The 114,020-nt window shown below is 49.3% G+C and overlaps 1 protein-coding gene, 2 long non-coding RNA genes and 1 pseudogene across 5 annotated transcripts; 1 reads left to right on the top strand and 3 right to left on the bottom strand.

Moving 5' to 3' along the window:
- Window positions 1-15,013: 15,013 nt before the first annotated feature.
- On the bottom strand, window positions 15,014-26,798 carry LOC117062145. The gene is made up of 3 exons (XR_004428229.1): window positions 26,579-26,798; window positions 23,470-23,558; window positions 15,014-17,810 (listed from the first exon to the last, which is right to left on the bottom strand). It is a non-coding gene; the product is annotated as an uncharacterized LOC117062145 (long non-coding RNA).
- Window positions 26,799-50,293: 23,495 nt separating this feature from the next.
- Window positions 50,294-87,935, bottom strand: ATOH8 (atonal bHLH transcription factor 8). Of its 3 annotated transcripts, XM_033175337.1 has the most exons (4): window positions 86,638-87,934; window positions 77,337-77,528; window positions 56,945-57,003; window positions 50,294-54,731 (listed from the first exon to the last, which is right to left on the bottom strand). In XM_033175337.1, exons 1-3 carry the CDS (start codon window positions 87,406-87,408, stop codon window positions 56,977-56,979), a joined length of 990 nt encoding a protein of 329 aa, XP_033031228.1. In that variant the 5' UTR covers window positions 87,409-87,934; the 3' UTR covers window positions 50,294-54,731; window positions 56,945-56,976. The 3 variants fall into 3 exon arrangements, with proteins under 3 accessions (XP_033031228.1, XP_033031229.1, XP_033031227.1); XM_033175338.1 differs by lacking the exon at window positions 56,945-57,003 and having other exon boundaries at window positions 86,638-87,932; XM_033175336.1 differs by lacking the exons at window positions 50,294-54,731; window positions 56,945-57,003 and adding an exon at window positions 60,279-60,650 and having other exon boundaries at window positions 86,638-87,935.
- Window positions 87,936-111,697: 23,762 nt separating this feature from the next.
- LOC117062952 lies at window positions 111,698-113,365 on the bottom strand. Its single transcript, XR_004428638.1, has 2 exons — window positions 112,673-113,365; window positions 111,698-112,271 (listed from the first exon to the last, which is right to left on the bottom strand). It is a non-coding gene; the product is annotated as an uncharacterized LOC117062952 (long non-coding RNA).
- On the top strand, window positions 112,665-112,818 carry LOC117063188 (annotated as a pseudogene).
- Window positions 113,366-114,020: the final 655 nt, after the last annotated feature.

The following is a 114,020-nucleotide window of genomic DNA, read 5'->3' as shown; positions in this document are numbered from 1 at the left end:
CAGGTGGGGCTGGGCTTACACCACACAGCTCTACCTCACATCCCTCAGGGGCTAATTGGAGAAGCCGGAACTTCCTCAGACAACGTTCTTAATGCTACGAGCACCTCCTTGCTGGTATGTGGAGACTTGCCCATCTGCTTCTCAAGGCTACTGGGATGTGTTGCACTCAAAGCTTCCACTTGGTCAGCTTGCAGCAACTCTCAGGCCCGCTCCCATCCCAATTCCTCCTCCCTATAAGGCCCTTCTTGCATCCTTAGGTTGCTTTGCTCATGTCTCTCAACTTTTACTTACTCAGGCAGTAAGTACATACCCTAAAAAGGCATATTTTTGTAGACCTATTATAGAGCCCACCAGCCAGTAGGAGTTGGCTGGAGATCATTCTCAAGAACTTTTCACACTTTGGCATTCATTTGTTGGAAGTTTCATTTTCACTTCAGAGCTGCGCCCCCATTACTCCCCCATCCCACGCACACTCGTCTGAAAACAGACCTTTGCTAGGTGCCTCTGGGTGTTCTAAGGTTGATCTCCAGTAACTGAGAATTCACTGTCGCTCTAATAGCTTTGTATTGCATTCTAGACCGGCACACACACCCTCTGACATAATGAAATCACTGGTTCTGAGGCAGCTTAGGAAGACTTACACATGTTCTGTATTTTAACATACTTCTAGAACTTTGAGCTGCAGAAAATTTCAGTTTTAGCTTTTTTTATTTTAATTTTTGATTGATACATAATGATGTCCATATTTTGAGGATCCATGTGATAATACATTCATGTAATTTTAAGGAGCAAATCTGTGTAACTGGGATATCTGTCACATTAAATATTTGTCTTTATGGCAGAAACATTTGAATTATTCTAGTGATTTTGAAATACACAGTAAATTGTTGTGAACTATAGGCATTCTACTGACCTATCAAACACTAGGTCTTATTTATTCTACCAAACTGTGTATTTGTACCCATTAATCAACTTCTCTTCATTTCCCCCTACCCTTCTTGGCCTCTGGTAACTACCAATCTACTCTCTGTCTTCATGAAATCCACTTTTTTAGCTCCCACATAGGAATGAGAACATGTGATATTTGTCTTTCTGTGTTTGCCTTATTTCACTTAACATCACCTCCAGTTCCATCCATCTTTCTGCACATAACAAGATTTCAGGCTTTTTATGGCAGAGTAGTATTCCATTGTGTGTATACACCACATTTTCTTTATTCATTCACCCATTGATGGTTGATTTCATATTTTGGCTATGTGAATAGTGCTGCAATAAATATGGGAATATAGATAGCTCTTCAATATGTCTTTTGTTTTGGATATTGATATGGTTTGGCTCTGTGTCCCCACCCAAATCTCGAATTGTACTCCCATAACTCCCATGTATTGTGGGAGGGACCCTGTGGGAGATTATTGAATCTTGGCGGTGGTTCCCCCCATACTATTCCCATGGTAGTGAATAAATCTCACAAGATCTGATGATTTTTTCAGGGGGTTCCATTTTTGCATCCTCCTCTCTTGCCACTGCCATGTAAAAAGTGCCTTTTGCCTCCCACCTTGATTCTGAGGCCTCCCCAGCCATGTGGAAAGGTAAGTCCAATTAAATCTGTTTTTGTTCACAGTCATGGGTCTTTATCAGCAGCGTGAAAACAGACTAATATGGATATAAAATCAGTAGTGGAATGGCTGGATCAGATGGTAATTCTATTTTTAGTTTTTTGAGGAACCTCCATACAATACTCCATAGTGGCTGTACTAATTTACATTCCCACTAACCATGCACAAGTATTTCCTTTCTCTACATCCTTGCCAGCATTTATATTCCCTGTCTTTTTAATAAGAGCCATTTTAACTGGGGTGAGATTATATTGTGGTTTTGATTTGTATTTCTTGATGATTAGTAATATGAAGCATTTTTTCCATATACCTCTTGGCCCTCTGTCTTTTTTTGAGAAATGTCTCTTCAGATGTTTTGCACATTTTAAAATCAGTTTGCTTTTTGCTTTTGAGTGGTTTGAACTCCTTATATATTTTGGTTATTAACCCCTTGTCAGATGGATAGTTCACAAATATCTTCTCCCATTCCATGGATTGTCTCTTGACTTGTTGATTGCTTCCTTTGCTGCACAGAATCCTCTTAGCGTGATGTAATTCTATTTGTCTGTTTTTGCTTTGGTTGCCTGTGCTTTTGAGGTTTTACACAAAATATTTTTGCCCAGACCAATGTCCTGCAGTGTTTCCCTAATGTTTTCATGTAGTTTCATAGTTTTAGGTCTTAGATTTAAATCTTTAATCCATTTGCTTTGGTTTTTGTATATGGTGAGAGATAGGGGTTCAGCTTTATTCTTCTGCATATAACTATCCAGTTTTCCCAGCACCATTTATTGAAGAGATTCTCTCCTTTCCCCACTGTATGTTCTTGATGCCTTTGTCAAAAATGAGTTGGCTATAAATGCATGGGTTTATATCTGGGTCTGCGTTCTCTATTCTGTTCCATTGGTCTGTATGTCTTTTTATGCCAGTACCATGATGTTTTGGTTGCTATAGCTTTGTAGTATATTTTGAAGTCAGGTAGTGTGATGCCTCTAGCTTTGTTCTTTTTCCTCAGGATTGCTTTGGGTATTTGGGGTCTTTTGTGGTTCCATGTAAATTTTGGAATTTTTTTTTTCTATTTCTATGAATAAGGTCATTGGGTCCGTAAGCATGAAATGTCTTTCTATTTTTGGGTGCCCTCTTCGGTTTCTTTCATTAGCGTTTTATAGTTGTCCTTGGATAGATCTTTCACATCTTTGGTTAAATTGATTCCTAGGTATTTTGTATTCTTTGTAGCTACTGTAAATGAAATTGATTTCTTGATTTCTTTTTCAGATTGTTTGCTCTTGGCATATGTAAATGCTATTGATTTTTGTATGTTGATTTTGAATACTGCAACTTTACTGAATTCACTTATCAGTTCCAACAGTTGTTTGGTGGAGTCTTTAGGTTTTTCTAAGTATAATATCATGTCATCTGCAAACAAGACTAATTTAAACTTCTTTCTTTGATGCCCTTTATTTCTTTCTCTTGACTTATTGCCCTGAAACTTCCAGTAGTGTGTTGAATAGAAGTGGTGAAAGTGGGCATCTTTGTCTGGTTCCAGATTTTAAAGAAAAGGGTTTCAGTTTTTCCCTATCAGTATTATATTAGCTATGAGTTTTTCATAGCTAATAGCCTTTATTATTTGAAGTATGTTTCTTCTATACCTAGTTTGTTGAAGGTTTTTTTCTTATAAAGGCATGTTTAATTTTATTGAATCTTTTTCAGCATCTATTGAAATAATCATATCGTTCTTGTTCTTGGTTCTCTTAATGTGATATATTGTGTTTATTGATTTGTGTGTTGAACCATCCTTGCATCCCTAGGATGAATCCTATTTGGTCATGATGAATTATATTTTTAGTGTGTTGTTGAATTCCATTTGCTAGTATTTTTTGAGGATTTTTGCATCTATGTTCATCAGTGATATTAGCCTATAGTTTTCTTTTTTGGTTGTGTCTTTGTCTGGTTTGGTATCAGGGTAATGCAAGCCTCATAGAATGAGTTTGGAAATATTCCCTTCTCTTCAATTTGTATGAAGCATTTGAATGGAATTAGTCATCATTCTTCTTTAAATGTTCGGTGGAATTCAGCAATAATGCAATCAGGTCCTAGACTTTTCTTTGATGGGAGACATTTTATTATGGCTTCAATCTCATTACTCATTATTGGTTCGTTGAAATTTTCTATTTCTTCATGGTTTCAATCTTGGTAGGTTGTATGTGTCCAGGAATTTGCCCATTTCTTCTAGGTTTTCCAACTTGTTGGCATGTAGCCGTTCATAGTAGCCTCTAATGATTCTTTGTATGTCTGTGGCATCAGTTGTTATGTCTCCTGTTTCATTTACAATTTTATTTATTTGAGTCTTCTCTCAGTTAATCTTGCTAAAGGTTTGTCAATTTTGTTTTTGCCAAAAAAAAAACCTTTTCATTTCATTGGTTTTCTTTATTTTTTAGTCTCCATTTATTTCTACTCTGAATTTTATATCTTTTCTTCTAATTTTGATTTTAGTTTGTTCTTTTCTAGTTTCTTGAGGTACATCATTAAGTTGTTTATTTGAAGTCTTTCTACTTTTTTGGTACAGGCATTTATTGCTACAAAATTCCCTCAGTACTATTTTTGTTGTGTTCTACACATTTTGGTACATCATTTTCCATTTTCATTTGTTTCCAGAAATTTCTAAAATTTTCTTTATTTCTCCATTGGCCCTAGGTCATTCAGGAGTGTGTTAATTTCCATGTGTGTGTGTATTTCCCAAGGTTCCCATTGTTATTAATTTCTAGTTTTATTCCATTGTGGTCAGAAAATATCCTTGATATGATTTCTACTTTTTTGCATTTGTTGAGACTTGTTTTGTGGCCTAACATACAGTCTGTTTTGGAGAATGTTCTATGTACTGATGAAGAAAATGTGTATTCTGCAGCAGTTGGGTGAAATGTTCTGTAAGTGTCAGGACTAATTTGATCTAGTGTGTAGTTTAACTCCAGTGTTTCTTGATTTTCTGTCTGGATGACCTGTTCATTACCTACAGCAGAGTGTTTAAGTCCCCTACCATTATTGTATTGCAGTCTATCTCTCCCTTCAGACCTGTTAATGTTTGCATTATATACTTGGGAGCTCTGTTGTTAGGTACATAGATATTTATACTTATTTCCTCTTGCTGAATTATTCCTTTTATCATTAGTGATCTTCTTTGTCTCTTTTTACAGTCTTTGATCTGTAGTCTGTTTTATCTGATTTAAGTACTTACTTATATCAGCTACTTACTCCTGCTCTTTTTTGGTTTCCAATTATATAGAATATCTTTTTCCATTCCTTCACATTAGAAGTGAAATGATCTTCTTGTAGGCAGCATACAGTGAGGTCTTATTTCTTTATCCATTTGGCCATTCTATGTCTTTTAATTGGAGAACTGAGTCCATTTACATTCAGTGTTTTTGTTGATAGGTAAGGAGTTACTACTGCCATTTTGTTGCTTGTTTTCTGATTGTTTTGTAACTCCCCTCTTCCTTTCTTGCTGTCTTCCTTTGTGATTTTCTCTGATAGTATGTTTTAACACATTGCTTTTTATTTTTAGTGAATCTACTGTATATATTTATATAATCTGTAGGTTTTGCATTGTGGTTACCATCAGGCTTACCAAAACAATCTTATGGATACAACAAGTTATTTGTAAAGAGATGGCAACTGAGATCACACAGAAAATAGAAACAAAGAAAAACGTAAAAACAAAAAACTGAAAAAACCTCTACACTTTAACTGCATCCTCCCCACATCTTGGCTTTATGTTATCTCAATTTATATATCTTTATATTCCCTATCTCTTAACAGGTTGCTGTAACTATAATTGTTTTTGATAGATTTGTATTTGGGGCTTTATACTAGGTAGGTAGATTTGTATACTATAGTTATGATGTGGATTATATACCACAATTACAGTATTAAAGTAATACTGGGTTTGTTCATGTATTTAATTTTACCAGTGGGTTTTAAACCTTCAAATATTTTCTTTTTGCACATTAGTGGGTTCTTTCTTCTTTTCCTTTTTTAGTTTCTTTTCTTTTACTTTTCTAGTTTCTTGAAAACTATCATAGCTCACTGCTGGCTCGAATGCTTGGGCTCAAGCAGTCCTCCTCCCTCGGCCTGCCAAGTAGCTGGGACTATAGGCACTGCTGTGCCCAGTGAATTATTTTGTGTAGAGACGGGGTCTCACCATGCTATGCAGGCTGGCCTCAAACTCCTGAGCTCAAGCAATCCTCCCACCTTGGCCTCCCAACATGCTGGAATTACAGGTATGAGCCACCACCTTCCAGCCAGTATTTTTCTTTTAGATTGAAGAACTCCCTTTGACATTTCTTGTAAGGTGAGTATGGTGGTGGTGAATTCTCTCCACTTTTCGTTTGTCTTTTTTTTTTTTTTTGGTCTGGGCAAGACTTTTATCTCTCCTTCATTTTTGAAGGATAGCTTTGCTGAATACAATATTTTTGGATAGCAGATTTTTTTTCTTTCCATACTTTGAAAGTGTCTTCCCATTCTTTCATGGCCGTTGAGAAGTATGGTTTCGGTTGAGAAATTTTGCCAGACAAATTGGCCCTACTTTATATGTAATTATTTTCTCTTGCTGCTTTTAGGATGCTTTTTTTGTCCTTGGCCTTTGACAGTTTGATCATTATGTGCCTCAGGGTAGATTTATTTGGTTTGAATCTGTTTGGTAGTCTCTGACTTTCCTGTACCTGAATATTATCTGTTTCTCAAGTTTTGGAAAGTTTTCTATTATCGTTTTTTTGAATAAGTTTTCTACTCCTTGCTCTTGCTCAACTTTTTCTTGAATGCCGGTAATTCTGAGATTTGGTCTTTTAAGGTAATTTTCTATGTCTTGTAGTCCATTTTCATTTCTTTTTCATTCTTTTTTCTTCTCTAAGAACAAAAACTAACTGGGATCTTATCAACAACTTCACGTGTTCTAGGTGTTCTGTTGCTTTCTTCATCCGTCCAAGAACATGTCTGTAAGGCATTGGCAATGTCTGTTTCCACAAACTGTGGGATGTTCATTTGTTGGACTCAGTAGCTGAAATAACTTGTCAAACCTGTCTATTACCTGGACTGCTCTTTAGTGAATAACGACCTCCTGGTTACCAGTGATTTATGTAGCAGATAAGGCCTTGGTTATAACAGGGAAAAAAAGTGATGGTCACACTGCAGTCTAGGTTATTAAAGATTTCTATTTATTTTAAGATAGGGTCCCACTTTATCCCCAAGGCTGGAATGCAGTGGTGCAATCTTGGCTCACCACAGCCCCTGCCTCCGGGGCTGAAGCAATCCTCCCACCACAGCCTCCTCTATAGGTAGGACTACAGGTGTGCACCACCACACCCAGCTAATTTTTAGTTTTTTGTAGAGATGGAGGTCTCACTATGTTGTTCAGGCAGGTCTTGAACCCCTGGACTCAAGCAATCCTCCTGCTTCAGCCTCCCAAAGTCTTGGGGTTACAGGTGTGAGCCACCATGCCCAGCCTGTTAAAGATTTCTAAAACCATGAATCACTTTGTTTTGGCTACATTCTAACCCTATCACTTTGGGACCTCTCTAGATACAAAAACGATTGTAGAATTTACCCTTTTACTGTCTCAAGAGAGCCTTTTAGGTGAGCACTGTAGGAAAATTAAGCAATGGTGACATATTCTCCTCATCAGGTTTACAGCATTCAAGTGCGAGTTATTTTTTCATTCTTTCTTTGGAGCACTTCAGTAAGTCCGCTGACGAAGAAAAATCCCTGTGGTTCAGCAGAATTTCCCTTCGAATGAAGTGAGCTTTTTTAGTACACTTGTGTATAGCAAGCAAGAACTGTGGAACAATGGACCCTTTCCTTCATACACACACCATGACAAAATACTTCTCTCAAAGGTCCATATGTTTGCTGCCAGTGGGACAAGTGCCCTCTTTCCAGGCACCAACCCTCCACACAAGGTACCCAGATGATGATACACTCAGCTCTCGACTAGTGGGTAGCAGATTCCAGTGCATCAGAGAGCACCTGAAAACACATCTCACTCCCTGCCCCTTCCACTGGAAGGCAAGACACCTGGGCCAACCTTCTAGCTCTATATTTTCTCTTTTTCCAGTTTCTAAGGTCATTTTACACAGCATGGATTTGTATTTGTGAAGCAGGGTATTTGTCTGAGTTGGGGTATTTGTGAAGCGGGGTATTTTTGAAGCAGGGTATTTGTCTGAGTTGGAGTATTCATGAAGCAGGGTATTTGTCTTGAGTTGGGGTGACCCTTGCCTACAACCAACACTCAATATAAAACCAAACTAAATTGGGAAGGAAGACTATTCATTAAACCACACACACAAGTTCTATTGACTAAAAATTATGTTCCTCATATGAAATTGCTGTCTAAACTGCTGAATGTTTGTTTGTTTGTTTTTGAGACAGTCTCACTCTGTCACCCAGGCTGGAGTGCAGTGGCATGATCTCGGCTCACTGAAACCTCCGCCTCCTGGGTAAGCGATTCTGCTGCCTTAGCCTCCCGAGTAGCTGGAACTACAGGTGCACACCACCAGACCTGATTTTTGTATTGTTAGTAGAGATGGGGTTTCACCATGTTGGCCAGCCTGGTCTTGAACTCCTGACCTCAAGTGATCCACCAGCCTCAGCCTCCCAAAGTGCTAGGATTACAGATGTGAGCCACTGCACCGGCCTGCTGAATATAGTTTAACTTTCGTTATCTGAATGACTAGATTGGACTAATTTCCAATGTTAAATTTCAACTCATTTAGCAAAGAAGAAAAGCATCCCATATTAGCATAATATGAAATTTACTTTTAGTTGCAATTTTTTTTAAATTGGATTTTTCCAGTGAGTTGTGTCAATAAAGCATGCAAGAAGGAAGAGAAGTTTATAGATTTTCTTCTATCTCAGGGAAAGAAGTGAGATATCAAGCTGTGCACTGGTGTCAGGCTGCCATCCAAGACTGTGCAAATGCTGCCGTTATAGCCTTTGTGTAGCTGGAAAAGTTACAAAATGTATTTTCAGAAAACAACTATTCAGTAGATACCTCATGGTAGCTGTGCACTAAGAATTTGGAAGTCCTAACGAAGCAATATGCTTTCATTCCATCCTCTGTTACCTGGCTTATGTTTGACTTATTGAAGAAAATCAGTTCCAATAAAAGATTGACATTCATGACAATGAGTTCATTTAAAATATTAGGTCCTTCATATGAAATACCACCTTAAATTACCAAACAGTGGTATGACCTCAACCAATGACTAAAGACAGGGGTAGTATGCACTGAGGCTCATTTAAGGCTGATTAAGAACAGTAGTCAAAGCCAGGCACAGTGGCTCATGCCTATAATCCCAGCACCTTAAGAGGCAGAGGCGGGCGGATTGCTTGAGGCCAGGAGTTCAAGGCCAGCCTGGCCAACATGGTGAAACCCCAGCTCTACTAAAAATGTAAAAATTAGGCCAGGCACGGTGGCTCACGCCTATAATCCCAGCATTTTGGGAGGCCAAGGTGGATGGATTATGAGGTCAGGAGTTTGAGACCAGCCTGGCCAACATGGTAAAACCCCGTCTCTACTAAAAACACAAAAATTAGCCGGGCACGATGACGGGCACCTGCAGTCCCAGCTATTTGAGAAGCTGAGGCAGGAGAATCACTTGAACTTGGGAGGCAGAGGTTGCAGGGAGCCAAGATTGCGCCACTGCACTCCAGCCTAGGTGACAGAGTAAGACTCCATCTCCAAAAAAAACTGGCTGGGCGTGGCAGTGCGCACCTGTAATCCCAGCTACTCAGGAAGCTGAGGCTTGAGAATCACTTGAATCTGGGAGGCAGAGGTTGCAGTGAGGGGAGATCCCGCCACTGCTCTCCAGCCTGGGTGACACAGTGAGACTCTGTCTCAAAAATTGACAAGAACGGTAGTCAAATGAAAAGGTAGTTTCACATCGACTGTTACTCATAGTATATCAAGATGTCCCATCAGGCTGGTTCATTTGAAGTAGGAAGAAATTGACCATCAGCCCTAAAGCAATGAGTAATTCAAGTGTACATCTGTAACTAAGTTATAAACTCTTCAGTGAAAGAGTTTTATTATTCCATCTCAAGAACATATAACAAGGCCTCGTCTGTCATAGGCATTAAATAAATATGTTTTGATTTTATTTGATTTCATATCTTTGGTGGAACGTAAAGATGGGCAGTTGATGGTCTAAGATTGAATACAATGAAGAGCTCTTGGGTCTAGAATCTGGGGTAAGGGAGTCTTGTGCTAAGAGGAATGGAATATAGGTAACTGAAGCAATAAAAGAACAGTTGCTTTTATATATATATGTAATTGTCCTTGTGATTTAAATGATATTTTAAAATGTGTCAAAAGCCAGATAGGCCCATTTCATGTCTGTGTACATATCCATACATTTTGGAAAACCAGCTTACTGCTGAAGTTTACAAAATACGTGTGCACCCTACCTTTTCAGAGACCTGCCAAAGGTATATCAAAGTGTGAGCTGCAGTTTCAAACTCTGATAGGGAAGTTCCTGAGTCAGAGGCTCTGTGTTTTGTGTTCAAGGCAGTTGTCATGAATTTATTACATGGAATTTGGAAACCAAGATAATATAACTCTATTGTATTGAATATTTGCTTTTAAAAATTTTTGGCTATCCATTATATACTCAATAAACATTATTTTTAAAAGATGGTAATTACTACAGATCTGATCATTTTGAATTGTACAACCCTGTCTTTAAAATAATGGTGGGCAAAAGACCTTTTGACTGTGGGGTTTTATTCTAGAGCTGTGTGAGTTTCCATTGTGATAGGATGAAAAGAGGGTGACCTTCAAAACCTTCACACACACACTGTCTTCATGTGTTCGGGTTGCTACAACACAATACCATAGAATGGGTGGTGTATAAACAACAGAAATGCATTTCTGTCTGTTCTGGAGGCTGGGAAGTTCAAGACCAAGGTGCAGTGTCTGGTGAGGTCCTGGTTCATAGATGGCTGTCTTTCTGCTGCATCCTCTCGTGGTGGAAGGGGCATAGGAGCTCTCTGGGACCTCTTTTGTGAGGGTGTTAATCTCACTCATGAGGCTCTACCATCATGACCTAATCACCTCCCAAAGGTACCACCTCAAAACACCATCATATTGGGGGTTAGATTTCAGTATATGAATTTGGGGGTCACAAACATTCAGACCATAGCACATACCGACTCCAAACAAACGAAACTGTAGATTCCGGCCTAAACCAAGCATCTTGTCCTTGAACAAAAGGTTGAGTGGAATATCATGTCAATGGCCTTCCCTTCTCCATCTTTTGCCGATGGCTCACCTGTATCACTTTTGTCAGCAAAACTTGGCCTAAATTTAAGAACATGGTGTGCACTGTGATGCCAGGGGGGCAGCTAAGGAGAGGTCAGAGGGACAGGCCTCCTGTCTTCTTGCTAAACTCTCCAGCTCTCCCAACATGACCACTATTAGTCCCACAGGAGACTGACAAGGCATGGAAAAACCACCTCGTTTAACCTCCTGCTTCACAGAGGAGCAGCTCCTTTCGGGTTCATGCACACTGGGGTGTGCAACCTCGGTTCCTACACTGCCCAGTCAGCAAGTCAAATATCCTGAGGTTGTCTTTGGACAATATGACCACCACACTCACTGCTTTATGTACTTATTCCTAGTAACCTAGTTTATGTTTTTAACACCTTTATCCCAAGACGTTTGGAGTCACTTTCAGAAGGGGCTCTCCTGATGACATCTATCTCAGCCTGACACTCAAATTGTCTCCAGAATTTTCCTCAGTTCCCCTCCATAGACAGCCAGTCCTGATTTTCTTTCCCTCTCCCGTCTCTCTGCCAACCCCTCTCCCTCGCTCATTTCCTGCCAGGAGTTCAAGACCAGCCTGGCCAACATGGTGAAAACCCATCTCTACTAAAAATAGAGATGAATATAGTTTAACTTTCATTATCTGAATGACTAGACTGGACTAATTTCCAGTGTTAAATTTCAACCCATTTAGCAGAGAATCATTATCCCAAACTTGCCCACTTCCTACATTGTACATTGGTTTAACTTCCCCTCAACTAGACCACTTCCTGCATTGTACATTGGTTTAACTTCCCCTCAACTAGAAAGAATCCTCTGTCTTCAGGAAGTGGACACGTTTGGGATAACAATTTTGAGAAGATTCTGGCTGGGGGCAAAGAGCCAGATTCGAAGACCACAGTCTTGTTCCTGTTTGTCAGAGTCAAAGCTTCCTGCAGAAACAAAGGACTGCCTAATTTTTATTTATTTATTTATTTATTTATTTTTTATTTTTGAGATGGAATCTCGCTCTGTTGCTCAGGCTGTAGTGCGGTGGCACGATCTCGGCTCACTGCAACCTCCGCCTCCCAGGTTCAAGTGATTCTCCTGCCTCAGCCTTCCGAGTAGCTGGGATTAGAGGTGCCCACCACCATGCCCGGCTAATTTTTATATAGTTTTTAGTAGAGACGGGGTTTCACCATGTTGGCCAGGCTGATCTTGAACTCCTGACATCAAGTGATCCACTCACCTTGGCCTCCCAAAGTGCTGGGATTACAGGTGTGAGCCACCACGTCCAGCCCCTGGACTGCCTAATTTTTATTGTCCAAGTTTGAATACTCCCCTCAAAAAAGATTTTAAATATTTGTAACATTGAAATATGAACTAGAGGCCGGGCGCGGTGGCTCAAGCCTGTAATCCCAGCACTTTGGGAGGCCGAGACGGGCGGATCACGAGGTCAGGAGATCGAGACCATCCTGGCTAACACGGTGAAACCCCGTCTCTACTAAAAATACAAAAAACTAGCCGGGCGAGGTGGCGGGCGCCTGTGGTCCCAGCTACTCGGGAGGCTGAGGCAGGAGAATGGCGTAAACCCGGGAGGCGGAGCTTGCAGTGAGCTGAGATCCGGCCACTGCACTCCAGACCAGGCGACAGAGCAAGACTCCGTCTCAAAAAAAAAAAAAAAAAAAAAAAAAAAAAAAGAAATATGAACTAGAAAGGAGAAAAGCTCATTTAGATCTTTTTTTATTTCTTTAGGCTTCTGGAAGTTTCTATGTACATAAAGAGATAGGTGACTTCCTTTGAGTAACAAACTTGCCTTCATGGAGGCCCTCAGCTGTCCCGCCCACGCACTAGGGAAATTCAGGACCTCTATTACCACCCCCAATGCAACTTGCTGTGAGAGGGAAGGGAGAGGAAAATGTTTTGAAGAGTTTGTCCTATGGGCCAACAACCCTCCTATCCACAGGAATGGCATGGCTGGGTGCTTGTCACCCCTTGGCTTTATGGGTACCTCCATGTTGTCATTGTCTGGCTCAAGGATCTACTGGCCCCAATTCTGGTTGAGTTCTGACTGGGTTGGAACAAAGGTCCTACTGACACCTAGCTACTACAGATGCACCCACACATTTTCCAAAACTTGGGACTGAAATCGGGCTCAACGACTGCTTTATTTTCCCACACACTAAAATACCCCCGGTTCTGGAATATGGAAGTGACAGTGACAGAGGGGGTCCTTCTGTAGGACCCTCAGTCCTGGCACTCTGGCTGACTGTTCTGGCAGACCATGCTGTTCTGAACACCATTTGTTCAAACTCTGAAACCAGCTGATGCTCTGCCCATCATTCCAGACACTCTGGGCTGTATCTTAGTACCCAGCAGGGCTGTCCTCGAGATACTGTCCTGCGGCTCCTGGCGCCAGTTCCTATCCTGCCCTGCCAGCACCGCCACCTTTAGTTTCCACGGCCTGTAGAGAGCCATGCCTGGACGCTGATAACAGGCTGCGCCTAACAAGGACCCTGCCTGCTGTTCTGGAGCTTCAGTCTAGAGGGAAAATATGCTAAACAAGTCAACAAGACAAAGCAGGTGTCAAAGCAAAGGGGAGGTGCACCGCGGAAGCACACCAGGGAAGCCAAGTGAGTCTAAACTGAGACCAAAATGCTAATTAGGGGACGGGAGGGGGGCAGGAGGAGCGTTCCAGGCAAAACCAGCAGCTTTCGAGAAGGGTTGTTAAAGCAGGACATGCTTTAACAACCAAATCACAAAGTGAGTGTAGGCTCAGGGTGTGACTGCGATGAGGGAGATGAATGTGGGGGTAAGGAGCAATTTGGAGCCCCTGAGGGATGTTACAGGGGCGGGGGGCGGGGGGCGTGGGGAGTGACTCAATTTGGTGTAAACTGAAAATCATGTGGCTGTGGGTGGAAAGCGAATGGGGAGTGGGGAACCAGGAGCAGAGAACTGATGGGAAAGTCACAGAAGGTGATCTCACCGCAAGCAACACTGAAAAGCGGGTGATGCTGGGGACCTAGACGGGTTTGGTGGACCTCACGTCCTTCCAGGCTGCCTTCTGACTGGGTATTCTGCCAGCCACTTTTCTAGATCCCTTTGGGGTGGGTAGGTGTTGACTGGAGAGAGATCCTGGGATAGGAGCCAGGAGGTGAGGAGGCAGCGCCAGCTTTGCCACAATGCCCCTGTAATGCTTTCAGGAAGGTCACAGCCCCTCTCAGAGGTTCCAATCGGTTGAACAGGGGTTTGGTGAGACCCCAGCTCATTCATTTGTCGTTAATGAAAAGAAACCACCAGGGCTAAGAGGAGTGGCTGTTAGAATGGTCCACCGCGCCACCTGGTGTTGTGAGGCCGCGTGCACAGCTCTCAGCGCTGGGCTACCAGGTGGCCCCCAGCTGGTCTGGCCCATTCTTCGGCAAGGTTCCCCCAGCCAGTAGGCTCTGGAACTGTCTTCAGCTGCTGGGGCACTTCTCTCCTCCCTACACAATCTGGATTTTCTCCTTCTCTGACCACTTCTCGGGCTCCCCTCCCCTCTCCCACATCTCTGCCCCTGATGCTTTTTTCTCTTCCCGAGATGGTCCACTCCCGTGGGTCCAATTACTGCCTTTGATATTGCCTTTTTATTCCCATACCCAGGTCTGCAGCGGGGTCTCCCCTCAAGTCCCCAGAGCCCCAGCACATCATGTCCACATCCTTCCGGACATCATCTCCTCCCAGTCAGCCAGGACCTCAGACTCCGAAAGCTGACAATGCTATGTGTCACCTCAGAGCTGACACAGCTCCTCCTCTGAAGAACTCAGTCTCCTCAACCTGATAAAGGACATCTAGAAAAGGCCACGGCTAATGGGTTTTCACTCAATGCTGAAACACAAAATGCTTTCCCCAGAAGATCAGGAACAAGACAAGGATGTCTGTTCACACAGCTTCTGTTTGTTCAACATTGTACTAAAGAGGCCAGCCAGGACAATGAGGCAAGGAAATGAAGTAAAAGCCATCCATATTGGAAAGGAAGAAGTATAATTGTCTTCATTTGCACATAACATGATCTTGTACATTGAAAATCCTAAGGAATTCCCTAAAAAGGATTAAACTAATAAATGAGTTTAGCAAGTTTACAAGGATATGTGGTCAGTGTACAAAACTCAGTTGTATTTCTATACAATAGCTATGAGCAAATCAAAAATGAAGTTAAGAAAACAATTCCAGTCTGGGTACAGTGGCTCACGCCTATAATCCTAGCACTTTGGGAGGCTGAGGCAGGTGGATCACTTGAGGTCAGGAGTTCGAGACCAGCCTGGCCAACATGGTGAAACCTTGTCTCTACTAAAAATACAAAAAATTAGCCGGGTGTGGTGGTTGGCACCTATAATCCCAGCTACTTGGGAGGCTGAGGCAGGGGAATCACTTGAACCAGGGAGTCAGAGGTTGCAGTGAGCTGAGATCACACCACTGCACTCCAGCCTTGGTGACAGAGCAAAACTTTGTCTTAAAAAAAAAAAAAATCCCATTTATATTAGCATCAGAAGGATGCTTATGAATATACTTAACAAAAGATGTACAAAACTTATGCTCTGAAAACTACAAAATACTGTTGAAAACTAAAGAAGATCTAACTGAGTGGAAAGATATTCCATGTTTATAGATTGAAAAACTTAACATTATTAAGATAGCAATGCTCCCAGATTCCAAATTCAATGCAACCCCTATCAAAATTCTGACTACAGCAATGGACAAGTTGCTTTTAAAATGCATGTGAAAATTCAAGAAAACGCAAATAGCCAAAGCAGTCTTGAAAGAGTTGGATAATTCATGCTTCCCAATTTTAAAACCTGCTACAAAATGAAAGTAATCAAAACAGTGTGGTATGGGCATAAGGACAGATCTATACATCAACAGAATGGAACTGAGAGCCCAGAAATTAACCCATATGGCCAGTTGATTTTTAGCAAGAGTGCCAACCTCTTTCAATGGAAAAAGAATAGTCCCCTCAGCAAATAATGTGGGGACAACTGAATTTCCACATGCAAAAGAATGAAATTGGATCCATATTTCACACTGTATAAAAAAACTAACTCAAAATGGATCAATGACCTATAAATAAGAGCTAAAACTATAACTCACAGAAGAAAACATAGTGATAAATCCTTATGACCCCGGATTTGGCACTGCATTCTTAGATTGACACCAAAAGCAAGATGAACTAAAGAAAAAACGGATAAACTGGCCATCAGAATTAAAAACTTTGGGGCTTCAAAAGACACTATCAAAACAGTGAAAAGGCAACCCAAAGAATGGGAAAAAATTGTTTGCAAATTATAAACATAGTAAGTTGCTTGTATCTAGAATATATAAAGAACAATTACAACTCTAGAATAAAAAGACAAATAGCCCAATTAAAAAATGAGCAATGAATCTGAATAGATATTTCTTTAAAAAAGATATGCAAATAGCCAATAAGCACATAAAGAGGTCCTGAATATTATTAGCCATGGGAGAAATGCAAATCAAAACCATAATGAGATATCACTTCATGTCCACTAAGATAGCTTTAATTAAAAAGTCAGATGAGGCCGGGCACGGTGGCTCATGCCTGTAATCCCAGCATTTTGGGAGGCTGAGGCGGGTGGATCACAAGGTCAAGAGATCAAGACCATCTTGATGAACATGGTGAAACCCCGTCTCTGCTAAAAATACAAACATTAGCTGGGCATGGTGGCAAGTACCTAGAGTCCCAGCTACTCGGGAGGCTGAGGCGGGAGAATCGCCTGAACCTGGGAGGCGGAGGTTGCAGTGAGCCGAGATCACACCGCTGCACTCCAGCCTGGGAGTGAGACTCCGTCTCAAAAAAAAAAAACAAAGTCAAATGATTTAAAAAGTTGAAGAAAATGTGGAGAAACTGGAACCCTTGTACATTGCTGGTGGGGAGGTACAATGTTGTAGCCACTTTGAAAAACAGTCTGGATGTTCCTCAAATGGTTATAAAGTTACCATGTGACTCAATTCCACTCCTAGGCATATGCCCAAGAGAAATGAAAACACATGTCCCCACAAAAGCTTGTACATGAATGTTCATGGCAACATTATTCCTGACAGCCAAAAACATGGAAACCAACCCAAATGTCCACCAACTGATGAACAGATAAATAAAATGTAGTATATCCATACAATGGAATGTGATTTGGTCATAAAAAGAATGAGGAACTGATATAACCTGGATGTACCTTGACAGCGTTACACAAAGTGAAAGAAGCGTCGTATATTGCATGATTCAGTTTATATGAAATGTCTAGGATAGGCAAATCTATGGATACAAAAAGGAGACTAATGGTTGCCTGGGGCTGGGGGAGATAGAGGAATTAGGGTGATAGCTAAGGGGTGCTGGGGTATTTTGAGTAAATGAAGAAGTTCTATAATTAATTGCAGTGATGAATCCTCAGCTCTGTGAATATACAAAAATCCATTGAATTGTACCCTTTAGATGGATGCATTCTCTGTGATGTGAATTATATCTCAATAAACCTATTTTAAAATGTTGTTCAAGTTTTCTTCATCCTTCTGAAGACACTAAAGCTGTTGGCTCTGTGGCCTCCTCAAAACCCATGACATCTCTTTGTGACCATTTGGGTGCTGCAGGTCAGGAATCAGTGATGTTCAACCTCCTTTGCTGAAGCCACCGTCCAGTTCCAGCTGAAGCCAACTTCCCTGACACGCATCCCACCTCACCCCACCCAGCATGGATCCAGCTGTCCTTTCTGCTGCTTGACCAGGCTCCACTTCCAAAAAGCATCTTGGAACCTCAAAGATTACACGCCAGCAATCCTCAGCTGCCACCGCACAACACATCACAGCTGCCAGGGAAGACATTGGAAATGTCTTCCAATCTGGTCAGCTGCTGCTGCTCACTCTGAAGCTGGATGGACACTCCTCTGCAGACTCAAGGAAGTGCAAAAGTCAGTGAAGGGGACATCATCTCCTTGACCCAAAGAAAGGCTCCATGCAGCTACCTGCATAGGCCCCTGCAAGGCCAGACGGAAGACTCTGATGGCTCTTCAGGACCATCCTGTGAGATACCTTCCCACTTCCTCACTTTCCTGGCTACAGAAATCTCCTGTTACCAGGTGTGAGGGTTAACACTGAGTGTCAACTTGATTGGATTGAGAGATACAAAGTCTTGATCCTGGGTGTGTCTGTGAGGGTGTTGCCAAAGGGGATTCACATTTGGGTCAGTGGGCTGGGAAAGGCAGACCCACCCTTAATCTGGTGGCCACAATCTAATCAGCTGCCAGGGAATATAAAGCATACAGAAAAATGTGGAAAGGTGAGCCGGGCCTAGCCTCCCAGCCTACGTCTTTCTCTCGTGCTGGAGGCTTCCTGCCCTCAAACATCAGACTCCAAGTTCTTCAGTTTTGGGACTCAAACTGGCTCTCCTTGCTCCTCAGCTTGCAGACAGACTATTGTGGGATCTTGTGATCCTGTGAGTTAATACTTAACACACTCATATATATATATATATTAAACAATTAGTTCTGTCCCTCTAAGAGAACCCTGACTAATACACCAGGCCTCCAAATGGTTACCGAGGCTAGCTGGCTGTGCTCTGGAGGCTGCGTCCCTATAACCTCAGAACTTCCTTCTTCACATGTCCTGGAGCCCAGTCATAAAGAGAGGGAGAGAAGTTTGCAATGGACAGCTGTGCACAGAGAGGCTGACCCGCCCTGCCTGGAAGGAAATCACCAGCGGAAGCAGATTTGCCTGAAGCCAGTGGAGCTTAAACTCCAGGGCACTCACGTGTGCGTGCCCTTTTCAATTCTATTGTGATTTGACACCATACTTTGTATGATTTCTATTCCTTTACATGTGTTAAAGTGTGTTTTATTGCCCAGAAGTGTTCTCTCTTGATGTCTTCATTTGCTCAGGCTGCTAAAACAAAATACCATACACCAGGTAGCTTAAACAACAAAAATGTATTTTCTCACAGTTCTGGAGATAGGAATTCCAAGATCAAGGTGCCAGCCAGGTTGGCGTCTGGTGAGGGCTCTTCCCTCGGGTTGCAGACAGCCACTTTCTTGCTTTGTGGTCACATGACCAATGTGGAGAGGGAGGGAGGAAGGGACAGAGAGAAGCACAGGAGAATGCAAGCGCTCCTTGCTTATAATCCAGCGGAGAGCCATGGCTCACACCTATAATCCCAGCACTTTGGGAAGCCTAGACAGGTGGATCATCTGATCCCAGGTGTTCAGGATCAGCCTGGACAACATGGTGAAAACCTGTCTGTATAAAAAATACAAAAATTAACTGGGTGCGATGGTGCACGCCTGTAGTCCCAGCTTCTCGGGAGGCTGAGGTAGAAGAATCACTTGAGCTGTGGATGCTGAGGTTGCAGTGAACTGAGATCTCATCACTGCACTCCAGCCTGGGCAACAGAGTGAGATCCTGTCTCAAAAGAAAAAAAAAACACATCAATCCTATTGGGTGGGGTCTCCCCTCTTAAGACCTCATTTAACTTTAATTACATCCTTCAAGACCCCATCTCCAAATACAGTCACATGGGTGGTGGCTTCAACCTATGAATTTTGGAGGGACAGAAACATTCAATATCAAACACTTGCTGTATTTTTCACGTGAGCTTGTGTAGACTGTATATTCTTGCTGTTGTTAGGTGAAGTATTCTGTAAATGTCAATTTAATCCAGACAATTGATGCGGCTGTTCAGGTAAACTATGTAATTACTGATTTTCCACCTTCTGGGGCTGTCAATTACTGATAGAGGGGTATTGGCCTCTCCAAATATAATAGTGGATTTGGCTGTTTCTCCTTGCGGTTCTATCAGTTTTTGCCTCAGATAGTATGAGGTGCTTACACATTAAAGATTGCTATGTTTTCTTAGAAAATTGATGTCTTTATCGTTACGTATTTTTTTATTATTATTATTATTATTATACTTTAAGTTCTAGGGTACATGTGCACAACGTGCAGGTTTGTTACATATGTATACATGTGCCATGTTGGTGTGCTGCACCCATTAACTTGTCATTTACATTAGGTATATCTCCTAATGCTATCCCTCCCCCCTCCCCCCACCCCCTAATAGGCCCCAGTGTGTGATGTTCCCACGAATTAAGAGACTGTCAGAGTGGATAAAACAAAGCAAGACTCCAACTACATGTTAAGAGCAATCTTCTTTAAATATAAAGACCCAGATAGATTCAAAGTAAAGGAATGGAGAAAGATTAACTATGCTGTCACTAATGAGGTAGAAGAATACATAATGATACTCATTATGTATTCTTTATCCCTGACAGCTTTCCTTGTTCTGAATCTGCTTTGCCTGAAATTAACATAGCGGCTCTAGGTCTCTTTTGACTAGTGACAGCATAGTTTATTTTTCTCCATTCCTTTACTTTGAATCTATCTGGGTCTTTACATTTAAAGAAGATTGCTCTGAACATATAGTTGGGGTCTTGCTTTGTTTTATCCACTCTGACAGTCTCTTTTAATTCATGTATTTAGACCATTCGCATTTAGTGATTGTTGATATAGTTAGGTTGACATTCTAACATCTTTGCAGCTGTTTTTTATTTGTTGCACTTGTTCTTACTTCCTTTAAAAAATTTTCTGTCTTTTTCTGCCTTGTCTGGTTTTAATTAAGCATTTTATATGATTCTGTTTTCTTTCTTGTAGCATATCAATTATGTCTTCTTTAAATTTTTTAAAAGTTGCCCTAGAGTTTTCCATATACATTTACAACTAATATAAGTCCATTTATAAGAAGACTGTTCCCAATTCCTCCCTCCTGTACTTATAATGCAACTAGCATTCATTTCACTTATCCATATTCTATAATTACCCAACACATTGTTGCTATTATTACTTTGAACAAAGTAATAATCTATCAAAGTAATTAAAAATAAGACAAAGATTTTATTTTACCTCATGTATTCCTTTTTTTTTTTTTTGTCTACAGTCAGCCAATCTAAACTTATTCCTTTTCTGACATTCTCCATTTCTTTAGATCCAAATTTCTGGCCCTATTTCATTTTCCTTTTCTCTGAAAATTTTATTTTAACATTTCTTGAAAGGTAGGTCTAACAGCTACAAATACCCTTTGACTGGGAGCAAATCTTATTTCTCCTTCACTTTTGAAGAATAATTTCATTAGCTACAGAATGTAATGGTTGTTTGTTTCTTTCAACACTTTAAATATCTTCACTTTCAACAAGCATCTTAGAACCTCAAAATTGACACATAAAATTAATTACAGGTTCTAATGGAAAAAGTAAAAAACATACAAGAATAGATGGGTAATATAAGCAGAGAGATGAGAAATCAGAAATCTAGGAAAGAATCAAAAGGAAATGATAGAAATCAAAAGTATGGTAGGATGTGAGGCTGGCTAAGTGGGTGTCCGCTTCCTCCCTCACCGCTTCACATGTGTTCCTCTTGAAGCTGTGTGCTCAGTCGAAGAGGACAACTTTCCCTGATAGAGGAGGACTGCTCTTCAGTACAGGCATGCAAATAACTCCCTTTGGGAGGTGAGTAGGTCACAACAGTGGAGCTCTGCTGATTGGGGTTCATGCCTTTTTCAAAGATGCCCCAGAGAGCCAGCTTGTTCCTTCTACCAGATGAGAACATAGCAAGAAGACATTGTCTCTGAACCAGTCAAGGAGGGCCTCGCCAGACACTGAAACTGCAGTGCCTTGATCTTGAACTTCACAGCCTCCAAAACTGTGAGAAATAAATATTTGCTGTTTATAAGCCACCTAATCTATGGTATTTTGTTATAGCAATCTGAACAGACTAAGACACATTGCAATTCTCAAATCCATCAACACAGTGAAACAGGTATCATTCCCATTTTACAGATGAGGCAACAGAGGCTCAGAGAGGTGGCATCACTTCCCTAAGATCACACAGATGCTAAGCCACGGAGCAGGGATTTGAATCAATGCTGCCCCTTCATGTCATGCAACTGTGCACAGACATTCCCTTCCTGACCTGAGATTAGGACTATGGAGACTCACCCACCCCAGAAGCTCAGAAGCTCAAGCTGGCCCCGGTCAGGGGATTGGCTATGCAGAAATCGGGAAACCATTGGAAGGGGACTTCCAGTCACAGGCCTTGACCATGCAGCAATTGGAACAGGCAGTCTGAAGAGATCCTGTTACTTCTAAAGAGATCCAAGTCTCCCAAGCCAAAAAGTTGTTAGACCCAGGCTGGTGTTCACTGCCAGAGCTCTAGTGTGAGTATTCAGGTGGTCACTTAAGAATTCTGAACTTCCATGGTAAATACAATGTTACGTGTTTTTTGCCACATTAAATAATAATAATAATAATAAAAACCCTGAATGTCATTGGAGCATTGTTGAGAAATAGCAAAAACACTGGAAATTACCTAAATATTCAACAATAATAGCCAACAGTCACTGGGTTCTTGCTATGTGCCAGCGAGTAGTCTAAGCACTTTATGTACATTATTTAATAACATCCTAAAATAAGGTAGGTACTATTATTATATCCATTTTACCAATGAGAAAACTGAGGCAGGCACAGGGAGGTTAGGCTATTACCCCAAGGTCACACAGCTAATGAGTGGTAGACAGGCTGTGCAGGCGGACTCTAGAAGCTGTTACACTAAACCCAGTTTTGGTTGTTTCCACAATTGATTATAGTTTGCACCTTAATTTTTTTCTTAAATTTCCCCAGTTGCAACTGTTTACATTTTTGTCATATATAAAGTGAAAGAAATCCAGTTATAGAATAATACATGTAGTATTATCTGGGTGGGGAGCATGGCTATCTTACAGTACTTAGCATATGACATAGCTATGATCTATGATCAAGCAATCTCACTCCTGGGTATATACTTTTATCCTGGGGAATTCACACACAGCTCTAAAAAGACCACGTTTAAGAATATTTATCAGCCGGGCGAGGCTCACACCTGTAATCCCAGCACTTTAGGAGGCTGAGGCGGGAGGATCACAATATCAGGAGTCCAAGACCAGCTAGATCAACATGGTGAAACCCCATCTCTACTAAAAATACAAAAATTAGCTGGGAGTGGTGGCACACGCCTGTAATTCCAGCTACTCGGGAGGGTGAGGCAGGAGAATTGCTTGAACCCGGGAGGCAGAGGTTGTAGTGAACTGAGATTGTGCCATTGCACTCCAGCCTGGGCGTCAGAGCAAGACTGTCTCAAAAAAAAAAAAAAAAAAATTATCACAGCATGTTGGGCGGCAATCTGAATGAGCAATCCCTCGGAGAGGGGGAGGTACAATGTGGCCGACGCATGCTCCATGGTACTATGTGGCAGTCAGAAGCAACCAACCTGGTGTCTACAGTGCAAGATGGACCTATCTTAAAATCAAACAGCTGAGAGCAACAAGCAAACAGAGAATGAGATCTGTATCAATCAGCATCCAATCAGCAGAGTGGAAACGGTGGCAAACATTTTAAATAGAGAGATTCAACGCAAAGCATTAGTGACAGAGGTGTTAGAATTGCTGTAAGAACATAAGACTACCTACATATTGCTACCTACAGGAAGCAAAAGGGAAAATGGTATTACCGAGGGGTCCATACTCACCAGCTGCTGCTGCTGTTGCTGCCACCACTGCTACCGTTGCTGCTTGGGAGAGGTGCTGCCAGATGTCTCCTCCCCACTGTTAGCAGAACCTAACAGGCAGAAAGACAAGGGAGTGTTGGAATATAGTTTTCAGATTTCCAGTCCCAGCAGTAGAGAGGATGGCAGAGACGGTGAGAGACAATAGACACGACCCAGCGCACTCCACCAAATAGTTCCCATGTCACCCGTGTTTAAACTTCCATGTGACAACACTGACTACAACCCACGCTCTGCCTAGCAGGACACAGCCACTACTTGCCTAGATGAAGACATACTCATCCTCTCCACGAAAAATTCGACACGAAGGTCACTGCTTCCATCTCTGGGCTGCGTTAATTCCTCATCTAGTTCAGTCACCAGTCCCACTGGAACTTTCTGCTGTTACCTAAAAACTATACTGTAATGCTAAATGCCACCAACTTTTAAAATGTAAATGATTGGGAGAAAGACAGTGAGGGAAAATGGTGAATGTATTTTACAAGGAAGAAAATAATGCATAGCTCTCACAGTTCACATCTGTAACTGGTCATACGTGGATATCAGAATTTCCGTGTTTGTAAGGACACACACGTGTGGCCGTACTTTGGGGTTCAACTCCAGGCAGCCAGGATCGGCCCACATCTTCTGTTGAGAACCAAAGTGGCTGAGCAAGTGGGAGTGCTGACCAGACAGCATTCACTGGAGTATGTTGGGAAAGTGTTAGCCCTTCTCCAGGGACCTTAGTTGCAGACCCTAGAAACCAAGACCCAAACATCCTCTGACACTGTGGTTAAGAGTGCAGCCTCCGGAGTCAAAGAGCCAAGCTGCACTCCAACTTGCACTACTTCCTAGACGCGAGGCCTTGAGCAAGTTACTAACCTCCCAGTGCTTCTCATCGGTAATGGAAGATAAAATGAGAGTATTACACTATACAAACATTAGCTATTTGTATTAATATCTGTCATTGTGAATTGTTTTGTTTTTTATTTTAAGGTTTGAGGGCAGTCCAGAAAGGACTACTTACAGTAGCTTGGGTTTTAAATTAATGTTCCATTAAAATGAAATAACCTAGTTATCCTTAGCTGTTATGCTCGGTCTACAAATCTTGTTATTCTGTTTATAAATGGGGCAAAATAAAAACAGCAACCTTCAATTTTCTTTGATTAATGAGCTATTAACTCAACTTGAAGACACTAAGTTCCCTTAATAATCATTTGTAAATTTAATTAATTAAATTCTCTTAAACACTGTGAACTGCATTATAAATGTAATATATTACATTTCTTTTGTAAGCACTTCAGTTGCCTAACAGTGCAAAATATCTTCAGATAATAAATTCCAAATAAATACCAAATAATGCCAATAATAAATACCAAAGCAAAACAGCCTTAACAAGCAAAATATCTTCAAATAATAAATTCTTATAAATCTAAGAAAGAAAATGTTATTAAAATAGTGAAGCATCAGTTTTCCTTGAAATCCCAATAATATTCACAAAAATAAGGTCAATTTTTTCCCTTTACAACTTAAAATCACAAGTCTAAATTCTTTTTTTTTTTTTTTTTTTTTGAGACGGAGTCTCGCTCTGTCGCCTGGGCTGGAGTGCAGTGGCCGGATCTCAGCTCACTGCAAGCTCTGCCTCCCGGGTTTACGCCATTCTCCTGCCTCAGCCTCCGCAGTAGCTGGGACTACAGGTGCCCGCCACCTCGCCCGGCTAGATTTTTGTATTTTTTTTAGTAGAGACGGGGTTTCACCATGTTGGCCAGGATGGACTCGATCTCCTGACCTCGTGATCCGTCCGTCTCGGCCTCCCAAAGTGCTGGGATTACAGGCTTGAGCCACCGCGCCCGGCCAGTCTAAATTCTTAAAAAAATTTTTTTTAAGTTTTAGATTCAGGGAGTACGTGTACTTGAGTTACGTGGGTATTATATGTGTAAGAGTGGAGACTGGGTTCTAGTGCACTCATCATTCAGATGTTGAACATTATATGCAATAGGTCATTCTTCAACCCTTCTCCCCACTTCAGCCCTTCTCCTTGCTCCCAGCCCCCTCCCCATTTTTGGGGTCCTCAGTGTCTATTATCTCCATCTTTACACCCATGTGTACCTATTGTCTAGTTCCTACTTACAAGTAAGAACATGAGGTTTTTTATTTTCTGCTTCTGAGTTAGTTCACTTAGGATAATGGTCTCCAGCTCCATCCATGGTGCTGCAAAGGACATGATCTGGTTCATTTTTGTGGCTGCATAGTATTTCACAGGGTATACAAACCACATTTTCTTTATCCAATCAACAATTGGTGGACACTTAGGTTGGTTCCAGGACAAGTCTAAATTCTTATACATATTTAAAACTGGAGGCAACAGGCTAATCTGTCGGTCTTTAATGTTAGATTCTTTAGACTGTTACAGTATTTTAAAGAAACAAGCATACACAGATTACTCCTAAACTTAGCATGAAAGTTTTGCTTCTAAAGGCTTACCTTATTTCACTCTCTTCATGTTTAAACTCAAGCTTTCCCAGGTTAGAAAAGGGCTCTCGAAGCAGCAGATGCACCATCTCTAGCAGGACGAGGGTGCCTCCCTTGGGTAATGGGTGACACTGGGCTGACAGTTTTATTGCCACAAGTGCCTTTTTTGTAGGGGCGGGGGGAGCTTAGTGTCTTCAAGTTGAGTTAATAGCTCGTTAAAGAAAATTAAAGGTCACTTTTTATTTTGCCCTATTTATAAACAGAATAACAAGATTTGAGGACTGAATATAACAGCTAAGGATAACTAGGTCTCTAATTTAGATATCTAACCAAATCTCTTGGTTAGAGATTCAAAACTGAGGACTGCAGATCTGGCTGCTGCAGAGTCCAGAGGGCCACAGTTGGACCTGCCAGGCCCTTTTTATAGTTGTGATGACAAGTCACCCCAAGTTCATTCTTCTCAGATAGGATTGGCTTTGCATCCGGGCTCCTGGGCATTTAGCCCCTTCCCCAATTTTCCATAACCTTCTTTTAACTTTCACTGCTTCAGGTGGGGAGTGGCATGCCACATTCCTCACATCCAACCCCTTGCCCCAAGTTTCTGCAAATGGAGTCAACCAACCTGCTCCCTGTCTGAGCTGTGTCTTGTTGGTTTCAGTTGCAGCACGCAGGGCTCTCCAAGGACACAGCGCTTTGCCACAGGCACGTGTGGCTACCCAGCACAGAGTTTAGAGGGGCACGAACTTTTCCTGAAATAATCATTTGTCTTTTGTTTTTGACATATTTTCCTTCCCTGTTCAGCCAACCTTTCCTGCTTTTATTTTCTGGAATCTGGAGCAATTGAAGGCTGTTAGGCTGGGGGTTGGGGAGGGGAGGAAAAGGTTTGAGGAAGGTTTTGAGAGAACTCCATGGCTGGGAGCAGCAGTGCCTGCTGAGGTGGGGGTGGGGGGACAGGACCTCAGGTGGCATGGCCAAGCTGTAGGGGACCTCAGGGGAATGAGTGGCATGGCCTCAGCACCAGGCTGCCAAACTGGGCAAGGAGGCAGCACAGCCCCCAAGGCTTGGACACGAAGCTCTCACAGTGGCCCTGACGCACTTAACATTTAAACACTACCCCCTCACACCCATTTTCTGGCATCACTTTAGACTCCCTGGCTCTTGCACAGGCCTAGGGAGGAGCAGCACCCACTCCCACCTCCAAAAGCAAGTCAGAATGAAGTTTTCTGCAGCCCAGCCAGAGGTGGAGTCAGATCTAATTTACTTTTAATAAAATAAAGAAGGGTACTGTTTCCAGCATCCCTGAGTCCTGTTATATTTTGCATAAAATGATTCGGTCGAGGGTAGAAGGAAGGGCATTGCAGGATGGGTCTGGCTCCGCCATTTAATAGCTGTGGGAGCCTGAGCAACTTTCTGCACTCCTCCTAGCTTGTTTTCTTATTTGGAAAATGGGAATGAGTTTCCCACCTACCAGGGTCCCTCCTGCCCCTGAGCCCCGGCTGCTTGAAGCGGAGGCGCTGTTCACGCCGGTGTGAGGATCAGCCTGTACCGCCGATGCCAGCCCAGCCTGGCCAGCAGAGGGCGCTGCCACGCCATGCAGACTGTTTCTGCTCCAAGTCCACCAGCTTTCCCGGCGGTACAGTACCAGCAGCACGTGGTGGCCAGTGTGCATTCTCTCCTGTTCACTGGAGCAGTCCAGATGCCCTGACCCTCGATCTGCCAATTTTTAGACACAAGTAACACGCCCCCGGGTTCTCTGGCCCCCTTAGGCTCCTTACTCGCAGATCCTCAGCTGCCTTGGCACCGTGCCCTTCTGGAAGCCCCTGGGGTGGCTCACGTGTGGTCCCATACCAGTCCGCACCCATAGGGCACCACTGCAGCTCTGCCAGATGTCTGGGGTATCCCACATGGCACTCCAGACTCCCAGCAGCCGTCATCTGTACATGCATCCCTCCCTCAAGCTTCAAAGGTGTGAAGTGTTTGGGGCCAGGAACACCCTCCACTCTAAGGGGTGGGGAGAGTGAACTACGAGTCCTGCAGAGGCCAGACCAGGAGACGCCAGCCTTTCCATCATCAATTCCTCCCTTCTTACTGCTGGGCCAGCTCACTGGGTCATCCTGTCACCCCTCAAGTCTAGCTCCCCACCACAGCTGTGACTCCCACTTAAACCAACACTTCAGCTCCCACAGTGTGCCAGGTGCTCTCATACCTCTCCTGTCTCTCAATCCCAAAGTAAAATATACATGATCACTGCCATGGGGAAACTGAGGCTCACAGGAAGGTTAAGTGATTTGCCCAAGACCTCATGGAACTGCAGTATCAGGACCCACACCCAGATCTCTGGATTCCAAGATCCATGTTATTTCCACAAAACTGTCGTGCCTCTTGGGTGTGGGCACTGAGGGTTTGGGTTGTTTGGGGCAAGCAGGATGACAGCTCTAGCTGCCCAGTAGAGGTCTGGGAGATCCAGTATGTGGTCTCAGGCCTGGCATGGCCCATGCTGAGGTTGGTGTCATGTGGCTCATGGGCAGGCCTGGTGTCCCTCTGATCCCAGAATGGAAATCCTTTGCAGGCTGCTGGTATAAGGCAGCCCAGCCAGGAGCTCACATGTCTGCAAGGTCTCTGCCGTTACCTGAGACAGCATGGGCTCCTGGGAGGCCCTGATGACAGAACAATTAAGGGGGTTGTAAGGGGAAGGGTGGGCAGGGGAATCACACCCCCACATGCTTGGCAGCAGATGTCAGGAACACCAGGTGATGCCCACATTGTCTCCTGCCTCCTTATACAAACTGTCTGGGGCTTCTCTTTTTCCTTCGCACAAGTCACCAGTGAGGACAATGTCCCCAATCACCCAATATTTACCACTAGTGAAAATTCATTTCCACCAATGGGAGACCCTGCTCTGCACAAAAGACTAGACCAGACCTGTAGGGTTTTGGGGTTTTTTGTTTTTGTGTTTTGAGATGGAAGCTTGCTCTGTTGCCCAGGCTGGAGTGTAGTGGCATGATCTTGGCTCACTGCAACCTCCGCCTCCCAGTTCAAACAATTCTCATGCTTCAGCCTCCTGAGTAGCTGGGACTACAGGCGCATGCCACCATGCCTGGCTAATTTTTGTATTTTTAGTAGAGACAGGGTTTCACCATGTTGGCCAGGATGGTCTTGAACTCCTGACCTCAGGTGATCCACCCTCTTTGGCCTCCCAAAGTGCTGGGATTACAGGTGTGAGCCACTACGTCTGGTCTCAGATCTGTAGGGTTTGACGAAGGACCAGAATGAGGGAAACAAACACATCACAGACCAGCGTGGCCCAAGTCAAAAAGAAGGGAGGCTGAGAGCACTGGTTCTGGGTGGAAGTGTTGCAGCTCGGAGGAGCCAGCCTCGCTGGAGGGGTGGCCAGCGAGTGGCCTGATGCACAGGCAGGCAGCCAGCGAGCTGGGGAGTGGGGGAAAGGCTGAGCCAAGGCAGAGAGGTAGGAGGGGGCAGCTCGGACACTTGGTGGGCCAAGGTGGGAAGTGCTTGAGGGCACTTGGCAGGGCTGGAACTGGGACAGTGGGATAAGGCCCAGGTGTGGGGGGCTCGGTGCCAGGCTGAGGATGGCATGGACACACAGCTCACCAGCAGCTCTGGCCACCAGTTCCTCTGTTACAGTTCAGAGTGTGGCAAATCACCTGCATTATGAAAATGATGGCCTGGGTTCAACTGTTCATTTGTTCAGTTGACTGGCCAGCCAGTCACCAGCTTTGTGACCTTGGGTAGGTCAATCAATTGACCTAGTTTCTGCCCTGAAAATGGGGTTAAAGTATTACCTCATGGGGCTGCTGTGAGGATTAAATGAATTGATTTGTAGGCAGCACTTAGCATGTGCCAGGCTCAACATGATGCTGTCACTATTAATCCATATAAATACTAACAGCTACCATTTAGTGAGCACCTACTATGTGCCAGGCTCTGAGCCAGTTCCCCACCTACATCATGTCTTTAACCTCCAAGGTAACTTACCATAATCAAGCCCATTTTACAGATGAGGAAATAGAGGCCCTTTCCCACAGTCACAGTGCTGCCAAGTGGGGAGCCGGGATTCCACCCAGGCCTGCCTAACTCCCAAGCCCAGGCTCTCAGGATCCAGCATCCGACAGCTGCATCTTTCTGCAGGGGAAGGGGCCTGGGCCCTGCAGAGTGTGTGCTTTATGGACTACAGGGATTTCTGAACCCAACTTTGGACGCATGTGTGCCTGGCACGTGGGGGGCAGGAGAAAAGCTTAGTTCCTTCCGCTGCGCCTCAGCTCACACACTCCGCAGACCCTCCTGGCGCCCACACCTAGGAGTCTTGGTTTTCGGCGACACATCGTGATGCCTGTTAAAAGCAGAGCAGGGGAAAGGAGCCCTTGAACAGTCCAAATGTGTCCCTCGCCGCGCCTGATTCTCCCAGAGCCCCGGCGCGCCCAGACAGAAGTTGTGTACACAGGATTTTAGTATTTCCTCTCCGGCTCCAGCCCCAATTTGAGGGCCTGTAAAAGCTTGAATGGCGTCCAGTGCGGCGTGGTTTGCCTAAGCTCGGCTCCCGGCGCTGAGTCAAAGCAGCCCACACAGGGACCGGGGCGCCTGCTGGTGGGGGGGGGGGGGGGCCTGGGGGGGCGGGGGGAGGCCGGGGGCGCCCACACCCACTCCAGGCCCAGCCGCCGCCTTCCAGCCGCCGGGGCTGGCACTGCTGCTGCTGAGCAAACCTGGGGACTCGGGGTACATTTGTGGCGGGAGGCAAGGACTGGTTGCATGACCCCTTTCCTCCGCCTGCACCTGGGAACCTCTCCCACCTCATTGGGATTGGGGCGGGGGGCGCTCCCTATGGCTGGGAGGCTGCTTCAGATGTCTTCTCTGAGGCTAAGAGGCTCTTCCAGTCCCTGATTTTTAAACATGCCTCCAGCACCCCTCTCCCTGCCAGGAATCACCCAGTACAGTGGCCAGACTGACCCGCTGTGTGAGTCTAGGTAACTCACCCACCCTCTCTAGGTCTCAGTTCCCTCATCTGTAAAACCAGGGCGGGCTTGGGCTCCATCTCTGGCTCCTGCCATACCCAGCACCTTGGAGTCTAAGAAGATTGGGAGCCACCTGGGCATAAAAGCAGATAAGGTGCCCATGCTCTCTGGAGAGGACAAAGGTTGGTGGGGGTGGGGTTTTTCTCCAGGGGCTGTGACACCATGGCACCCACAACCAGCCAGTAAGGGGAGGGGTGTGTTTCAGGGTCCAGCAGATCTAGGGGCAAGTGGCCAGGTGTGAAGGTGATAGCTGGGGAAGCTCTGAGCCCCTCACTCTCAGGAGCCTGGGGTCCCTGGAACCCTAAGCACAATGGCCTCTTGTCCGCACAACCCATGGGTCAGGCAGGGCCTGGGCCTGGCACCTGAGGAATCACGGCAGGAGCGGCCCATGCTGCGTAGCCTCTGCTCTGCAGTTCCCAGATCCCAAAGCTCGGAAAACCAGCCGCACGCGCATGTGTGTGAGCATGTGTGTAATGTCCAGGGCCAAATCTGACCTGAACAAAACTCATCCGGTGACTTGAAGTGACACGAGATAATTTTAGTCTGTATTTATCTCACTCCTTGGGAGTATTTATACCTTACATTTGTGAATATTAATTACATGAATATAAATGTGTTTGATGACAGAGTCTGCCCCACATCCTGTTGGGGGAGGGAGAGTTACATAATAAACACCATATCCCTAGATAACTTTTCTAACTCCCCTTTAAAAAAAAATACACAACTTCAAAATGTCCTGGCCCCAAGGGTTTCTGATAAAAAGCCGTGGACCAGTGAAAAGCATAAAAATGACAGAGCCAGAGAAATGGTAGTGGCAGTGATTCGGGGGTTCTTCATGTATTCTATGCAATGACACCCTGGGGGATGGGATCTGCTGGCCCCTCAGCCCATCAGGAACATGTTGCAGGACTAAGAGTGACTTAGACGTTTAAATATACGAATGCTCCTGACCCCCAAAGCACATTTGCTTATGGGTGGCTGAAGGGATTTTTTTTTTTTTTTTTTTTTGAGACATGGTCTCAGTCTGTTGTCCAGGCTAGAGTGCAGTGGCACAATGATGGCTCACTGTAGCCTCAAGTTCCCAGGCTCAAGCCAGCCTCCCACTTCAGCTTCCCGACGAGCTGGGACAGGCGCACACCACTATGCTCCGCTAATTTTTATATTTTTTGTAGAAAAGAAGTCTCACTATGTTGTCCAGGCTGGTCTCGAACTCCTGAGCTCAAGTGATCCATCTGCCTCCGCCTCCCAAAGTGCTGGGATTACAGGTGTGAGCCACCGTGCCCAGCCAGGATTCTTTTGGTCTCATTTTGTAGTAATTACGGATTCATAGAAAGGTGCAAAGAAATGTACAGGAAGGTCCCATGCACCCTTCACCCAGATAATAAAGACAACTTTCCCAAGGTCACTGTGGTTGTCATAAATGCATTCCCCCCTCTCTGTCTTCCAGGTCCATGGTAAGCTCACACTCAGGGACCCTCTGAGGTGGGGCAGGGCCATGAAACTGGACCTGGCCAATTTGTTATGAGCAGAAATTACGTGAATTTCTCCCAAATCAGGGCATTTACATGTCATAGTGAGGCTGGACACAGTGGCTCATGCCTGTAATCCTAGCAATTTGGGAGGCCAAGGTGGGTGGATCGCTTGAGGCCAGGAGTTTGAGACCAACCTGCCAACATGGTGAAACCCCGTTTCTACCAAAATACAAAAATTAGCTGGACGTGGTGGCATATACCTGTAATCCCAGCTACTCTGTAAGCCAAGGCAGGAGAATCACTTGAACATGAGAGACGGAGGTTGCAGCGAGCTGAGATTACGTCACTGCACTCCAACCTGGGCCATCGAGTGAATGAGACACTGTCTCAATAAATAAATAAATAAATAGGAAATACCATAGTAAACCCTCCAGATCTCTTTCATTCCCTCTGTCATGCCAACCAGCAAGTTAGAAACGGTGGCTACTCCATCAGCCTGGGTCCCAGAGTGGGGAGAAATGGAGCAGAGCCCCAGTGAACTGACAATGGACATTCAGAGTGAATAAGAAATGTATCTTCATGTTTAAGCAATTATACTTGTAGGGGCATTTGTTACCACACATGACTCAGCTTATCACCAAGTTGGATTCTGGAAGATTCCAGGTCCTCCTCGTTCCGCAGTCAATGAGCTTTGCTAGGAGTTTTCATATGACCTTCCCATCTATTCTCAAGAGTCCTCATGGCTTACTATCACGTACCACAAGAAGAAACCAGCTTTCCAGTAGCCCTCTCTGCTACCAGAACACCAGGCTTTAGACAATTGCTGTCCCCAGGACCCCTGTGCCAGCTCAGCTTAGAAACGGTCAGTAGGGAACTCAGTGATGGTGCTCACATCCCACTCTGCTTAGCACTAGCCACTGCCCCCACCCAGGGCCTGGATCTACTTCAGAGGGCCCCTCTGGGATGGACAGGGATGAACTGGGACCCACTGAGGCAGAGACCTGGAATGGGAGTGGGGAAACACAGTGGACTTCACAGCGTCAGGTGCAGAAAGCAGGATGTCTGAATTCGTGCCATGCACCAGGAGTTCCTATGGCAGAAGAAACAACATCTCTGGCCATGTCTGGGGACATGCCTCTGCCTGTCACTATCCATTTCCCCTTCTTCCTTGTAACAAACCCAATTCATTTGGAATGGAAATGGGCCTGGTCCCACAAAGAGGTTCCACCACTCAGCATGACAAGCCTGTTTCCCAGTTCCCCAGCCCCTTGCACCCAGGGTTGTGCCATAAGATATAGGTGGAAGTCAGCTGGAGTCAGGGGGTGGGGTGCAAGTGTCAGGTAAAACTGGTTTCCTGACAAAAGGGGACAGATGCAGCTGGTTTGGACCTCTCTTTCCACCTTTCTGCCTCTGTTTTCTTTTGAACATAGACATGATACTTAGAGTTGTACCAACCACATTAAGACCACGAGGAGAGGCCATAAGAATCTCAGAGTTGTCGAGTTACCACAGCAAAGTCAGCAACCACCATTTACTGATTTCTTATTATGAGAAAAATTCACCCCTGTGTGATTAAACTTCTAGAACCAGGTTTCCTGTTACCTGCAGCCAAACGCCTTCCCAACTGGTTCAGTGCCTAGCAGGGGAGTTAGAAGAAAGGACTTCTTTTACCAACTCTTGGACTTCTTTTTCCTCATCTGGGACCACATGTCCCCCAGATCAATCCTGTCCCTAGAAATTGTCCCTGATCAATTCCGTCCTTGTAGCAGGAGGTCTGATGTAATCAACCCCACATCCTGGACCCTGATAGCCGTCTTTTGCACCTTCCACAGTGCCACCAAAGTGATCTTTCCAAAACCATGGCACCCTTCTGTCAAAAAATTGTATCACTCAAATTCCTTCCCAAGCTTTCAAGGCCCTTCCCACGCTGAATTCAACTGACCTTTGCAGTTTTCTATCCCTTTACCCCTCACCAGGCAGCCCCCTCCCATGACTTCACCTCCTTCAACCTGCATCCACCATGGGCTGAAATGCTTGTTATCTCCTTTGCACGCTTATTGCATACATTTGTTACAGCAAGTGCCACGATACTTATAATTAATTGTTTATAAATCTTTTCCTTCCAGAGAGTGTGTGCTCTGAGGACAGGGGTCGATCCTTACTCTATTTGTATGTGTGTCACCTTCTAGCATAGCCAGTACTCAAAAAAAAAAAAAAAAAAAAAAAAAACCCAGCCTGCTGAATAAATAAAACCCCAGTGCTTTGGTTATACATTGAATATTAACCTTGAGCTTCTTCTTTGGGCTCTACATGGAGTTGCTCTTCAGGTAACCTGTGAAGGTCCCCACTATAAAGAAAGGGCTTGCTCAGTTTCTTGTTAAGCAATACTTATTGAGCAACTACTATGCACTTGTACCAGTTAGCTATCACCGCATTCATGCTGTGTAAAAAAATATTTTTCAAAAATTCCAGTGGCATATGACCATGACCATTTATTTCTTACTTGTCTGAGGGTTAGCTGGAGGTATTACAACATGCTATTATTACAAGCCCCACTTTTCAGGTGAGGAAACCAGAGGTGCAGAGAGGTAGAGGTAGAGTCCAATTTTGCACAGTTGATAAGCAGCAGAGCCAGAATTAAAACGCAGGAAGCCTGGCTCAAGTTGGATTCTTAACCACGATGTTGCACTACCTCTCCATCTGGGACAGCATCCCACCTCTGTGCGTGAATAACTTACTCATTAAAAAAAAAAATCACAGCCTAATATTTCAATAAATGGATGTTAATATATCATATCATATGTCGTATGTAGCCAGTCTGATATGGTTTGGCTATGTGCTCACCCAAATCTCATCTTGAATTGTAGCTCCCATAATCCCCACATGTCATGGGAGGGTCCTGGGGGGAAGTAATTGAATCATGGGGGCAAGTTTTTCCCATGCTGTTCTTACGATAGTGAAGAAATCTCATGAGAACTGATGCAGTTCCCCCGCACACACTCTCTTGCCTGCCACCATGTAAGATGTGGCTTTGCTCCTACTTTGCCTTCCACCATTATTGTGAGGCCTCCTCAACCATGTGAAACTGTGAGTCCACTAAATCTCTTTTTCTTTACAGATTACCCAGTCTCTGGTATGTCTTTATTAGCAGTGTGAGAACAGACTAGCACCACCTCTGTGCATCAATATTTTACTCATTTTTTAAAAACTCACAGTCTAATATTTCAATAAATGGATGTTAATATACCATATGTAGCCAGTCCCTACTGATGCATGTTTAACTTTTTCCCAGTCTTTTGCTACTATGCAATGGTGCATGAATAATTTGCGCCCCACTCATTCAGCATCTGTGAAGTGTATCTGCAGGAAAAATTCCTAGAAGTGGAATTGCTGAATCAAAGTTATGTGTCTTTATAATGGTAATAGCTTTTGCTGAATTGCTTACCAAAAATCTATGGAGTATCAGTGTCTCCACACCCTCTTCCACACCGTGTGTTAGTGAGATTTTTGATCTTTAACAGCATGATGGATGAAAAATAGTATCTCAGGGTTGTTTTAACTTGCATTTTGTTTTTACTATATATAGGTTGAAAAAAATGATGCTATCTCATGGGGTTGTTATGAGGATCAGATGTATTAAGACGATTAACCCATATCAAGTTATTAGCCAACAGTACCCGGAACCCCAGAACATAGTAAGCACTTGATAAATGTTCAGTGCTATTACTACTATATATTATGTGAAAGTGGTGGACGAATAAGGCACAGGGCAATATATATAATATGCTTACTATCTGTGGGTGAAAATGAAGCAACAATATATATACACACACATATACATACATACATATATGTGTATATATGTATTTGTGTATATATGCATACATAACAGTCCTCAGGAAAGATATGCAAAAGTAGAAAACATTGATGCCTCTAAGGAAGGAAATGGTTGCTGGTGACAAGAGTGAAGAGATTTTTCACCTCATTTCCTTTATTTCATAATTTTTAAACCAGATGCACAAACCATTTATTCCCAAATGTCTGTAGTTCCTGATATCCTCCTGCAGCGGGAGGGGAAGGTTCCAGCCCAGTGGTTTTGGCCCCAGTCCCCAGGAAGTGGCCACAGCCCCTCTTGCCACCTTCCCACCCTTGCCTTTTGAGAGTGCCAGACTCGGCCCTGAAGACAGTTCAAAAGAAACAAGGTTTACACAAGCTGAGGAATTGAAAGGTTGGTGTTCATTCTCCCCCATCTCCCCACCTTCTCCAGCCCCTATCACTGTATCCATGCCCATCAAGGTAGGAGGAGAAAAGCCCATGCAAAAAGGAGGGAACCTGAAGCCTCTGCCATCTTCAAGACTCCCTGAGGGGTAAACAGAAAACAGTCCTGGACGTGGGTGCCCTGAGCTTCAGCCCCCCACTTGCCACTGACCTCCTGTGGAGGCAAGAGCCATCATCTCTCTGGGTCTCAGTTTCCTCAGAGTTAAAAGTGTTACTGACACATAGCCTCCATCAGGGCGTTTGGATTAAACGAAGTAAGAAATGTGTAGGCACACTGAAAAATACCAAAGCGTGATGTTGGTGAGGTTTCCAGAATGTAAGAATAAAGTAACAGGCAGTGCTCTGGAGCTGTCTCCAGAGAGGGGCGTCTCTTGGTGTCACTGCCGGTGCCACTCCACAGGGCACCTGCTGCCAGCATAGACCTCCAACCCAGGAGGACCTCCTCTCATTCAAGAGAATGAATGAAACACCTGCCTATGCACTACCAGATGTCACACAGTCACTGTATAGAGAATGAAGAGAATGATGCAGGAAAAAGAAGTCAACTCCACGTTTAGTAAGTGTCTGCAGGAATTTTGCAGAATGCATTAAAACATCAACCTTTGATGAAACCCATGGATTAAAAACTTACGTGCTCAGCCATTAAAAGGAAGGAAACTCTGACCCATGCTACGGCATGGGCAAGCCTTGAAGGCATTATGCTAAGTGAGCCAGTCACAGAAAGAAAGATTGTATGATTCCACTTAGATGAGATATCTAGGATAGGCAAAGTCATAGACACCAGAAGTAGAATAGAGCTGCCAGGGGTTACAGAAGGGAAATGGGGTATTATTATTTGATACCTTCTGAGTTTCAGTTTGGGATGATGAAAAGTTCTGGAGATGGGTAGTAGTGATGGTTGTACAACACTGTGAAAGTACTTAATGCCACTGAATTATAAACTCAAAAATGCTTGAAATGTTAAATTTTATGTTATATATTTTTACCACAATAAAAAATTGTTCCCTCCAAAAAAAAAGAAGAAAAAAATTCCCCAACTTAATGCTCAAAGCAAAATTTGAACAATCACCATAGCAGATACTGAACTAGTTTGGAAATAAGAGCCCTGAAATAAACATTCAATCCCAAGACCAGCAGTTGTGGGCATGGAGCAGTGTGGAGAGCTGAAGGGAGCAGCAGGGCCTGTCAGAAGAGGGACCCACCAGGTCCAAGCAGACGTAGTCTCCTGGCCATGCTGTTTGGGGTTCCCAGTTATTAATGAGGAGCCACTGGGCAGTGAGACTAGAAGCCACTGTGTAATTTTTTTTTTTTTTTTTTTTTGAGATGGAATCTCTCTGTGTTGCCCAGGCTAGAGTGCAGTGGCACAATCTCAGCTCACTGCAACCTCTGCCTTCCAGGCTTCAAGCCATTCTCTTGCCTCAGCCCCCAAGTAGCTGAGATTACAGGTAGGCACCACCACACCTGGCTAATTGTTGTATTTTTAGTAGAGACGGGGTTTCACCAGGTTGTCCAGGCTGGTCTCAAACTCCTGATCTCAAGCGATCTGCCCACCTCAACCTCCCAAAGTGCTGGGATTACAAGCATGAGCCACCGTGCCCAGCCACCACTGTGGAATCTTTATGGTCGTGTAGATCTAAGTCTGCATAAGCAATGTCACAAAATGTGTATGGTTCTCATGTTACATTGTGATGTCACTCATGCTAAAATGGATCCTTTTTAATGGATCCATCATATAGCCCTGAGTTTAAGCAAAGAGGAGGACACATCCAGCGGATTGCCTGGGTCAGGTGAACCTCACCGTCTCAGTCCATTTGAGCTGCTGTGACACGGTACCATAGGCTGTGTGGCTTCTAAACAACAGAAATGTATTTCTTGAAGTTCTGGAGTCTGGAAGGCTGAGCTCAGGGTGCCAGCATGGTCAGGTGCTGCTGAGGCCTCTCCTGGGTTACAAGCTGCCCTCTTGAGTGGTGTGGTCACACAGTGAAAGAGGGTGTGAGAGGTCCCCAGGGCTCCTATGAATCCCATTCATGAGGGCTCCACCCTCATGACCTCATAACCTCTGAACAGCCCCACCTCTGAGTACCATCACATCGGGGTTAGAATGTCAATATATTAATTAGGCGGGACACAAATATTCCGTGCATAACACCTAGCCATTAAAGTAGAGATTCTACTCTTCTGAGTGGGCAACATCAGGAAAGCTCCAGTCCCGTACCTCCTAATAGAATTCTGTCCTCAGGAGGCTTAATTTGATTTGGGTGTGTGAGCCATGACTGTTCTCAGGGAGAAATGATGTTATTAAGCAGTGTCCACCTCTGCGCTGTTGCCACCTCTGTTCCTGAACAGACAGAGCCTGAGAAGAGAAGGGGGTTGGGATACAGACACAGCTCAGGGGGAAGAGAGCCGGAGTTAGAAGCGAACTGTGAGTAGTTTCCCACGGCCGGGAGGAGGGTTTGTTCTTGTTGTTTGCAGAATCAGTCCCCTGCACAGGCAAGGGGAATGATCACCAACACCTGGGGCCTCTGTGACCTAGAGAAAGCCCGACCACTTGTAGTACCTGCCACCTCATCGGCCAAGACCTGACATACCCCTCAGAGCATGAGTGTCCCATGGCCTGATTAAGGAGAGCAGCATATGTTAAAAGTACTAAGCCACATCTCACTTTGGAGAATGTATTCATTGGGATACAATTTGGCTGTCATGACAGAGACTCAAAGCTCCCCAAACGTTATGCCCATCACAGCACACAGAGAAAATTGTAATAGTTGTGTAGCTCACAGGGGTAAAAGAATAAAGCTGTGTCTTAGTTCCTTCAGACTGCTAAAACAAAATATCATAAATTGGATAGCTTATAAACAGAAATTTATTTCTCACAGTTCTGGAGACTGAGAAGTCCAAGATCAAGACACTGGCAGAGTGGTGTCTGGTGAAGGCCTGCTTTTAGTTCATGGATGGTGTCTTTTTGCTGTGTCCTCATATGGAAAGGGGAAAATCTCTGGTCTTACTAGTCCCTTATAAGGGCACTAATCCCATTCATGAAAGTTCTACCCTCATGACCTAATCACCTCCTAAAATCATCACATTGGGAATTAGGTTTCAACATATGAATTTTGGAGAGACACAAACATTCAATTCATGGCAGGCTGCTTACATGCAGAAGCAACTGGCCCTGAGACAAAGGGGATCAGTAGCTTCATACACCTGCAACCCACTGACAACACTCCAGGAAGGCTCAACATTGGTTGGGAAGCTCTGGCTTAATTAATATAGATGTTCATGTTCCTCTCACGTAGAAGTCTGAGTTATTATGCTGACCCTGTCCTATGAAGCCATCAAGGGCCCAGACCCCCTCTATGTTGTTGCTCCTCCATCCCTAGCATGTTGCCCTTATCTGCAAGATCCCAGATGGCACACTGCACATCTACCTTCCATCCAGATAGAGGGGAAAGGAGAAGGGAAGACCAACCCATCCTCTTAAGGGCATGTGTCAGTTGTCTATTATTGCAAAACAATTACCCCACAACTTGGTTGTTTAAAACAATAAACATTTATTATCTCAGTTTCTGTGGGTCGGGAATTCAGAGTTTACAGTCAAGATGTCATCCAGCATCACAGTCACCTGAAGGCTGGTTTGGGGGTTAAGGACTTGCTTTCAAAATGGCTCTCTCACATGACTGTTGGCAGGAAGCCTCGGTTCTTTGCCACATGGGTCTTCTCTCCACAGGACTGCTCCTACGTTGTCCTCATGACATAGCAGCTGATTTTCCCCAGAGTAGATGATACAAGAGACAGAGAGCAAGAAGGAAGCCAACTGCCTCTTCGGTTCAACCTCAGGTGTTCATTGCTTCTACCACATTCTATGCATTAGAAGCAAGTCACAAAGTGCAGGCTATGCTTAAAGGAAGGGAATTAAGCCTCCACCTAAATGAAAGGATTGTCAAATAATTTATGGCCATATATAAAACTACCTAGCACAGGGCACATCCAGGCAGTTGTACACATACCTCTTCTGCTTGCACCCATTGACTAGAACTCAGTCCTACAGCCATACAGAACCCCATGGGAAGCTGAGATACATTGTCTTCATTGTAGTGGCTGTCCACACAACTAGAAATTGGTGATCTATTACTATGGGAGAGAAATGGGAAATGAATGACATTTCTGCCTCAGAGGAAGCAAAAACACAGATATGCTAGGAGGGAAAAAAAAGAATCCTGTGGAATATAAGTTACATTCTAGGAGAAGAAAACATGTTTTTTCATCATTGACATTCTTGAAAATGCTCATGACATATAGTTGAATGAAAAATACAGGTTGAATAGAGCACGATGCCATTTATGACAATGTACATACGTATATCTCAATGAGTGTGAAGGCAGAGAGGTGCCTGGAAGGATGTTCACCAACACAGTCATTGTGGTTATCTCCAGGTGATTAGATTATTGGTGATTTCCTCATATAGTTCTATGTCACCTTTCTATATCATTTACTGTTTCTCAAAAACAAAACAAAACAAACAAACAAACAAAAAAAAAAACAGAAAAAGCGGTAAAAATATTTCTTCCTATTCTTTCTAATCAATGCCACCTCCCTGCCAACCCCAAGCCAACCTAGAGGAAGAAGATTGATGAGGAATTCCTGGCATTGTGCAGTGAGTCTGGCTAGTGAACCTGTCAGCTCTGAGTCATGCCAAGCGCAGGGCAGGCAGGTGGGGCAAGGCCAGGGACCTGGTTAGATAGTCAGGATGTGCCAGTGAACACCGCATCAGGGCATGAAGTCACAGCTGGGACCATGTGAGTGGAGAGGGCTTATGCCAAAAATCATGAAAGCAGAGGTCAGAGGCTGGAGAGTCAGCCCAAACAGCGAGAGTGGCCAAGGTGTGGCACTGGAGGGGATGTTTCAGGGTCCAGGGTCCACATGTTGGCCCTGAATGTCAATGATGAAAAAAACATGTGGACCTTGCACCAGGGCCAAGCATCAGGCTGAGCACAATGTTCCCATTTCCAACAAGACCCCAGGGCTGGTAGAGAAGAAGAGATTCCAGAAAGCTATGCTCTGTATAAGAGATGGGAGCCAGTGCAGGTTGAAAAGACCCCAGGTGCCTCTCCCACCCCCAGGGCATGGCTAGGCAGGAGGAACCAACTGGATTGCAGCCCCAACATAGCCACGAGGGCTGCCAGGGAGCCTGTTGCTGCCCCAGCAAGAGAGTTCGCTGCCAGGGCTGACTGCGCTGCCCCCTGCTCAGGCAAGGATGGTAACTGGATTTAATGTCACCTGCCAGCTCTGATATGTGAGCAGTAGCTCCCTGGACTATGGGGCTGAGAAAGATTCTAAGGCCGAGCTGGAGCTTAGGAGGAACTGCTGAAGTGATTAATTAGTGATGTCTGTCAAGGCACAAAAAGGAGGGTATGTTAGCCCAAGTGCCACCATTCCAGCAGGCACTCTTTTCCCACTAGGGGTTCACCCTCACCTCTTCTTCCCCCACTTGTCTGCCTTCCATTGCAAGGAAAACTTCCATGTAAGAAAAATTACCCACAATCCTATGTTTTCATTCTGGCCATTCACTGCTAGAGTTTTCTGCATACAGAGAGCCTTTTTATATCATTCTCATCAGAAAGTACATCCTAACTGTAAATGTTTTTCCACAAGGGGTTTCCTATGATTATTTTTTAATGTCCTTTTTAAAAAAGTAACACAAGATCATTGTAGAAAGTACAGAGTACCAACAAGAAAAAAAACCTTAAAACCTTTCATTCTAAAAATCCATAGAGGACCCCAGAGCCTGCCAGGCAGTAGCAGACCAGGAGGGTCCTCATACTAGAGCAATAGTGCTGAGAATGGCCATAAGTATCAGAATTACCTGGGATGCTTTATTAAAAAAAAATGCAGATTACCTCTTACACACATGTTAGAAAACATCAGTCCTCCCCTACCCACCTCCCCTGTAAAAACAAAAATGGGCAAAGGCTATAATAAACAAGACAATTCGGCCGGGCGCGGTGGCTCAAGCCTGTAATCCCAGCACTTTGGGAGGCCGAGATGGGCGGATCACGAGGTCAGGAGATCGAGACCATCCTGGCTAACACGGTGAAACCCCGTCTCTACTAAAATACAAAAACTAGCCGGGCGAGGTGGCGGGCGCCTGTAGTCCCAGCTACTCGGAGGCTGAGGCAGGAGAATGGCGTAAACCTGGGAGACGGAGCTTGCAGTGAGCTGAGATCCGGCCACTGCACTCCAGTCCGGGCGACAGAGCGAGACTCCGCCTCAAAAAAAAAAAAAAAAAAAAAATAAACAAGACAATTCACAGAAACATAAATTCAAGTGGTCAATAAATGTGAACAATGTTCTTCTCTATTAGGCAGGAAAATGAAAATTAAAACAATGAGATGCCTTCCCTGCTTCCCTAGAAGACTGGCAAGAACTTAAGTGTGATAACATCCAGCACAGGCAGAGAAATGGGCATGAATTGCTACAACCTCTTGGGAAAGTAATCTGGAGGGGTTTATTAAAATTAAAAATACTCTATACATACACTGGACAGAATAACCACACTTCCAGGATCTAGTCTACAGAAGTCAAATCACCAGGACATAAAGATACGTGTACAAGTACATTTAATGAAGCACTCATCCATTTGCACTACAAATATTTGTTCATCAGCTACTAGGGACTGAGGACAGCATTCCTCATTCCAACAAGCCCCAAGGGGGCACTGTTTAGACACAAGGGATACAGTGGTCAGCAAAACAAAAACCCCTGCTCCCATGAACTTTATGGTCTAGAGGCAGGTGATAGTGTTTTCAAACTGACATAGCATGGCAGTGGGTGATGAGTACTATGGAGAAAATAAAGCAGGAGAGAGACGGCTAGGGGAAGTAGGGGAGAATTGCAATTTAAAATAGAGCCATTGGCTGGGCGTGGTGGCTCACACTTGTAATTCCAGAACTTTGGGAGGCTGAGGCGGGTGGATCACTTGAGGTCAGGAGTTCAAGAACAGCCTGGCAAACATGGTGAAACCCCATCTCTACTAAAAATACAAAAATTAGCCAGGCATGGTGGCACACACCTATAATCCCAGCTACTTGGAGGCTGAGGCAGAAGAATGACTTGAACCTGGGAGGTTGCAGTGATCCAAGATTGCGCCACTGCACTCGAATCTGGGTGACAGAGTGAGATTCTGTCTCAAAAAACAAACAAACAAATAAATAAATAAATAAATAAATAAAATAGAGCCATCATTGAAGGGCTTGCTAAGAAGGTGGTGTTCGATCAGAGAACTGAAGATAATGAGGGCATGAGCCAAGCGGATACTGAGGAAAGCATTCCAGGCAGGGGAAACAGCTGATGCAAAGGCCTAATGCAAAGGGTGGCTGGATTTGGTGTGTCAAAGAACCACACATATGACGACAGCAGTGAAGGTGAGGTCAGGGAGGTGAGGTCAGCAGGTGGTGCCGGGCCTTGAAGGCAAGGACTCAGCTTTGCTCTGGGTGATGCAGATAGGAATATCTATTGTGATAGAGCAATATCTGTTCCTATCCATCTCTGGGATACAGACAGGAAATGGAAGTCAGCAGCCTATGAAGGGCACGATCCTGAGTGAGTGGGGAGTCCCGAGGACTGAGCCCCGGGGTGTGAAAACAGGCAAAGGGGGACTGGAAGGAGCAGCCAGAGAAGCAGGAGACAAACCAGGGAGACGGAGCTGCAGAGCCAGTGAAGACAGCGTCTCAGCAGGGGAACGGGCTGCGCCGATGCCTGACACATCCAGTCCAGTGAGGCCTAAGGCTCGACCCGTAGAGTCAGCACCATGGACAACCTGAAGAGACCAGCTCAGGGGAAGGACGTGGATGGCTGCTGGTGGGCACTTGAATAAGCCCCTCAGGGAGGAGAGTGGGAAGGACTTCTGAGAGTGGGGACGGCAGCTGACAGGCCCGGGGCAGCAGCTGCGGAGGGGCAGCTGTGTTTCTTCGGAGAACAATGGGGGACCCTGTGTCCTTGAGCTCCAAGGCGGGCGCCTCTCTCCCAGAGCCAGGAGGAAAGCGGATCCCTGCGTTAATTAAGTCTCATCAGCAGCAAGGCAGTGCTTGCCAAGGTCCTGCCTCTAAGGAAGCACTGGGCAGCAGGGACAGGCACTGGCTCCTTGGGAAAGTGCTCAGGCCTGGGAGGAAATGAGCCCTGCCTAAGGTCCCGGCCAGAGGAAGGCCACAGCCCTGGGAGGGCCCAGAGGACCTGGGCAAGGACAGGCTGACCGAGGCCAGTGCTGAGGGAGAAGGCAGACAGAATGAAATGTCTCTGCCTGCCTGTTGTGGATGATGCCCAGTGGGGCAGGGCTGGCTCTAAACCCAGCTCTAAACGCTGGGTTTAGACTGGAAATTCCTTAGATATTTAACTCAGTCTGTTGTTGAATGAGCAGATATCATCCTATCCGTCTCTTGGATAGAGACAGGAATTGGAAGTCAGCAGCCTGAGTGGGGAGTCCTGAGGACTGAGCCCGGGAGTGTGACAACAGGTGAAGGGGACCTGGAAGGAGCAGCCAGAGAAGCAGGAGCCAAACTAGGGAGATGGAGGCGCAGAGCAAGTGAAGACAGCGTCTCATCAGGGGAGCAGGCTGCATCAGTTAGGTACCTGGAAAAGGCTTGAGTCATCTCTTCCAACCACTTTTTACAAAGGGAGAAACTGAGGCTCAGGGAAGGGAGCGACTTGCCCTGGGTCACACAGCCAGTGAGTGGCAGGGCTAGCATAAGGGCCCTTGGCACCCTGTGACCACCTACGGGCCAGACGGTGCCCAGCAGATGTTGCTGCCACTGGAATCCACGCACTGAGGAAAGCAGCTGAGGCAGAATGGGCCGGGATAGAGTGGGGAGAGCCGAGAGAGGGCTGGCTCCGAGAGGGTTGGACTCTGTGGGGAGGAAAGGGGGTCCTGAGGACAGGCCTGGCTCAGTGGGAAACAGAGACGAAGCTCTGCAGGGAGGCAGGCCTCCAGGTAGGCTCAGGACCTGGGGCTGGGGGCTGCAGACAGGCCCTGGGAGGAACGGACACTGCCACCTTGTGAGCGAGACATTCACTTCGATCGCTCCGAATGGCTTTGGGTTGGAGAAACGCAGTACTTCTCACTGCGCTCCGTCTGGCTCCAGCTCCTTAGCCATTTTGTGCTGAGAGCATTCATCATAATTCAGACTTCTTCCCACATCTGACTCTGCTGGGCTCTGCAGGATAACCCCAGGGCTGGGCTGGGCTGGGCTGCGCTGAGGTGGGCAGGACCCTGCAGCCCCTCACCAGACCAGAGAATCGCGAAAAGTTTTTCTAGCCCAGGCCGGCAGCGCTGCATCAATGCAGGTCCTGAGGCCGTTCTGCCCAGGGCAGGTGACCAGTCACACTCACCGCCTTCCAGGAGTGCACGACGGAGCCAGGAAGACAGATGGAGATGCAAGGAACCAGGCCACGGGGGAGACAGGATGTGTCCTGGGAAGCCCAGGCACAGGGAGGTCTGGCCAAGGTCAAGGGAGCTTTAGTTGAGCAGTAGGTTTGAGGTCTGGGGAGAGGAGCTTTATCCAGATTTGAAGGGCGAACCCCCGTTTATTTGTAATTCCTCTAGAGATGCTGTGTTGTTTTGTTTAACAACTCTGGAAGGTCTTTGCTCTTTCAAATAATTCTCTGGCTCAGAAGAAAATCTCTCAGGAGGGGAAATATAGCTGTTCCAGCAAGAACAGGGAGGGTCCTTGGCCTCCGGGGGCAGTAGAGCCAGCAAGGGGAGTTTTAATCTGACCCTGAATGCCAGCATCGGGGCAGGACAAAGCAGTGTGAGGCCCAGGTGGGAGACTGCCAAGCCAGGAGTGACCTCAGAGGTTACAGGCATGGAGTGGAGGATCAGGCCAAGCTGGAGACAAGGCCTTTGGGTTCCTAGAGGGGCCCATGTTGTCCACGTGGACAACATGGAAGCTCGACTCTGGGCGTCTCCTCACTTGCCTGAACTGGGGTTCTGGGCCCCCTAACCCATTAATCCCCAGCATGTCTGCCCACTAGAAAGGGGTCTCCGTGGGAGGTGCTGACAGGGAAGGGCAGGGGCAGTTGTTCAGAACAGCGTGTCCAGTTCCTTGTAGGCTGCCAAAAGGGGCCAGGGCCTCCCGGGCAACTGCTCCCCTCAAACTTGGCTCCTCTCCAGCTCTGTTCTCAAAACCAGGGACGGCAGCTCTGACAGATGGCACCAACACTGAGCTGTCAGCCTTCCCAGCAGGCCCCACAACCCAGCAGGACCAAGTGTCCTATGGGGTTTAGAGAACAAGGCTAGCCCTGGCTTTCCGCCCAGGGCTAACCACTGACCACCACTCCCCAGGTACCTCCCAGATAGCTTCCCCACTCAGGGCTTCAGCCTTTGCCTTAAGTTTAGAGACTGGGCTGACTGAAGGCCTTCTGTCAGTGCCTGGGGCAACCGTGTGGGTAAGAACATGAACATCCTGGGTCCTTCTAAATCCAAACGTTCTAGTGGCTCCAAAAACCAACAGTGCCCAGACTGTGTTCTGGGGACCTTTCTTGGTGTCCCATGAAGAGAAGGATCCGTGAAATAAAGGATAAGCATTCTCCGTCAACAGAGATGTGATCTGTCCATACAATGGAGCATTGTTCAGCCATGAAAAGTAATGAAATTCTGACACATGCCAACATGCAGATGGACCTTGAAAATATTACGCATAGCGAAATAAGTCAACAGAGAAGGACAAATATTGTGTGATTCCACTTATATGAAGCACCTAGAATAGGCAAGTTCATAGAGACAGGAAGTAGAATAAAGGTTATCAGGTCTGGGGGGAGGCGGGGAAGGAGAGTTATTGTTTAATGGGGGCAGAGTTTTTGTTGGCTTGAAAACGTTTGGGGTATAGATAATGGTGATGGTTGCACACATTATGAATGTATTTAATGCCACTGAATTGTACAGTTAATGGTCAAAATGCTAAGTATTATTTTATGTATATTTTACCATAACAAAATTTTTTTAAAGGATAAGTGTTCATAAAAGTTTGAGAGGCACTGAGTACAAAAAGTTAAATGAGATTTTCTACTGCAGGACTTTTCAGAGCCTTTAGGAAAAGGATATATTACATTGTGGTCCTCAGTGGACAGGATCATTGAATCAGTTGCTCTTAGACAGCCTAATCTTATTCATCTTAGATCTGCTCCCCAGATTACAATATTGGACTTCCTCGACTGCCTCTCACACCAGGACCTGTCCAGAAAAAGCACTTGAATCTTCATCAAACCTCCTGTCCTGATTTTTATTTAGGAAATAAAGGTCAGTGTAGCCATCTCAAAGCATACTAAAAATAAAGAAATAAATAAACTTGTTGTTTTTGCTCTATTTTCTTCTCCAAAAATAGAAATTCCTTTCCTGGGATTTAGAAGCATTTTTGAGTTCCTTATTTAAAAAAAAAAAAAGGGTGCGTGCGTGCGTGTGTGTGTGTGTATCATGTGCATGTGTGTACTTGCCAGAGGGGAATTCTCTAGAAACTTCTGGTTGTGGTGCTGGAAATGAAATCCCAAAGGATGAAAGCATGTTGTCTGTGGGCCAGACGGCTTTGGAGGTGGTTGGGCACATGGGCTTGGCTCTGCCGGTTTCTTGGGGAGGGGGCAGGCTCTGTCCTGGTCTCACTCCCTGCTGTGTGGCCCATCTGCTGCCTTTGGACAAGCCTTGGTGACAGGAGAGCCTGGGGAGAGGCTGGCTGGTCCAGGGCGGTGCATCTTTCCTCCCGGAGGTGAGATCTTGGATACTTGCTTGGCCGAGGGTAGGTGAGCGCCCTCACCAGCTGCTGTATTTGCTCATAGTCTATCCGTTAGCCACCATATTGGTGGTGATGGGCATGGAGTGGGGCAGGGGAAGATGTTAGAATGAAGAAAAAATACTAGATTTAAGTGCCAGCTGTGGGACAACCTCGGGTGAGTCACAGCCCAGAAATGTAGCACCAGGGAGTGAAGCCAGAGGGGAAAAAAGTTACAACTGCCGGAAACATGATGAATCCGTCAAAAATACATGAAATTAGCTGTGTAAGTTAGGAAGTAAAAGGCAAGGTCCTGTTTGTTTTTTCACGCATGTAAGCATTTAAAAAAATTCATCAGGAATGGAAAAAATAATTCCTCTCCACACCACTGCCTTGGGTGAGGGATGTTTTGGGGAAATCGAGGAAAGGTGTCTGTGTTCTTTTGAGGGCCGCAAGGTAGAGAGAAGGAAGCAGCCTTAGGGGGCCCCTGAGCAAGAGATGAATTCAGTAGACCCCAAAGATCAAAGCCAAGGATGTAACTCCCTCGAAAATCCTCAGAGACATGGGCAGTGCTGGCCTGGCTTCCCAGGAACATGGTGCCCGGGAGTGGAGATGTTTTTATTTACATGTGAAAAAAGATGAGCTCCGGGAGCAGAAAGGTGACCACCTAGGTTGTTGCTGTCAGGTTAAGTAGGGCCCCTCTGTCCGGTGATTGAAAGAACTAGAGTTCCCCAGGAACCCAGGCGCTAGGCGGGACACAACAACGGGTAATATCAGGACAAAAAGGAACTGTTTCCTTTGCAACAAACATTAAGGTCAGAAAGAATCTTGTTTCATGGGCAGCCAGAGAGGACACAGGGCCATGGCTGAGGAAGAGGGGCTGTTAATGATATCTGAGAATGGGATTCGGCCACCACCTCCAGATGGCCAAGCTGTGGGCATGCCGAGACCTGGTGGCGACAGGGAGATGTTGTGGACCTGGAGGGCACATGAGACCATCATGATGGGCAGCTAAGGAGCCTGGGCTGTAGTCTGGAGGCGATGGGCCCAGGGAGGAAGTTTGGAAATAAACCTCAATCAGCCATGGCAGAGGCAGGGTTGGAAGGGACAGACCATTGACAGGGAGGCCAGTCAGGAGGCAGCCACATGGCCCGTGAACAACAGTGAAGGTGAACTCCTGACATAACCTCAAACACGCCACGCTGGGGTGGCCCAAGGAGGCTGGCCTACTCCAGGGAGGCCTCGGGACCAGGGTGGCAGAAGGAGCTCATCTCTCCAATTGATTAGTAGTAACTGCTTGGAGCATTGTCTGGAGCGGAATTCAGGCAGCGTGGGAGCCCCTCCAGAAAAACAGCCACTATTGGTTAGTGATGTCCGAGGTGGGGCTGTAAGGAGGCAACGTTCACTCATTCATCTCCAAATTCAACAACCGTTTGTTCAGAGCCAGTGTGCCGGCATGTGTGCCGCGATGCTGTCCTCCGTTCACTCATTCATCTCCACATTCAATAACCATTCGTTCAGAGCCTGTGTGCTGGCACGTGTGCCACAACATTCAACAACCGTTCATTCCGAGCCTGTGTGCCAGCACGTGTGCCGCGATGCTGTCCTCTTCGCTCAGCTCTCAAAGGCTCGGCCACATAAACAGCAAAAAGTCCATGGCCAGGCTTCTCTCGGCTCTAAGCCCCTCTCCCTTCAAGCCTCTCCAAAGCCATATAAAAGATCACCTGGCCTGGGTCCTGTTTTCTCCATGTCTTGAACAAATTAGATGCTTGGGAGTTACTTGTGGAAGGAAGAAAACAAAAATGAGTGCATTATCACATTTTCCATGTTTTATTCATTCATTCAGCAAAGAAACCAATATATACACTTTGCAAGAAGGCCCTTTCGAGGATCGGGGGTTGAATTATATCCAAACTTTACTCTCCAGGAATTTATAGTACTATCTGAGATTAGACACATACCCACAGTTCTGGAAAACACTGTCATTGTTTGTCCAAGTTCCTCAGGGTGCCTGGCTTCAGGGAGGCAGGCATAATTTGTCTGGGGTCCGGGTCACCAGAAGGGAGACACATGGGACAGCAAAACCCGGGGGCAAAGGGTGAAGCCAGCCCCTCCCCACAAAGCAGGGACCCTGTGCCCCGCTGTCTTCCTGGAATCAGGAAACAGAAAGCAGCTGTGAAGGTGGCGGGGCAGCAAGAGGGCAAGAAGAGAACGACGACAGTACAGATCCACTCGAAGGGTGTCCTTGACGATGTCTGAGTCTTGCTGTTTGTTGCCTGGACGGCTGGCAATGACCACTTCGTGGCTCAGCAAGCAGCATAGGAGGGATGCAGGTGTAACCCCAACTCCGGCCCCCTAGCCAGCTTCCCATGGCTGACCACAGCGCGGCCCCTGTCTTATCCTAATTAGCTGCACCTGTGCCTCTATCCAGGCTTACCGGCAAGCTCTTGAGCAGAGAGTTCTGTTTGTACCTGCACATGGCAATGCTACCCAGTTCCCGGCCCCTGGGACCTGCCTACTCATGTCTCCGCTAGCTGTGAGAAAGGGGAATTTGGTGGAGGTGGAGAAATCCAGAAAAAAGGAGAACAGCACAGAGCCTTGAAGGATGTGGCCATGGAGACAGGAAGGAGCATGGTGTGGGGAGATAGACACTTGCTCAAAAGCTCATCTCCGGAACTTAACCCTCTCTTCTGGGATAGTCTCAAGCCAGACCCAGGAAGCAGCACAGTCTGTGGGCAGTCTTTGGAGAGTCTTGCAAAGCTTGGCCTGTGAGCTGAGATGTCCAACTCCCAGAGCCATTCTTTCTGGTTTTGTCTTGCAGAGAGCAGGAGGCTGGCACACACGCATGAAGATGGGTGTGCACACGTGGGGCTTCATGCAGACACACCCATGAAGATCTTGTGGGCCCCTGGAGAGGGTCCCCTCATCCCTTTAAGGCCTGTGCGTGGTGACTCAGAGCAGACAAAGCAAGGAGAGTGTGCAGGTGACTCTGTGACCACAAACCAGAGGCTGGACTGCAAAGCGCTTTCACAGGCCCCATGAGGGCAGCTCCTCATCATTTATATTTTGCTGAGAGTCTTCTTGAATGGCTGCCTGCATAAAACTGTTTAGAAGATTGCTGGTGGAATCTGAATGTATCTGAAATAGAATTCCATTTTCTGGAAATGTACATGAGTGTGTGTGTGGGTGTGCACGTGCCCATGAGAGGGAGTGTGCATGTGTATGCATATGAACACAAGTTGCTGTGCTGGAGAGGAAGCTGGGAAAGGAGAGGAGAGCATGCATTGAGTCATCCACATACATACATACGTGTACACACACATGCATTCACCCACAGCTTGTCTCCCAAATCCATGGCTTGAAGTCACTTTCTTTTCCTAGACCAGACTTCACTTAGACCAGCAGCTTCAACCTTGCCTGTACATTAAGATCACTTGAGGAGCTTGTAAAAATCCCAATGACCAGGCCACACCCTAGACCAATACCTCAGAATTTCTAGAGATGAAATTGGGCATCAATACTTCATATCAATATGTAATAATCTCCTTTGGCAATTCCAATTTCCTGCCAGTGCTGAGTGCTCCTCTGCCTAGAAAGCCCTTCTCCTACTCCCCTGCTCAGAAAGCTTCTACTCACCCTTTAAGACCCAAGTCCCATGGCTACTTTCCAGGAAAATTCTTCCTGAGAACCTCCCCAGGAGTTAGTTCTTCCTTTCCTGAAGCTCCCAACAACACCTTAGTCATCTGAATGTAATCATAATTATTTGCTTGTCTACCTGTCTGTCCCACCGTCCGTACAGAACCCGGAGCTCCATGATGCCACGCACTACACTAGATCCATCTCTTCATTCCCCCTGCCTGTCTTAGTGTCTGACAGGCAGCTGGTCATCAATGACGTTTCAGAATGCAAGGGAAGTATGAAATGGAGTATGTATGCAGGAGGGGGATGGGAGGTGGAGGATGGACTGTTTCTGGGTGGTAAGGCCATGAGTCTGCTCCCTTGGCAGCAGAATGGAGTACACTCCCTTTAGTAATAGAAAGCGTCCTCTATGTCAACAGTTAGATGCTGGTCGGTCCCCATGTCCTGCTTCCTTAGGAAGTACCGTCAGGGTTACTCAGAGGCTCCGAGGGAAAACAGAGCGGTGCTGTTATCTGTGCCAGGTCACAGGGTGACTGAACCTTCCTAACGGACCCTCCTGGCCCCATTCCATGCCCACTCTGTCCCGTCTGCATCCAGAGCACCTTTGCTCTGAGGAGTGCTCAGGGCCACCTGGGTCCCCTGTTTCTGTGCCAGTCCAGGGATCCAGGACAGCATAGACACTACGGTCCTCGGTAAAGGGCCAGCCTGAGAAACACTAGGGGGGGGCTCCCTGCAGCCAGCCCCAGCCCAGCCCAGGAGTCAGGCAGCAGAGACGAGAAAGTGACACTGGTGAAACCAAGGGACAAACTGTGTCCTGCATGGCTGCAGCCTCTGGTCCCCTCCTATCCCCCTTTCCTTGGCCAGCCCTGTCCCTTCTGCCTTGACAGTGCTCTCCTATTTTTTATCTTATCACCCCTTCCCCCAGTCCCAGTGGGCCTTTATTGTCCCTACCTTAGGCCCACTGAGGTGAAGCGATGTGATAAGGCCACACAGAGACTTTGGGCTGGGACTGGTGATGGGGCTGGAAAAGGTTTGAGAGCACAGGATTTGAAGTGAGGCCATCCTGATTCAACAACTGGCTCTGTCACCAACTGGCCCTGTCTCCTTGGGGCCTCAGTTTCCTCACCTGTGAAATGGGGTTAATAATAGGGGCCCCCATCTCATAAATACATGGTGCAGAACGAGTGCAGTGTGGACAGAGAGGGCTCCTCATGTGTTCCTGACCAGGCCTCCTGGTCACTAGTCCAGGCTGTCTACTGTGAGAACCACCCTTCACCCTCTTCCACACACAGACACACTCACTCACACAGCACTTGCTCCTGAAGGGCTCTCAACCTGTCGCTAGAGACCGACCCCCTCCCTCACACTCCCCAGCCGATGACCAGCCAAAGTCCTGGTCACCCAAAGAGTCCACTCAACACAAGTGTTTTCTTGACATCTTGGGGCTTTTACTTCAATTTGAAGCAGATGGTTGAGCACAGACGTGAACAGCTTTGGCCATTTGAGCACAAGGAAGGGGCAGGCCTTGGCTTTGAACATGCCCCCCGGCTCCCGTCCTCCACATACTGGCCCAGTCCCCTGGTCCCTTCCTCCTCTGCCCCTGCACACCCTGTAACAGACCACCGTCCTCCAAGTGGGGGCTCCATCTTGCCCAGTAGGACGGCTCCAGCCAACCCAGCCTCTACTCCTTCCTCAGGCCACGGGCAGGGTAAACAAGAGAAAAACTCTTTCTGTCCGTGGCAGGGCCCGCCCATGGTGCTGGCTGCCTGGGATGGGGGCCCATGGGGATGGGTCACGGTGAGGAGAGGCTGGCTGGGGGAGCAAAGACCCGTAGGTAGCGGCCCTGGTGCAAGTCCCTGGTGTAGGGGAGGCAGTAACATTGCTTCTCTCCCTGCTTACTCCCTTCTGGTGATGCTCAGGGCCCAAGGAGCCTGGACCCAGGGGACACTGAGAACTGGGGCTTGCGGCCTGGGCAGCCAATGAAGGGGAAAGAGTGGGCAGGGAACTCAGGCTCCACTCCTGGCCCCGCCTAGGCACCCCAGCCTCCCTCTCACAGCCCCTAAGACTTGTCTTGCACTCAGTCAGTGCAAGGCCTGGTGGAGAGAGAGCGCCAGGTCAGAGGGCCCGGTGCCCCAGGGCTCATCAAATGCCCATCCCTTCCATGAGCTCCTGGCAGAACCGCTGACTCATCTTCGGCTTGAGATGGGGCTCAGGCAACAGGAGGAGCAAAAGTCACAGAGCAACGGTGTGGCTTTTCACTGTGGGGTTTCATCACCCCACTTCCTTCGGTGTCTCTGTCGAATCTTTGGCAATGAATTTCTGCAGCTGGACAGTGGGCCTTGGGCTCTGAGTGAGTAGGGGACTGAGCTCTCCCCTCCCCACCAGGCAGAGGGCAAAGTGCGAAGCAGCCTCAGAGTGGCTGGGTGAGGGCGGAGGGGAGAGGGAGGCAGACGTGCTCCGATCCGACCCTGACAGGCTGTAGGCCGGGCGTCTGGCGGCATCTTGGAGAAGACCACGAGGCTGGACTCAGCAAGCTCACCTTGTCCTCAGGCCTGACTGGAAGGAGGGCCCACAGTGGTGGCCTTGGTCTCGCCCGCAGCCAGTCACTCCTGAAAGACATGACCAGCCATTAGAAGCTGCCCCTACTCCACCTGGTTCCTGTTTCCGGACACCTGCAGAATGTCCCCTCACCAAGTCCTCCAGGCAGGGGCCTCCATCTTGAAGGGTTCGATAAGTGGAAGAGCCAGGATTCAAACCCAGGCCTGGTTGCCTCCAGAGCCCACACTGACCCCCTCCTCCTTAGTGCTGCATTTCAGAGGCCTTGCGTTTTGGTTGGTTGGGGAAAGCAGAGGACCACAGTGGGTAGTGGGAGCCAGGGCCGCTGGAAGCTCAGGAACTCCTGGGGCTGACACCACAATCCCCAGGGCCACCCCTTTGAGGGATCTCAGAGGCCCGTCCCCACCTGGGGTGGCAGGCTCCTCTGCAGGCTCAGCCCCACTGGAATGGCCGTCTGCAGCTTCCTTGCGCTGTCCTAGGAGTCACAAGGCCCATTCTAATTGTAGCACATTCACCTGCCAGCTGGGTGACCTCAAACAAGTCACTTGACTTCTCTAGGCCTCAGTGTCCTCATCTGTAAAATGGCATGGCTGGAGCAGATCAATGAAAGCTCCTTCTAAGCAGGAGAATGAAGTACGTGTTAGCTAATACAGAAAACATGGTTCTGTCTATTTGGTGCAGTGGAGTCAGGGGACACAGAGGGAGGGGGACCCAGAGACCTACTGCATTCCTTCCAACAGAGAGCCTGGGACATGTCTGAGAATCAGGGTGCTAAGGAGCACGGTTTGAAAATTGCTGGGTTAGACCACCTGTAATTCCCTGCAGCCCTGATCTGTGCAATCCTCATTCTGGCAGCTGAACTTGGCGCTGAGCAGAGGCTGTAACTGGCTACCAGGAAGCAATGGGACAGGGGAAAGGTCATGGGGCTGTGGAGTTTTAGCTCTCTGGGGAGGTCAGAGCTGGTGGGGAGGCTCTGTGAGACCTCCAGATCCAACCAGGATGAAAATAACAAAGTCCCTGAACCTGGTACAACACATCCCTCTTAAAGCAACTCCAAACACCCTTTTGATTCGTGCTCCAACCCTCAACCAACAGCTATTAATAAGTAGTTATTTTTAAAGCAAAACATCTGTCAGGCGCCTCCGACCTGCCAGGGAGCACTCTCATTCCCCCCTCTCATGAGTGAGCAATCCCAGGCTCCGGGAAGGAAGTGCTGGAAGTTGCCAGGGCCAGGATTTGAATCCATATCGGCAGTGTTCATTCTACCACACAGAGGCTGCTCTCACTGAGACAGAGGCTTGGGGAGCCGGGATGGAGCCAAACCACGACGTTGGAGGGCCTGCTAACCACAGGCCCTGGTGAGCCCCGCGGGCCGGGGCGGCCAGCCAAGATGCAAGGCTGGGGCAAGGCTGAAGTGGGGTCCAAGGAGGGTGAGGGAGCCGGGCCAGAGGGAGGGAGTGCTCTCCAGCTAATAGTGGCTCAGGAGGGAGAAAAGGAAAAGTGAGAGGCGGGAGCATCTTGATGTGGTAAATCCCAGGCCACATTCTCCAAGCCCACTGTGCATGGCTGGCCCCAGCAGGAATCTGCTTTGTGTTACCGAGTCTGAGGAGGAGGATTAAGAAGCGGAAAGGAAACCCGTGGGGATGGCACTGGGTCTGTGGTCCACGGGGTGATTTACAGCCCGCGTCATCCCGGCGCTGGCTGCCTGGGCGGGCCCTGCCATGGGCAGAAAAAGTTTTTCTCTTGTTCAGCCTGCCCGTAGCCTGAGGAAGAAGGGGAGGCTGGGTTAGCTGGAGCCGTCCTCCTGGCCATGCTGTAAAGGCGGTCGGGGCAGCCTGGGGCCAGCCCTAAGCCCTCTGTTGGCTCTTAGTCCCTGCTGAAGCCACAGCTACCATCCAAGATTAAAGGAGACAGGGGTTTCTCTGGCCAAGGCCTGATCATCAGTTCTTGACCCCACCCTTTTCCTGGTGTCTACACTGGACCACCACCACCTCGGCCCAGGAATCTCAGCACATACATCATCCATCCAAGGAAGTCTTATGACAGCTGGGATGTAATGGGAAGAACACTGGGAGGCCTCAGGTACCAGGACTTTCTCTGCAATTCAGCAGCTGTGTGACCTTGGGTAACTCACTCTCCCACTCCGTGCTTTCATTCCCTCACTTGTACAGTGAGGGGAGGGGAGGCAGATTGGCATTGCCCAAAAGGTGTTCTGTGGAACACGAGCTAGGTGAGGCATTCCATGAATTTGGGAAATACCACATACCTTGACCCCAACTTGGAAAGTCGCTGCATGTATTACGATACCAAAGGCTCCGAAAAGTCCTGTAGCGAAGAAATTTGTGCGGCTTTAATGACCCAGTTTCCCAACTGACTTTTTTTTTGAAACAGGATCTTACTCTGTCACTTAGGCTGAGTGACTTAGGCTGAGTGGTGAGATCACGGCTCAGCGCAGCCTTGACCTTCCAGGCTCAAGCGATCTTCCCACCTCAGCCTCCCAAGGAGCTGGGACTACAGGCATGCACCACCATGCCTGGCTAATTTTTGATTTTATTTTTTATAGATTCAAGGCCTCACTATGTTGCCCAGGCTGGTCTTGAACTCCCAGACACAAGCAATCCCCTCGCCTCAGCCTCCCAAAGTTACAGGCGTGAGCCACTGTAGCCAGCCTTCCTAACTGATTTGATCATGTAATTGCTACTGCACTGTGAGGAGCAGAAACTCACTTCAACTCTCCAGGAAAGGGAAGCTCATTTAAAGTTACAAAAGGGCGTTTCACAGAGACCAGGGGAAGGTCTTAGGAAAGGTAGCAAAGGGCTTGCAAAGGTCAATAGGGGCAGTCTGTGGCCCTGCCCTCTAGATGCCTGCTAACAGTCACTTGCAGGTATCTGCCTTCCTCCCTGACTACCGACTGGCCTGGTCTCCCGGCATGCCAATCCCCGAGACCCAGTGGAGGGCGTCCATTGGTCTAGCCTAGGTCTGATTTATTCCCCTGGACCAATCAGCTGTGGCCAAGGGATAGGAGACAAAGATGCCAATGATACCTCTTCATAAGAGGCTGTGTGTGGAGTGGGTTGCATGTGGGGGTGCATAATTGCAAATATAGAGGATAGCAAGCATCCCCGCTGTGACCACCACACCACAGAACCCCTTTCATGGAACGCCTGGCAACATCCTGTGTCCCATGTGAGGGGCACAGTGCGAGAGGCTTGCATTCCCCCCAGCTCTGGCCCTTTGTGGGTTTTTGTGTTTCTGCTGCCAGCCAAGGCTCTGGGTCTGGCTTACTCCCTAGCTTACTGTCCTCAGAACCCCTACCACCACAGAAGATGTCCTTTATTTATATATTTATTGATTGATTTTTATTTGTTTTGAGATGGAGTTTCGCTCTTTTACTCAGGTTGGAGTGCAATGGCGCGATCTTGGCTCACTGCAACCTCTGCCACCCAGGTTCAAGCGATTCTCCTGCCTCAGCTTCCTGAGTAGCTGGGATAACAGGTGTGCACCACCATGTTCGGCTAATTTTTTGTATTTTTAGTAGAGACAGGGTTTCTCCACGGCCAGGCTGGTCTTGAACTTCCGACCTCAGGTGATCCGCCCTCCTCGGCCTCCCAGAGTGCTGGGATTATAGGGGTGAGCCACCGCGCCCGGCCGAAGATGTCCTTTAAACAACAGGTTCTGCTACTAAAATTAACCTTGAGAATGACTAGATGAGATAGCCTCACAGGTCCCTCTCAGCTAGTCTGACGTGCCAAGTCAGAGCAAGGTGATTTGGTCAGTGTGGCAAAGTGGGAGCATTTATCACAAGCAGAAATCATATTTTTATCTGTTCACTTGTTTATGGCCAGAACGCCAGCTCCATGTGGGCAGGGATGTGGCCTGTTTTGTTTGCTGTTGTAGCTCCAATGCCCAGAACAGTGTCTAACACACAGCAGTATCTCAATAAATACTGGGCCAGGTACAGTGGCTCACACCTATAATCCCAGCACTTTGGGAGGCCAAAGCACGAGGATCTGTTGAGGTCATGAGTTCGAGACCAGCCTGGCCAACATGGCAAAACCCCATCTCTACTAAAAATGCAAAAGTTAGCTGGGTGCGGTGATGCACGCTTGTAATCCCAGCTACTTGAGAGGCTGAGGTGGGAGGATCTCTTGAACCAAGAAGGCAAAGGTTGCAGTGAGCTGAGATTATGCCACTGCCCTCCAACCTGGGTGTCAGAGGGAGACAACAACAACAAATAAATACTGGTTGACTCAATCATAGCTACTTCAAGTCACAGGCATTTTACTCACTGTTGCTTTGTATATTACAAAATATTTCTCCTATTTCAAATGCAATATGGAGCGTTTTTGTAAATGGGTCTATCTATACTTTCAGGGAAGTTGTGGTAATTGTTATGAACCCTGGAACAATTGAGCATCCTTTATGCTTTTGTTCATTTCCAGTTTAAAAAAAAAAACAAACTTCTAATTGTTTTCCTCTCCTGATCACTTCTGTGCACTGCAGGGTAATTTTACCACTTTGGGGTATTTAAAAAAACGATTTTATCTGCCTTAAAGTTATTTTACCTTTTACATTTACTGTCAGTCTATGATACCCACTTTACCTACTTAACCATTTTCCACTATTTCAAATTATACATTGTTTATATTTAAGCAATTTTGATACAGCCTTCTACATGCAGGAGGGAATAAACTTCCAATGGGGTTGAAATCCTGACTTTTTTTTAAACTGGTCTTTCCTAAACAGGGCAGTCAGATTTCAAATGTTATTTTAAAACTAAAAGGTGAAAAAAAGAGCAGATATGGCATGGGAAGATAATTTTAAAAAACCACAGTATTAGTTTGCCTTTCACTGTTAAGTACACCAGTATGTGGGCTAGAAAGGGGGCTGCATGTTTGCCTCTGAATGCTGCTCTTGATTCTTACTGGGGTTCATCTTGGCCCCAAAGTCAGCTGGGGGCTCCTGAGCAGAATGCTTAACCTCTCCAAGTCTCAGTTTCCTCATCTTCTTTTTTTTTTTTTTTTTTTTTTTTTTGACAGCTTCTTGCTCTGTTGCCCAGGTTGGAATGCAGTGGTGCAAACAAGGCTCACTGCCACCTCAGCCTCCCAGGCTCAGGTGATTCTCCCCAGTCAGCCTCCTGTATACCTGGGACCACAGGCTCATGCCACCACACCTGGCTAGTTTTTTTTATCTTTTGTAGAGATGGAGTCTCACTTTGTTGCCCAGGCTGGTCTTGAACTCTTGAACTTAAGGGCTCAAGCGATCCTCCAGCCTCAGCCTCCCAAAGTGCTAGGATTACAGATGTGAGCCACCATGCCTGGTCAAGTTCCTCATCTTTATTTATTTATTTATTTATTTATTTATTTATTTTTGAGTCAGAATCTCACTCTGTCACCCAGGCTAGAGTACAGTGGTGTGATCTTGGCTCACAGTAACCTTCGCCTCTTGGGTTCAAATGATTCTCGAGTCTCAGCCTCCCGAGTAGCTGGAATTACAAGTGTATATAATCATACCCAGTTAATTTTTGTATTTCAGTAGAGACGGGGTTTCACCGTGTTGGCCAGGCTGGTCTTGAACTCCTGACCTCAAGTGATCCACCCACCTCAGCCTCCCAAAGTGCTCTGCCTCAAAAAAGAGAAAAAGAAAATACAGAAGAGTGAACAGAAAGAAAATTGTTTCAATCACCTTAATCTCTCCACTGACAGCAAACCACTGATAACATTTGGGTGACTACTGTCCCATATGCTATTCCCATGCATATGCGTACTCACATACAGTATTTTATGAAAAGTGGAATTACGCTGTACAAGCTGCATCATAAGCTGCATTGGTGTTTTCTTTAACACTCAAGCCTGGACATCCTTGCATTTGACAGATCTGCTTTCACATCTTCTCCAAGGGCCAGGCTTTGCAGAGGTTATTCTGGGCACAGGCACAAGGCCTGGGCTTCTGGCCTCCAAGCTCCCATGGACCTGGAAGCAGGTATGGACCAGTCAGCCCCCAGCACCTCCTGCCTGCCTGGCCTGGGCACCATGGGTGACAGGCAGGAAATTTATGAGCAGTTGGAGTTGGCTGCTATTTGCGGGGGGCAGGAACAGGGCATGAATCGAGGATAGTGCTGTGTCCGGGCTGGGAGGGCCCTTCAAGGTCCCAAGTGTCTAAGAGTTTCAGTTATGGCCAGAGCCTTTAGTGAGCCAGGACAGTTGGCCTGGAGGCCAAAAATGGGGAGAAAAAGTCATTTATTCAGCAAAGATGTATTAGTTCCTAATAAGGGCCAGTCCTGTCCCATGCACTAGGGCAGCTTACAGTCTAACTCTAAGGGAAAGCTGAAGACCACTGTTGCTGGCTGCTGCTGCAGATTCCACCCAATCCTTTCTGTATTTCTCAAGGCTGCTCACCAGAGAGGAGGGGACTGGCACAGCCTCAGCTATGCTGTGCAGACAGCTGCCCCACAGGCCCCAGGTCAGGAGCAAGGTAGGGCCAGCGGTCAAAGCCCTCCTTCACTGAGGCCAATGGATGCGTTCAAACCTCAGAGTCAGTCAAGGCCGTGTAGAAGAACTTTCCTATCAGTAAGAAACAATCATTGCATCAGGCAATGTTGAGGACGAGAGCAGGTAACCTGGGGAGCCCTTCCTGTGGTAAGATGCTAGAGGTGTTGCTGGGTCCCAGGTATCCTAGGCTAGCATTTATTGAGCACCTACCATGTACTCCACAGTGTTGCAGGGCCTTACTTGGAGTTACTTCCACCCACTAGAATGTAGGTTCCACAAGTTCAGGGCTGGGGCTGGGGGTTGTCAGTTGAGTCCTTGCTGCCTCCCTAGTCCAGGACAATGAGGGCCTGCTCATGTCCACCCTCTTACCCCCACCAGCCCCACACCCAACGCAAGGTGGGGATGATGGGTTCCTCCTCTGAACTCCTGAAGCTCTTTATCCCAACTCCTCCTACATCCCCCTACACCACGAATGGTTGTCGGTGTGATTGCCACAATTCCTTCCCCTACCCCACACACCTCCACCACCAGCACCCCATCCTCCCAGAGCCTGGGAACAGAAGCAAGTGCATCAGTGCTCAGAGTCACCATTTACAGAGGGCAGCCCCTTACCAAGCACATGCTGCACTTGTTTGCATGTGCTGTCTTTCACAATTCCTGGGAGATGCCTACCGCTGTGCCCATGTTGCAGATGAGGAAAGGGAGGCCTGAGTGGTGACCTCCTTTGCCCTAGGCCACACTGCTAGGATGCAGCAGAGCAAGGTAGACCCTTAACCCCTACAGACCTCAGTTTCCTCACAGGCAAACAGGAACAGCAGGTCCCCAAGCCATCTGCCCAACTGTCACCTACTTGGTTCTAAGAAAATCTTGGCCTTCGACTCCTGGAGCCTAAGGGAAGGTGGCTGGCAGTGGGAGGCCCAGCACCCCCAGGGCCAGGGCTGGAGCTCATAGGAGCCCACTGGGCCTACAGGGGCAGCCATACCATGCCGACGCCTTCTCAGGCTACAGACCACTCTCTCCGGCTGCCGAGCTGTCTCCCTCTCCGTGCTCTGCCTATATGTCTCTGCCAACTCTTCCTTGGCCTCTTCTCTGTTTTTCTCTCCACGTCCACCAGTCTATCTGTCTTTCTTGGCCCCCACCCCAGCTCACCCCCAGCATGGGGCACTGTGAGGGTCGAGCTGGCCCAGGCGAAGCTGCAGGCAGCTGCTGCGGCTTCCCACCTGCTTCCGTCCTGCGACACTGTCCGGTCATTTTACTTGGCTTCACTGCTCTTCCAGATGCCAGCAGCTCAAAAGGCCCATGGCCGCACTGCACAGCCAGAAGAGGCACCCAGGCTGGAGGGGGCACCCAGGCTGGAGGAGGCACTCAAGCAGGAGAGGGCAGCCCACTCAGGCTGGAGGAGGCACCCAAGGTGGAGGAAAGCAGACCAATAGGCAGACTGGTGGTCCAGTCATGCGAGAAAGGCTCTGCTCTTCACCTGCCCTGTGGGCCTGGCTCACAATCCTTACACAGACAGCCCCACACGACATGTAAGTTCACATGCCCCAACCACGGTGGAGGGTCCCCATCAGGCCTGCCTCCTTCTAGACTGGGAACTACTCCCATCACCCTGCTGCTTCTCGAAGCGCCTCCCCTCCCCAGTCCTTACTGCAAAGTCATAGCAGGGATTGATGGGCACCAACCAGACAAGCCAAATCACACCAAAGTGCTGGCCAGCAAACCTTTGCAGAGATCACAGTGCTTCTCCAGGAGACTCCCAGAAGGGAGCATGGCTGTGGATACTTCAGGATCACTGGGGTACCCGCGGTTTGGAGAGGCCATGAGCCATTTGGGAAGCCCAAATTCCATACAGATGCAGTTTTAAGATGAGGAACACCTCCCTCAGCCTCTTCCATTGTCCCTAAGCCCCTCCCGTAGCTAGATGCTGGTGCCACCGAGGGATCCAGGTGGGGGGTGGGGACATCTCTGATTAGAGGTCTTTACTCACTGCCACACACACACACACATGTGCACACTCACTGGCAAACAACCGTGCACAGTGGTTAAATGTGCCAGCTATGGCACCAGACGACCTCTGTTTGAATCCTGACTTCCCCATTCTACCAGCTGTATGGCCTTAAGCAAGATGCTTAACCTCTCTGTGCCTCAGTTTCATTACCTATAAAATGGTAATAATAGTATCTACTGCATGAGCTTGTCAGGAAGATTAAAGAATACAATGGCTGCAAAGGCAAGCACTGGGTGCTTAGTATCTACATGTCGGAGCACTGAGACTCCATGGGGGTGGGGTAGGAAGGGTCCTCAGTCGCCCCATTTACCCATCAGTAACTCAAGGCAGGAACTTTGTCTCCACCTCAGATCACCAGGGCCTCCCTCTGTGTGGGCACAGAGGAGCTTCCCCTTCGATATTTGTGGAAAACAACTGAAAACACCGCGTTGCCTCATGCTTCCATTGCTCCATTCATCCAGCAAATGTTTACCAAGCATTTAGACCACGCCAGGCTCCACTGGAGGCTCTGGGGACCCCACAGTGAACAAAACAGACGAGAAGCCCAGCCCTCCTAGCTCCGCCATCCTAGGAGAACAGGCTCCTGCACAGAAGCCGACTTCCCTGGAGAAAGGAAGCCACATGTTTTCTTTGCCAAAACAGCTTGGATGGGCCCTTTCCCAATAACTGATGCACTTCCCTGCATTCTCAGCCCGATGTTACTAGATGTACTTTAGCTTCCTCTTGACAACTCAAGGTCAAGTCCATGAACATCAGTGCACACACAATTCCAAGGTCCCTGAGGCTTGCGGGGTCTCTGCCCTGACACTAAGGGGGCCCCCAGCCTCTCGGTCCTTCTGAGCCTCTGGCCTTGTTCTTTATCATGTGTCTGTTTCTTCTTACTCGATGAGGCCGCTGGCTGATTCTGGGTGCTATCTCTGCACCTGCTACAGGACCTGACCCCCCGACCCCTGCCCTCATAGGCTGTTTTTGTTCTGACGTTCAGATCTGAGGGACCTGAGAGTCAAGCTCATAAGAACTGTATGCAGACTAAGTGTAGTGGGCTCCAAAGACCGTCCCGAGGTGCCCTCCTCTGAATTTTTATGCATAGCCTTTCTGTAGTTTAGCTCTGAGTTCCGAAGGGTGGGGCCTCTGTTTTATTCTCCAAAATGCCCCCAGCACTAGAACAGTACCTGACACAGAGTAAACACTCCTGGCGACTTATTTTTAAGTAGATGTGCAGGGCAGGGCCCTTCATGTTTCACTCATCTTTTAATACTCATGTACCTAAAAAGACTGAACAAGTGAAGAACCCCCGTGTGTGCGTGTGGAGGGGGTGGGTGGGCTGTGGTGGCAGGGACTCGTGTGTACATGGTGGTGGCAGGAACAGGGCTGGCAGGAAAGCGAGGCAGGAGGCACAGCTGCTGAGAGGGGGACTGACAGTTCCCAGCAATGCCCAGTCGCAGCTCTCAGATTCCAGGTGGGCTCCGCACGGCTCATTCCCAGAGCTGCCCACCACATGCCCAGCTGCCTGGCTCTGCCCTGCCCTGCCTGCCACTGAGGGGCCATCTTTAATGGCTCCTGGGCCCTGTGCAGGGGGAACAGTTTTGAAATCCTTGAAGACAACCAGCCGCCTTCCAGGGGGTACCCCCTTCCCATGTGCATGGGAAATCGGCCCACCATGTGGGAGGCCCTCCACTGGACCCCAACAGACGGGGCCTATGGACATGCCAGCACACCTGTGTGTGTGCATGCATTCACATTCTCTAAGTCACTGGGTGAGGAGAGGACACTTAGGTCCCTCTGCCCACCTTCTTGACGGACCAGCAGTGGCCTCCAGTGACCCTCTCTGAGTGCTGTGCCTCCAGTTGACAAAATGCTTTCACAGCCCTCATTTCCCCAAACACTCCTCACCTGGTTTTATCCATATTTTATGAGGAAAGTGAAGCCTGTTGAAGGTAAGTGCCTGAGGTTACAGATCTCCTGAGTGGTTGGGCTGAGACTCAGACCTGTGCCTCCAAGCCTCAGGCCCCACGCTGCCAGGCAACCCATGAAGCTCACACCCTTACCATTGAGAAAGCAGAGGACAGAGGCCAGCGGTGGCCTGGATTCAGCCTGTCCAGGCCCCACCCAGCCCTGCCCAGCTACTTGAGCCTGGGCGACTTCGCCTCATCTCACTCCCATGTTTAATAATGTGGACCCCAGGAGCTTGTTCTAGGATTCAAGAAAATCATGGGTGTGAGAGGGCTTTGCAAACTGGAAAGTGCTGTGCACAGGAACGAGGTCGCTGGGGGCCTAGTCAGGTCATTTCAGTTCTGTGAACCTCAGCACTGTCACCTGAAAATGGGGTTGGTGACACCCACTTTGTGGGACTGTGGTGAGGACTGAGCAAGCTCAAAGAAGTGGGGCTCTGACACTGTGGTTAAGATAACGACAATGGTTAGCTCCCCGGGAAGAAAACCACCTTGTCACAAATCAGGGTCAACCCTCCAGGCATGAGCCACGTGGCTGTTTTCTCTGCTGCCCTCCCAGCTGACAGACCTTGATGTTTTTCTCGGGTTCGAGGGGAGCATCTTCCTTTGGAAGAAGGGAGGGGCTGTCTGGGTAAGGCTGACTGCCCTGGTGAGGAGAAACCCTCTTCCTAGCATGGCACCCTGCCCTGACTGTAGATGCAGCTTGAGGATGAAAAGCTTGGTGCTGTGGCAACCACTCTGCAGCCATGAGGCAAAGATCAAAAGAAGCCTGGACTCTTGGATCCCAGGGAGCAGCTGACTTCTGAACTATGAAAAATGCCAGCCCCTGTTAATTTAAGTTGCTGCTTGAGGGGTTTCAGTTATTTGAAACACAAGGCTTTCCTTACAGATTCAAGGGAACAAGGGAGTGAGCCCAACTGGAGCACAGGAGAGCCCAGGGGCATCTCCCTAGCTGTGTCCTAAAGCCCTTAGTTAATCCTTCCCTAGAAGGGAATGTCCCTTGCCCGTCAGCACAGGGACTTTCAGCACTCGCAGTGTGGACTGTAGTGGAAAGAATGGTGTGTCATTGTTTGGGGGCCCTAGTATGTGCCAGAAGATGGGACACAAAGAGAAATGGGCTCACAGTCTAGCCAGAGACACAGGCACTAATCCAACACTGTGTAACATAGTGTCATGGGATGTAATATCACATCACATCCTATGTCACATAGCATACCACCTAAAAATATAATATAATGCAATGTAATGACATGAAATCTAACATATCACATAATAGAGTTTCATATTGTATAACATTTTAAGTCATTACTTTAAAAGTGTATCACATGATGCTCTCCTGAATTAGACCAAAAGCATCCCTGTGCTATGATGCCCTGAGGAAGAAGCTGGGGTCAGGGTCAGGGAGGGCTTTCAGGAGGAGCTGAGCCTTCCAGAATGAGCAGGAGTTAGCCAGACAGACAGCGGAGAAGGGCATTCCAGGCAGAAGGGATGGCATGAGCACAGAGGCCAAAAATAGCCCCTTTGGGCGAGGAGTTCTGTGCTGCTGGGGTGTAAACTGGGACATAGGGAGTGACCGGCCAGGGTCAGGTCATTTGGGAGGCCCATCAGGTGCCCTGTTGAGTCTGGCCTTGTCCCTTGGCCAGTAGGGAGGCCCCTAGGTCTTAGGGGAGCTAAGCAGGGGATGGAGTGAGGCAGTCTGACCAGCTTTCAGCAGAGCAGCCAAGAGGGGCTCTGGGGGTGCTAACAGCCAGGGCAGCTGAGATAGGCCCCGGTGGCTGTGAATTCTGGGCAGAGGTGGCAAGGTGTTAAAGGAGAGAATGGCTCCCAACTTTGCCCTCTAGAAACACTTATCCCGGGACCACAAGGAAAGTTTGTTGTTTCCCATGGAAACTGCTTTCTGGTCTGCTGGGGCAGGTAGAAAGGGCACAGCCTGTTTAAGGATGGGGTGTGGGGAGCCAGGGCCTGCTGACACCCTCTGTTTGAGACCTCACACTGTGCCAGGTGCAGGGCTCAAGGCTGAGCAGTGGGCAGGGCAGCCCTATCCTCCTCTTCCTCTTGTCCTCTGGAAGCCTCAGAGTTCAAAAGCAATTTCTGGTCACTAGGCTGACTCCATGCCGTGCCAGGAGCTGGGGACAGTGGTTCCTCTTCCTTCCTCAGGTCCTCCTTGCCTTTGGCCCCATGAAGACCAACTTCTTGGGCAGGACACACGGGAGGGAGAGCAGATTTTTCAAAACAGTGTTATGTCCTTTATGCCATTGATCCGTGAACAGACCCAGGAGCTGGCGGGGTAGCTTCATGATAACTAATCAGGGTCCTGAGGTTAAAACACTTGAGCACCCGGCCGCACAGCCCCCAAGGGCAGAGTAGGGACCAGCTCCAGCATCCAAACCAGATACCTGCCCCCAGAGGTCACTCAAGGAGAGAGGATCCCATGGGCCTGCGCTGAGCCCAGGTGAGATGAATGGCCCTAAAACTGCGATAAACATCAATATTTTGTCCTGCCAGAGCTGCCATCTCTCTTACTGGAAGTGGGAGGAAAGCCGAGAGGAGGGCAAGAGGAATGAGGTGCAGGCGCCTGTGTAAAGATGAAACGCAAAACGCCCTCCAAAGCCCCAAATGTGAGGCTTTTGCAAAGCTGGCCACCCACAGCCGTGTCGATGATGGGCTTTTTCCACTGCTGGGGTGAGGGGCTGCTGGGGCTTCTGGATCTGGGAGGCAGCCCATGGAAAATGGGTGCAAAGAACTGAGAAAGGGAAGGGAAACTCTCAGTACCCTGCCCCTGACCTGTGTCCCCCCATCACATCACCACTGTCTGACACATGGCAGACCCAGACCCGACTCAGCTCCTCCCTCAGGGTCCAGCGGCTGTGAGGAAAGCAGCTCAGCCTTGCCCTTTTCTCCTTTCCTCCCCGGGGCTGGCCTTTCAGCTGCCAGCCCTGCCCCAGGACCCCACAGCCCCTGACAGGCCACCCAGTGACTACTCCCAGGAGGTGCCCAGGTTCCGGGCAGACATCTCCCAGAAGTCATTGTCAGCAGCAGTCAGTTCTTTAAAAAGGCTTCATGTCATGCTGCAATCAGCGGCGGGGCCGAGGCACCGGGGTATTTATGAATGTGACTGTCCTCCCAGAACATCCCCGTGAAGCTCTCAGATGAGCTGATGGGGGTCTCTGCATGGTGTCCGGTCTCCCAGACCCTCCCTCTGAGGAGACGTTGTTCTCATCTGTATGCCCAGGGTTTATTCAGGGTGACGGCGGAACGACTCTGCCACGGCGCTGCCTGTTTTGAACCTCACCACTGACGTGCCCTCCCAAGCACCTTCTTGCTCCCATGTCCCCTTGTCCCCTCTAGCTGTTTTCTTAGGAAAACAGTCACTTCCAACCATCCCCAATGACAACAGCCTTGAGACAAGAAAAGTTCGGCAATGTCAGGAGCACTAATGAGGTGGCCTTCGGGCTCGCAGAGGAGGTAAAAAAAGTCACAACTGATGTGAGAAGAGGAAGAAACAACATTAAAAGAAAATGGGAAAAAAATAAAAACCAGAGATAAAAAGTCAAGAGAAAACCGCGGCGCCTGAGAAACAAGAATTCCAGCAGCCAACTTTTACGGCGTCCAGTCCTGTTATTCATAAGCGAGCTTCCTCTCTCACAAAGAACCTTTTGCACGGTTTTCCCTGCTGCCTCCAAACCAGCTGCTCGCGCTGTTGTATCCTGAGTGATGATGAGGCTCTGAAAGGGTTTTTTGGGAACAGATGGCCAGGGGAGAGCTGGGGAATGTGCCAGCAGAGGGCCGGGCGGGCTGCCAAGGCCTGCGGTGACTGAGTGCTTGGGCTTCCAGCTCGCGTGCTTTCCCTGCCCTCTGCCCTCCGTGGCGCCAGCAGGCCTTCCCAGCGAGTGCTCGGAACATCTGGAGTCTGGGGCTGCCAGGAGGGGGGGCCGCGGCGGCGGGGCGGGGGACCCTCTGTTCCAGCGGAGCTCCCATGGACTCACCAGCAGGCCCGCCTCGCAGAACAGCTAATCAAAACCACAGCACCCGAATGCGAACCAGGCGCGCTCCCAGCTGCAGCCAGAGGCCGCCAGGCGACTTAACCTGGTGTCAGGCCTCACCGGCGGCACACAGCTGGGGGTGCCCGCAGCTGATGACACCTCCCTGCCCAACCCACCCCTCACCACCACCAGGGCCACCACCAGCAGGCTCTTGGCTCCCCACAGCTAAATGAAGCCTCCACACACTGCAGCCAGGCTACTTACATAAGAGCTGTTGCTCCGGGCAAGGCTCGGCACCAGGCACTTGCTGGGGGCCTCCTGGGCACAGGCCACTGTGCTGGGCAGTGTGTGAGTTTCAGGCAGTGGGCTGGCCTCAAGAACTGAAGAGCTCAGAACTCAGAATCAAAGAGATAAAACAGGCTGGAAACTGAGCTCCATCACTTCCTGGTCATGTGGCCCCAGGCAAGTTACGCCCTTCTCCTGGCCTCAGTCTTCCATCTGTGCAATGAAGGAAGTGGTCCCAACTTTGGGGTTAGTATAACACGGGGTAGAGATAATGTGAGTGGAGTGCCCATAAGGGGACACGATGGCACTCACCACATGGTTGATGTGCTTGGTGGTGGTGATCTGCTGCACTGCTGATTAGCATTATTGTACGACCACATGTTATGCACGTTTCTTGGTATGACTCCCTGCACTTTGAAATCCGAGGATTTCTGGATGGGCTGCAGGCTGCACCCCATGCTAAGGGTGCAGAACCAGGGGTTTGGGCTGAAGTGCTAGAGAGGAAGGAATCTGTCACTCAGAAAGGTTGGTCCTTCCCCATCTGCCTTTTGGCTGGTCAGTCATTCACCCACCCTGGCACTGCCCTTTTCTGAGCTGTTCCTTCCTGGGGTTCCAATTAAGTTGTTACCCTGTAGCTATAAATTCATGAGATTTCCTCTCTGGCACTCAGCGAGAACACACCAGCCCTTTCTCTTATGGGGTCTTGTTTAATCCTTTCAGCAAGGCAGCAAGGCAGATTTGTGTGCTCTCACTTTACAGATGAGAAGACTGGGGATCAGGGAGGTCAAGTAACATGCCCAAGTCCACAGAGCGAGAAGTGACAGTGCCAGGACTCAAACCCAGGTCTCTGGCCCCAAAGAGCTGCACTTGCCTACTTCACAGTTTTGCTGAGGGCCGCCATAGTGTGCGTTCCTGGTAGAACTACAGAGCACCAGAAAATGGTAGCACTACAGAGCACCAAAAAGAACTACAGCGTTCTCTGGGGTTAGCCCCCACCCTACACAGACACTCCTTCTCCAGCGTCCCAAGGGCCACTGAGCCTCCACAGGGGCTTCCAGAGAGGAACCTGGCTCAGAGGTGCTCCGGGGTTCTCTGCATTCCTTAGGGTTGTCAGTTAGGGCATCAGAGGGGATTTCCCATGTCTCAGAGACTTTCTGAGCAGGAACAGCTGGTTTTTCTTCCTAAGTCGGAAACCCCAAGTTTTCATCCATTCCCAGTGTGTTGGGGAGAAGGGTGGGGTCTGGGAGAGCATGTTGAGGGTGGGGAGTAATTTGGAAAAAGAGAGATGAGGAGGAAAGGGGCAGAAAGTGTGAAAAGAGGGAGGAAGCAGCACCCCAGCCTTTCCCCCGCCTCGCCTCGAGACCACCCGGGGAACATCAGAGGCACGGTCCATGTTCAGGGAAAGCCAGCTCAGCTCACCTGGGAGGCTCCCCAGCCAATGACCCCTCCAGCCCAGGCCCTGCCAGACTTGTGGCCTAACAATGTCAAATGGGAGAAGAGAAACAGCAGCTGAGAGAACACTCCGTGTTAGAACAAACAGCTGGCGACAAACGTCTATGTAATTGGAATGCCAGAAAAAAATAAATTGCATCCATTTTTATGGCTAGTTGGGAATTTGATGGTGGTTTCCCACCCACCCCCCTTTTCCCCAGCATAGATGGCCTCCTTGGGCTTTGAAAGCAGATGGTATTTAACTTAATAACTGGGCTGAGGGGGTTGGAGATGCGAGCCACCAACCTCCCCCCAACCCCACTCCCATGTGAGAAGCATGACAGGGAAGCGGTAGGAGCTGGGGGCACACACCACTCTTAGTGGTTAGGTGATCTCAGGCAAGTTCCTTGGGCTCGGGGAGCCCCGGACTCATGATCTGTGCGTCAGAGTAACACCAGCCCCCCGCTTCAAAGGCTGGTGAGAGGAGCCCAGGAGGTGATATCCGGGAAGTGCCAAGCACATGCCTGGCACATGATCCACACTCTCCGAACATCAGATGTTGCCAGTATTCTCAGGGCAAACTGCCCTGGGGCCCCAGTAGTCTCTATGAGTGACTTTCAAATCTCTGTGAAACGCCCTGAGAAGTAACATGGGGGTCAGTCATTAAAGCAGAAAGAGGATTGAGGTGGGCTTGGCAAGGGCCTTAGAAATCACTTATGACAGCTCCTCACTTTTCAGAGACAAGGCCTTAGCAGGGCTGACAATGTACATGGGAAGTAGGAACAAAGCTGGGACAGTGTCCCTTGGTGGGCACCCTCAGGGCCATAGGTGGGACTGAATCCAGGCAGGGTGCGGCTCTGGAGACTCCGCCTCCCACAGTCCACAGAAGAGGCTGGCGCCCAGGGATCCTGTCCAAGGCCTGGGCTCAGCTGTCCAGACAGAAGGGGGCCCCTCCTACACACCCTCAGCTCACACCAAACCCCCCCTCACCTGACAAAATCCAATATCCCTGTCATCTTGTCCCTGGCACCGAAGCTACAGGGGTCTGCACCCAAGATGTTCTTCCAAAGAGGAGCCAGGCCATACTAGGACCTGCCCCCTGTCCCCAGAAAGCAGCAAGGAAAAGAGGGAGGACACAGATCTCATGAAGCTGCACTGGCTTAATTGCCACTTCTGGCTTCAGATCACCCACAGGGCCAGGAGCAAACCTCTCAGCCCTGCAGACCAGCCTTCCCGGCACTGGCACACACGGCTGCAGGCACACCGCCCGGGGGCGTCTCACTTGCTGGCTAGGCCTCTGGTACAGCCCTCAATTCAGCACATTCTGGTTCATCTTGTCTCCCACGCAAAACCAGGGCCTTTGAGCAACTTGAGGGCAGGAACTTACTGGCCGTTTATTGCCAGGGCTCAAAATATGCTATCAGTTTGAGTAGCTGTTGTTGTGGTTATTATTATACTACTTGATGGCTTAAAATTATTAGAAGACGATGCCCTGGTTTGTGCAAAATCAGTGCTTTCCTACTCCATAGGTCTAGGGTGGCCCATCCAGCCCAGGTGTGAAAAAACAGTTCTGCCTCCTCCTTGTCTTCCTCTTTCCCCTCCTCCTCCTCAGAAGTTCCCAGGAGTTGCTGCTTTAAAAACAGGAGCTGCGGAAACGTGGCCCAGAGCCAGGTGCTTAACGTGCATTATCTCCGGCTGCAGCTAGAGTCAGAACTGAACTCCCTAGAGTCCTTGCACGCCTCCCGCCCGTCTCTCTGCTGGGCGGCCTCTGACATGGGCCTCTGCACTACTGGGGCTTCCAAATGGAGCTCCAAATCCTCAAAGTCATGATCTGTGAGGCCCAGAAGGGGAGGATTCACTGGCCAAGGAATGCAGGTTCCGCACCCACTGCTGAGAAAGGCTGAGATGGGCGGAAGGATGCACCTGGGCTTGGAGGGGAAGCCAAGTGCACTTTAAATCTCATTCTTAATGCTTACCTGGACCCACAGCACAGCTCCTTGGGGTGCGAGGGACCTCAGAGGACACTGAGCTCAACCTCCCAAGTGGGCATCTTGAAGGAGGGCCGCCCAGCCTCTTTTGGACACATGAGCTCTGAGGAAGCAGTCCCTGCGTGGGACAGTTCAAATGGCCACCAGTCACACCAGCGATGACCACCACCATCGCAGCTGCTACAGCAGGTATCTGCTGCGGCCTCACAGCCTTTGGTCCCAAAATTTTTTGCTCCCAGCCTCCTGCAGCCCTGCCTGACAGGCCCATCAGCAGTCCTGTACCCTAAGGCTTTAAACCCCAGTTAACATGCAAGAGTTACCAGGAGGGTGACTGTGAAGCTAGGGGCCACCATGCACCTTGTCAGGAATTCCTTTACCAGGCAGACTTCCACAACCATAGACACATGGAGCGGCAAGCATGGCTCACTGGGGTAGGCCTGAGGTGGTCATCTCATTTTCCAGAGAAGAACAGCAAGGGACTCCAGCAGCCATGAGTGGCCGTGAGAGGGACAGTGGCCTGAAGTCAGGTGGAGGGGCCCCACAGAGAAACTACACACTTGTGATATCATTCAGGCTCAAACTGGGCCCACGCTTCTGTCCCAGGGCCATCTTTAAGGTGATGCCAAGAGGCAAGCCCCAGGGTGGTGGCCCAGGGACTGTGTGCTAATCCAGACCCTGTGTGGTGCGGACTCCAGCCCATGAACCCACCTCCTGGCCCAGACAGGGCAAAGCAGGTCTGGATGCAAGGCTCTAGTTCTCACTCCTCTCCCACCCTCCTGTGCCCCTGCAGGACTCCGGGCAATCTCCCCAGCCCTCCTGGGTCCCCTCCACAGTCCACAGCTTCCTGATGGCCCCTGATGGCCCCTGATGGCTAGAGATTTGTGTTAGAAGCAGAAATTCTTTGGTTTGCTTTTCCTTTTTCTCACTCTAACCACTCCTGGTTTCCAAATCCTCTAGACCATGAAGTGTTCAGTCGCTGCACAATGGTGGGGACTATGTGGTAAATTATTTTGTATCTGCACCGTGTCTGGTACATAGAGGGCACTCAATAGCTGTTCATGGAAGGAAGGAAGGAAGGACGGAAGGGAGGAAGGAAGGAAGGAAGGAAGAAAGGAAGGAAGGGAGGGAGGGAGGGAGGGAGTGAGGAAAGGGCAGGGGAGGGGAGGGGAGGGAAGGGGAAGGGAAGGGGAGGGCAGAATACCAAGGAACACTTTGAGATTCCCATCTCTTGCTCGGGGAACCCCTACAGTAGTCACATGCCTTGTTGGGGGCAGGGGGTGGATACCTGCTGAAGAGGGTGAAGGGTAGGGAAGAGGGGCTCTTCCTCACTGCACATGCTATAAGTTCCTGGGCTTCCCTTGGCCCCTGCCTGGCTCCCAGGCTGTGATGTGGCAGGACTGAGCGCCGTGAGCACTGCGTACTCTCAGTCACCTCTTCCCAAAAACTCATAACCAGGTGCAATCTACTGGTAGACCTTTGCAAGTCTTTTCATAGAAATAGTCCCAGACGTGAGGAAAGAATGTTGGTTCGATCGTCCTGGGGATTTGTTCCCCAAACAGAATCTCTGTAAATGGAGGTGGGGCCTCAGAGGCCCAGGCTGGGAGGTCACAAAAGGAAGAAAATAAAACTGGTGAGGTTCCAATTGCAATTCAAAAGCCAGGACATATCTAAAGATGTGCTCCTCATTCAGGCCATCTCAAGCCCCCCCAAAAAAGGGAAGGACAAGCAGCCCCAGGAGCCAGGGAAGTACCCTCCCCTGGGGCTCCAGGCCACTCAGTCTCAGGGCCCACGAGTCCACTCCTGGGGCAGGACATCTGCCGAGGGGACCAGCTAAGGCCAGCTATGCTGGGCTTCAGTGTGGGGCCACACATCCCTACCAAGAGAGTGGATAAAGAGGGGACAGTGTGAGCCAGACTGAGAGAGAAAGACAGGTAGACAGACAGGGAGGGTGACAGCTAGCAATTATGGCAGCAAAAGCATAGGTGCCCAGAGGTGGGACGCGGGGTCTGCCTGAAAGGGCCGCCTGGGAGCTTGAGGGTTCCAGCGACTCCAGGGGTCCCGAGCTGGGAAGGAATCTGGCTGCTTGAGATACCCATACTTGCAAAGGCTGCCAGGTCAAATCCTGGCTGTCCAGATAAAACTATGGAAGGGGCTGGTCTGGGAAGGGCTGGAATTATGAACACCGGCCCCCATGGGGAGACGCCAGGCCAGCCAGGGCTTCCTGAGGGGTTTCATATGAGAAATGTGTCACCACACATACGATGTGAGTCTGTGAGACCATGAAGGTCATTAGGGCAAAGACATACAGACCCCACCTCCCAGAGTCCCAGCTGGGTGACCTCCTCATCCAGCTGGGAAAGACAGAGGGCAGGAGGCAGGAAGTGCCCTCAGGCCCCGGCTGGGTGTGGGGGAGGGAGGGTGGAGAGGAAACAGACAGTTCCTACCGTGGAACTTCCATCTCGACCCCCAAAATCCCCCTCCAGGGCAATTTCACCACATAAGTAAGCCCCATAGGATGAGCCTCAAGTTCAGAGCTCAAGCATTTTAGGGGCTCATTACCCTGAGGATGGCGACCATGCAGACACTGCGCTCTCCTGCAGTGACTCCTTTCATCTTCACAGTGGCCCATGAGTGAGTATTTCCACAGTCCCCACTTATCAACAAGAAAACTGAGGCGGAGGAGGCTAAGCAATGGGTGCACGATGACACAGCTGGTGGGTGGTGAGCCGGGGCTTGAACTCAGGGCTGTGTGATGCTCTTAACCACAATCCGTAGCCTCAGGTAAAGTCCCAGACTCTCCACAATGGGGAGGTTGGACTAGGCCCACATGGTGTCTAAGATATGTTAGATCTGAGGTGATTTCAGGGGAAGCCAAGAGCTTGGCTCTGTCGGGCCTCTCCACCCAACTTGTCCCTCTTTCCTCACCAGCCAGGCATCCAGCCTCCTACCAGCCCAAGACCCTGCTCCAATCAAAGGGAAGGTGGGACCTCCATGCTGCGCTTCTGTCTTCCCTGGGTGAAGAGGAGGGCGTGGGGGTAGGGCAGTGAGGGGCTGAGATGGAGATGGGGCGCCTGCCCACTCTGCCCATCTACACCTCCAGACCGCCTGAATGCCAGGGGAAGTTCACCGAGAGTTTACAAACCTCCTTTGTCACTGAGCGCCGCGGGAGCCATCAATCACGCCCTAATTTACCAGTGTCACTTACCAGAGGAAAGCTGCCCAGAGCCGCCAGTGGCGCTTCCTCTCTTGCCCACTTGATGAGGATTTTGTCTAATTGGTCCACGTTAAAGCACTCCCAGGAATGCAACGTGCAGTTACCGTGGCAGCAGCAGCAGCGGGGAGCCCTGAGGAGGTGCCCTCCCTGGCATGAGCCTGGAGTCCGTGGGGGACCTCTGGGAAACCCGGAGAACCCACAGAGGGGCCTGCTGGAAAGGGGTCTGGAGAGGACTATCAGGGATGGGGGAGGGGCAGGCCAGGAAGGAAGAAGGCAGCGCAAAGGATGGATGGAGAATGACAGGGTCTGCCCCCTGCCCTAGGCGGGGACAGTCATCTTGCCTCACAGACATAGACTGGGTCTCACTCTCTGTTGCTCTCCCCGGAAGCCACGTGGGAACAGAGATCCAGAGGGCTGCACTAAGCCTTGCTCAGCACTGACCCCTGACTGGGAATGCCCAGAGCTTTGGCCATCTGGGGCCCTGTAGCTGCGCCCAACACCTTTCCTCCTGCACGCATTTCCCCAGCCACATCAGGCTTCGTTCAAGCTGTTCCCTCCGCCTCGGATGCTGTTCCCTTCTTCATCTGCCTGGTGACCTGGTTGTCCTGCTGGTCCCTGCTGAAACATCACTGACGCTACGATGCCCTTTCAAACTCCCATGGGCAGGAGGGTGGAATCTGTCTCTCTTCCAGCTGGGCTTCCACTGCCCCTAGCACAGGGCGCCTGCCCTCATCTACCTACAAGAGGGTCTCCCTGACCCTCTTGTGAGCTGCATGGGGACCAGGATCCTATGTTTGTCATCTTTATACCCCTGCCCAGTGTGCTCGGAATGTGGCTGGAGCTTCATCTGTCTCTCCAGAATGAATGAATGAATGACCATCACCCCCCTTAATGCATAGCCTCAGATAACCCACAGGCCAAGTCACCCTCCCAAAACCTGCCAAAGGGCTCTCCTGGGCTGTCACCCTGCTCAGGGGAATCTTGTCCTGGTATGACATTTATCGGGGGCCACCCAAGGAATTCAGCACCAGAGCACCTAAGGCCAGGAAGGGGCTTTGCAGATGAATAGTCCTCTCCCCTGGGTAACTGTTCAAGGCCACCCAGCAGCCAGTTACCAGGAGGAGAGACACACCTATAATCCCAGGCATTTGAGGAGCCCTGAAGCTGAGGCAACTCCCAGCAAACCTCTAAGAGCTGATCTCTCTGGCCCCTTCAGAATTCTGGGCATATGCAGGGCACCCCCAAGTTCCTGTCCCTGCCTCCCCTATGCTCCCTAGAAGCTACCGCCCACCAGGCTGGTGCATACCTTGCGCTTCTTGGCACGTCCCTCAGCCTGCAGGGTGCGGGTGCAGCGCTGCACACACTCGGAGAAGCTGAGGTTGCTGTGGTCGGCACTGTAGTCGAGGTCAGCCAGCCGCGCCAGGGACAGGATGTAGTTACAGGCGATCCTCAGGATGGCCAGTTTGGACAGCTTCTGCCCATATGAGTAGCACGGCACCTGAGGGGAGAAAGTGTCAGGAGGGGCTGCAGGGGCGCGGTGCCCAGCCTGGCAGGCATGAGAGGCGGCCTGTCTACGGTATATCTGGGCCGAAGCTTCACCTTGGTCTTGTGATCTGCTCTATGCACCTGCTGTTTACACACACACATACACACACACGTCAGCTCATCTGCTCTGAGATGTACCCACATTCCCATTTTGCAGGGGAAGAAACAGGTTCAGCTCATGCCTGCCAGCCAGTCAGTATGAATCGAAGCTCAGTGAATTTCCACAACCACCACGGAGCTCTGTCCTCCACCCTCCTGAGCAGGAATCTCTCTGAGAGAACAGGCATTTTGTTTTTTCAGCTCTGATGTTCCATTCATTCATTCAGCAACACCTGTTTTGCTGGGCACTTGGGGAGTACAACAGTGAATAACTTGATTCCTACTTCAGATAATTTATGCTTGAGTGAGGTTATAATGTCACACCTGGGACTCTGGGGACATACAGGAAGGAAAGTGTCAGTGCTCAGCTGGAAAGACACAAACATGACTGCTTTTCATCTTTTAAAAATCTTTTACTCGGTGCCCTCAGGACTTGGGGTGCTGCTGGGCAGACAACAGTGGCATAATACACACTCACGGCACTGAGCAAACTTGACACGTCTGTCAATGATTCATCACCAACTAGCTCCTCACTAATCGCACAGGGATTTGTATGGGGTGAAAGATGGAGCCTTTGATTTTTTAATACCTCTCTCCACCAATATTTGTGCTGCATGAGCAAAAAGCTCCAAAGACTGCGGTACACTGAACAGAGTTCTGTCTTGGAACCTGGAAATAGCTCCACAAAATCAACCTGATAGATGCTAACTAAGACCCCACGGTTCCTATAATGCACTGTTCACCTAAAGGGCTAAAAACCCAGCAACTATGGCTCCTGGTTTTCTCCTCGCTATGGCTCTTCAGGATTTACACGTGTCATCCATATCATTGATGAACCCGTATCCCACAGGGGGTGGGACGGCACGATGCATCTACACAAGTATTTAGTGAGCGCCCGCCATATGCCAGGCATTCTTTCAGTCCAGTGATTCTCAACCAGGAATGATTTTGTCCCCTAGGGGAGTGGGGGCATTGCAGGGACGGAGGTGGGGATGTTGCTAAACATCCTACAGCGCACAGGATCCTACAGTGCCCCCACAACAGAGAACTACCTGCCCCCAAATGTCAATAGTGCCAAGGATGAAAATCCCTATTCCTGAGCATGGAGAAAAAGCATGAACGAGACAGTCACCCCAGACTGGGGACCCTAAACACATCACCCACTTTGATCTCACTTTAAACCTCACTGTGTCCAAGAGCTTTCCCTGACCTCCCCTACCCTACACCAGGAGGGACAGCTTGCCCTCAATAGTGCCCTAATAGCACCCCATCTGTCCTTAACTGCCCACACTGTGGCTCTTGAGTGCTCAGTCTCCCTATGAACTGTGGGGGGAAGGCCTACGTCTGCAGAGGCTAGCACAGGTCCTGCCCGTAACAGGCCCTCAAAGGGGTTTGTTGATTGAGGCAATGAGTGAACAAATCAATGATCTCTCCCTCTGAATCTTCACTCTGGAATATTTTGAACTGGGCTCAAACACCTTTCTGATGATGAAGATGAAGCTATCTGGCATAAAGCTAAGTGTACCTTTTTGTAACATGGATTCAACTCCTGGCTCTAGCTTTGTCTAGCTGTAACACTCTGGGCAAGGGACAGAATCTTTCTGAGCCTCGGTTTCCCTGTTGTATCGGGAACAGGACTGACCTCACAAGGTGGTAAGGATTAAATGAGATGAGATGTGTGCATCGCATGGAGTAAGGCCTGACAGAGATCTGTGAAAGTGTTACGGTTGGTTTTGCAGAAGGTCCTGAAAGAGGGGCTCCAGAGGGGGTGAGAAGCAGGAGGTCTGGAGCCAGGACACGTGCCTGCCCCACCCTCCACCCTCTGGGGATGCTGAAACTAGGAAACCCAGAGAGGGAGAGGAAGGCAACAGAGAAAGCCAATTCCCATGCATTTCCACCCCTCACCCCATCTCCCACTCCCAGGCCTGGCTGCAGCTCCAAACCCATCCCAGAAATGCTGGCAGAACAATGCACTTTGCTCATTCCCAGCCAGAGTCCAGGGAATTCTGCTTTATCAGCCTGAACAAATAAACAAGGTCTGGTAGTCCTGGGGCAGGGAAGGGGGTCTCAGGGGCCAGCCAGCACTTCTGCCTCCTCTTCACCCCAGGGAGGGTGTGGCAGCCTGAGGGAGGCTCTGGGGACTGGGTGCAGCTCTGTGACACAGCCCTCAGCACTGTTTTCACACAGAGGCCACACTACGAGTTTCCCTTAAAGACCCAGCTCTTTGAGCCCTTGGCCTGTAACAGCTGGGCTTCCAGGGGGGAGCAGGGATTTTGGAAGGGATCTGTACCCTGTGATCCAGGGTCACTGTAGAACCACAAAGTGACAGCTGAGGCCAAGGCCAATCTAGAGGTCCCCATGCCAGGTTCTGGGACTGTTCTGTCCTAGATATGTCACTTTGCCCTATTGTCTCTGTCAAGCTCTAGATCTAACAAGAAGAAACCCATCCACTGAGCTCTTGTATATCTGACACCGTGGAAGCTATTTACAGGTAGTATTAGCCCATTTAAAACCTTCCCCACCATCTGTACACACAAAAACAGAGATGACATATTGGGCCCCAGATCACTCAGCTAAGACCTGGTTGGAGTCAGAAACTCATCTGACTGACACCAGGCACATAGCCACTAGGCTCTCCCAGCTCCCACCACCACACCAGAGGTAGCCACATATGGGACACCAAAGGCCTCTTTCAGGTTGCTCACCTCTCCTCCTCCCCAACCCCTAGGGGCAGCTCCTCACCACCTGGCCAATTCCAGATCCTCCTGGTGCCCATGCTCCAGGATGCAGCCCCTCAGCCCCCAACAGCCCAGCTCAGAGGCACCCCAGACTGGGCTGCCACTGCAAAGTGAGAATTTAGTACCCGTTCTGGTTCTAGGACGTTGAAGTATGGTGGAAAGAGCTGGTCTGAATTCCAGGCACTTAAAAGCGGTGTAACTGTGGGAAGTGCCTTCACTCCTCAGAGCCTCCGTTTCCTCATCTGGAAAGTCGGGGTAGCAATGCCTGGGCAGCCCACAGAGCTTCAAGGACTATATCAAGCAGCTTCCACTGGAGTCTGAGCAGCACAGATTCTCCGTGACTGTTGGGCCCAGGCCACTTTGCTGTTATTACCGTCTACTAAGGCCAGGCAGAGGGTGGATGTTTCAAATACAATGTCTGTATTCAACTTTTAAGCAGCCCAATGAGGTAGCAATGGCCACTTCCACTTTACAGAAAAGCATGTGATTCTCGGGCATGTAGGAATTTCCTGGATCTCTCAGCTGGTGAGTGATGAGCTGGGTTTTGAACTTGTGGCTTAGCTGGGCTCTTTCCAGTTAGCCAGCAGGAACTGCTTGGGGATCTGAATAAGTGTCTATAGCTTAAGATGGGGAGGTAGGCAGCCCACCCCACTGAGCTAGGGATGGAGATTTCTGGGCTGATGATGCCATGAGATCCCTCTTAGAGTATCCACAGCAAGGCCCAGAGCCCACCCACCCCCACCACCTACAGAGTCCCCCACAGCAGTTGTCGGCTCACCCTGGTCAGAGGACACGGGCCAAAAGAGGAGGCAGAATTACCTAGCTCCCACTCCCGACAGACTGCCCAACTGCCAGGAAAGTAAAAGGATCTGCCTTGTGCTCATCCCACAAGGATTTTTAAACTTTGGAGGAACAGACTTTGGCATTTTCGCAAGGTCCCATATGCCCCCAAAACATTCCACCCCACCCACCCTAAGCCCGACCCAGTTCCAGCAAGCATGAAAAAACATGAAGAGCACTGGCCTGGGAGCCCGAGGGCCTGACTCTACTACTGGCCAGTCAGGTGACCTTAGGCAGATCCATAAGCTTACAGGACCACAGTTTCCTCATCAGTAAAATGGGCATTAGAACACCTGCTACCTCAGAATGAGATCGCAGGGGCAAATGAGGGAAAAGTTCCTACAGAAGCAATGCTGAGAACCCACCAGAGAACGTAGGAAAGGCTTCAAAGCTCTCCATGCTCTTGCTTCTGTGCCAACTCCTGCCCAACCTTCAGACCCAGCCCAAGACGCCCTCCTGGAAGCCCACCAAGACTCCTGAGCCCACAGAGCTCCAACAGCACCACATCCACTACACACAGAAGAGCACCGGATTCCAGTGAAATTATCATCTGATCGTCTCATGTCAGTGAGTGCTGGATTCCCGACGTGAAGCCACTCTACCCAGAGCTGTTCAATGTCCTTCCCAAAGTCTATCTAAATAGGTCCTTTAAAATCCCAACCTCCTGCACTGCCACCAGGCTGGACCCTGAGAAACTGGGTCTTGGTCCTTAGGAGCTATGGCCCCAGGGCCAGACAGGCCTGAGTACAGATCCTGGTCACTCTGTGGGCTTGAGCAATCTGTGTCACCTCTCTGTAAGTGTCCTCATCTGTAAAATGGGAAGACAGCACAACGGACACCCCACAGCAGGCTCAGGTAAGGCCTCAGTCAGTGCGGTGAGGCTCCACAGCAGCCACCCTGGTGACTGCGGACATGAAGGAACAGGAGGAAGGCCTCTGTCACCCTTACCTACCTGCCTGGAGCCCCCAGTGCAAGCAGGCCTGTCCCTCATTGCCTGAGGGGATGGTGCACAGGCTGCTTTGCACTCTCCATGCCCTCCTTGCACCCTGTGGGGTTTCAGAGTGAGGGAGGTGCTGAGAGCACCATTCCCACGCTCCCTCCAGGGCAACCCTGACTTCACTCCATAAGGACCCACTGGGAGGCTCCAGGGGCAGCAGGGAGATAGCCTGGGTCCCAGTTGCTTGGCATGTCCTTCCTCCGTGGAGAGGACCACGGCAGAAACCCGGGCCCCGCACTGCCTTCCATTGCTGCCATCTTCCATCAACACTGAGGGGCTTTGAGGGGAGAGAGAAAATCCACACGCACACCACATGCCCCAAAGGTGGGCACAGCTTGTGAGACAGAAGGTCCTGCCACTCTGGCCCCGTCCCTCACCACTCCACAAGGCCGGCCTTTCCCTTTGACCCCTCCCACCTGGCAGGGAGCAGCCCCACTCCCGGGTCAGGCCAGCTGTGCACACATGGCCTTCCATGAGGCGGTGGGGAGGGCTCTGGTGCAGCTGCGCTGGTGGCATGTGCTATGGCCTGACCATCTGCCCCACACCACCCAGCCTAGACCAGACCAGAGGGCTTCTCTCTCTCTCACCTGCACCTCCCCATCTGCAGCCCTGCAGCCACCCTCTCTGCTCCCTTCCTGGTTGAGACGACGGTGGATTATGACACAGTAGGAGCCTGTCTGGCTTCCTCATGCTGAGGGGTAGTTGGCTCCAGGACATTAGACAGGCTGAGGAGCAGAGCTGTTAGGAGTCGGGGCCCTGGGAGTCCAACCCAAGCTCCACAGTAACAGCGGCCCACAACTACACAGGCTGCCACCATACATGGCCACGAAGCACCGCCACCCTGGAGTCTGGCAAACGGTGTGCCAAGGTAGCATGTAGCACAAAATCCACAAGGCCACGTGCAGTTTCAAAAGACCGGGACAACTTACATAAGCTCTCTGAAACTCAGTCACCATCTGTGAAACAGGCCAGGAGGTGCGATAACAGTATCTATTTCATTAAATGAACTAATACACATAACAAGCTTAGCACCACGCCTGGTACAAAGTAAGCATGTGCTCAATGCTAGTTTCTGTGACAGTTATTAAAATAATTAAATAATTCTTATTGCTTCATCTGTCAAGAGCCTTGCTCAGCCCTGAGGACCTTGGAGATGCTTAAGAAATGTTCACTGCTCTGGCTGTGCACAGTGGCTCATGCCTGTAATCCTAGCACTTTGGGAGACCGAGGTGGGTGAACCACCTGAGCTCAGGAGTTCGAGACCAGCCTGGGCAACATGGTGAAACCCCATCCCTACTAAAATACAAAAAATTACCCAGGTGTGGTGGTGCGCGCCTGTAATCCTAGCTACTCCGGAGGCTGAGGCGGAAGAATCACGTGAACCAGCCTGGGCAACAGAGAGAGACTCTGTCAAGAAAGAAAGAGAGAAAGAGGGAAGGAAGGAAGGAAGGGAGAAAGGGAGGGAGGGAGGGAAGGGAAAGGAAGGAAAAGGAAGGGAAGGGAAAGAAATGTTCACTGCTCTTATAGGCCTCCTTCCTTTCCTCACTTGCTCTTGCTCTTCTCAACACTGTGGATGAGGTCAGCAATATTACCATTTTACAACTTCAGCAACTGAGGCCCAGAAAGGGTCAGTGACTTGTCCACAGCCACACAGAAGGCATGCAGGGGAGGACAACTCAATGCCTGGCCTCCAGTTCCCCAGGTCAGTGCTTCCTTCATGGTATCAGGAAGCTACTCAGGAGAACGAAGTCCCAGGCCAGAGCCACAATCCCAGAACCCATCTTGGTGCCACACTGGCCAAGGCCCCATTTCAGGCAGAGCTGATCTGCCTTTCCCATTTCCAAGGACCCATGTCAGTCAGGCCCGAGCCTAGCTCCAGAGCTGCAGCTTGTCTGGATTGGGCGAGGGGGTGAGGAATACATTTTACCCAGAAGACTGAGGCCCAGAGGAGGAAGGGGCTCCTCCAGAACACAGGTCTTCCCCTATCGAATGGGTGCCATGGTGGTGAGGGGGACATGGTGGGTGCGGCCTTGGCCCCTGGCTCTACGACCAGAAACGTCCTGGCTGTATTTCTTTCCTTCCCAGCTAACAGGCAGGTGCCATTATGGCCTGGCAGCCTTTCTAGGGAAGGGGCAGAATGGCTGGGGCAAGGAGGAAACAAACAGGAACAGGCACTTCTGTGACCATGCATTTGTGTGTGCTCTTGAGCACGTGTAAGGAGCATGTGTGTGTGTACCTGCCGGTGTGTTTGCATTGCATACACACTCTCTCCCTGAGAGGGCATGGGTGTGCATTCTGCTTAGATACACTGAACTTGCCCTTTTTATAGAGAACATCCCACGGTAATGGGGGAAGTAAAAGGAGACCAGGATGAACAATCTCATCTCAAAGGGTCTGCCAAGTGTGCACCCTGCCTTGACTGTTAACAAACATCACAGGCTGGGGGTTGGGGGGTGATACATGATGCTGATACAGATGGCACTGTGGGAGGCATTTAGCCAGGAGGGCATTCCAGAAACTGCTGTCATCTTCCCTAACCCACTAAGTGATCTTGGACAAGTCTCCTTCCATCTCTGGGCCTCAGTGTTCCATACTATAAAATGAGTTAATCCAGTTTTGACAAGGATGTTGTTTAGATCAAATGAGATGGAATTGATTGTTGAACGAAGTAAAAGCCAGCGGGCACATAAGATGTAACAGAGCACTCAGATGAGTATTCTGTCAGCATACAGAGGGGCAATAGAAGGGCAGAAGGGCCCAGAACCTGCAGTCAAAGCCCCTAGGTGCCAGCCCTGACCTGCTACTCAACAGCGATGAGGCTCTGGGCATGTGCCTCCCCAGTCTAGGAGGGGCTTCCCTAGTGGCAAGGTGGGCAGGTGGACAGGTATCTCTCTGCCCTTCTGTAATCCTTCTGTCCTGGGGAGTGGGTTGCAGGATCCCCCACACACCGCCACCTCTACCCAGCGATGCAGACACAGAGCTGCTGGCTTAGGGTGGGACTGACTGCTCCACTGGGCCCACTGCCCAGGGTTCCAGCTGGTGTGGCTGAGGGCAGAGGCCCAGCCTGGTCTGTGACAGCCACTCATCCCCCACCCCCACCCAACCTCACTCATCACTTTCCCCAAGCCCAAGCAAGGCACTTTGGCTCAAAAGTCATATGGCCTCTTTCCTCCAGGGATCCAATTTCCTTTCCATGGATGGACACAGGCACTACTGCCCCACCCCACCCCAACCCCCAGGAGGAAGAGGAGAGTGATCCAAAAAGAAGATCATGGTTTCTGAAATGTTTTGTTGCTGGCTAAAGACCAGAGAAGTTGAGCAACATTCCTGGAGTCACACAGCAAGTCAGCTGCAGAGCATGCAAAGAAAAAGGAAAAAAAAAAAAACACCCTTCAAACCAGCCACATCTACCCTAACCCTTCCCCACGCCCTGTGTAGGGGTGGGAGAGAACTCACCACCTCCTTCCTACAGCTCCTTCTCGCTAAGAAAATAAGAAGCCTAGAAGCCCAAGCAACTGTCGGGCCCCATCACAGGTAATTCTTGGGTTAAGTATTCTTCCACTACCCGCGCAGGGGCACTGTCTGGTGAGGGCAGCCCGCACCAGCTCCAAACTAAAAAGTCCCCGACTCACCCCAGAACTAGTCTCTGAAGATGCCCCAGAGGGAATCCCCCAACTAGGCAGTCCCCTCAGCAGAGTTGCCTGCTTCACCACGGGTGAAAGGAAGGGATCTCCTAGAAAGACTCCCACCAGCCCATTCCTGAGCCCACCCGTGGGGAGAGGGCACAGGCTTGTAGTGCGGGTTCTTGAGGATGCCAGGGCAAGAAGTGCACAGCCCGCAAGCAACCTGAGTGTTCGGGGCATCACTGCTGGGTCCTGAAGAGGGGCTGACAAGCGCCCCCGGACTGTCCCACCGCAGCGTTCCGGGCCTTGCCACCACCAACAGGGAGCCAAGACCCTGACCATGCCAAATGCCTGGAGAAGGCTCCCCCTCTTCCTGCCCTGACCAGGACAGATTCCCACATGTCCCCTCTCCACTCCGCACCGCGCCCAGGGGACTCTGGCAGGCAAATACTCGCTGCCATAAAAGTGAACTATGGAGGCTGAAGTCAGACGCGCAGACAGCGTTACCCGAGGCGGGGGTTGAGGGTGGGGGGTGCTCGGGCCAGAGATACCCAACTTTTATAGCCACTTTGAAAACTATGATCCATACCAACGCTGTGGCAAAGTCACTGCCCCAGGACTGCCCACACCTGTCTGGGCACCACTGTCGGACCGGGTGGGGCAGCCTGCCCTTTAAACACACCTCTATCTCGCCCGGGCCACTCGCCCACCCATTCCAGCAGTCGTCCCCGGGCGCAGTGAGGGCGTGCGGCGGGGAGCGGGTACCTGCTTCCTGAGCGCCTCGAAGGCTGCGCTGATGGTGTGCACCCTCGTCCGCTCCCTGGCGTTAGCCAGGAGCCTCCGGGTCTGCTGCAGGGCTTTGATCTCGGAGGAGGCGGCAGTCGCTTCTCCCGGTCGTTTCCTAGGCGACGCGGAGGAATCCGGGTGGTTATTGTAAATTACGTGTGAAATTGACGAGTAGGAACTTTCCCCCGGGCGCGTTGGGGGCGCTGGGCGCACAGTGGACTCCGGGGGCGCTTGCGGCGCTGGGGGCGCTGACGGCGCGGGGCGCGCGGGCGGTGCGCACAGCAAGATGCGAGGACGCAGACTCGGCTCCCGGAAAGACTGTGCCTCTGGGCCCCCAGGAGCCTGGCTCTGGGGCTCAGGAGGCGGCGGCGGCGGCGGCGGCGGCGGCGTGGGGAGTCCTGGCCCCACTGCGCCCAGGGCGAAGCCGCGTTTCCGAGCGTCGGAGACCTCGGGCACCCGGGAGCCCCCGCGCTCCCCGGCCGTGTCCGCGCCCCCTCTTGGGGGAACGGCCGGGGCCACTGGGGCTGGCACCGGGACCGGGACCGGCTGCAGCCGATGGGTCCTGTCCCGCAGCCCGTTGGTGGCGACTGCGCGGGGCTCCGGCGCTTCCAAGTCCAATCGGAAAGTTTTATAGCCGTTCGCGCGCCGCGCCGGCTCCTTGCCTTTCCGCTTGAGCTTCTTGAGGCCGTTCAGCTCCTTCACGCACACGGTCTTCCACGGCCCGTCCTCGAGGACCGGGATGTGCTTCATGGCGCGGGCGGCGCGCGAGGCAGGAGCGTGGGGCTGCCCGGGCCGCCGCCGCGCTCAGCGCCGAGGAGTCTCTGGCTCTCCCCCTTCGCCCGCCCTCCCCTCCCTCTCCTCTCCCTTTCTCCCCCTCGCCCGGGGCAGCTGCGCCGCCGGCTTCGCGAAGCCGCCGAGCTGTCGGTTCCCGGAGCGCTCAGAGTGTCATCTGAAGTCGCTGCCGCCTTGCCAGCATTTCTGGAGAACGCCCGCTGCGCTCCATCTGTGTTTGTTTAGCCTCAGTTTACACAGAAGCCCAGTTCGCGAGATCAGTCAGCGCCGCCGCCCGGAGAGGAGGCAGCTCCCGCCGCCACCGCCTCCCCAGCCCCGGCCGCCCGAGCCGCGAGCGCCTTTAAAGAAACAGGAAGCATTTTTCAAAACAGCTGGGCCGCCGGCCGCCTCCTTTGTCCGGGTGCTCCCTACCTCCCCCCACCCCCATCCCCTTGGCCCAGAACCTGCCTCCTCGGCTCTCCCTCCCCGCCCCTACTCAAGTCGGGGGCGCTTCTATGTTCCCAGAGGACAGTCCGCTTCTTCACAACAGCCCCGAGCACGTGACTTCTGGGCCCCCCGGCCCTTCCCCAAATCACAGCGGGGCCTTCTCTCCCTGGCCTTGCAGGCCTCTCGGTGACACAGCTCCGACCTTTCCCACCCGGTACCTTCCCGCCACTCCCTCTGCCCCAACTCTCCGAGAGGCAGAAAACGCTGGGAGCTGGGACTTCTGCTGCGGGCCGATGGGGAAGGGGAGACTCCGAAGTTGCCCGGCGACCCGCACCCGCCAGGCACGGCAACCCAGTCCACTCTCACTTGCTGGAGCAGGGAAGCAAGAGGAGCAGAGGCCTAAGACAGGGAAACTGAGTCTCCGAAAGTTCCAAAGTCACAGAGGCAGAGGAGGGTGGAAGCTTCGGTTTAGGCAGACCTAACGTCTGCGAGCCTCTGCAGTCACCTCATTCCAGGCGCCCTGCTAAGCCGGCATTTGCCCATCTATGAAATGAGAAATTCGGACAACATCAACGCCTAAGTCACAGCATTGCTTTGAGGAATTAAAGCACTAGGCACATAGGAAGGGGTCGTCAAATGGTAGCTGTCGTTGTTATTATTTTTATTTATCGAGGCAAAACAGCTACTTGAGGCAGATTTCCTGGGCCCAAACCCCAGCTCTGCCACTCACTGCATGACCTTGGGAAAGTCACTTAACCTCTCTGTGCCTCACTTTCCTCACCTGTAAAACGAGGGTTATAATCGTACCTGCCTCCTCAGGCGGTGTGAAGAGCGTGTATGTGCAAGACACTCAGAGCAGTGCCTGGCACCAGGCGAGAGCTTTGCTGGTGCCCACGGTTATTGGCAAGGCACAGAGGTCGACCCCCCAGACCCTCAGTCCTCTCTGTGCCATTCCACTGGAGATTCTGGAAAGAAGGGGTCAAACTAGTAGGCCCTCGCCAGAGGACCACCTCCCAGCCACTCCCTTCCGAGGCTCAGAAGAGGGCTTCACTCCTTGCTGGTCTCTTGTCTGTGGCTGTTGCTCCTTAAGGAAGGTGGGCACTAAAAGCCAGCAAAGTGGTTAGGGAGAAGATGAACTGTCGACCCTGGCCTTGAACTCTGATGCAAACACAAGGGCTCACACAGTGCTTCTCTCCTCCATGGGAGAATGCCTAGGGGTTGAGGAGGCAGATGGCATGCAGGGTGCTGGGAGCTGGGATCGGGATCTGGGCAAAACTTCGGGGGCAGGAGCATGGAGCTGGGGCAGGCAGTCCTGGTTGGGCCTTGGCTTTTCAACTATGGAGCCCCGTGACCATGAGCAAGACGTTTCCTCCCACTGGCACTCTTTTATGTCTTTGAGGATATTTCTGTCCGGCCAACCTTTTCAGGGTAGCTGGGAAAGGACAAAGAGATCATGAATGTCAAAGGACTTTGACATAAGGCTTCAAACATAGACACACACACACACACACACACACAACACACACACACACACACACACACTGAGGCAAGTGGTTTTCTGACTGTAGTAAATGCAAATCTCATTTTGCTACCAAGGTGGGTGCCAGCATCATAAAGCATGTGCTCCCAGAGACACCCTCTTCCCTGGACACCTGCATATTCCTGCACCTTATCTCTGTCCTGGAGACCAAGGGTGTGCTGCCAAAGAGGAGCCCTCATTCTCCTGTCGTTTCCCTGCTCAGCCTCGAACTCTGAAGTCCTGGTTTTTGCTCCCAGCTCTCCCCCACAGCTCCCCTTTGCAAAGCACACTCTTCCTCACCCTTCCATGACCAGCTCCAGTCCCCCTCCTCCTGCGAACCTTCCCTGCTCACTACAGTCTCCAGTTGCTCTTGCTGGTGTCTGCACATGCTTGCTCAAAAGTCCTGCTGAAACTTAGCCTCCACTGCAGCCCTGTTGGAACTCCCGGGCTTGTGCGTTCCTCAAAGGCGCACTCTTGCCTTCCTCCCTGTCTCTAAGGGCTGGTGCTCAGGAAGCCTCTGATAAGGACAAGCAGCCCTGATAAGGACAAGCAGCCCTCGTGCCCTTTACAGTCCTGTCTGGAGACCCAGTCCTCCTGTGCATCCAGCCAGTCAGCGGCAGAGATGGAGGAAAAGCGACACTCCTCCTGCAGGGCGGCTCAGGCACTCTCTGAGCTTCAGTATCTTCCTCTGTAAAATGGGAGTAATGATACCGTGCCTCACAGGGCTGCAAGGACTCAAAGACGCTGCATGTGCAGCATGTGGCATGATGCCTAGAGTCTGGGAAATGGTGACCTGGGGCATCCTGGGTTAGCCAGCTGCTCAGGCCCCCTTGCATCCCAGACTTGGGTGTAGTTGACGACTGGAGTGTCCATGGCTAGTTAAGGGGTGTGAGAAGTCTTTAACAGGACTGAATTTTGTCCTTAAAGAGGCCAAGCTGTGTCTGGGAAAATCGCATTTTGGCTGAATACCAAGGGATCCACTCATACTGATCCTGAGCCCTGTGCCAACTTCCCCCAAATAGGGGAGAAGGTCACTGAGATCCCCTGGGGCAGGAGGAGGAGAAGGGATTGGATAGGAATGATCAGGCATGCAGGGTGGAGGTAGAGCAGGGCTCCAAGCCGGGCTACAGGCTCTCAGACAGGCTCTTTCTCCCCAAATGCCAGGGCCCCAGAGTTGGCAACAGCCAAGCCCAGAGGGATCTTCACCTTGTCACATACCAGGTGTGTGACCTTGAGCAGCTCCCTGACTTCTCTGAGCCTCTGTTCACTATCTGAGCATCATCTCTTGAGTCTCGAGATGGAATGGTGTGTGTGGGAACAGGCGGCAAATTGTAAAGAGGCCAATTGACGTGGAATCCCCGCTATTGCCATTGTCAGCCTGCCAGGTTGCAGACCTTCTAAGTCCAGGCTGTCTACCCACACCCCACCAGCCTAAGGCTCAAACCTGTCTTCCAAGGGCTCTTGCTTCTGCCTTCCTCAGCCTTGCTGGGAATTGGGGCAGAGACCAGCTGGGCAGCACCCCCTGGTGGTATCACACTATTGGGACTGCACACAACACTGCGGTCTCCCCATGAGGAACTTGTGCCCATTGTGGTGGCCCTGTAATGGCAGTAATGTGGATTTCAGGAATTCATAAACTTTCCAGGATAAAAAGTCTCCCAAGGCTCCAAGTGGCCCTACTCAAGCCTTTGGATGGGACAACGCAGACGACACCCTATGCCCTTCATTAAAAACATCGCCCACTGAATTAACTGTTTGAGGTGACCCTGGGATCGAGTGATGTTGTCACTGGAAGATTCCACACCTCTTGGATGGCAGGTCTAGGGAAAAGTAATAAAGATAAAAAGGGAAGGCAAGGCAAGAGCTTAGGGGTCAGGCCAATGGGAGCAGATGCTAGAAAGCCAGGCAATCGTAATTCTTTAATACTGCCATGCAAGAAGCACATATGAACTCTATCTCACTAATCTTTATCATCACCCAGGGAAGTAAACCCACTTTATAGATAAGAAGATTAAGACTCCTAGTGGGGAAAAAAAAATCTTGCCAACAGAAAGAACAGTCGTGGGATTTGAACCCAGGCCAACTGACCCCAAAAGCCAAGCTCTGAACCACTGTGTCCGCTGCCTCCTGAGAGCTCAGCGACTAGCATCTGGGAGGTGACAACTGGGCCATCTATGGGGCTGGCCTGTGTCAGCCAGCTCTTCCTGCTGTGCTGCCAGCCTGGTGGGCTTCTTGCTGTCCACCTCTCAGCTGGAGCCACTGGCCTCCCTTGGTCCAGCACAATGCCCTTCTAGCTCCTTCTAGTCAGGGTCAGATGGCAAGGGCATATAGAGCCCAGATCTTGGTATCCAGGCACTGGGGCCCTCCTCCTTGCCAGTGGAACATGCCCAGCATTTCCTTAGTGCACACACTACCCGAATGCAGACAGGACAGCCCTGCAGGGTGGCAGCCAGTGATTAGCTGCTTCTTGGCCGGATGGGATGGAACCTTGGATGCTTGCTACATGAAGCTCTGCATTCCTAAATCTGGAGTCCCTATTTATGGCTGTTCAGATTGTTCCAAAGTAGGTGTGGCACCCATAAGAGAAAGGGAGGAAGAGTGGAAATTAGACTGCCAGGAGGAAACTCTCCTGGTGGAAACAGACACAGTATGAATGGTGCCCCCCTGGGGTGGTACTCACAGCAGCACCAGAAAGCGCCACCCAGGGGAATAAGAAGAATCCAGAGCTTCTTCCCACCTCCCATTCACAGTGCTAGCACTGCCACCATTAACCAGCAGGACATTGGATCCAGAGGACAGTGATGAGGCATCCAGGCAGGAAGCTCTTTCAGACTCTCTTGCAATCTTCCTTCTACCTTCCTCTATTCAAATGGCCATCCCAATTATGGAAAACTGAGTCTTTGGGGCTGGGCAGATGCCAGATAAGGACACTCTCTCCCTGAGACCTGCTGTGTGCACCATCTCAGCACATGCGCTGTATACCTTCTAACCCATGTGCAGAGGGCAGTGCCCAGCGGGTAGGGTTTAGTCCTGACTCTTGGTCAGAGTGGAAAGGGAGAGTGGGGAGGGGAAAAGGTCACGAGGGTTGTCAACAAAAAACAGGAGGAGCTTGGCATGACAGATCTCCACACCATTGGCCAGGTATCCTGTTAAAACAGAACATATGTCATTTCTCTGCTTAAAACCTCCCCTTGAATTCTTTTGCTCGGATGTGTTAATGGCTGCTATGAATTCCTTCCCTCCCTGTATGCATGGAGAGATGGACTCTGTCCCTCCATTACCATGAACCTGGGCTAGCCTGTGGCTGCTCTGGCTAATGGAGCCCTGCAGAAGTGCTGCTGTGCTTTATGGAGACTGGCTGTTTTGGCTTCCTGCCAGTTGGAAGCCTTTAGTTGCTAAGTGAGAAGTCCAGGTGGGTTCTACTGAAGAGAGAGGCCACATAGAAAGCAACACAGTGCCAGACATATGAGTGAAGAAGGCGCTCAGCAGAACCTTATGGGTGCCTCCAGCCCCAGCCTCTAGCTGGCTGCAGCCCCATGGGAGAACCCACTAAAGAACCACCTGGCTGAGCCCAGTCAACTCACAGAACCATGAGAAAGAATATTAAAAGGTTGTGTTAAGCCACTACAGTTTGGGGTGGTTTCTTATACAGAAATAGAGAACTGGAACATTTGAGTAGGAGCAAAAGTTGACATCTGGTCCCTCATTTCCTCTCTAACCTCATCCCCCAACCTAGCCCATACACTCTGCTCTCACCACACAGGGCTCCCTACCATTCCTTGAATCTACCCAGCAGGCTCCCACCTCAGGGCCTTGGCACTGGCTGTTTACTATGCCTGAAATGCCCTTGGGTCAGGTAGCCTCAGGATTCGCTCCCTCACCCCTTTCTGGTGGTTCTATGTCCCCTTCTCAGTAAGGCTGCCCCTAATCACCCTCTATGAAGTTTGTACCCTTCCCCTTCAGTATTTTCTGCCTCTTCCTTGCTTTATTTTCAATGGCATTTACTATCATCTGCCATACTGTAGATATCACTGGTTGTTTGGTTTCTGTTTCCCACACACTAGAAAGTCAGTTCCACGAGGGCAGGGATTTTTGCCTGCCTTGTTTACTGCTATATCCCAGCTGGTAGAACAATCCCTACTACACAGTAGACACTCAATAAGTACTTACTGAGTGAATGAAGGCCCACTCCTCTGTGCGGACCAAGACCTGCTCAGCTATTCAGTCAGCTGCTTTGACCAGAAAAAAACAGTGGATCCAGAGACAGAGTTGGTCTTGTCAAAGGCACAGCTGCCCTGACTGCCAAGAACTTGTGGTTGTCTTGAATCCACGGTCTTCTCTGGCATTGGGTTCCCCCACCTGATCAATTGAGTTGAGAACAATGGATTCAAGTCAACAGTCATTCTTTTTTTTGAGACGGAGTTTAACTCTGTTGCCCAGGCTGGAGTGCAGTGGCACAATCCCAGCTCACTGCAACCTCTGCCTCCCAGGTTCAAGTGATTCTCCTGCCTCAGCCTCCCCAGTAGCTGGGATTACAGGCACCTGCCACCACACCCAGCTAATTTTTGTATTTATAGTAGAGACGGGGTTTCACTGTGTTGGCCAGGCTGGTCTCGAATTCCTGACCTTGTGATACACCTGCCTCGGCCTCCCAAAGTGCTGGGATTACAAGCGTGAGCCACCACGCCCAGCTAATGGTCATTCTTACATTGGACAGATCTTGAGCTGAGCCGGGCACTGTAATGGGACTAGTTAGAAAGGTAAGTTTGGTGACCAGGCATGGTGGCTCAATCCTGTAATCCCAGCACTTTGGGAGCCTGAGGCAGGTGGATCCCTTGAGGTCAGGAGTCTGAGACCAGCCTGGCCAACATGGCAAAACCCCATCTCTACCAAAAATACAAAAAATTAGCCAGTTGTGGTGGCACGCACCTATAATCCCAGCTACTTGGAAGTCTGAGGCAGGAGAATCGCTTGAATCTGAGAGGCGGAGGTTGCAGTGAGCCGAGATCACACCATTGTCCTCCAGCCTGGGCGACAGAGCAAGACTCCATCTCAAAAAAAAAAAAAAAAAAAAAAGATAAGTTTGGTGAGGTTTCTGCCACCAAAAGCTCACATCATGCAAAGAGACCATCCCCATCCCTTCGTTTATCCACCATAACCCTTCACTACCCTCTGTAGAGCATCTGCTAAGGCTGAGGTTATGCAGCAGTGAATAGAGAAAACCTCTACCCTGTGGAGCTGACATTCTAGTAAGAGGAGACACAGTCCCCACCTCAAGGAGCTCCAAGTCCAGTAGGAAAGAAAATCCAAATCTGAACCAGTACAACTAAGGAAAAAGTTGTGGGAATTCAGAGTGTAGCCAAACAGCTCTGGGGGACTTCCTGGAAGAAAAGACATTTGAACCAGGCTGGAAAGATGGTGGGATTTGGCCAGGCAGACCACCTTCCTGAGAAATGCCTATGGCTTGCTTCCTCTCCTCCTCCAAACCTTTGCCCTTGCGTCACTTGGTCACTGAGGCCTCCCCTCACCACCCATTTCCAGCTGGAGCCACCAGCCATTTCACCTTATGACATGCTCTATGCTTTACTTGTACAGCGTGTTTGTTTTGTGTCCCCACTTGAAGAAGAGCGGAAGTGGCAGGTAGGAGCAGTGATTGGATGTGGGCAGAGCCCAGTGAGGTTCCCACTGGCAGGTGACATGACACTGTCCTGACCATCGAGGGTCTGCTAGGGATGATTTCAGCCTCAAGGAGCCCTGCCTAAGGAAGAAACATGGTCGGCCCCAGAGGATAAGCACGCTGCCCTGGAGCAGCCAAGTCTCCAGGCTCTCAGCTTCCTCTGCCTGGCATCTGACTTGTCCCTGCCTTCTCTTGCTCCTCTTCCCTCCCCCTGACATGCTACTGTCCCCCAGATTCCTCATTCTGAAGGCTCTGATGGATGCAGGAAGAAGGCTAGGGTCCCCTGCTGGTGCTCTGCTCCTCTCCTGTGCCCTATGAGATTCTATTTCTGCAAAACAATATTATTCATCATATTAACCTGTTTGTTAATGTGAATTTTGATTGCCTTTGTAGTTTTGCTTGTATTCATTTATTAATTTGTTTTGGGCTTATAGTTATATACAAATTAAAAGCATAAAGCACAAGAGCATAATTCAGATCTTAAGGCTCTAGGACAATGTGTTTCCTTTTGGGACAAGGGTATATGTTACTCAAGTTCAAGAAGCTCTGGGCTGGACACTATCTGAGCTTTCTGTAGCTCTGACTTGGTGGTCTGGAAGTTGAGAGATGCATTCTCTTCCCAGGACCAGCTCGGTACCCTTTGGCATCTGCCTCCCCTGTCCCCGACCTCCCCCACCCCCCCACCGCAAGCCTCAGCCTCGTCATCTGTAAATGGAGGCCTCTTCATCTGTAAAAGGGAGGGGGAGGTGGAACCCACAGATCTCAAGCTCTTCCCATCCCGGGTGTCCTAGGATTTGTCTTAACCCTCTTAAAAACCCCAGAGCACAGCAGTGGGGAAAAGTGAAACATTCACTCGTGAGAAAGCGAGCTTCCCTGCATGCCTAACATCCATCGCAGGCAACAAAAACTGTCTCCCGGGGCCTCCATGAGCCCAGTGAACACCAACGAGGGACCAGCCGGGAGGGCAGGCGGTGAGCGAGCTGCTCATTAGGGCTTTGCTCATCAGGACCTAGTTGTCAACAGCCTAACGAGGCTTGGCTTGAGCTAGTGATCTCCTGGGAGCTGTTAGCAATCCCCGCAGATGCGCTTTGTGGTTAGATGTGAAAGAGCGTGCTGACTTCTTCTTCACCTTCTTCTTCTTTAAGGAAAACAACTTTCAGTTCCCCAAGGAGCACATTCCTTCATTGTGAAGTCTTCCCTCCGCATTTCCCCATTCCCTCGGTAAAGAAAGGAAGCAAAAAAGCCTTGGCTGCTGCTTCTGTGTAGGCTCCTCAAACAATAACAGCAAAAAACTATTTTTGCAGCTCTCTGAAAAAGTCCCCACTGATGGCAGCAGCCAGAGAACATGAGGGGGCAGAACAGAGCTGACGCAATGCACATTTATTAGCAATGAGGAAAATTAATAAGGCACCAGCTCAAGGGCAGCCCCACAGACCTGGACACCCCAGGGACAGCTGTAGACCTGGTGGTCCCCAGGCTGAGTCCTCAAGATGCCTAATCAGTTGCAATTCTAGATCAGCACAGCTGGAGTGAGGCTTGGAGATCATCTAGTCCAGAGGACAAATGCTTTTTATCACGCATGCCAAATCTAATTGATTGGTAGAGGCTGCCTGAAGCTCTGTGTTAAAAAGGATCTTGAGGCTGCATCCGGGTCCCTTTGGGAATGAGTGCTATAATTGATTGGCAATGTCTGCCATGGATGAAAGAAGAGGAGTGGCAGGATTCACACCATGTGTTTGCCACTCCTGGTCTAGTTCAATCCCACCATTTTTTTTTTTTTTTTTTTTATGAGAGAGACTGAGTCCTGATGCCCATTGTTGGTAGGGTTTTCCCAGTCTTCTCAGGAATTTGACTCCTGTTGGTCAGTGGCAGGTAGCCTGAATGTCTCTGAGCACTGAAGATGTCAGATCTAAGACTGTCTCCAAAAAGCCAAAACAACTACTGATTTTAGTTAATGCTATAAGCTGCCTGTTTTCTGGAAATAATCGGTAAAATTAGTTGTCTCGTGGAATTGACTGGTCAGTTCAACCAGTGTAGGTGATGTATCAGGCCCGGGTAAGCCCCAAGCCAGTGTCTACCTAACATTAGTGGTCAGTTTTGTCAAAAAGAGTTCATGGGGGAGGCTAACCAACTATCTGAGCTCAAGACAACAGAATTCCCAAGTGGTCAACAAAGTTGTTCTAATCAGATGGATCACCGTCTATCTGATTACTACCAGACAAACTTGAGTCAAGCTGTTCTAACCATCGTGGTCAGGACTCCACCTCCCTCACCCTCATCTCCTCCTGCCCTTCCAGCCTGGCTTCTTTCCTTTCCCCTCTTGAGCCGGTGACAGACCCTGCTTCCTCTGGCAGAGAATCCTTCTGCGGTGGGTTGAACACCTCGAGAAAGTCTTCCTGACTGACCCTTCCAACACCTGCAGATAGTTCAACTACCTTAGAGCCTCTCCTTCCATCTGTGACAGCTCAGAAACCATTCAGGCCACTCCTCATTTTAAAACTGAGGCTTGAAAATGGAAATGGCTCACTTGATATCATACAGGAGGTAGATTGTTGACTTTAACCAATTGCCCCCCACTCAGTTGGCTCAGGTCTCCTGATTCCAACACCAGGGTTGTGGTGGCTGCCCAGGGAAAATCCATTCTGTCTGGTTCACTGAGCTTCGTGCATTACTCAGAGCAACACAGATAACTTATGAGGACTCCCGGAAGTGGGCGGACCTTCACTCTGGGATGGCAAAGAACTTGATATGTGATGGGGGTCTGCGGGGGAATGTGGGGGGGCGTGGGTCATTGGTAAGGGGGGTAGGCTGCAGGAGAGGGCTGACCTGGTATGAACCCTGGGGGGACTGCCAAGGGGCCCAGCTGCTACCTCCTGGGAACAAGGAAACAAGGTAGTTTATCCCTCTGGCCTCTGAGTGTTTGTCATACTGCCCCCTGGAAGTCTACCCTGGCATCTTAGGTGCCCAACATTCCCCATCTTTAATTCAACAATCCTCTTTTGGGTGGGGCAGGGAAAACAAACCTTCCACAAGGAACTCGGCTGAGTGAAAACTGGCCCTCAGTGGTGGTAGACAGAGCCCAGGTTTAGGTCAGGGATGGTCTTGAGTTGACCCCCAGTTCACCACTCACAAGCTGGGAGCTTGGCTGAGTTCCTTGATCTCAATGGGTCTCAGTTTCCTTGTTTGCAAAGCCAGGATAGAAAGATTACTGGCCCTCATAGGGTTTTTGTGAGGATTAAAGGGAGATTATCAATGTAAAGGGCTGAGCACAGGGCTTGGCACATGGTAGCTAATAACTGCACCTTGAATGTCTCTCCTCTCCTCTCAGTGCAGTACTATACATGCTTCATTCAGGGCTCTGATCTCACCACACCTCCTTCAGGAAGCCTTCCCTGGACACACTCAGCCCAGAAGAACACACTCAGCTCTGGGGAACTTCTAGGCTCACCTGCCAGTGTTCTGTACTGAAAGCCTTGTTTCTCCAAAGAACCCACAGATCACTGGGGGCTGATGTGGTCTGCTGCCCTCCTCGCTCCTGCAAGCTCCCAGCTCAGAGCTGAACACACAGCGCATGCTGAATAACATGGCTGCACAAACTCCTGGCACCCTCTCCCGGCCCCGGCCCACCTTATTCCCCTAGATCCCCTGACTTTCCAAACCCCTGTCTCATTTGTTCCTAATGCTTCTGTCTCCACGTCTCCAGAGCTCTGTTTGCATGAGGGAAAAAAGTCTACACACACACACACACACAGGCCCAGAAAGCATCCAGTTGCTCCCGGGCCGGCTGCCAGCGATTGAGTGACCTGCAGCTTCCTCCCCAAATCACATTCCACTGGCACGGATCTTGCCCCGCCTGACGCCAGCCTCCGAACTCGCCCCCAGAGCAAACATTTCCAGTTGGCAGCTCGGCCTTGTTTTTCTGAGGCCCTGATTTGGGCTCCCTTATAGAAAATAGAAAACAAAATTCATGGGACCAAAAATGAAATAAAATAATTTTTAAAAGGATGGACGGCAGGGGGAAGGCATTTGCTCCAAGTCACATGGAAAAATAGAAGCTTCAGGGTGTGCAAAGAGTGTTTAAGAAGCAAACACACATGCTCACCATCCCCCCTGTCCTGCTGGCTTTGAGGCTGTGATCAATTCATTCAGGCTGCTGTCTCCCGCTAAAAGACTTACTCTGTTCTCATTCACAGCTGCGAGGGGAGGACCTGGGAGAAGGGTGGCGGGAGACCACAGATCTGAAAGGGGAGGGTGGTCGGGGTTACAGGACTGTTGTTTGTTCCAAAGGGGAAATTAGAGGAAGAAAAATAAACATGGCCAGCCAGATTTTAACCCCAGTTCATGAGGCGTCCGGGGATGGACAGGGTATGTGTGTGCGTGTGCTGGCGTGTGCACATGCCTGTGGGCGCCGCCGTGTTTGCCTTCTCAAAATAAGAGCTGCTCAGTGGAAAGATGTCATAACCCAGGCTCAGGCGGCGGGGGGACAGGCCAGCCGGGGGGAGCCGAGGCTGGCGCCCAGGCCTGCCGATGGGGTCAGGCAAAGGCCGGGTGTCAGAACAGGGGAACTGTTAGTCAAGGGCCAGGCGTGTGATGCCAAAGGTCAGCCCCCAGCTGGGGCTCAGGCCATGGGGAAGAGGTGGTCTCAGGAGCATTGCTAAGAAAGGATGAGCTCATGGGATGTGGGGCTCATCTCAGCAGGGGAGGGTGGCAGTGTGGGGAGTGAGGCCCCAGGGGAGGTCCGTGGAGGTGGAAGGGACTAGGTGAGGTGGCAGGGTGGGGAGGAGGACAGAGAGGTGGTTAGCTGACCGCAGAGTGAGGGCAGATGGCCACTAATCTGGCTGGGTCACAGAGCTGAGGAGCAGGGCTGCAAAGAACCTCCTGCCCAGGAGCAAGGATGCTGGGAGGTGGCATGGGGAAGGAGATAGGGATCCCAGGACTGAGAGCACGTGGGACCTGGGCTGAGATGTAGGGTCCTCGGCCCAGCAGAGTCCTAGATGTGTTGTTAAGCATCAGGCCAGGAGTGAGTGGGCGGTCACACGAGAAGCCGGGCAGGTCCTTCAGCTTGGGAAGCCGTGAGACAGGGCGAGAGCAGGCAGCCCAGAGCTGGCACGAGGACCTGTGTGGCTGGGCTGCTTCTCCATGGTGCCAGCTTCTCCATACAGGGAAGATCCTGGCACCTTTAAGGGAGCTGGCAGTACCAAAGAGATCCCAGAGTGAGGGCCTGATGGAGTCTGCAGTGGCTGTAGGTGCTCAGCTTGATGGTCAAGGGCTCTGGAGCAGGAAGGTACACAGCCCAAGAGGGAAGATCCAGTATCCCCCAGAGGACGATGGCAGGACCGCCTGTGTCCTAATCACATGGGGTATGTAATAAAATGTACCTTTCTGCCATTCTTCCTACCTGCTGGATCAGAACCCGTGTGATTGGGCCACCGAGGAGCTGAACTTTAGATGGCCAGCCATGGGATTCTCCTGCACATTCAAGCTGAAGAATCCCTGCCCGAGCTGATGTTGGCAAATCCTTTGACCTTCCTGGCCTCTCTTCTCTGGCTGTCCACTGTCTGTCCAGACCCTAGGAACCACAGGACTTTCCACTTTTCCTTTACCACAGTCTTCAAAGAGACTAGTCGACAAACCTTTCCCAAGGGTATTTTGACTTTGATTCTGAATCTTTGTGAACCCAAACAAATGAGTCTCTAATGGTGGAAATTCAGGCCTGGAGAGAGCCAGAAAAAGAATCTTGGGAAGAACATGGGGTGCCTTCCAACTAACCCTCAAATTCACTGTGTATCTGGTAGGCCCCTAAGATAGTTTTTTAAAAAATATGTTCCCTTAATTGATCAGTTCTCAGAATAGTGACTTGGTTCTTTTTTATTGTCATTTTGAATTCTTGGATTTTTACAATATTTAATGTGTTTCAGTTCATTGCAGGATTTTTGTATGTTTGTTTTGGTTTGTTTTTGAATGCACAAATAATCCCATTTTATAGAGTGGGAGCTCCTTCAAGTTGGCACCTGAGTCCTTTTGACATGCCCCTCATGGTGTTTGATCACTTTCTCACTTTCTGGTTCAGGATGTTCTCGGCTCATCTTGTATATTTGTTGCTCCAGACCTGGAAACAGGCAATTCTCCAAGAAACCTTGGTTCCCTTCAGTGAAAAAAGATACTTAGAGACCACAGTTTGGGCACTATACGTGCTCAACGAGAGACAGCTTCTTTTCTTTTTGTTTCACAGTCTTCTCGAATAACTTGAGTCTGCGCCAAGGGCATCTGAAGGACACCACATTCTGCCCCATTAAGTGCGTTTCTCCTGGATCCCAGGCTGTCTCTTCCTTGGAGGTAAGCTCTGCCCACCTGAAGCAGCCTCCTTTCTTTTTCTTCTGTCCCCAGAGATTAACCTCAGTCTCCAGGGCTGGTCCATCAGCCCCAAAACCCGCCCCACCATCTCTTTTGGGTGTGTACTGGAATGTGAGATGCACCAAGAGAGTTGCTTACCTCTCTATGCCATAGGTTCTTCATCTGCAAAGTGAGGTTTTAAGGATTTTATTTTTCTTCTTTTGGAGTTAGGGTATCATTCTGTCACCTAGGCTATAGTGCAGTGGCACAATCACAGCTCACTGCAACCTCCAACTCGTAAGCGCAAGTGATCTTCCCACCGCAGCCTCCCAATTAGCTGAGACTACAGGTGCACACCACCACACCTGGCTAATATTTTAATTTGTTTTTAGAGATGGGGGTCTTGCTGTGTTGCCCAGGCTGGTCTCAAACTCCTGGTCTCAAGCGATCCTTCTGCCTCTGCATTCCAAAGTGCTGGGATTACAGGCATGAGCCACTGCACCTGGCCAAAAGTATTTTAAATGAGATAATTCAAAGTTCTTAGCACAGTGCTTAGCAAATAGTGAGCACTAGAATACCATATAGATTTGTATTATTAATAGTGTCTGCCAGGGGAACCTACAAGGTCTTTATGTGTACAAATAGAATTTCTGGCAGACTTCTCCAATATTCCCCAGTAAGAGGGTTTGTAGATCCTCCCACCTTGCTGTAAAACAGAGACACAAAGGAATTTCTGCCGCATTAGACCGTTTGAAGGAGGGAGCCCCCAGTTGGGAAAGGAGCATTCAAAAGAAGGAAGAAGCCTATGGAGGGATGTCTTACGCTGCAAGAAACACACAAATGTGTGTAGAGGATGGTGGGCACTGCAAAGCATGTGTGGGGTAAGAGGAACTTTGTGTAAGTATAAACCAGAATCGCAGGATGGCAGGGCTGCATGAAATTTTAGCCTGTGGGATCTGAGGCAGCTCTAGGGACCGGTTCCCCACTCCCCACTTATTGACCGGCAGTCAATAAGCTGGTCACAGATATTCCTGTTTCTCCTCTTTCCACACAGACAGTAGCTTTGCATGACTCTTTCATCTTTAAAATTAGGCACAGCCATGAGGTTTGCTTTAGTCAATGAATTGTCAGCAGAAGGGGCGTGTGTCACTCTAGATAGAAGCCTTAAGGGCCAATGTACAATTGGTCAAACTTCCTTCCCCTGCCTTAGCCTGCATTCCCGTGTGACTGTGGTGCAGAGGTTTCCCTGCTGACTTGTGATGGACAGGTCATGTGTGGTCAAGAAGAAATTCTTGTTGGGCTTAGCCCCTGAGATTTGGGGTTGGTTCCACAGCAGAACCTAGCCTGCCCTGTCTGATCGCTCTCTATCTCCTTCTCAGTGGTTTATCCCCTGTCTCAGGGAGTCTGCTTCCCTCTGTGAATCTGCTCCATCCTCTTCTCATTCTTTCCCCTGACTCTAGGATAGCTCTTCTTGCCTTGGAGCCTTGGAGCTCCTCATCTCCGCTTTCACATCTCTTCCACTTGCCTGACATTCTTCTAGGGCCCATCTGTGCTTTGTGGCTTTACCTGTAACTGTCATTCTTCGGGATCTCTTACTTCGGAGAGATAAAGAAAGACTCTGACTGCCCCAGTGCATCTCTTCATGCCAAGCTGCACATCAGTTATTGCTGGCTGTGCAGCAATAACTGGCTCTCTGGGCTCGATCCCAATCCCTGGCCCAAATGGCTAGAAAGGACGAAGACAAGTGACGGGGGTGCTATTACAAGATACAAAACACAGCGCCTGCCCCAGGATGCGATGGGGGCACGGCCACATGGCAGGGGCTATGAGTGGGCAGATACCAGGCCTAGGGAACGGGTGAGAGAGAGGGAAGGATGTTTGCGTTTAAGCACTAAATCAAATTAACCTTCCATCTACAAGATACTAAACATCTGGCTGAAACAAGAGCACTTTGACAGAACATCTGGATATGCACTCGGCACAGTGTGCAGCAGCTGGATCCTTGGCAGCATCTGCGGGAGTGACTGATGTGGGGTCTCCTCCGTGTGTTTAACATCACATTTGTGCTTTCCTTTGCCTGTAACAGAAAACCAGATTCACACTGGTTTAAATTTTAAAAGGGAAATTTTTAGCTAGCTGGGCTGAAAAGTCCAGAGATGAGGCTGGCTTCAGGTTAATCTAACAGCTGAACAATGTCACCAAGGACCCAGTTTCTCTGTTTCCTGACATCAGTTTTATCCCCAAACTGGCTCCCCTTGGAGGTCCCAGAAAGGCTGCCAGAAGTCTGCACAGTTTCACTTATCTTGCTAACATCAGAAGAGTGGGTTCATATTTGTCCCCCATGTTGCTAGCAATAAAGCCTGACACCACCTACTCTGATTGGACAGGACTGGGCCACATGCCACACTGATCCAATCACTGTGACCAAAGGGTAATGGAATGTGCTGACTGGCCTAGTCACATGCTCCACCTTGGAACCAGAACCATGCAGTTCTGAAGCCAATTTCTTCCAAACTGCATGAAAGCCGGGCACTGTGGTTCATGCCTGTAATCCCAGCACCTTGGGAGCCAGGAGGATTGCTTCAGCCCGGGAGTTCAAAACCAGCCTGGGCAACATAGCAAGATGCTGTCTCTACAAAAAACAAAACAAAATAAAATAAAATAAAATAACTGGGCATGGTGGCACACGCCTGTAGTCCCAGCTACTCAGGAGGCTGAGGTGGGAGGATCACTTGAGCTCAGGAGGTCAAGGCTACACTGAGCTGTAATTGCACCACTGCACTGCGGCCTGGACAGCAGCAGAGCAAGACTCTGTCTCAAGAGGAGAGAGAGGAAAAAAGTGAACTGCATGGATTCCCAACACAAGTCGGAGAATGTTGAGAAGAGGGAAAAGGGCCATGGAAGTATATCTGCTGCTAGACACAGGGTTGGGGCGGGGGTGAGGCAAGCGAGGAGCCTAGGGCACAGAATTTAAGAAGATATTCCCTCTCGGGGTCATATGTGGACCCTGAACTGTCATAGCCCTGAAAGGGAGCATCTCCTTAAATGTTGTGCTCATTTGGACATGTCATTTGCCTCACCCTAGTGACAGTGTGAGCCCTGGCGGCACAATAAATTACCCCAAAACTTGGTGGCTCCAAACAACAAACATTTATCATCTTACAGTTTCTGTGGGAAGGGAATTTGCAAGTAGTTTAACTGGGGGTTCTGGCGTGGGGTGTCTCATGGGATTGCAGTCAAGATGTCAGCCAGTGCTGTAGTCATCAGAAGGCTTGCCTGGGGCTGGAAATCCACTTCCAAATGGCTCCTTTACGTGGCTGTTGGCAGAAACTGAGATCTCAGTTCCTCCTCATGTGGTCTCTTCATAGGACTGCTGGAGCTTCCTCACGGCATGGTGGCTGGCCTCCCTCATAGCAAGTGGTCCAAGAAAGAGTAGGGTGAAAGCTACCCCGCCTTTTAGGACATAGTCTCAAAATTCATACAGCATCATTCTGCTACTTTCTATTCCTTTGAAATGAGTCACTAGTCCAGTCCATATTCAAGAGGAGGGGAATTAGCTGCCACCTTTTGTAGGAAGGAATGCCAAAGAATTTGTGGACGTATTTTTTTAATTTTTAAAAGTGTTATTTATTTTTTGTTTATAGAGACAGAGTCTTGTTCTGTTGCCCAAACTAGAGTGCAGTGGCACGATCATAGCTCACTGCAGCCTCAAATTCCTGGGCTCAAGTGATCCCCCCACCTCAGCCTCCCAAGTAGCAGGGACCACAGGCGTACACCACCATGCCCAGCTATTTTTAAAAATTTTTTTTTTTGTAGAGATAGTGTCTTGCTGTGTTATCCAAGCTGATCTCAAACTTTTGGCCTCAAGTGATCCTCCTGCCTCAGCCTCCCAAAGTGTTGGGATTACAGGTGTGAGTCACTGCACCCTGTCTGTAGACAAATTTAAAGGCACTCCTTGAGACAATGACAAGATAACTGGGTCACTAAAGATGCTTGAATTACGGCTTCCTTACTTCCCATTATCTAAGACTGAGATAATACATATGCTTTATCTCATGTGCCAACTTTGCTTGATTGGTAATGACTGTCTGAGAGAGTTAAGATTGATTGTTAATATCTGCTCTTGGCCAAACCAACACTCATTGCTTCCTATGATTTTGATAACAGAATTTGTCTTTGTTCAGGATCCAGCTGCAATGTGCTCAGAGAAGGTGGCTCCCCCATCATGAATCAGAATTGTCCTAAACGATACCTCCCATGGGAAGGGGTAATCTCGTTTGCTCTTGCCAGCAATTGTGACGCAGTTTGGCCAAAATAAGGGGAGTTCTGATGGAGAGGTTCCGGAAAAGGTTTTCCTTCTGGATTAAATGGCAGTGGTGGGGAGAATACTTCCTTTGAAAGCAGTTTTAGAAGGACATAATGCTTGTAGGTCAGGCTGCCACATGACCACCCAAAGGAAAAACTATAAAAATTTCTAGGAGATGGAGCCAGAGCCCAGACATCATGGAGCTGCTGGGTTAACTGACCCTGGAACTGCCCTCCTCTGGACTTCTTGTTTTGAGTGATAACAAATGCTCTTATTGACATTCTAATTGGGTTTTCAGTTATGGGTGGCCCAGTGCAAGCTAATCGATATGTGAGATAGTCCTACATATCAAGATGGTTTTATGTTCCTTCATATACCTTGAAGAAAACCAGACAAGTTCCTTCCTGGCATCCTGCGAAAATATGACTCAATATGACTTATCACGTCCTTCTTCAGGATCACAAGGCTGTCTGGAGCCTCTTCTTGGCTAAGTAGGAAAGTAGAACCCTGCACTTTGTCTTCTTTCCTTTTGTTAGATGCAGATCTTTTTCCAGAGACCTTCACCAAGGAATCCAGAGCCACTTCAGGTCTGGGACCCAGTGAGTGGCAAGTTCATTGATCTCTGGGGAAAGGGAAGGGCTTTTGGCCCTCAAGAAACTTGTTTATTATAGACCCCTAAGACCCAGTCACCCAGGAGTGGGGACCAGGGATGCCAGGGGTCAGGTCTGGCAAGGGTGCTAACTGCTCCAGAGCCTACCCTGTTTATCTTCGTGTTCCCTCTTCTCCTTCCAAGAGCTTCTCTTCCTCTCTACTTTCCTCGGCCCCAATATCCATTGTCTCCTTTTGCATTGAGACTGTTATTCTGGACACATGGATGCTCAAAACCAAGGCTGCATTTGCCAGCCTCCCCTGCAGTTGGGGGCAGCTGTGGGAAGTGTATTCTGGCCATTGAGAGGCAGGGGGACGAGTGTGTCAGCTCCTGCGCTGGGCCATAAAGTGGGGTACAGTACCCTTCCTCTACCCTGCTGCTTGAAATAGACTGTTGTGTTTGGGGGTGGGCATGTTTGATCATGAGGATGAGGATGACACCCTGAAAATAATGGAAAGAGAAGGCTCCTGGGCTCCCACGGCAGCCCTGGGCCTCCTACTTCTGATTGTTATCTAAGTGAAACTTCCATCTTGTTTGTTTGAGCCACTGTTACGTTGGGATCTGTGTTACCTGTAGCCCAGACCTTTTTCTCCCCTCTCCTCCTTTCTTTCTCCTCCTCTCTCTTTTTTATATTGCTCTCTTTTCTCCTTTTCCTCCTTTGTCCCACTCCTTTTTTCTCCCAATCCCCAAAGCCGCTCGCCTTCCCCTCCTCTCTTCTCTCCAACCCACTAGCTTCTTCCAAAATGGCAGGTGATAGGCACAGACACGAAGGGTGCAGAGAGCCTTCCTGCTCCCTGATCTCTGTGAATGTGTCCCTGTCCCAAAGGCCCTGGCTTACTGGGGATTTGCTCCCACCCAGGGGAGCCTCCTGCCGTGTCCACCTCTGTGCTTTCAGGATAGCCTGCACCCAGGGAGGAGGCAGAGAGCCAGCAGGGCGCCAACCTCAGGCAGCCTGTCCTGTGGCCCAATGCCCGATGTCCAGCTCCTGTCTCATGATTCTGCAGTGACCGCTGTGGTGCCTGGAACTGGACGCTTGCCTGGGCTGCAGACCATCTGGCTGTGCCCTCTGGCTTCCCCAGAAAGGGATGCTCTTCGATGTCAGGAAGCTGACGCCAGCCTGCTAGGAGCTGGCCATGTCTAACTCTTTGTTCTTCAGCCTCAGATACAGACTTTGCCTGGGGTGGGTGATGGTGGCAGGAGAAGAGAAGCCAAAGAGGATTCACTCGCCACAGAAACTTCATGAAAACCACTGTGCAGGCCCCTGTGACTTCCCCTTCCAGCCCTGCCCTCTGGGCCCCCATGCCAGCCCTCTGTCCCTGCTTAGCCCACACAGGCGACAGATGGTGCCTTGAAGACAAGTCCTGGGATGGGGCCCAGGGTGCCAGTGTCAGCTGTGGCCGGGCGCTCCCCTTTTATCCTCCAGCATGTGGCTGGGATAACCCCAGCTCTTCACCTGGCTAAGCAGGGCTCAGCAGGGCAGAAGGGCTGAGCTGCATGAGGCCACATGCAGGGATTTAGAACCTTTGGGAGTGGAGGCCCAGCGGGGAGAGGAGAGATGGCCAAGGCCCCAGGGTGGGCAGGAGAGTTAAGAGAGGCCAATACTGGGCCCTGCTTGCAGCCAGTACCATGAGTGCAGGGCCTCTACTGGATTCAAACCATAGGGAATGCATGAAGGACACCCGTTTGCCTCCAGGCTGCTCTCAGAGAAGCCGGCCTCTCCCTGGGCCACCCTTTTGTTCTGGACTCCAACTCAAAGCCAGTTTTTGACAAGAAGCCAGGCTGGGAGCAGCTTCACCTGGGCACCCCCAGATCACTGACTGCCTGTGCAGTTCATGGTGGTGTGATGTCAGGTCAGAATTCTCCAGACGCTTTCCATCTGGAGTCAACACTATCCTTGCAGCTGCTCCGAAGGCCACGCCCTGTGGCCAGCCATGGACGGGATCGAGTGTCCATCCTTCTGGAGGCCGAGCATAGGGCAGGCTTCGGAAGAGCAAATTCAAAGGCGGCTTTTTTTCAAAGACAAACTGAAAGCCAGTAGAGGCTGAGGGAACAGAGAAGCACTTATGGGGTGGAAGGGCAGAAACTCTGAGCCCGGAGGGAGCAGGAGAGGCCTGCCAAGCCCAGGGCTAGGCCAGGAGTGCTGGGGAAGCATGTTGAGGGAGAAGCCGGAAACCATGGAGAGAGAGATGAATGCAAATAGGAGTATCTCTCTCTCTCTCTCTCATGCACACACGCACACATATGTAATTTCATACCCCATCCCATTCTCTATGTTCTTTGAGTTTTGCTCTGCCAGAAACACCCTCTGTCCACCTGGAGAATTCCTTTCACTCTTCAGAGCGTCACTAAAATATCACCTTCTCTGTGAAATGTCCTCTCCGGGGGCCCCTCCCTCTCCCCAAGCCGATTCATCAGTGCCCTCCTGGGATTCCAGTGGCCCTGCCACCCCACCGAGCTCACACTACTGTGCTAGCGGATGGCCTCACAGCCCACGCATCCAGCTCCCTGACCAGGAGGACCTCAGGGCAGGCCGAGGATTCCCGGCAGAGCTCAGGCTGAGCAGACCAAGACACATGGTCACTTCTTTGCCCAGTGCTGAGCACACAGCTGGGGCTCAAACAAATATTAGTCATAACTATTTGGCCAGGGCCAAATAATAACTGTTTGATTGTTATTGGTTGAATGTACGTCCATAGGCCTTTATCATAGGCCCACAGCAACCCCAAGTCACAGAGGTCTCTCCCACTCTCTCTTCTGTGTCTTGGAGTTATTTGGTGGTTGGTCTTCAGTGTGGGGGAAAAGTTACAAAAAAAAAAAAGCAATCGAGTTTTGTTGGAACAAACCAATGAAACCAAAGCTGCCCAGATGTTCCCGCCACCCAAGATGCTTAATGAGGAAGAGGGAGGCCTGGGAGCCTAGAGGAAATTCCTTTCTGCACCCGCCCAGACACATGGTGCCAGGCAAGGTGCAAGCTGCTTCACCTGTCAGAGCCTGGTAATAGCTTTCACAGCGTTGTTACAAGAAACAAGTGAGATGACAGATGACAAAGTGCTTGGCCAAACAATACAGCACGTCCACAGAATCGTCTCATGCAGCCCCATCTCTCCCTTCTCTCATTTCCAGTTCTAGAAAACTGGCGTCAGTTACAAAGGCCTTGAGGAACTCCATGAAATTGTCAACTGTTGGAATGAGGATCCCTGAATGTTCTGGAGACAACAACATAAAAGTAGAGAAACAGGTCCATATTCGGTACTCACTGAATGCTTGTTGAGGAGATTACATTTTTAAGAAAGATTTCTAACTCCAAATGTTGAAAATTCAAATCTATGAAGAGTGGCTGTTGACCCAGAATGGTTCAATTAACTGGAACTCTAGCCCCTTAACATTCTGGGTAACCAGAAATAGTTTTCTCTGGGAAAACCCAGGGCCAGCTCACAATAAGCATGATCTCACCCTGTGCTCCCCAACACTACAGGATAGGGACATGAAGCCAAGGACAAATGTCGCACATCTTCAGGGAGAACCAATTTTATTCCGAAGCTTTTTGGGAGGATGAAAATTACCAACAAGAATTTCCCTCGTTCTAAAGTCTGCATTTTCCCCATATTTTAACATTTAACATCTAATTTTAACACTTTAACATCTAATGTGGTCATGTTTTTTGCTTCTCTAGAAAAGAAAAAGGTTATATATCCTTAAATCCATGGTGTTGTTGCAGTGACAGCACTTTGGGACTAAGCAAATAAACCAATCACACAAATCGCTTTAAATGGAAATATAAGTCATTTAAAAGATAGTTTTTAATGATAAAACTTGCCAGGAGGCACTAAAAAGCAGAAGGTGAAAGGCCTGTGAACTTTTAAGAAAATGAAAGAGAGGTCAAAAAACAATGCTTTCCTATGTGGGCCACTGCATATCACACCCTGGCCTGAGTCCCTTCCCTCTCCCTTGCCCTTGGCCATGCTGTGGGGAAGAAGTCCAAGGATGGCTGCCTGACACCACCACCTGGGATTCACCTACCCAGAGGGAGACTGCCTGGGAAAAAAAATTAATGGCCGGGTGCAGTGGCTCACGCCTGTAATCCCAGCACTTTGGGAGGCCGAGGTGGGCAGATCACCTGAGGTCAGGAGTTTGAGACCAGCCTGAACAACATGGTGAAACCCCATCTCTACTAAAAATACAAAAATTAGCCAGGCGTGGTGCCGGGCACCTGTAATCCCAGCTACTCAGGAGGCTGAGACAGGAGAATCACTTGAACCTGGGAGGTGGAAGTTGCAGTGAGCCGAGATTGCACCACTGCACTCCAGCCTGGGCAACAAGAGTGAAACTTCGTCTCAGAAAAAAATAATAATAATAATAAATTAAAGATTGGCAAGGCAGGGGTGTCCCACGTGACACAGGAACCTCATGGCCCTTTGGGGACACACCTGTGTCCACAATGCCTGTGGGGTGAGCACAAGTGAAGACCACCAGGCTGCTGGGGGCAAATGGAGTACTGCAGCCATGCCTGCCCTTCCCCTTCCAACTCCACTCCCCTCTGGGCCAATCTCGGGTGAGGACAGAGCTTCAGGGACCACACAGGTTGTCAGCCAAAAATGAGTCCACTTTGTCAAGGAGTTACCTCACCCAGCCAGACTCACTTCAAACTTTTGCAGGAAGAATATGGCTAGGAGGAGAGCTGGAATCCCACTGGAATAATCCTGGCTGGTATAAGCCTGAGACCCTCAGTCCATGTCTTTAAAGAAGGAAGCATCTGAGCTGGTGCAAGCTCTCTTGTCACTCTTGGGGACAAAGGGTCGTGGCAGCTGTGGGCCCAGCCCAGAGTGGGTAGGCAAAGCTGGCTCTCATGCCGTCTGGCTTTGCCAGGTCCTGAGCCCACCGACCCTCACTCTGGACCTCATAACGACCTCTTAACCCCACCATCTCTCACCGTCTTCCTGAGCCCAGGTTGGGCCTGCCTCAGCTATCCCAGCCCACACCCTGCCTGGGACTCAGAGGCAAACCTCATAATTTCGAGAACATTTGACATTACTTCAGCATCTAATATTTTTCAGCCTGGGACCATTTACCCAACATCCCTCTAGACCGAACTTCTCAGCCTCTTCCTGTGCCTCAGCTCACATGAAGGATGGCATTTCCAGACAGCTGCACACCTTGGGCCACCTCTAAGCCAAACCCCCGGCTGCTAATGCCGCCCCACTTTCTCCCACTTGGTGCTGCCTCCGAATCTCAGATACCGTCTATTTATTGCACTTTGCACCGCGTACTTCGGTTGCTTATTTAGGTGCCAGTCTCCGTTGGGGGCAAGTCCTGGGTTTTCTAGAGGATTTTTTTTTAAATCCCCGTGGCCCCAGTGACCAGCCCAGCATCTAACACACTGCCCGCAGGAAGCCTGTGTCCCTGAACCCCTTCTCCCGGGCCAAGATAGGACCTGTTTGAGGAAGACGGAAAAAGTGCTCCATGAGCAGGATTATGAAACGACATGGATGACGTGAGGGACTTTCGAAACCCTGGGAAGGAAGATGCCCACGTGAATGACAGCCCCTTGCTATTCTCGGCCACCAGAGGTTCAGGTTTTAACCCAGGACAGCTGCCCGGAGCCTGCAGTCAGCCGGGGACAGAGCCTCCCGCCAGCGCAGCAGACTTCTGCTGCCCCCTAGTGGTCCCGGGGCCTCAGCCAAGTGGGGTCTCCAAAGGCTCCAGCTTCTGTTCTCTGGGAAACTTCTCAGCCGCAAGGCTGAAGACAGAGATGTCCACCTCGCAGCTGCCTGGGGAACGCCTCTTTGCAACCGGGAACCAGGAGGAGCTAAGAGCAGGGCCTTAGGGGGTTTTCCATTTACAGCTTTGCAGTTGAACTCACAGTGTGACTTTCAGTGACCTCCTTCACCGTTCTAAGCCTCAGTTTTCTCATCTGTAAAATAGAGATTTTAATATGAATCCTCCCTCTTATGGGTTTTGTACAGATCAAGGGAGATCATAAATGAAACTTGTTTAACACATAGTAAAACCCTGGCACATACAAGGACCCAGAGGGGTAGCTATTGCTATTATTATAACGAGGAGAAGCTGGGTGACCCTCTCGTCCAACCTTCTATTCCCAGGACCTGGGGGCTGCTCTAAGTGTCTGCTGAATGAGTGGATGTATTACAGGTGCTTTTGACTTTCTTCTTTCTACTTTCCTGTATATTCTAAAATTTCTACCATAAACATGTTTATTTTTACAATCACAATAAATTGAAAAACTTTAAACAAGGAAACGTGTAAAGAAAAGGGAAAATGGAAGGAGTACAGAAAGTTTATGCTCATACTTACCTGGCAGAGGAGATACCATGATCACAAAGGTGGTTTTCCCAGGGTGAAGCTCACAATTGCACCCCGGAGGTGCAGACCCCTGTGTTTTCCCCAAATGAAAAAAAGAAAAGAAAGAAAAGTTTGTCCTCCCTTGGATTGACTCCATTCTCCTCCTCCAGGTGGTGATGGCAACGAGCAACAGGAACACACTCCTTCCCCAAACACCTCACCCTCCACCTTCTCAAATTGGCCCAAGTTTGGGCGGAAATGTTAGGCCACCCCAGGCGCAAAGCCCTGGCACCAGGCTGATTTCCTGGAGTGGGTGGATCTGGTTTGGTGGGGACTGTGACAGTTCCATTCTGCCACCCTGGGCCAGGTTTGGAGCATTGTGCTTGTCACAGACTTTGGTCTTGCGGGTGTCGAGGCCACCATGGGCCTCATAATTATTTCCTTGAGTGCAGATTCTTTGCCAGCACAGAGAGGTGGTAGCAGGCCTGGGGTGGGGTTGGGGAGACGGACTGATGCAGACAGGATCACTCACAGCCACCATCAGGAGGAGGGGAGTGGAGTCAGTTCAGAGGAGGATACATTTTTTGCACCCTCCCACTTTCCCATATTTTCCCTTTTCTTTACCCATTTCCTCATTTAAAGTTTTAAAAGTTATTGTGATTATAAAAGCAAACATGTTTATGGTAGAAATTTTGGAATATACAGGAAAGTCAAAAGAAGAAAGTCAAAAGCATCTGTAATACATTCACTCATTCAAGAGATACTTAGAGCAGCCCTCAGGTCCTGGGAATAGAATGGTGAACGAGAGACCCCATCTCAACCCTCCCAGAAATCATGCTTAGGTAGGGGAATCCCATTACCCTGAGACAACCACTTACAATAGTTTCATCAATAGTTTCATATGCTTCCTTTAAGATTTTTTCCATAAATATATCTAACCTATATTTAGTTATTTCAGAGCTCACTGAGCTCATACTTATCTGCACCAATATATGCTATTTATCAAAAATATTCTATCACATGTATTGTTTTAATGACTGAGTGTTCCAACATAGAAATGTAAAATAATCCATTTAACGCATCTCGGGCTTTCAGTTACTAGTTTGCTTGCTTGTTTCCAATCGTTTTGTGATTCTAAATTACAATGTGATTAAAACATTTTAGATAATTTATCTGATCTGCTTTGATTGTTTTTCTACAGAATAAAATAAATAAATAAAAATTCATTTTCCTAGAAAATAAATTATTAAATCAAATGGAATAAATATTAGAAGCAACACAAAAAAAACCACTGAATGCTGATTATAAAGTAATACAAGCATTCTGAAAAATATTTAACAAAATAGAGAAAAGTACAAAG

Source organism: Trachypithecus francoisi, unplaced genomic scaffold (assembly GCF_009764315.1).
Source record: "Trachypithecus francoisi isolate TF-2019V2 unplaced genomic scaffold, Tfra_2.0 Lachesis_group17, whole genome shotgun sequence".
Taxonomy (NCBI): domain Eukaryota; kingdom Metazoa; phylum Chordata; class Mammalia; order Primates; family Cercopithecidae; genus Trachypithecus; species Trachypithecus francoisi.
The sequence above is the reverse complement of the archived record's forward strand: the minus strand, read 5'-3'. Positions and strand labels throughout refer to the sequence as shown.

Excerpts from the sequence above, each read along its gene's own strand:
- ATOH8 (XM_033175336.1), bottom strand. The coding sequence starts at position 87,408 with ATGAAGCACATCCCGGTCCTCGAGGACGGGCCGTGGAAGACCGTGTGC. Across the intron at positions 77,529-86,637 it reads TCGAGGCGCTCAGGAAGCAG|GTGCCGTGCTACTCATATGG; the intron begins GTACCCGCTCCC and ends TTCTCCCCTCAG. Across the intron at positions 60,651-77,336 it reads GACGTGCCAAGAAGCGCAAG|GTCCATGGGAGCTTGGAGGC; the intron begins GTATGCACCAGC and ends ACCTGCTTCCAG.